At 36.8% G+C, this 106,824-nt stretch overlaps 5 protein-coding genes and 2 long non-coding RNA genes across 10 annotated transcripts; 3 read left to right on the top strand and 4 right to left on the bottom strand.

Annotated features, from left to right (window-relative positions):
* Positions 1-2,100: 2,100 nt before the first annotated feature.
* On the bottom strand, positions 2,101-36,376 carry LOC148995773 (uncharacterized). 2 transcript variants are annotated; one of them, XR_016146979.1, is made up of 5 exons: positions 36,321-36,376; positions 4,485-4,820; positions 3,223-3,534; positions 3,062-3,119; positions 2,101-2,948 (listed from the first exon to the last, which is right to left on the bottom strand). It is a non-coding gene; the product is annotated as an uncharacterized LOC148995773 (long non-coding RNA). The 2 variants fall into 2 exon arrangements; XR_016146983.1 differs by lacking the exon at positions 36,321-36,376 and adding an exon at positions 33,601-33,695.
* On the top strand, positions 6,772-11,436 carry LOC120492918 (uncharacterized). Its single transcript, XM_089121422.1, has 5 exons — positions 6,772-7,244; positions 7,367-7,681; positions 7,835-7,888; positions 10,287-10,589; positions 10,719-11,436. Exons 1-5 carry the CDS (start codon positions 7,202-7,204, stop codon positions 10,886-10,888), a joined length of 885 nt encoding a protein of 294 aa, XP_088977548.1. The 5' UTR covers positions 6,772-7,201; the 3' UTR covers positions 10,889-11,436.
* On the top strand, positions 35,751-38,060 carry LOC148995774 (uncharacterized). The gene is made up of 4 exons (XM_089121588.1): positions 35,751-35,900; positions 36,215-36,577; positions 36,720-37,019; positions 37,146-38,060. Exons 1-4 carry the CDS (start codon positions 35,867-35,869, stop codon positions 37,289-37,291), a joined length of 843 nt encoding a protein of 280 aa, XP_088977714.1. The 5' UTR covers positions 35,751-35,866; the 3' UTR covers positions 37,292-38,060.
* Positions 38,061-38,366: 306 nt separating this feature from the next.
* Positions 38,367-65,255, bottom strand: LOC120492930 (uncharacterized). Its single transcript, XM_089121642.1, has 7 exons — positions 65,162-65,255; positions 63,493-63,569; positions 62,677-62,800; positions 44,297-44,620; positions 43,737-44,039; positions 39,199-39,292; positions 38,367-38,874 (listed from the first exon to the last, which is right to left on the bottom strand). The coding sequence occupies exons 4-7, from the start codon at positions 44,580-44,582 to the stop codon at positions 38,847-38,849; spliced, it is 711 nt and encodes a 236-aa protein (XP_088977768.1). The 5' UTR covers positions 44,583-44,620; positions 62,677-62,800; positions 63,493-63,569; positions 65,162-65,255; the 3' UTR covers positions 38,367-38,846.
* Positions 65,256-70,156: 4,901 nt separating this feature from the next.
* LOC120492865 (SLAM family member 7) lies at positions 70,157-90,105 on the bottom strand. The gene is made up of 5 exons (XM_089121634.1): positions 89,794-90,105; positions 74,472-74,795; positions 73,453-73,743; positions 71,327-71,446; positions 70,157-71,092 (listed from the first exon to the last, which is right to left on the bottom strand). The coding sequence occupies exons 1-4, from the start codon at positions 89,840-89,842 to the stop codon at positions 71,346-71,348; spliced, it is 765 nt and encodes a 254-aa protein (XP_088977760.1). The 5' UTR covers positions 89,843-90,105; the 3' UTR covers positions 70,157-71,092; positions 71,327-71,345.
* LOC120492923 (SLAM family member 5) lies at positions 80,650-86,986 on the top strand. 3 transcript variants are annotated; one of them, XM_039691257.2, is made up of 6 exons: positions 80,724-80,806; positions 80,939-81,097; positions 81,273-81,602; positions 85,665-85,943; positions 86,053-86,188; positions 86,281-86,986. In XM_039691257.2, the coding sequence occupies exons 3-6, from the start codon at positions 81,317-81,319 to the stop codon at positions 86,336-86,338; spliced, it is 759 nt and encodes a 252-aa protein (XP_039547191.2). In that variant the 5' UTR covers positions 80,724-80,806; positions 80,939-81,097; positions 81,273-81,316; the 3' UTR covers positions 86,339-86,986. The 3 variants fall into 3 exon arrangements, with proteins under 3 accessions (XP_039547190.2, XP_088977704.1, XP_039547191.2); XM_039691256.2 differs by lacking the exon at positions 80,939-81,097 and having other exon boundaries at positions 80,650-80,806; XM_089121578.1 differs by lacking the exon at positions 80,939-81,097 and having other exon boundaries at positions 80,650-80,806; positions 86,053-86,986.
* Positions 90,106-94,655: 4,550 nt separating the features above from the next.
* LOC148995775 (uncharacterized) lies at positions 94,656-97,480 on the bottom strand. Its single transcript, XR_016146971.1, has 3 exons — positions 96,573-97,480; positions 95,871-96,025; positions 94,656-94,960 (listed from the first exon to the last, which is right to left on the bottom strand). It is a non-coding gene; the product is annotated as an uncharacterized LOC148995775 (long non-coding RNA).
* Between the last annotated feature and the right edge of the window lie 9,344 nt (positions 97,481-106,824).

Below are 106,824 nucleotides of genomic sequence, written 5' to 3' on the forward strand. Positions count from 1 at the left end.
AGGATCAAAGAAGGGGTTTGATCAATGCAGTTTTAAACTTGCACGCACTGTTCAAGCGCATGCTGTTTGGTCCATCATTTAACGGCATTCAATTTAACAATAGCATGTTCATTAAACTGGGTTCTGAGCTCAGACATGGAGTTTAATCTGTTGATGTATAGAGGTGTATAGTAGCCTAGTGTATGGGCTTCTTACAACCACAATGAGAACAACGGGATGTGACGAAGCATCTATCAGAAGGATATTCTCTTTTCTGACAGCAATTTGTCCAGACAGCAATTTGTCAATTTAAACTTCAAGCTTATTTTTCTGAATATGCCAGTTGAACCAGTAAATAAATATTAAGGCAACCATGAGAAGCCTGTTCTAGAAGAGATGTAGCCTAGATACAACCTGTTTTGAACTATGATGAACACATTCCTATAAGAAGCAAATTGAACATTAATTTAAGACCCTTTTGGCTGCACTCAAGAAAGTAAAATGTGCTTTTACTGCCACTCAGTGGACAAAACCAAGTGTCCATTTGAACAGAGCCTTTCATAGCTCTTCTATAGGCGGTGGTGATGGTGCTTGTAATTTTTCCACTGTGAGACACAAATGTGTCCCTGAGCAAGACACTTAACCTCTAGTTGCTCCAGAGGCGTGCAACCTCTGTCATGTGTAGCAATTGTAAGTTGCTCTGGATAAAATGTATCAGCTAAATGAATAAATGTAAATGTACATCTGTTTTCTCCACTGCGAGTTTATATTGCCCTTATTTCAGATGTCATAGCTAGTGTGTAGTCAAGACCACCTAACCCGAGACCAAGACAAGACCAAGACCAAGGGAGGATGAGCCCGGGTCAAGACCAAGAACAGCGCCCCACACGACATGACACAATTAAGCTGAAATAAACCATCTTTATTCAATAATCCTGGGTGACTTCCATCAATTAGTTCAGAATGTAAAACAAGTATTCTCTTTTCTCCGTCTTTTAACAATACATGAACATGAATACAGGTGACAGGCAGCGGTAACAAAAATACATAATTAGCAATGACAGTCACGTTTTGTTTAGATTTTAATCAGTACCTTTTACACAGAATAAAAGCAAGGTCGTTAACAAAAAATGAAGTCAATATACTGGCAAATTAGTCATATTTTAAAAGTAAAAGTATAATACAAGAAAGTCCCTTACAAAATGTAACAATTTCCTTTTATCCCACTGAATTCTCAGAGAGAATTCTCAACGTTTAAAGTTGTGTGGTTGGAAAATCTTCAGCAGCTTTGATCTTGAGAGACAAAAAAAAAAAATCCACATCCCAGTGAGTTAATAATTTAATTAATGTAAGAGTCACTGTGGTTGCTATCAGACAGAAGATGAATACTATACAATTCAATTCAAAAGGTTTATTCTCTAAATACTCAACAGAAAGGCAAACGGATAGCAGCACGCTTAAAGGGGTGATGAACTGAGAAATCAAATTTTCCTTGAGCTTTTGACATCTAAGAGGTCATAATATTATAAGAATATCCTGTAAGTTTCAGAACTGAAAACTTGTTAGTCCAATAAAAGCTTTTATTGACATCAGGCTCTGCAAACGACTCGTTTTTCAAAGTGGGGAACTATGACGTCAAAGGGGTTAAAACACCACCCCCCACAGAAGAAGATCAACACTTCAACACTGCCGTATTATCCCCGCCCATTGATTCACGCATTACACGCATAGCTAAGTAGCCTACATGCCTACGTCGTGATGATAAACCGGATCGAGCTACCGAGCAATACAGAATACTGTGCAGTGCTTGGTTGTGGAAGACAGTCGCTGCATAAGCTTCCTCTGGATTCCAATAGGACTGCATGGATGAACTTTATTTTTAATGACGTTCCAGCTGATGAGGGTAAAACATCGTCCGTCTGTTCGCTTCATTTCACTGAGGAGGATTGTTTTGTAAACAAGACTGGATTTGCAGACCGATTAAGAGTAAAGAACGGTGCTGTGCCGTCTATGGATCCGACAGGAATGGTGCAACACACGGACTCTGGGTCGAACATGTATGGGCAAATCCGGTTGCCATTTTACAACATTGAACGTTTTCAAAACAATTTCCCCCGACGGGTGAGTCGAAACTCATTATAATATGCAAAACTGTTATCCACTCACAGTAGTGTGCGTTTATTTCCAAGTCTTCAGTGCGACACGCCCCCAAAAACCCGAGCGTTTTTAGCTAGGCTCAAAACTAGGGTAGAAAATAGCCTATTACTTATTCATTTTGATGATGTTGAATGCAAAAACCAAGCGAACGTCATAAGTTGACCTCAGACAACAATATACTAAATTTTAAAAAGCCAGTTCATGACCCCTTTAACAGAAAATAGGGGACACTGAACTGACACAGAACCAAACGCACAGCTGAATGTAATTAGTGTCCATGACAACAGATGAGTGATGAAGGTATGTGGATACAAACACAACGAGTCCAAACCAACATGAATGGGACAGTATGGGCAAGCTAATGCACTTCATGAATTCAAGTAGGCTTTTTGTTTGGCGTTATTCAGTAAATTTCAGTGCAAGAGATCCACATAGCCTACTGTATATATATTATGCCGGAGCACAACCTGAGTCTTCTCCTCCCATTTAAGCTTAGACGATGCTTGATTCCACTTCTTGCATCCTGCGCAGACATCAACAGCGCAACTGGGATGTAGTGAAGGTTGCCAGGCTGAGGTCACATATATGGGTTGAAATCTGTATGATGTGTCAATTGTCTGAGTAGGATGTTTCATACAAGATCTGACAACTGGACAACTTGGAATATTCCCTGGATGAAAAAAAAAAAATACGGGAAGTTTGTGGGAGATGCGAGTGAAATATGGGAGACTCCAGGAAAAACGTTTTGAGCATGTTGACAGGAATCATCAGGTCATCAGACTTCTTGGTGTTGGTGCTGATCGGCCTGTTTGCTAATGAAAAATAGAGAGTGGCAAAAGGAAAAAAGATAAATGAATATAAGTAGCCTATAAAGCCTTTCATAAAACATTGTAAGTGCACCACGATGGAAATCATTTATACATACGTTTGATTCTTCCAACACTTTAGTTTGAAACAATTCCACTTGACCGCAGGAACTGGACCTGTTTTACGATAATAAAATACAGGAAAAATCTTTAAATAAATAAAATAAATCAATTAAAAAACAGTGCAGAGTTAGATTATGTTTTCAAAGTAATACAATACCTTCAATACAGCGCTCTTGTAACTGCTGTTCTTCATCTGGGTCGATTAGAAAATGATTAGAAAATTAGAAAATGTGTTTGCAATATAACAATACTGACAATTGTATTGTTGTCTAATTGAACATTTTTTTAACAATATTTTTGTATTTAATTTTATTTGACCCTATTTGTCGTAGGTAGTACTTGCCTGCTTGCTCTTTTTGTCTTCTCTTCCTGCAACAACAGTACAGGAATATCCCGGCTCTGAGAGCAGCCAGAACCAACACGGCTACATATATCGACCATTGTAAGGGAGGATCTGGTGCAGTAACAGCTGGATAGATGAAAACATATATTATATAATACATACTAGGCCTTTATTTTTATGATTAGCTTAATTAAATAGACATTTTTAAGACCCAATGTATAGAGTCAGAGTTTTGTGGCATTTTGTCTCACAACAACATGCTAATTCAGTCATCATTTACTCTGCCTTAAGTCCTTCCACACCTGTATGACTTCCATTCAGTGGAACATAAAAGACGACATAGATTTTTATTTAATTTTTGTCCATATAATAAAAAGTCAATAACAGTTGAAACCTTTAAAAAAATATAAAAATATATAATCTTTTGTGTTTCACATAAGAAAGAAAATCATAGAAAGGGAGGGGGGGGGGGGTTTCAGTAAATGATGACAGAATTTACATTGAGTAAACTATCCCATTATTTACTGAATGAATATTAAAATGAATATTTCTCCTCTGGGAATATCAAATATTGATAATTCATCTTGCAGTCAGGGGCTCAAATTTCTGTCTATTGCTATATCTGCAAAAAAAAAAAAAAAAAAAAAAAAACATATCCCCTCTAATATCAAGGTCAAGGTCACTTTTATTTATATATCACCTTAAAACAACATTACTGCTGACCGAGGTGCATTACTGGTGACCAACAAAACACAATAAAAACATACGTCGTACAAATTCCATATACAATTTTAACTCACAAAGGCTACATATCCACTGTTATGAATAGGCCTGAGAGAAAAGATCAGAGCTGACTTTAATACATGTAAAGAAGAAGAAGAACCGATTGAGGTAAAGGATTCCAAAAACGGGGAAGGCTCTATCACCTTTAGATTTCAAGCGAGAGTGTGAGATAGAGAGTGCCAGATAGATTGGCAAGATATGGTTCATGGCTGCAATGCTAAATTAACAGGGTTTGAAATGAGTCTGAATGCGTCTCTTCAACTAATATGAATATATTTTAATTCTCTACTCACCTGTAATGGAAACATTGAAAGTCTTAATTAAGGTGCTGCTATTGACCATGACCTTCAGTTGATAGCATCCGGAGTCTGTGGTTCTGGTGTTCATGATGATGGGAGATCCAGTCTTACGGTCAAACTGCAGTCTGTCCTTGAACGTTTCATTACATTTACTGCCATATATACTGGTGTTACGCAGCCGAACTTTAGCCGAACAATTCTGATTAGGTCCAAAATATTCCAAGACTATTACACCCTTGTCATTTAGAGTAACACCAGTGTGTAGAGTGACTGGATCTCCCTCAGTCGCTGATACTGACTCCACTCCATCCGTCTTGACAGCAAACACACCTAGAAAAAGACAAGTGTCTCAGTCACTCAATTTACTCACAACTTTTATTTATATCTTAAATATGGCATCTGAAAAGACCAGATTAACTAGAAAATAAATATGGCACAAATCTCACATAGACTGCACCTCCACAATACCCTTCCAGCGATAGTGGAAAATACATTGTTTTACAAGCCTGTTACACTATGTAGCCTATAGAGGGATGCATTTACACTTTAAATTATACATCAAATCTTTATAATTCTATTTAAATGGATGTATAATGCACAAATCGACCAATGCTGAAACTTTCATATATCAAGTCTGGTACTGGTTGGATTTTAGGTTACTCTAGGGGATTCACCTCATAATTTGCTAAAACAGACTTTAACTAAATCTAAATAAATCAACTTTAAATAAAAAGATTAGGTAGGAGACATGCATACTAGGGCTGGGCAAAAAAAAAAAAAAAAAGATTTTTCAATTAATCGTTTTTTAAAATGTGGCTAAGATAATATAATAACTCCGTTAGACAGGCTCTGGTGTTGTTCTTTGCTCGGTTTTTAACAAAAAGGAAACGTTCAAATCACTTAAAAACAGACGCGATAGCTGATTCGAGTGAGTCATGTTCGACGGCGGCATCCATCTTTGTAATGTAGGCTACAAAATCTGCTTTAAAATCCCAGTGCTGTCGTCATCTTGTAAAGAACCGCCCCAATGTTTCTGATTGGTGCTGCGATTTCTGCAGACTGGAAATGGGTTTGAATAGAGCATCACAGTCCCACCCACAGCCTGAGAGAGCGTTGGTGCCGGAAGTAAATTCCCATTCATTTCTCCCATTGACATTTTGTAAAATCCATATCTAAAGAGCATTAGAGCATGTCTGAGGATAACCAGCTATGGCTGAACTCATAAGCATACAGCACATCATTTCGAGTGAAAAAACGAGAGGAAAATCCCAAAAAAAGTCAAGGGTACAAGCCTGTGTACATATGAAGAGTTCAGATGCAAAAGCCTCTAAATGCCATTTGAAATTTTCTTCTTTAATGATGATTTTTATCAAACTTGTATATTTAAGTTCAGTAATTTCACTTAAATAACAATTAATAGGTAATTATCATTGCCATTTAAGTGAAATTACTGAACTTAAATATACAAGCTTAATAAAAATGATCATTCTAGAAGAAAATTTCAAATGGCACTTAGAGGCTTTTGCATCTGAACTCTTCATATGTTCATTTCCGAGCAAAGGAACTAAACCACCGCGCCTCAGTGAAGTCGACTGAAGCCACCGTGAAAGAGTGACTTCCAAATCTGACGACAGCCACGTGAACTTTTTCCTCCAGTGAATTTTATATAGTGAATGTGCAGGGAAACTCCTTTTCCTCGATTTACTGAAGCTAATGCACATGCTAAAACATTGAGCATCTGGCTCGCTCATAGGCTGTGCTGCGGCAACTGCACATCCAATGGCGCAGAGGTGCGACCAATGAACTTAGCCCTACGTCATTACATGATCTTCAGTCTGTCGCATACCTTCGCGGGGTTTCAGACCATAATCAGACACGTTACACGACATACACCAATCAGATGCATGACTGTGGGATTGTTCAGGATTGTGGGTAATGAAGTTCTTATCCAATACATCCCGAATAAAAGGCATTTATCTTAAAACAAGGTTAGTGCCCCATGAACTTTTGGCGTTTATATAAGCATATACAATCGCTTAGTACAGCCGTAGCTGGTTTTAAGTCTACCATGTATGGTTACGTTTTTATGGCTTATATCTCAAATGTCAATGGAGAAATTGTATTGAATTTTTACTTCAGGCACCGGCTGTGGGCGGGACTGTGATGCTCTGAGCTCTTTGCCAGACTAACTTTCAGAGCAAATCTAAATTCGCCGAAAGTTGTCCGGGTTTTCCCACGCTATCGGTCAAGTGGAAATAAAGCAGAAAAGTGTCTAAACCACACCAGTGGGCGATGCTTTGTACTCTCTCAAACACAGATAACAGACACAGATAACAGACACTCATTCAGGCATTTTTTTTCCTTTCTTTCTTTTTATGTACTTTCAGTTCTGTCGTGCATCTGCCCACGCAGAATCTGTTCCTGCAAAACTTCTCAGAAAGCCTTGGAGATTTTATTCTAATAAATATTAGGGATAATTAGTAACATGCTTTTAAATATCAATAAGAGTGTATTTGCTTGATGTGACTTCTTTGATGTGAAAAAGTCAGCTGTGTCTACACATCCGCAGTGAGTGTATGACCCACATAAAACCACAGGACTGTGAAAGTAACACCCACTCGGTTGCAGTAATGAGAGTCATTGGCTGAATCTGCTCTTCCTCCACTAAACTTTACAGAGACTCAACTGAAGAGAGACTAAGTCTTATAACAATGCCCATGTGGACTGTCATCTTGTTTTTCATCTGTGTCCATGGTGAGTTATTTAATATTACATTTATCCTGTTACTGAACACTTCCTTTGTGTTTCTTTTGAAAAACAAACAATTCATTTTAACTGCAGTTTCTAACCATCCACCTCATCTGAATGTGTTCCAGATGCTAAAACAGATGAAATGATTTTAGTGATGGAGGGAGAGTCTATCACGCTGAACTCTGGTGTTACTGAAACGCTTAGATCAGATTATATTCTGTGGTGTTTTGGAGGTTCAGAGATTCGTATTGCTGACATTGATGAGCAGGGCATCACTATATATGAGCAAAGCACGAGATTCAAAGACAAACTGCAGCTTGACAGTCAAACGGGATCTCTCACCATAAAGGACATCAGAACCACAAACTCTGGACTTTATAAACTAACTGTTCTCAGCCATCAAGGGGATTCACACAAAACATTCACAGTTAGTGTGTTTGGTAAGTGAAATACACCGCATATGATCTTTTTAGTCATCTTTCAGATGGAAACTATTCAAATGTGATGCAGTTCTCTCACTCTCACTTAAATGTGGTATTACACTTTGGCGGTTCCTTCATTTTCTTTTTGATTGTTTTCTTTTTGGTATAAAGCACATGTTTCAACACCTGTCCTTCAGACAATCCCACACATTAGCCATGATCCAGGTGAGTCTCATTATAGCATAAGGATTACTTATTTTAATATCATTGTGTTAATCTTTTAATTAAAATGAATAACTGCTGTTTTAATACAGTGATTAAAGAAAGTGAGCAGAGCCAACATTTTTACAAGAAATTAGCAGGTTACTACGAGAGCACTGAGCATAACACCAAATACCTGCTAGCAGTGTTGTAGTCGAGACCACCTCACTCGAGTCCGAGTCGATACAGAGACCAGAGAGAGTCGAGTCCGAGTCAAGACCGAGTCCATAGAGAGTCGAGTCCGAGTCGAGACCGAGACCAGTGAGGGTTGATTACCTAATTTACTTTTATTTACTTAGAGAAATCCTTTTTTTTTTTACTGAATTAACTTAAAGTTTAAAAAATATGATCAGTTTACGGTAAAAAGGCCACATAGTAGGTGGTGTTAAAAGTAATTTTATTACAATTTGTCATGCGCAGTTGCGCACTAGAAAATCACCAATCACTGGGCGTTTCAATCAATTTAAAGAAATATTTTATTAACATACATTAATAATCATGAAAAATATTTTGAATTGAACTCGAGTGGACTCGGGAATAATTCCGAGTCCTAAAAAAAAAAAATTTCCAGTACGAGTCAATTCCGAGTCCAAATGGACACGAGTCCATGACAAGACCAAGACCATTAAAATATGGTCTCGAGACCGAGTCCGAGACGAGTCCGAGTCTCGAGTACTACAACACTGCCAGCTAGTTAAAATCATGGTAATTCATTCGTATTAATAGCAAGTAGCATGCAGACACTTCTACGAACATGTGAAAGAATGGGTCGCTTTGGGGAGCTCAGCGAATTCAAGTGTGGTACTGTGATAGGTTTCCACCTGTGCAATAACTGCAATTCTCACTGCTAAATATTCCCACAGTCAACTGTTAGTGGTATAGTAACAAAGTGGAAGCAATTGGGAACAACAGCAACTCATCCATCAAGTGGTCGGCCACATTCACAGAGCGGGGCCCGCACATGTTGGCACACAGTGCGTAGAAGTGGGCAACTTTCTGCAGAGTCAATAACTACAGACCTCCAAACTTCGTGTGGCCTTCAGATTAGCTCATGAACAGTGAGCAGAAAGCTTCATGGAATGAGTTTCCATGGTCGAGCAGCTGTGTCCAAGCCCTACATCAAGTGCAATGCAATGAGTCTGATGCAGTGATGTAAAGCCACCGGACTCTAGAGTGGTCGAGACGTGTTCTCTGAGTGATGAATCACACTTCTCTGTCTGGCAATCTGATGAATGAGTCTGGGTTTGGCAGTTTCCAGGAGAACGGTACTTGCCTGACTGCATTGTGTCAAGTGTAATGTTAGCTGGAGGGGGGATTATGGTGTGGGGTTGTTTTTCAGGAGTTGGGCTTCACCTCTTAGTTCCAGTGAAAGGAACTCTTAATGCTTCAGAATACAAGACACTCTGGACTATTTTATACTATTAATTCCATATTAAAACCAATGGATTACGAATGGGTTCATGTGCTTGTAAAGGCAGACATCCCAAAACTTTTGCCAATATTGAAAATGTCACTGACAGGATACCTAATGACACGGCATTTAAAATTTTAACAATGTTGGAAACATTTGGTATAATGAAAGCACGTAAGTCAATAAATATAATTTATATCGTTTTTTTGTGTGGATATTTTAGTCTAAAACTCTTACATATTCTGCTTTTAATTATATCACAATTCATCTAAATCAACAATGTGAACTTTTATAAATATATAAAAATATGAAAAGCGTTTTTGCCACAAAAGACCCATCCTGGCTGATCAATGTCCTATATCTTTTCTCTCCAAATCCAATACAGAAAAACAGTACATACTTTTAGGGCAATACTTTTTACTTTTAATAATAGGCAAATGGGAAGCAGCGTAAGCCTTAATTTTAGTGCAAATATAAATATTTTAACAATAATGTAAGCCATTGGGAGACCACAAGTCTCTGTCATTCAATGTATTGCATTAATAAAGCCAATTGATCTGATATTTAAAATGATAATAATAATAATCATCATCATCTTTTAAAAAAAGCCAGCCAGCAAGCAGGTGATTTAACCCAGCAGGTTTTGTTTTAAACACAGACATTTCTTTGATAGTTCATTTCAAGTCAGACATGACTTGACACTCAAAGCGTTCGTACGGTTTGTGAATGCAGCAAATTCAACAATCTGAGAACATTTAATGTTACTAAAGACCATGAAGCCCATTTAGTTCTGCATTTTTCATGGAAATGTTTATGAATAAGAACAAAAAAAGGAAGATCAAATAAAATGTTGTACATGTATTACTGTACAGATTTAATGTAAAACCCAATAGTATTTTTACTTGTTTTGTTCTGAAACTGCCTATAAACAATCTTCCTTCTCTTTTCCAGCTCCTCTGCCCATTCCTGTCATCACCAGGGACCCTTCACAGTGTTCATCATCATCATCAAGATCATCAGTGTCCAGATGTTCACTGGTGTGTTCAGCTGTGAATGTGAGTGATGTGACTCTCTCCTGGTATAAAGGAATGAGTGTATTGTCCAACATCAGTGTGTCTGATCTCAGCATCAGTCTCTCTCTACCTCTGGATGTGGAATATCAGGATAACAACACTTACAGCTGTGTGATCAACAATACCATTATCAACCAGACCACACATCTGGACAACAGTCGACTCTGTCAACCATGTGAAGGTAAGTGAGGTGTTGCCATATTTATGATAAACAAGTACATCATTGCCTTTGCTTTAGTGTCTAAGTGCAATAGTCTATGCTTATTGAAAAGCACAACTGTATGCACAATGTTTTCTTATTTTTATTTAGACTCTGTCCAGTGTTGTGGTTTCACTGAAGCTGTGATCCGATTGGTCATCTCTGCTCTGGTGGGCGTGGCTACTGTTGCTGTGCTGATTTATGACATCAGATCTAATAAAATGAATGAGGAGAGGAGAGCACATGTGCATCCGCATCAGTCTCTCACTGATACAATATAGTGTTGAACTGAACAACAGTCTCATTGCCCTCAAATACAACCCGCCCTGACATGATGGGTTATGAGATGATGTTATTATGGACTTTATTTTTAATTGACTTTGCAAAAAATAGGGTACAAACTGGTGTCCAGCTAGAACAACAATAAAGGTACAAATACCACATCATTTAGGAATATTATATTATTGAAACAATATCACACAAGCAAAAGTGCAAACATCCACAGTATCAGATCATCACTTTTCACTTCAGTAACATCACAATGACAGAATCTCTCCCCATCACTGAACTATGCAAGTCGATAGTCTGATAGTCATATTTTTTAATAAGTTTTATAGACTCTGAGAATGACTCGCACCTCTGCTTGAAGACTGTATCTTCCAGAATCTGGCAGTAAGTCCTTCTCCTACCAGGACCCGTTTCAGAATCCTTTACCTAGCTTTTAAACCTTTTTTCAGTCTTAATTTTTCAGTGCGAGTTAAGTAAACCTGCTGCACATGAGTAAAAAGGCATTTTTCCACTTTAATGACTTTTATATATATCACTTAAATTACAACAATATGTATATATGAAGAGTTCAGATGCAAAAGCCTGTAAATGCCATTTGAAATTTTCTTCTTTAATGATGATTTTTATCAAACTTGTATATTTAAGTTCAGTAATTCAACTTAAATAACAATTAATAGGTAATTATCATTGCCATTTAAGTGAAATCACTGAACTTAATAATACAAGCTTGATAAAAATGATCATTCTAGAAGAAAATTTCAAATGGCACTTAGAGGCTTTTGCATCTGAACTCTTCATATATATATATATATATATATATATACACATATAAATTTGGTCATATGTGCTTGAAAAAAATATGATCAGAATATCGATATCAGTTAGACCGACTGTATTCCCATTCCTATCACAGCACACTCAGGACACGTTCATAAACTAGTTCTAGACCTGCCTGTTGCAAATAAATCCAACCGTCAAACCAAATGCTTTATGATTATTTTCAGCCCATTCTCACTCCCAAGGCGTCACCTAACTGACGCCTTGGGAAGCATTTGGACATGCTTCAATATCTGACGCTTTAGGCGCCCTTTAGCGTCAGTTAGATGACACCATAGGATCGCGTGTACCCTACCCCCACCCCACACCTAAACCTAACCGCGTCCTCTAACTGACGCTTTCCTTTAGCGTCAGTTAGATGACGCCGTAGGATCGCGTCATGTAAGTGACGCTAAAGGGCGCCTAAAACGTCAAATATTGAAGCATGGTCAAAGGTGACGCCTTGGGGTGAGAATGCGTTGTTATTTTCGTGTGTCTTTATATTCACTTTCTACTGCAGTCCCTCTTGTTCAGCACCAGAGGTCAGCGCTGACACACTCCTTTTCTTTTTCTTTTGTACAACATGCCTGTTTTCTAGATTGTTTCTTTGCTTAATGCCTACTACTTTGACTGTTCTTACACAGGCTACTTTGTTGATCCCCAATAAAAGTCTTTATATAAAGATCAGTCTACCTTATCTGTGGCCCTAGTGCACAACACAATGAAATTTAAACAACAACACAATGGAAACACGCCACAACACAACAGAAATGTTCCATGTGTGCGCACACAAATATCCTCCTGATATATAATCATAGACTTTTGACCTCTGAGGAAATTATTTTGAAAGAATTTCTCTGACCGATCTGTATTGTATAATAATTATGCAGTTTTTTTTGTTTTTGTTTTTTTGTTTTTTTTTAAGAAATCCCAAATGTTTGGATTGTTCATGACAACTCCCTCTCCTTCTAAAATTACTGACATTGATTGAATAATCAAATTTAGCACTGGAAATATGATTATATTTTGCAAATATCATTCAAATGTGACAACTTTGAATTCAACATCTCAATAGGACTATAAAAGTATGCCCGATTTACAGTAGTATGTCAAACGATTATCTTATATCTTCCATAACATTGTTGAGAATTATCTTTATAAATCATATATATATATATATATATATATATATATATATATATATATATATATATATATATATATATATATATATTTAACCTTTAAACATTTAAAACTACATTAACAAAACCAGTTTAATTTTTGTCCTGAAATCTTTTCTCATTTAATTTTGATAATTCTTTGGAGATTCTTTAGGTTTTATTTAATTTGCAATTGAATCGAATGTATCAATACATTGTGCTTTAATTGTTTAATTATGAATAGTCTTCATATTCTTTCAAATTAAATTCAAAAGAACAGATTTTATGCATTACCCTCTAAATGCTGCTCAACATAATCTCACATGGGCTGTGTTTCTGTCCAGCTCTTGTGGAAAAACTAAACAGAAAACAAATGAGATATTTCATGACTGTTGCCACTAGATGTCCTTAGATCCATTTTGGAGTAAATGAGCTGTTCTGGGTCCTAAAGACGTTTCTATTCATGTGCATTCAGATTAATTTAGATATTATAAAATACCTTTTGGCAAAGTTTTAGCATTTTCAATTGTAATATTGACCATTATTTTTTAGGTTTTTGGGACCCATGAACAGATTTTTGTCCACAGGGGGCATTATATTTTAGTGAATTTCTCTGACACCATATGTCAGGGTCTCCTATAAAGAGCACACAGGGCTTAAATGGAGGTTTCACCATGAATACAACTTATCCTTGGTCTTTTCAAATGTCTGACATTAATTTAGTGATCAAATGTAGCTCTCTTATGGAAATATAATAATACAAATATATTGTAATTGTAATTTAAGTCGGACTACTTTCAAATTGTGTTTTATAAAGCAACATCTCAAAAAAACTTTGTGGGGTTTCAAATAAAAAATGACTTTGTTAAAGAACAGGACATTTATTTCAAGCATGTCCACTGTAGAGGACATCAGGACTTAAATCATGTTTATCAGGCATTTTGTCAAGTAAAGTATATTTATAATGCTTTTCACAATATAGATTGCATCAAAGCAGCTTCACAATATCAATCAAAACAATGTTCGTTACTCAATGGAAAAACATCCACGTTTGGTAGAGCTGATCAATGGTATTACTGATTGGTTGATTCATTTGAATATCCCCAACTGAGCAAGCCTAAGGCAACAGTGGCAAGGAACCGAAAAACTTTAATCTTAAAACTCGTATCTTAAAACTCCACCATTGGGTCGCCTGGTGTCCTAAAACTCCATCAATTGATCTAATGGGTCCAATGGTCGCCTTGCTCTGTTCTGTGATGCGCTTTCGTGACTCTACTCTTCGAACTCATTCATCAAAATGAACAAATCTTTTTTCAAGTCATTTGGTTCAGTCAACGAACGAAATGGACGGATTGACTCAAAAAAAGATTTGTTGTTCATTTTGGTGAATGAGTTCAAACAGTAAAGACACGAAAGCCAACACATTCTCAAGCGCATCACAGAACAGAGCAAGGCGACCATTTGTGCTTATAAAACTTAAACTTTGTTATTTTTTTTTAAATGAGCGATCGTTTCGCTTGATAAGACATTATCAATTAATTGTCTGGAATCGTTTAAAGCCATTTGAATGGTTCGCAGTTTGCACTGAAACTGTCTTTTGGACCTTGAACCATTTGGTTCCCAGTAAAGTCCATTATATGGAGAACAATGCTGGAATGTTTTCATCAAAACCTTAATTTCTTTTCGACTGAAGAAAGAAAGACATGGATATTTTGGATGGGGGTGAGTAAATTATCAGCAAAAGTTAAAAAAAAAAAAAAAAAAAAGTGAACTACTCCTTTAAGAATTGATTCTATAGCCTAGTTATGCGTTTGAATGTGCGTAGGTTTGTAATTCCCTTACAAAACCATGCCTGAACAAACTAATTGTCTTGTCTATAAATTTGATACAGACAAGTGAATATGGAAATTTTGTTTGAAAAAAAAAATCCTGAAACCCCAAATTTATTTGTTAATGGAAAAAAAAATATTCCATTGTTTTTGACTATACATAATTTCATGTCATTTTTTAAAAAACAACAACTGAGACCTGGTGTCCATTGCAAAGGACATTTTTTATCTAAAACCTTCTAAAATATCTAGAAGGGATAGATATAGATGATGTATGTAGATTTTTTTTTAAAAAACGCTTCATCTAATTTCACCATTTATTTTGCATTGCATGTGTTGACCCCCATTGCATGTGTTGACCCCCATTTGTGTGTGTGTGTGTGTGTGTGTGTGTGTGTGTGCGCTTGGATTGGGAATGTTCTGTTGTCTCGTGTCTTTTTGTGCATTTATTATATTTAGTTTTTCTAGTTAAAGTTAAACATAGCCAAATCAAAAAGGTATTCTTGCCTTCCACCTTCATAGACAATAATAGTAGGCTATAACATTTTTGTTAAACCCCATTGAAATTGCGAGAGTGAAAATGTCAGGGCATCTATACCTGCCAGACTTCATAACTTCATGTCCACAACAGTTAAACAAACATCTCTGATTCACCTCCAAGTGTGTCAAATATGTTAATCACTCATAAGCACAACCTCTTATGCTTCTGTTGTGCCACACCTTTAAAGTAGAGCTTTTTTTGTTTTGTTTTTTCGATTCGTGTGGCACAAATTTTGTTGCATTTTTTTTTTTTTTTTTTGCATTTTGTACAGGTTGTAAGATTACAAGGTAGGTAGGTCTAACTTTAAAATTAATATCCTACGTTAAACAGGACTGTTCTAAAGTAATGCAATAAACATTAAAACCTTATGTATAACTGTTAAGAAATAACTAACACAATCTCATGAAAGTGTGTATAGCCTAAAAGCATATCGGTGGGCAATCCCACAAACAAACAAACACACATACAGCATATAAACATAAACAGGAACTGTCACAATGCCTTGTAATTTAGAAAAAAAAAATCAGAGGCCTTGTTTTATCTCTGTGGTTTCCCTTTTCGGCTGAGACGAGGCTGCTGCACTGATTTACGTGCCATTGGCTTTGTTTAAACAGGTTAAGGAATATCAGTGATCACAACAAAAAAAAAAAAAAATCTGATAGAACAGGTTTTTAATTTCCACTGCCCTGCAAGAAAGCTATAAGATATTTGAAATGTTCTTTTTTTATTACCGAGTTTCTGACTTATTCTACAATAATTCTATATTCTAAAAAACCAGCACATGCTCCACAAGCAAATGATAACCGTGTAATAAACACTTAAATGGATTTCATTAAAATATGTTCTTACCTTCCACAGTCACTAAGACAATTAAATGCAAGAACATTTTTAGTTAAATCCTGATTAAATCTTGAGAGTGAAAATCCTTAATAAAATATCTGTCAGGAAGAGACAGAACCCGACTGGCATCTGTAATGACTCTGCACAACAGGGAAACAAATTGTGTCTCCTAAAGCTAAACACCACACACCCATGAGCCACGAGTGAATTGTAAGTTTAACCCAACCACACCCTTGATGAAACCAGTCTTGATTATTTTATCTGAAGAAGATGTCCTTTGTTTCTGTATTGCATGTGTCTGGGATTCACATGAGAAATGAAGAGATCTGGATCTGTCCTTTTTTTACTGTTTGCAGATCAACTTATATCACCCACTCATGGGAATGAAAAGTATTTGTTTTTATTCTCTCTCTCTCTCTCTCTCTAAAGTTAAACATAACCAACTCATATTCTTGCCTTCCACCTTCATAGACAATAATAGTAGGCTATAACATTTTTGTTAAACCCCAATGAAATCGCGAGAGTGAAAATGTCAGATCTATACCTGCCAGACTTCATAACTGTGTCCACAACAGTTAAACAAACATCTCTGATTCACCTCCAAGTGTGTCAAATATGTTAATCACTCATAAGCACAACCTCTTATGCTTCTGTTGTAGCCTAAGGTGTGGCACCAGAGCTTTTTTTGTTTTGTTTGTCTCTCTCTCTCTCTCTCTCTCTCTCTCTCTCTCTCTCTCTCTCTCTCTCTCTCTCTCACACACACACACACACACACACACACACACACACACACCTTTTGTAGGCTACTATTATGAATAAAAAAAAAAGAGAGGAGCTCCAGCAGCCAAATCATGATGAAAACATGATGAATTTAATTATGAAAAACATTTACCATACGGAAAGTCTTTGTTACTGAAGCACATTTTAATCTAAACTAAAATGTAGCTATATTAGAATAAAAAAAGCACATATTTCGCACAGAAGCAACAAATTTCACGTGAGTTAGCCTATATTTACCTATAATTATAAAATCGATGTAAACCATAAAGAGCGATAATAAACAACTAATTCTAAGCGGAGGCAACGTCAAAACTGACGACACAAGAAATCAATTGTATCCGTTCGTGGTATGAGAGCAAGATACGCAAAATAAATTAATTAATTAATAAACCGTTAAAAATAATAACTCTTAAGACTACCAAACTGGGCAATAAATAGCAGAATATACTAATTCATCTCAACTTTATTCTTAGCCTATTATAAATCCGACATTCTTCTTTCTCACTTTCAAAAGTTGGATCTGCGGAAGTCATCAGTCACAAATGGAAGTCAATTGTGTCTGTTTCTGACTGTAATTGTGGTTAGTGTGGTTTTTAGCTTACAAGCCGGCATCCAATGAATGGGAACGGAGCGGAAACCTGTTCTCGTGTGCCCTCTCTTATTTGAATAGTTCTCACCTCGTCTTGTCAACTTTGTTAACTTATTGTCAATGATTGCATAAATCCATTACACTGCTCGGTTATTCTGCATCTGCTCCACCTTCTCAGAATTCATGACAGGTTTACCCTCGGGAGTTCTTGAATGGGCAATAAACACACAGAGACACACTCGAATCAACCAAATCAGCACTTCTAAAAACAAAGCCACAAATCCTACACACTTTCTCTCTATCTCTCTGCATGCGAGTACTTAAACTGTATCTCAAGCGGGTTATAAGAATCACTGCGTCACTCACGCTGTTTAAACGAAATAAGAATGTTGGGTGATGCGTTTTACAAATGCGAAACGGGTAGCTGCTTGTAGTCTATAACAACTTTAAACCACCTGGTCAAGAAAACAAAACTACTTACCAAACGAGAAGAACAGAAATAGCCAAGAAGACAATGTGTCCATTTTCATCTCATTGAGTAAAGGAAAAAAATTATCCGTGTGCAGCGTTCGGTTCAGTGCTCGCGACTGCTGCTACTGTCTGTGGAGGTGGAGGTGGAGGGGCGTCTCCCTGTCTCTCCAACCCGATCTCACGGGAATTCGTACGAATTTTAACATATTTTACGAATTCGTATGAATTCGTACGAATGACCTACCCCTGACCCCGCCCCTAAACATAACCGTCACGTGGGTTTAGACAAATCGTATGAATTCGCACGAGTGAGGTCGTACGAATTAGTACGAATTAGCCACTTTTTAATCACTCGTACGAATTCGTCGTGAGATAGGGTAGGTCTCTCTCTCTCTCTACATTTACAGCTGGTCTGATGACTAATGAGCCCAACACGCGCTTCTGAAAGGTGTTTACGTGTGTGAGAGAGAGAACGCAAGTGGATCGTCCTCCAGATATTTTTTTACTGGAGTAGATTGGTGTTCCCAAAGCCAAATACAATATCTAAAATCTCTATGCTTGGGTAAGAAATCAGAAATCTATCAGAAATCAGTGCTTGGCAAGAGTGATACTACTTTGTTTATTTAAATATTTATTTTATGTTTTTCAAGGGTTGGGCTTGACCCCTTAGGTGGATGCTGGACACTGGTGTCACTTTAGGGACTTTGGGTGTTCCTCTGCACCCAGAAACCCTGCATCTTCCCTTACACATTATTTGGCATGAAGTATTGTCCAGGACACCCTTGAAAAGTACTCCTTAACGCACAATGTTGCCCCGAGGCAAGAAAAAGAAAAGTTGAATTTGTGAACGTGCAAAAAAAAAACAAAAAAACTCTCTACACACCAATACACACATGCACACCCACCCACCCACACACCAGCCATGTCTCAGAAAAGGACATTCCTCCTTCAAATGGTGCATGACAGTGACTCCCAAATCTATTTGGACTGTTCTTTGAAACTTTTTAAACATTTCAATCAAGTGTAGGCTACTGAACATAGGGCTTAAAGAGATACTCCACCCAAAAATTAAATTTCTGTCATTGTTTACTCACCCTCACCTTGTTGCAAATGAGTTTATTTCTTCGGCTGAAAACAAAGGAAAATAATTTGAAGAACGATTGGAACTTTGGCACCATTGACTTCCTTTTACACGATATTTATAGGCTATTCTCTAAAACCAATATGAATGAGCGTGTGCAGTGTGTGAAATTGACACATCGCATCGGAAAAACCGTTATGCGTCTTTATAATTCGTTTAGATTTCTAGCATGTTAAAAGTTGTCAACCCGAGAGATAGTGTTGAAAGTTGTACATATTTTCAACCACTGAATAGCCTATTTTCTTTAAACTTCCATGTTCTTTAACTAGTTAGTCTAATCTAAATTGAGGTTGTGGATATTTGTATTTAATTTTTTCCATCACACTGTAAAAAATTATTAATGGGTTTTGTCATTTTAATTAAAACAAATTAAGGTGGTAATTAAAATATTCTGTAGGCTATATAATTTAATTAATAAAATTGTGGTTCAGAGTTTGTTTGTTTTGTTTTTTTGAAAATTTTGAGTACATTGTAGGCTACTCCAAGGGATAGGCCTACATTTTATTTGATTTTTTTCAATTAACCATTTTGAGGCTTGAATTTACGAAATGATAAAAATGATAAATTTAACTAAAATGGCTACGTATTTATTTTAAGAGAAATTACTAAATTATGCGTTTTATTTAGAGACCATTAGTGCCCAGCTTTGTGCGTGGCTGAAAATGGAGAGTCAATATTTAAATATGTGTTTTTGAGTAAAGGGAAATATCTTTTTATGTTTAATGTTCAGTTATGTTTGTCATTCTGCATGTATTAATATTGCATTAATATTCTAAAACATGCTGCTTTGTTTATTGATCAATAACTTTGGTAGTGCAGTAACAAGTTTATGTGCTGTGCTAGCAGCCTGCAATCTTTTAATAATACAATACTTGATTCACACAATTTTGAGTAAAAAAACAGACTAGTTACAATAAAAAAAGCATATTTCACTAAAAATATTAAATTCATTATGGCATAGACTAAATAAAACAGGGCATTTGGCATACTTGGCATTTGGCAACTTGTTAGTGTATTTTAACTTTATGCTCGTGTCATGTTTTATTTGCACACTTTCATTCGCCTGAGGCTGAACTGAGTCACATTCTATATAATTGTATTTGCATAAGTGATTTCAATAAACATTCAGCTGAGGCTAAAAACTAAAATTTGTTAGTGTTATCAGCCTGCAGAAATGAAAAAGTAGATCATAAGAGAATCGGATATAACCGGTGTTTAATGTCATTGCTGGCGAGTTTGTGTAAACGTCACGCCGTAAAATTATGCCTTGAGAAAAATGTTAAATAGTATGTATTGACAAGTGTCACTAAAGACCGCTTAGATAAATTAGCATGAGGAAAGTTTTGTGGCACACCCGCACCCTTGAACACTCTTGATTATTTTAAGAATGTTGCTGAACTGAATTCTGTTTGTAGGCTAATACACATTACAATAACGGTCCAAATATTCAGGGTGGTTCTGGGAAAGTGAAAATATGCAGTTTTCTTGACGTATAATGTTCCTCAAATACTCTTTTAACTTCATTTTTGTTTAAAAAAAAAAATTACAAGCAAAACATAAAATCACGAAACATTTAAACCTCTGTTAATTCTCAATAAGAACTTCTGTAGACGTCTGACAGAAATACAGTCAGTCATGGTTAGTAATAAGTGAAGCTGGTAATGCCAGCTTTGTGGAGTTGTTTAATCAGATGTCTTTTATCTTCAGTTCATGGTTCATCAAGGCTATGTCTGAAGAAAGTTGTAGTTTGTGCTAAGACAATTCAGATCACAATTTATTTCTGCCAAAATGCATGATGGAAGCCATGAACGACTTGATTGGTGGCTCCCAGAAAGCCGTGCAAATTGCTTTATTATTGTCACCATCACAGGCTGATTCTTGATTTATGCGTGTCCAAAATATTTTTCAACGACTTTTGCTCATAATAACTTTGAATAAATATTTTGGATTATATTGAACAAAAAAAACTGAATTTTATGCTGTTAAATCACTGTGATGCTGTAATGACCAATATAAATCTAAATCAGAGATTAGTAAAGATCAGATCACCTTTTCTCTTTGTTCATCTGTCATAACTCACGTCAGCCGCCAAACAAAATCTAAAGTTAAACGTTTAAAGGTCAGCATAAATGAAAACTGATATCCATCCTCTCTATGCCATTATCAGTTTCATCTCACCGACATGCGGGCAAAAGCAATCAAAAAGCTGAAGGTTCATGAGTCATGACAGTTCTGTCATGCAACAACCACAAGCACTCGAACACTGCATCACTCACGCTTTTCACTTTAAATAAATTAACAACAAAACATGTTATACACAACTTTAAACCTCCAATAAGCTAAAACTACTCACCGGGCAAGAGGCACAGAAATAAGTAACTCAACGTGTCCATTTTCATCTCAATAAACAAGGGAATAATGTGTCCGTGTGCAGCTTTCCGTTCAGTGTGCGCGTCTGTCAGGGTGCGGCGTGGAAGGGTGAGGTGATGCCAGAAGGAAACCAGGCACAAATGTAAAGTAGGCGTGATGATGTGCTTCGCCTCCGAAAAAACAGTTCGCAAGCACTCAGTCAAGTTTAAATGAGGAGAAGGATAATGTTAAAAAGACTTTATTGGAAATAGCTTATTCATTATAAAAGGAAACATATAGGCCAACGTGTTTCGACCAAGTGGTCTTCTTCAGGGCAAAATAGTCGTTACTTTGTCCTGAAGAAGACCAATTGTTGGTCGAATATAAACGAAAAAACAGGTTGGAGGAGAGGTTCTCCTCTCTGCCTAGAGGGCAAACTTCTGGCTGGTGATGACTAAGCCGCTGGTCTCGCGATTTGGTTGCAGCGGCTTATTGTTATTTGAGAACTGGGGCGATAGGATTTTTTCAACTGGGGGGCACAAGAGGGGCCACAATTATTACAGAGGGGCCATTATTATATTGTGTATTTAGAACTGTAGATCAGTTGTTCTTAAAGTGGTCCGCCGTCCGCGGACCATGGTGGTCCGTAAGCTATAGCCAGGGGGTCCGCGCAAGAATTTATAACAGCCTAACGTTTTTTTCCGTGCTATAAGTCATGTTTTCTTTATCATCTGAAAACATGCTATTTATTCCTAAGCAGGGCCGTGCAGAGACCTCTGTAGGGGCAGGTGCTCAAAGCATAAAATGGGGCACATGGAAACAAGGCTTTATAGGGCTGTGCTCAAAATATCAATACAGTAATATATCAATACAGATGATTCTGCATCGATACAGCAGCAAATGCATTGATGGAGTTTTGAAAAAGAACCAGAACAGAAAAGACAAATTCAAAGTTTAAAATTAAAAAAATAATAATTGACGTGCTCTATATATAACTCTGGGATTAGAAACTGAAGCATCTTAAGTTGTCCCAACCTGATGGCTTTTTCTTCTCAGTTATACAGAATAATAAAGAACAGCTGTTATAGTGAACTGTATAGGACAAAATCAACATGGCCCATGTTTCGTGCAGTAGAGTATATTTATTTAATGGCATATCAGTATCTGTGGCTATTTTCATGGCAAAAACTGATTTACAAAAATACAAGAGTTACATTTTATACAATGAAAATAAAAACAAAGCAAACAGAAACAGCAATTAATACTTTACAAGATTTTTAACATTAATGTGATGCCTGTTCTGGTAAATTCTTACTCAAGTCATTAAGTGAGTTTGCTGCCTTTGCTGTTGATGTTGTTACTGCTGCTGCTGCTGCTGCTGCTGCTGATGATGATGATGATGATACTGTTGGAGTTGATCTGAGACTGTAGACATTAAAATAAACAGAGATAGGGTATTAAACCATTTTTATGTGACCATGACAAGATGTAAAGATTGCTGACAGTGTTTGGAACTGGCTCACTAGTTCACTGACCTGCTAAAGCTACAGATTCTACCCAGGCTGCTATAGTATAATAATACAATAATAGTATATAATAGTAACGTTACTAGGGCAGATGTTCACAGAGGCTTCTGCACACAAAACATAAGATACTGGTAAGCGTGATAACTTACCAGAGTTGTGATAATCATTTTTATGTGAAAATATTTGTTTAATAAATACTGTAATAATAATAATAGTTTAAAGTACAAATAATAGTTTTTAGTCAAATAACAACCCTCCACGCCCGTGAAACTTTTCTCCCTCAAACAGCAAGCTAACGTTACTTCTACAGCCTACACACAGCAATACAAACAACATCTCTCTGCATGCTCTCTTCACGTCGTTCTAGTAAAAAAATAATAATAAGTAAACAAACATCAAAATCACTTCGCTGAGAATAGAACACCACTTACCAGCAGCCGCAAGAGTTGAAGATATCCTCTGGGAATGCGCGATTGCGCATAGCCGCGCGAAATTATAAAATGCGCGTGCAGCGTGAGGAATCAGGTGAAAGGTCATCATGTGGGTCATTTTATTTACGGCTAAATTATTATTCATTCATTTTACTACTAGTTAGATGGGGCAGGCATCCACAAAAGTGCCTTTAAATACAAAAAAAAGAGAGGAAATTTTGTCTTGACAAAAGGGCACTTTGGGCACCAAGGGGCAAAAGGGCAGGTGCTCGAGCACCCAACTGACCTTCTCGTCTGAGTTGCTTCAGCAGACTAACAACGACAGCTCGTCAATGTCAAAATGTTTGAGTCGGAGTGAACTCAATCCGCGCACGACGCTTCAGTCAACGGGCATAAAGTGCGAGATAAGATGTAGGCCTAAATAGCTAAACTAAACAGCTGTTTTAGATAGACGTTTTAAACAAACGACTGAAACAATCACTTTGCAAATTATTAATCAAGCTCAACTTTGGGAAAGGAAAAAGCATGTCAAGAGAAACATACTGTGCCCAATGCCCATGATTAACATTATGGATTCATATTTAACATATACTGTATATTTTTTAGCTAATTATGGATATAAGCTCAAATTAACAACACACACACCTATTAAACATATTGCCATTATCATATATATATATATATATATATATATATGAAGAGTTCAGATGCAAAAGCCTCTAAATGCCATGTGAAATTTTCTTCTAAAATGACCATTTTTATCAAGCTTGTATTTAAGTTCAGTAATTTCACTTAAATGACAATTAATAGGTAATCTTCATTGCCATTTAAGTGAAATTACTGAACTTAAATATACAAGCTTGATAAAAATGATCATTTTAGAAGAAAATTTCAAATGGCACTTAGAGGCTTTTGCATCTGAACTCTTCATATATATATATATATCGCTTTATTTGTGTGCAGAATAGGCCTAATCTGAAACATTTATCTTTTAAGGCCATTCCTGTTTGGAATATGTGATTGTGTTTTGTGACATCTTGATAAAAAAAAAATTATGCCACTGCCCACTGACTCTAAATCTATAGTTATCCAATTGTGGGGCCTTAAAACACCTTAAAATGCACATGTGTAGATCAAGAACATCAAAAATTCCTTGGGGAGGGGATCCAGCGAGATCACTTTTGGGACCTCTGTAGGCTATTTAGAAATTCCTGCATATAGGACCCTGGGTGGAGACCATTTGTGCAAAAATATTTCATGCCGCTCACACATTAACTTTGTGCTCAATAACTGTTCTAAATATGAGGGGGGTCCTTGGAAATTTTTTTCCCCTGAAAGGGGTCCCTGGCTCCAAAACGTTTAAGAACCCCTGCTGTATCCAAAATGATATCCAAATCATTACAAGTTCAGTAAGCTTTAAAATCAGCAAGAAACAGTGATACCTTAATAATAATAATAATTCATTACATTTATATAGCGCTTTTCTCGGCACTCAAAGCGCTTTACATAGAAAAGGGGAATCTTCTCAACCACCACCAGTGTGCAGCATCCACCTGGATGATGCGACGGCAGCCATATTGCGCCAGAACGCTCACCACACACCAGCTGACTGGTGGAGAGGAGACAGTGATGAAGCCAATTGGTATATATGGGGATGATTAGGAGGCCATGATGGACAGAGGCCAATGGGCAAATTTGGCCAGGATGCCGGGGTTACACCTACTCTTTCGAAAGACATCCAGGGATTTTTAATGACCACAGAAAGTCAGGACCTCGGTTTAATGTCTCATCCGAAGGACGGATGAGACGTTAAATCTTATTAGGCCTAACTTTTAGTAGTTAATCACTGCTCTAAATCAAAACAATAAAATACAATTTATATGAACTTTTCACTTAACAAAAGTGAAAGAAAAACTGTAATAAATAAAATAATCCAATGTGTACAACTCACAAATAATAATAAAGCCTTATTTATATAAATTATATTAATTATTCATATAATAAATACATAATTATTATATTACATTAATTATACATTAATTATTATAATAATTAATGAATTCATATAACTGTAATAAAATTTAATAATAAATCTTTTTTCCACATCCTATTCAGTTTGCATATCAGCAGTTGTAGTAAATTTGCATTGATGAATAGACCAAATCTATGTCGAGGAAGGCTAATTATTCTTGAGCATATTGATTGTAACATATCATATATCAATACTTTGTTAGCTACTTTTTCAAAAAGTATAGCTTTAGTTTAACGTAAAATATATGGATCATAGAAACAGTGTAGAATGACTTAATTAATCCAGTGTTATTTTAGTATTAATTATTTATTTTGCTATTTAATCATGCATTTTTATTTATTTATGTTTTTTTTTTGAGAATTCTTCTGACTGAATTTGTTTTCAGGCCAAGTCATATTCCTGTAACTTTATTTAAATAGTCGAGACAATAGCGTTTTAAAGGGAGATGTTTTAAACGATCTAATATTGCCAGTTTGCGTCATTTAAAAGCTATTTTAATCTATGAAAAACAATTACTTATCTTGACAAATAATCAACCATCTACATAACTTTTCAGTGCATGTTTTTATTTATCTTATAAGACCAAACAATGCTAAACTATAATAATATATAGCCCATAGTTTGTTCCATGGCAAATCGTTTTGGCTGAGGGCAAGTGAAGTTTCATAACTTTATATATTTAGGCTATTTAACTTTACTCTTGTAGCCTATTAGAGAGCTGACTTATGTTTAACTGAATTGTTTGCTTTATTTCTCATTGTATTATATAGCTAGCTATTAGGCTACTCATAGCCTACTTTTGAACGGGATATTATCATTAAAATGACATATTTTAACAAAAAGAGACAGGGTTGTGTATAATTTTATATATTCTAAAATACATAAAATATTCTTTTATATATATATAGGATATATATATATATATATATATATATATATATATATATATATCAACCCGATCTCACGGGAATTCGTACGAATTTTACGAGGTGGCTAATTCGTAACAATTCATACGACCTCAGTCGTACAAATTAGTACGATTTTTGCTAAATCGTACATATTTTACGAATTGGCCAATTCGTATGAATTCGTACGAATGACCTACCCCTGACCCCGCCCCTAAACATAACCGTCACGTGGGTTTAGACAAATCGTATGAATTCGCACGAGTGAGGTCGTACGAATTAGTACGAATTAGCCACTTTTTAATCACTCGTACGAATTCGTACGAATTGGTCGTGAGATAGGGTAGATACACACACACACTATGCATTCTCTTCACGCATAATACAATAATAGCCTAATGTTTTATATTTTTAAAATGAAAACAAAAAGAAGCAGGGTTGTGTTTTATATTTCATGTTGTTATAAATATATGCAGTGAAGATAATCAATGTGCGTTGCCTGAACCACAGTTGAGTTGTGTGGCCATTAATTTGTTTATGATATGTTTATTTATAAATGAAATGAGGCAGAGTGGTGTTTTATATATATTTCGTTTTATTATTGAGGCAGAGTTGTATTTTATACCATATTTCGAGTAGCTGCGTGTAGAATGCTAATTAACCGGACTCGCGTCCTCGGGAGTTCGTTCTCCCGAGTCGAACTTGGCAAATCCGAAGTTTGCGTAGGCTACTTGGTATTGAGAAACGACCAATATTGACCCGCGTTCTGTTTTCTATCATGGGACCGCAGCAAACGAACTGAAGCCTTACATGCACTTCTCAAAAACTAAGATTAATCGAGTGAACATGGAGCAGTTTTTTCCGTGAGGGGGAATTGAAAACCCGGAGTGGTCCATGAGCGAAGTGTTTACAGAATGCTTAGAGTGGAGAGAGGAACGTGCTTTTGCTCCACTCCAGGTTTTATCCCCCTCAGCTGGGTGAATGCACGTCGTCTTTCCTTAAAAAATAAGCTGTATAAAATAGATCAACTTACCGTGTGGTTTTGAGAAGCAACTCTAAATTGTAAGGAACTTATATCTTTGATTTCATTATAACGCTTTAAAATGAGGCTCATCTGTTCATTAACATGAACTAACCATGAGCAACACATTTGTTACTGTATACTGTTAATGTTTATTCATGTTGTGTCACAGTCAGTGCATTAACTATAATGATTAAAAAATACAACTTTTGATTTTAATATTTTAGTGAAACTTTTTAATGTTTTAAATTCAACTTTTGATTTTAATTTTTGATGCTGAAATTAATATTAACTAATATTAATAAATGCTGTAGAAGTGCAGTTCATTATTAACTAATGTTAACTCATTTAACTAGTGAAATCTTATTGTAAAGTTACGGATTCATGATAGCTAACACTGACAGTCATAATACACATTCAATTTACAACATCAACAAACTTATTTACCATAATTACCTTCTTGATTCTCGCGGTTTTGTTTGGTAAAGTAAATAATATTTAGTAATATCATCATTTTCCTATTTTCATTTGATGTGTTATGCATTCTAATAATTGTATCAACATATTTTCTTAGAATGTCAAGGAAAAAAAATAAAATAAAATCAATGAACTCTCTGATGCAGCCAAAGGAAGCATCCCTGGCCGAAAAGAGAGAATAAACATGCAGGTACTATTAAATTAAAAAATAAAAATAAAAAAAAATAAAAAAAGTGCCCTTTTTGGTCCCTCCACCCCTGCCCATGTGGACTGGAGTCAACTGTTCAAATATTCATCTTTGAACAGTGGTGTGCACATACCTCTGGAGGTATGTGCACGCCACTGTTCAAAGATGAATCTGAAAGTAATGCATTCTTGACAGAGACGCACAGTGGTGGGTGCGTGGGTGTGGGTGTGGGTGTGGGTGTGTGTGCGTGTGTTTGGGTGTGTTCCGACGGGACACAGCACTGTATGTTTTTTTTCCTGGTTACAGGTTTCCCCCTAGACTGGTCTGTCTAGCCTTAAATACCCAGACCAGAACAAAAGGGTTGTGCCAATATTTTTCAGAGTTTGTTTTGGGTCAATTCCTTTACTCCAGCTGGGGATATTGCAGTTTATTGTTAATCCACTTGAGATTTATGGAAGGTGGAGGATATAAAGGGATCGCTTGTTTGTTCAATGGGCTTTATGCCCAGCTGCACTACTTCCTGAACTTCAGCCAGCTCCTTGTTTCCTGTCTGCCATTATTGGCCAAATTGATTAATCCAGGTGTGCTTGACCTCAGTTGTCATGGCAACAATAATCAGACACACCTGAATTAATCAATTTGGCCAATAATGGCAGACAGGAAACAAGAAGCTGGCTGAAGTTCAGGAAGTAGCTAGTGCAGCTGGGCATAAAGCCCATTGCCCAATCTGTCAGTGAACTCTACAAGTCACCATCGCTCTGACTACACTGTTCTCCATGATCAGCTGGGGCCCGTTTCAATAAAGGGGTTCAACCTATGGGTTCAACCAACTCGGAGTTACAGATTGAACTCTGAGTTGACTTACCATGAGATGATAAACTCTGAGTTTTCGGTTACAGAACAGCTGAAATGAGTTAGTTCAATCAACTCCGAGTTGACTGACTCTGAGTGCGTGCACCACAACTATAAAAAGCCATTATCAATGGAGCGCAGATATTATGAGTCACCATGGCAACTGCGCCGGACAAAAAGAGGTGTTGGGTGTAATTAATTACCAAGTAGCCTAATCTAAATATTGTAATTTAAGTAAAGGGATTACTCTTAATTCTTCTGTAATTTAAAATAAAATATGATGCAATTACATTAAATAGGCTACTGCATAAACTATAGACAAATTCAGTATAAAACAACAGTGGATTTAACATACATTTTTAAAAGGTATATTTTTTATGTAACCTTCTCCCTCTACACACTTTGATCAATTCAAGAATAATTCATGCAACTGTATATTGTTAATTTGAAAGAATTAAAAGTGCAGTTTCTTGTTTCTCCTTGTTATAGGCTATTGTTCAGTGGGTGAGGTTGTCTATGGGATTTAGCAATAATATGTAGACCAATACTTTCTAGAGATAGTAATTATTACATTAATCTAACTACACCGTTGAAGATGCCATTTGTAGTTAATAATTCATAAAGAGTAACTTACTGTTATAATATCAAGAGGTGAAACTGGAAGAATGTTATTCAACCTAAATAGGCTACAATTACGATACATTTTTACTTAGGTAAAAGTAAAAATACCAGTCTAAAAATCTACTCAAGTAAAAAGTAGTTAATTTAAAACATGAGTAAAAGTTGCTGAGTAACTTTAACAGCAGGGGTGGGGTGGGGTCTGTAACGAGAGTTTCACAGTATGAGAACCGTCTCAGAAAATATCACGGTTTATGGTATTAAACAATTATTAAATATATAAACTGCATTATTAAATTACGGTTATTATTATCATCAGTTAAAATGACAGTCAAATAAATTAAACATTTGTTCAATAAAACATATGTAATCAACTAACTTTAATAATTGATTATGAATAAGATTAACATCTTTTTTTTATCATTAATAACTTATTAAATTATGTTTGAAAATAATTGATTTCCGAAAGTGTTTGTTATTGAAGTATTCCCGTTTTGCATGAGCTGTAACGCCATCAGTTGTAGCCTACCTTCGAAACTTCTTGAATAAGACATCTGAATGAATCAAATCCTCACCTCTCAAATAAGTCACAAATCATCTTATGTGAGTATACTTAACCTGCATCTCAAACGTGTGTGTTATTAAAGGATTAGTTCACTTTTGAAAAAACTTTTGCTGATAATTTACTCATCCAAGATGTCCACGTCTTTCTTTCCTCAGTCGAAAAGAAATTAAGGTTTTTGATGAAAACATTCCAGGATTTTTCTCCATATAATGGACTTACATGGAGTCCAAACGGTTCAAGGTCCAAAAGACAGTTAATAACAGTTTCAGATGCAGCTTCAAATGTCTTTAAACGACACCAGACGATGAATAAGGGTCTTATCACGCGAAACGATCAGTTATTTCAAAACTTATTCCAAAAATGTAACTTTTCTAAGGACAAATGCTAGCCTTGCTCTATTTTGCGCGTTTGTAACGTCACGTAATACGTAATTACGTTCAAAAGGTCACGGGCGACGTAGCCTGAAATACAGAATCAGTGTTTACAAGTTGAACGCATAGGTTGAACGTGCAAACTAACTCAAACGCCGTTTAAACGCCGATTTTTGCTAAATCGTACATATTTTACGAATTGGCCCATTCGTAGGAATTCGTTCGAATGACCTACCCCTGACCCCGCCCCTAAACCTACCCATCACGTGGGTTTGGACAAATCGAACGAATTCGTACGAGTGAGGTCGTATGAATTACTATGAATTAGACACTTTTTAATCACTCGTACGAATTCATACGAATTGGTCGTGAGATAGCGTAGACTAGACACAATAATCTAGAATATAAATCAAATTAAAGAAAAGAAAAAAACAAAAGACTAATACTAGAACAAGACAAGGAAAAAAGGCAAAATGATACATGACATTTTGGGGGACATGAGGGAAAGAGGCACAATATAAAGGGGCCAGAGAACATGAGGATCAGGTGAGCACAATTAATGAAACAGGACAAGACTGGACTAAAAAAGGGGGCGTGATAACAGGAAACAAGGAGGCAGGATATGAGGTGCACATGGCAAACACAGACCAAGATCTATTTCTTCTGTCATCAGTTCTGCGCCATGGATTGACCCGAGGAAATGTCATTCTGTTCGATTTATGGATCAACACTGATTTCTTAGTGTATGCTTACAACAAACCAAGCACTGGCCAAAACTATGTACTAACACACACACACACACACACACACACACACACAGGATTTTCCAAGTAGAATTCAGAATCCCACAAAAATGAAACACACCACCAGCCACACTGCTAATACTGTAGCTTGTTGGTTTTTTTTTCAGCAATGTTCTTCTATCCTTGACGCTGCAAGCGCTACACTAAACTGTGTAAGAGTTCGGGGACGTATATAGCTACATGGAAGAGTCGTCAAAGCTTACTTTTTCTTAACTAGAAACAAAACCCCACTAAGTTAAACAAGGAGAAAAAGAACACAAACCTAAACACAACATACAATGATATATGATATGACATAGCAGAAGATACAGAACTGATACCAATACCTGATTACAGTTGTATAATGCAACAACAAGAGCTTATTGTTAGCGCTATATAGCCTGGGCTATCAGATTACACAAGTGTGTGTGTGTGTGTGTGTGTGTACTTAAGCACTTCCATCAACATCTGGAAACATTTTTTTTTAAAATAGAGCTTCGCATGATAAAAAAAAAAGCTGAAGTAATTTGTAAAACACATCTCACATTATTGGTTAGTCATTATTTAGATGACAAAGTCCACACTTTTTTCTATGGATGCTGACAAACCTGTCAGTACAGTATGTTATTCTGAAACAGCTGTGTAACTCTCCAGAGACAAAACAAAGACAAATATTACCAATCATTATCAAAATGATGAGCTACTGACAATCTGAGATCTAATCTTTGAGTGTCAAGAGTTAAGGCCACATAAGTTAGCAAACTGCCATGGACCGACAGAAATTTTATTCCTGTTTAAAAACTCTAATTTAAGTGTCCAATAAACATTGATTAATTGAGTAACTAAAACAACATTATTATTGACCCAATCAGGGGAAAACAAAGACTTGTTTGTATACAGAATATCACAATTATTCATGGGAGGGGGCGTCTAAACTTTAACGAGAAAAGAAACATGACACTGTGCCTGAAAGCATGGCCGTGGGAACTAGGGGTGCTGAGGGTGCTGCAGCACCCCCTGGCGACAGCTGTTTCACTACATTGAAATTTAATATGACGTGACTTTAAATAACTTTTTGTTTTTCAGCATGTTTTTTAAGAACACTTTCTACCTTTATAAAACGACTCTAACGATTATTTCATTTCCATATGTTGTCGAATATAGTTGTATAGAAATTAATAGGCTAGCTGTCTATCATAAGGCAAAAGTCGATCTCGCATAGACTGAGTGACATGACACTGGTTGAGGTCCAGCATCTCAAAATTGATTTGACACTCATTTTATGCATATGAAAAAACAAAATATAGAGGTCTTGATTAAAGCATTCTTTGGCATTAAGTTGAGTACAAATAAAAGCCTGACAAAGCTAAATGAGTTCCGTTTATTTATAATATGATTAAATATTATAGTGTTGCAACATATTCATCGTAACAACAACAACAACGAAGACAAAACCCTCGTTTTATTCCAAAATTAAGAACTATTGGAGAGTGATATGCATCATGCATCAGGCGGTTACAATGAGGTATAACTAAGGCCGATATCTTTAATCAAAACAACACAAACTTGCAGAACTTGTAGCTTTTGTGGTCACATACTTGGAGCTGGGAAACAAACAAAAAAATACTCATATTACCCACCACTAACATTTATTCTGCCTTTCCACAAATTAAAACACCCATGCATAGGCTATCACTGTGTAAAAACAAACAAAAATTAAATAAATAAAACTTTTCCCCTTCTTTACCAAACAATACACAAGATACCAGCACTTCCACAAAAAAGTAGCATATCTGCTTATAATGTAGGCCACTTCCTATACAAAACACGTAAAAAAAATACAAAGTGAAGTAATAAGGCATCACTGAGCATTTACTTTTTGCTCAAATATAATTGTATATGTTTCAAAGACATTTGAATTTGTAATGTACTTGTAATACAAATAAAGTCTTTAAAATCACTAATCAAGCAACTAAATTGTCCCTACAAAGGCATACTTTAAGTATGGGCTAGGGTTAGTAAGATACATTATGGGCTATAGCGTTAGTAAGATACAAGTAAGTTGTTCCAATTTAGCACATAAAAGTGCTAACGTTACACTAAATAGGGGAGAGCGGGGCATAACGCTTTTTGACTCTCAATTTGTGTTTCTACAGAGAGTTCAGAGATAGGCCTATTTTATCCCACATTAATTTCACACGTCTAGTAGTAGCCTACTATTATGTGGTATATTTAATTACACTTTATTAACGCTTTTTGATTTTCTCAGTTAATGTAAAATCAGTGTAGCCTATGGTTTGTGTGTGCTTTTAATGAGAGTGCAGTATTGAGCTACAACTTTTTGGAGTCAAGCAGAAAACAGCAACAAACGCGTGACGAACACCACACTACGCTTACAAAAAAAGATTAAAAATTGACTTACCTCAGGGTATATCCAGAACACTTTTGTGGTTTGTGTGATCGCAATCTCGCTTGTTTTGTTTATACATGCACACTCACGGAACTGGCTGGTGTTGAACTCTGATTGGACGCTGAGAGTAATGTTGCCAACAACATTTCTGTCACTATGGGCTATATGCACGCATAAGTTCCGCATTTGACGTAAGGATGCTCGTCCATTTCCGGTTGTGTAGATTAAAGCGGAGGAAAACCGGAGAAAACGGGATTATGGCAGAGTCTTCAAAATTTACTGTCCTCCCGTCTTTGAAACGAAACGTACATACGTTTAGATGTAATTTTATATATAGTTATGTTTATTTAATATAATTTTAAAAAGAAGCATAAACACAACGAGGGGTGTCTGTTTTATCTGTTTTTGTGACTAACGTTTCTTTAGTATAACCATGGAGTATAAAATTCAATATAAATTCTCGCTATTGCATTGGACTCTGTGATCGGCGGAAGTTATCGAGCATCCTTACACCTTCACCGGAAATAACGCCGTGCATAGAGCCCATACACTTTATTATTTTCGTTCATAACGTCCTTAAAGGTGTAACTATATTTATTTAAATATAGTTAGCCTACACGAGTAGTGTAACTTGACCAAGAATGGGGACGCAAAATAAAAGATTGCACTTTTCCAAGCGTGTAAAGTGGATAATAATTATTATTCCTAATGTGTGGCGGAATACAAGTGCTTGGGAGCACTTCGACTCGGCGTAATATCATCACTCGTGAAAAATCATCTCCCTCTCCAGAGTGATGATATTACTGCGATTTACTAAATTACTATGAGTCCATAGATGTAAATGTGCCGAGTCGAAGTGCTCTCAAACACGGTTAGGCCTTAGTTCATAGGGGATTTCAGTAGCTTTTTTAAAATTGCATTGACAAAAGCATAAAATTTTGCATTTTAAATTTTAATTTAAGCATAAATCATTTTAGTCTGAGACTAGATATTTAAGCCTAGTCTGTGAAACCGGGGGCTAGTGTTTTCTTTATGACAAGTTTTACCTGTAACTACTGTTTACAGGCTAGGCTACTGTTTCTCTACTGGTTGATCATTTTAGATCCATGAAAGTTGAACAGAAAATGAGTTAAAACAGTCTCAGACAGAAACCAGTCAATCAGTTCCTCAATCCTATATTCTCCCATGTAGTCACTAGATGGCGAAGTTAAGCAACCGTGACAAATAATAGACTGTGAGTGGGTGTTTTTCTCCATGCTTTGCATATCAATTTGCAAATCATGTCAATTAAAGGCACACTATGTAAGAATTGTTCCTTAATATAACAGCTTCAAAGTCCTTTCGGTGGTAAACAAACTCATAGTAGGGCGAATCATCCTGGTGGTAAAGCTTGGGGGAGACGCCGCTGGAAAAAACAGGAATAAAAGTTTGAGAGGAGCGGCCCTGACAAATCTCGCGAGAATCACGACATGCTTTATGACAACAACGTCACACACATCAACAAAAACAATTGAAGCACGAAGACCAAGCACACATTTTAGACTCTAAGCAAAAAAAACGCGGTCGGAAGAGACTATGAAAAGGAAAAGAAAATCTGAGGCTTTTCCATACAGGGGGCTTTTCCCTCGTTGGCGTGAACTAAAAAGCAGCACTGGATGCAACAGTGATGCTGACCTGGCGGTTTTGTTGATGGACTAGTAACCAAACATCTTATTTGTAAACTTGTTTGTGGCTACTTACAACCGTGCAAGTATTCCACAGCGACTCTAGGGGGCGCTGTTTGACAAAAACACAATTACTACATAGTGTGCCGTTACATTTAAAATACTTCTATGTACATGAAAGCATTGGTTTGATTTTGTTGTGAGAGATGTACATTGTTGTAGGCTAAGCCCTGTATTGCAAATTTCTTATTCTCTACTAAATCATTTTTCCACCTCATTGTGTTTTTCATGATTTTTTTTTTTATAATGCAAAATACAGAAAACAGAACATTTTAATATTCTGTTTCCATATAATGTTTTTAATTTCGGTATTTTAAAAAAGGTCAGTTTACATTGGCCTACGAAACGTAAAATACCGAGTAGAATCCCCCTGTTTCTGGGACTATAATATAGCATGTATGTCATAAATGCAGATGCAGAGTCTCTAGCAGACTGGCCACGTTTCAGTTCATGATCAGCTCTGGCATATAACCAGAAATGAGGTCACTGGCTGAAACTTCCTGTGCTCATCTTTAAGGAGATCGAACACATAGAAACACTTGATCTTCAGCAGCATGAGTTCAGTTTTACTCATCCTCTCTTTACAAGGTAATCTTTCACTTATCCTGCCTTTACTTTTTACATTGTAGACACACATGACAATTCTTGCTTTTACACTTTTTTTTCTTTTTTTTTTAATTAAGCTACATTAATGTCTCAATACAACAAAAGTGTATTGTTTTTTTTTGTCACAATCTTGCAGTGACTTTGAAAATACGGTCATACTTTAAAAATAAAAGTTAACTAATGAAGATAGTGGAAACTCAAGATAGAATAAAGCCACTTCCTGCTGTTGGCCATTTCCTGTTTTTCACCTGTCGGCTGCATTGATATGAAGTTTATCTGTATTTGTGTCTATTCAGTTATTTCAGGTGTGTTTGCTGATGCAGATGAAGTGAAGTCAGTATCAGTGATGGAGGGAGATACGGTCACTCTACAGAATAATGTTACAGATATGAAAGATGTTACCGATATGATGAGTGACGTTCAGATCCTGTGGATGTTTGGACTGCAAGGCTTTCTCATTGCTGAAATGGATAGAGAGATAAATGACATTGTATTATATGATGGTGCTGATGGGAGATTCGGAGACAGACTCCTGATTGATCATCACACTGGATCTCTGACCATCAGAAACATCAGAACTGAACACACTGGACTTTATAAAGTACAGGTCATCAGAAGCAGAGGAATATCATACAAGATATTCAATGTTACTGTCTATGGTGGGTAATAATGTGATTGTGACTTTTTAAAAACAAATCTATTATGTATATTAATGAATACTATCTGTGAAAAAATGTTAGTGTTCACAGGATCCAACTCTGAAAACTTCCTTTGTCTTTTTGTTTTGTCCCTTTTGTCCAGCTTCTCTGCCCACTCCTGTCATTTTAAGTTCCAGTCTACAAACAGCATCTTCATCATCATCATCAAGCCAGAATTGTTCACTGGTGTGTTCAGTGTTGAATGTGAGTGATGTGACTCTCTCCTGGTATAAAGGAATGAGTGTATTGTCCAGCATCAGTGAGTCTAATATCAGCATCAGTCTCTCTCTACCTCTGGATGTGGAATATCAGGATAAAAACACTTACAGCTGTGTGATCAACAATACCATTATCAACCAGACCACACATCTGAACATCACACAACTCTGTCAGATGTCTTCAGGTCAGTCAGTGTCTGAGAATAGTACACAATAATGTCCTATATTTGTCTGATTAATTGACATGTGACTGTCAGTGCTCTGGTGTTTATGCAAGTTTTAGTCACTTTGAGAAGTTTTTTTTTTTTTAGACCCTGACAACTGTTGTGGTTTCACTGAAGCTGTGATTGTGATCCGATTGGTCATCTCTGTGGTGGTGGGAGTGGCTACTGTCGCTTTTCTGGTTTATGACATCAGGTCTAGAAGAACTGAACAAGACAGCAGAGAACAGACTTGACCATTAATCTCAAAACAAGTAGAGACTGTCTCTCTCTTTCTGAAACATTTTATTTTTTTCCTTGAAAGAGTAAACAAAGAAAATGCATTTTTAAAGAAATTATTATTATTATTTTGTTTTTAGCACCGCACATGTATATACTGCATCTCACTTAATTTCTCAATGTCAGAAGCCAAGTTTTAACTTAAGGATAAAACTAATTCAAAATTTCAATTGAATTTTATTACAGGGAGTTCCCATTCAGTTCTATTCATCCTTGTAATCTGATAAATCTGGGTTAATCAACAAGGTACCATGGTTTGCAGTGTGTTTGTTCAGTACTCATTCCTAATGTGTGTACACTAACTTTCACAACCTCACATCGACCACTAGATGTCTGTCACACTCCATCAACCTGTTGGGCACACAAGACTTTGCACAAAGTACAGTACATGCACATTTATAATTGCACCATATTCTTCACTGAACTCAACAAGGCAAATTAAGGTTGCTGTTCTTTCAGATGCTGAAGGATTACATGAGTTACATGAGTTCTCTTTTAGTTTTCGCAGATTTAGGCCTGGCCCACTGCATTGGATCACTAACACATTATACACAAGGTGCCTGCATACTCACTTCAACATTTCAAGCATCTTAATTGTTCATCATAAACGTCATTATCACCAGGCCAGAAACCAAAGGCACCCATGTTAAAATGACGAATAAACAATGAAATGAAAATGTCATACAAAATTCTGTAAAATTCTTTGTTTGACTGGATAAACTGCTCAGGGGATCTTTAAAATAGGTGTACGATGCCCCAGAATGTATCCCACGAATATATTTGTGAATACATTCTGGGGCATTGTGCTCCATGTACAGTCAAACCAAAATTTATTTTGACACCTTTAAAGGGATAGTTCACTTTGAAATTAATTTTTGTTATGTTTTAGCTTACATCAAGGGCATCAAAGATGTAAGTGTCTTTGTTTCCACAGTATTTTCAATTTTGATCTTTTTTGGTCAAACCGTTGACGTCTATCCGTCATATAATGCAGGTTTAGGGGGTCCACCTCAAAGAGCATGCACAGAGAAGTCCAAATTAAACATGATTTAATGACTCATACATGCAAGTACACATTGATAACCTAAGACATGAAACGAGCGGTTTGTGTGAGAGAGAAAAAAAAAAAAAAGGCATTGCAACGTATTGGGGGAAGGGATATCTTGGCATTTTGAAATGGCATTTTGACTCTAGTTATTATTTGAGAGCAGCTTAACATACGTAAAAAAATTACAAATACTATTTGCGTGGCAAATGTAAAAAGTTTTATTTACATGTGAAAAAATAACTATTTAAAAGTTATTAATTTAATTTCAAGCAGGTCTTGTTCAGTCCGCCTCTTGTTCCTCCATCCGCAACTATTCCTTGTTGCACAACCGGGTCTCTACTGATACAAAGCTTTATGCTATTCGGTGAAGTATCCCTTCAAGTCATGTGCCTGAATGACTGGTCTCAATAAGGCATTGCTGTCCTCCATTCCACTCCTGATCTCCAGTACTTCTTTTCCCCTTCTCAATTGTGGCATGTCTCCACACAGCACCTTTCAAGAAGAAAACACAACAGAGCAATGGTAACGCTTTATTCTTATGAACCACTCACACAGGATTGACAAAACCCAAGTACTTTATATGATTACCTTTTTATAGTTATAGTTATGCAGTTATGAAATTAAATAGCCCACAGTTGCATCAATAAAATACAGTAGAATACTTAAGGAAATGTAAAATGCAGCTCCACAAAGCTTTTAGGTTTGACAAAAGAATACAACAATATGAGGGTAAGAAAAATAATATTTGACATTTTATTTCTAGGTGAACTTTTATGACTGTGCAAGTTGCATTTTTTAAATGCATTTATTTTATACCTGTTAATCCACCGTTTTCTTTGTTTCCAGAGATATATCACAGCCATAGTAGGTATCGGCAGTAGTAAAAGAAAAAGGAAATGCAGGCGTTTATCTGTAATACAGAAAAAGAACAGTAATTAAAGTTGGTATGTCTGGTCTGATCTATATCAAAACGAAATGTCAAGACAGAACCCTGTTTAAAATGGTTAAACAACAGGCAAATATTGCTCTGACTTTATAGTTTACTTTAATGTAAACTATATAACACGAAACAAAATGTAGTGAGCAACACACTGGGTTACATACTTTCAAAAAGAGTAAAATGCAAGTTGTAGGAGCCATAAGTCTATTAATAATGTTACTTAAAGGTGCTGTATGCGATTTTAAGCGACCTCTAGCGGTGATGTTTTAGAATGCAACAAGAGCGCTCGTGTGCGTGATCAATCTCAAGAGCGAGCATTCACTACCGGCCACACGGAGACTTTCAATGTAACGGCAAAATCATCACACAACATGCTGGAAACTAATGTAAACTACCACTGCAGGTACAATAATAGCCCAACTTACTTTTATCAGCTTGACGTTGAACTAATGCTCTGTGCTCGTACCATGATAATGTTACAATAAACTGCATTTAGCCGACATGTGATGTTATATAGCATAAGCCATTTCTCTAACTATTCGTGTATCTTTCACAATCAGCAATGTCAACACAGGTGAATGTATAATATGATAACAAAAACAGTTTCAGTGTATCAGTAAGATCGTAGGAAGTGACAATACTGTACTGAACGCGTCTGGAAATGTGTATAAACAATATGGTAGTGGGATGACGACGTTAGTCAGTAGATCTAGTAAATAAAATAAGTTACATACTAAATGTTATACTAATGTTATCCTGGAACATTCTTTTTTTGTATTCATGTCATGTTTCATGTAGTTTACCTTGCTATTTCTCTAGAGTTTACTATGTTGATCCGCGTTTTCGTCCGGAGTCGATCAGATTCACGTTTTGCCTGACGAGCTTGAGCAGATAAATCTTTTTTTTGTTTTTTATATTTATGTGGAGTTTGTGTTGGAGTCTGTGTTGTGCTGGAGGCAGGACGTTTTGGGGGGTTATCACACTCCATGTCGTCAGCTGAAGTGCTGTTGTTCGCATGATAGACTGTAGGATAGAGAGGCTCGGGACTCGGGAGCACTTCTGATGGATTTCGCAGGAAATCCGACCCGGAGACCTCGCATATAAATAAGAATATTGGCCTTCAGAGGTAATGGCAAAACCCGAAAAGTGGATCGTTGCAATGTGTGATTACAACCCCTTCAAACACAGGCAATAAAAAAAAGGATTCATTTTTATAAAAATAGTTACATATAGAACCTTTAATGTAATGGCTGTCTGCACTCCCCCCGGTGGTAAGGGGAAAGAATTGCACCCCTTTTTGGGGACTTCCTGAAGGTAGCCATCTTAAACAGGAAGTGATGTGGCAAGGGCAGAGGGGAGTGATGGTAGCCATCTTAAACAGGATGTGATGTGGCAAGGGCAGAGGGTAGTGAGGGCAAAATGACGCTTTCTGAACCACTGAGACCTTGCAGCCCTTTGTTTTACCCAAAGGTTCATTACTCAAAGCTTCATTCAGCATTGCTCACTAGTGACACCTATCTACTGTACAAAGAAGTAACAGACAAATTAATTAATTCTGAACCAATGATCCCCACCCTCCCCCCCTCTCGCTATCTTTCTCTCTCTCTGAATTTACTTGTGCAGCGACAACTTTCACACACACAGTTCATGAATTATTCATAAATTGTTTGGATAGTGACAGTATGACAATGTGTTGAGTGCAGTGATTGCAGGGAGTTTAATAAAGTAAACTGCACAATGTAGGCTAGGGTCAGAAAAGTTAAGAATTGTTTCTGGTGTTTTGTGCAGTGAACTGCTAGTTTAAGTGTAGTGTTGTGCTCATGGGATATAGAGGAACGGGATAAGGAACGATTATAATAGATTTATATTGAGAAACAAAAAAAAAATGATTCAAGTGTGTTGGGGTTTAGACGATTCCTCTTTTTGGACAAAACCTCTCCAGCCTTGAAAAAGAACCTTTCACAAAGAACAGAGGATACATGGGAACATAAAAATGCCAGAGCCCGTTGGTATAGCCTAAATGAAGATACTGATGCTGAGCCCTGTTGAGCCCAGACGGGGGAGGATCTCCTCTTTCATGACGCCATTACCAGAGTCGAAAAAAGCAAACAAATCCAAAAGTGCAATCCAAAACAAAAAGCAGTCCAGATCCAAAAATCCAAATAATTACTGCTAAAATTAATAACAATATAAGTATTCTAACCTGATATAATGTAATAATATACAGCCCTAACACACATATGACACATTACCAACAATGCCAATGAGATTTCTATAACTCTCTGACACAACACCTGCTACTGCTACTCCTGCAACACCCAGAAGGTGGCACGAGTTTCGTACCCCCTTTATCTGGAAGCGACACTCAGACTGAACCAATGACGTTTTCACACAAACCGAGGCCTCGTTTGTTATTAGTCACGTGATTAGCATCGAATCGCAGTAGCACCTCATTGCAGTACACAAGATCCAGGGGGCGGAGTCGGATCCAGATCTGAGGGGTGGAGTTGGGTAGGTTTAAGGGTGGGTTTGGGAATCAGGGGATGGAGCTGGGTAGGTTTAGGTTTATGTAAGGTGTGAGGAGTTGGATCTGGATTCGACTCCTGCCCGTGGATTTCATGTTCTGCAGTGAGATCTGTGAGTGCGTTCACACACAACCCGGAAAGATCCCGGAAAGACACGTGACGTCAGGATGAGATGTGTAACGTACGCGTCAAAAACATGTACACGCGCATACCGTTTCACAAAGCTGGTGAACGATCTCAGCTTCAGTACGGATAGTGAGGAGCTCCTGGTCTCTGCTTCGTTCCAGTTTGCAGACATTTGTTCGTCCTTTCTTTGTTGATGACGAACACAAACTTTCTTCTAAGAGCAACAGAGTCGCGGGATGGCACGAGCGCCATCACTATGACACACACTTTTTTTGGCATTGGTCCTGGCTTTTGTTCACACAGCGCACGCTCCGGGACTGATTCCGGCAATGTTACTAGGCCCCCAACCCGGGATCAGTCCCGGTATCAATCCCGGGTCATGTTTGTGTTCACACAGAAGACACTCTGGCAATTTCCCGGGATCAACGCGCTGTTTGAAAGGGACTCTACATTACACAACACTGTTTGTTTTGGAGCACAGAGTTTTGTCTTCAAGTTTTCACCTTTTTGTTACAATAAAGCTAAAGTCTTGTTAAAGGGTTAGTTCCCCCAAAAATGAAAATTCTGTCAGTATTTACTCACCCTCATGTTGTTCCAACCCCGTAAGACCTTCGTTCATCTTCGGAACACAAATTAAGATATTTAAGATATTAAGATCGCTCCTGCATACAGTCCATAGGCTTCTTGAGGGACTGGCTCTTGCTGTCCCCGAAAAGTCATTAAAGACATCGTTAAAATAGTCCAAGTGACTACAGGGGCTCAATCTTAAGTTTATCAAACGACGAGAACACTTTTGTGCGCAAAAAAACAACAAAAATAACGACTTTATTTCAACTATTCGTTTATTTCTCCCTCTGCCTCGAGTCAGGTTACTAGTTTAATAGCGTAAGCTTCTGTTATTGTACGTCACACGCATCACACACATGACCAGCGTCGGCCAATAGTGAGCCTACGTGTGACGTAGCTCTACGCAATCACACTACGTTAACTGACTACAGGCCCATGGAGAAGGAAGTGAATAGTTGAAATAAAGTCGTTATTTTTGTTGTTGTTTTTGCGCACAAAAGTGTTCTCGTCGTTTGATAAACTTAAGATTGAGCCCCTGTAGTCACTTGGACTATTTTAACGATGTCTTTAATGACTTTTCGGGGACAGCAAGAGCCAGTCCCTCAAGAAGCCTATGGACTGTATGCAGGAGCGATCTTAATATCTTAAATATCTTAATTTGTGTTCCGAAGATGAACGAAGGTCTTACGGGGTTGGAACAACATGAGGGTGAGTAAATACTGACAGAATTTTCATTTTTGGGTGAACTAACCCTTTAAAACAGGTGTAGCGTCAAACATACTTTCCCTCACGGAAGTGGCTTAAGAAGAAAAGAAAGCCACTACTCAAGTGTTTTTGTGAAGTATGAACAAATCACTCCTTTACTGGAATATCAATGTGTAAAATTGTCAAAATATAAATGACAACATTAAATACGTCCAGGTAAAAATACTGAGAAGTCAGACAGAGATGGTATCAATGCTGCTTTAAGTGAGTCATTGTAATAAACTGTGGAATTAGTTACTGTTGAGCATTATAATATGTTAATCACATTTTTTTAACTAGTCAGTTTATTTGTATCATTGTACATGTAATATACGGTATATGGGATGATGTAGAACAAATAGTTACTTTAACGGTGTTATAAAACACGCTTCACACTGGAGACCAGCAAATTAAAAAGCGAAGCTCCGTAAAAAAAATCAGCGCAGACGTACCTTCACATGTGTGACAGAGTCGACTGATGTCCAGATGTGTGGTCTGGTTGCCGGCGGGATTGTTGATCACACAGCTGTAAGTGTTTTTATCCTGATATTCCACATCCAGAGGTAGAGAGAGACTGATGCTGATATTAGACACACTGATGCTGGACAATACACTCATTCCTGCATACCAGGAGAGAGTCACATTGTCATAGTGTGTCAGATTCTTCACTGAACACACAAACACACATCCTGAATTGCTCAATCTCTCAGATGAAGGACACTGCAACTCTCTGATGACAGGAATGGGCAGACGAGCTGGAAACATGAGAAAATCAATAAACACAAGACAGAACTTCTGCTGATCCGTCTTTCAGCCACTTGAGGCTTGTCACATTTAAACATTAGCCAAAGGCTTTTAACCAAATCCTGTACTGAGATTTTAAGAGTGTGTTTAACGCCCTAAAGAAAAATAAAATTAAGTTTCATGTGTTAAACAAGCTTAAATTTTCAGTTTGAAACGACAGTATTAAAAGTTCTCACAATGACCTTGATAGTATTTTGAGAGCACTTACCATATATAATCACTCTGTATTTAATTTCTGTAGTACCGCTGTTGCTGGTGCTGATCTGTAGTGCGTACAGTTCAGAGTCTGTGATTCTAGTGTTTGTGATGGTGAGCGATCCAGTCGTATTGTCCAGCTGCAGTCTGCCTCTGAATCGCTCATATTCTGTATATGACCTTTTTATGCCCATTTTAACAACAGGAGTGGCAGAACTTCCAAGTCCACATTTCCACACAATCACACATCGTTCTGGTAATTCCCTTTGTGATGAGAGAGAGACAGGATCTCCCTCCATCACTTCCAGTGTTTTCACTGCATCTGTCCCAAACACACCTGAAACACAGAGAAAGATGGGGGAGAAGCCATGTTAAGAACAATGTGCATTTACTGTAAAAGTGCAACATATTTAGAGGTGACTCTTGCGTAAGAGAGGGTCATTGACTATCACAGTATAACCTTCACAAGGAGAACATGATTACTGGGTAACCCCGATTATTTACTCTAAAACACTTTTCTGGTATGTGAAATGACATGTTTGGTCAGTTAGCCCTTCATTGGTTCCTTAACCTAACAGTTCTTCACTTCACAAACCTTTCTGGTGTTTAGCTTCACTCTTCTGATTTGTGAGAGCTTTCACAGGGCAGTTTAGAATTAGTTTTCACAAAACTGAATAGGTAGCCTAAGTTAAGGTATCAAAGAAGGGTTAACTGGCCAACACTGTACATGAAACATTTCACAAATCAGAAAAGTAAGGTTAACTGACCCAAACTGCACTGTGAAACTTTTCACAAATCAGAATGGTTGGAGTTGAATTTAATCAAAAAGTCGTTCTTACCATCAACAGTCAGCAGGAAAAGAAACAAAAAAAAGTAACAAAACAGTCTGCACCGCATATCCATCTTATCAACGTTGACAACGGCCGATATCCTATAGTTTAAAGTTTAAACCTTCAAAAAAAAAAAATCACCCGACTCCAAAGGCAATTCTATTGTGGAATAAGCCAGCACCAAAACTGCTGCATCCCACAAGCGCGTTCTTCTTTCAGCACATCCTCTCTTACTCTCTCCCTCCCTCCCTTCCTTGTTGTTCCACCAACTAAGGTTTTTTAAAGAGGAAACTGTTTTTCTGAAGCGGAAAGAGGTGAGAAATGATGAAAGAATCTTCAATTCTGGATTAACTTTTCATTTGATTTAAGTTGTTCATATTTTCATTGATCAATAGGAAAACAAACAAGTAGCCAATAAAAAAAAGCATTCTGAGCATTTTCGTCGTTGGTATCTTGAGAGAGACAGTTAAACGACTGTTGCATTGCAGTGACTCATCTTGCAGAGACACATTCTCACACTCCTCTTTGCCTGAATTACTCTCCTTTCCTTTCAAACACACGCGCGCGCGCGCGCGCGCACACACACACACACACACACACACACACACACACACACACACACACACACACACACACACACACACACACACACACACACACACACACACACACACACACACACACACACACACACACACACACGTGTACTCTTCTCTCTTACCTCTCTTATCACATGTTTAACACCAATATTTTAGAAAAGGTGCTCACTCTCAGATTCTGACCCACCCTGAAAACTGTTAGCTCATGGAATGAGAATGCTTTTGTTTGTTTCTGTATCACCTGCGGTTAGATCAAAATGTTGGTGCTACTGACTGAAAAATTAGGAAGTAGTAGTATTTGATTTATTTCTGGAATTTAGGTTGAATGGCCTCAGAGCACATTCCATCAACAATACAGCAAGCCTGGCTTGTATCCCAAAGGTGTCATTTACACTGGGGACGCTGGGGACATGTCCCCCACGACTTTTTGAAATGGCAGACTTTGTCCCCACCAATTTTTGCAAGCATTTGGTTAAAATGTTCTGAAATATCAAGTGAACCAAGAAAAGGTTTATTTGCACAAAATAAAACATGCAATGCAGTTTAACAATGTACTTTGTCCAAAAAAAGTAACTTAAACAAAATAAACTATCAATGATTCTAAAATTACCTAAAAAAAATGCATGCGCTGATCAACGAGAATAAATTCTTGACAGATTTTTCTTGTCAAAGTTATCCATTCTCTCTGTGAACATGACAAACAGACACTGCATTCTATGTGGTTTGCAAATCCCACATTGTTTTAATTTTATCTGGTGTTATTTGACGCAGATATGTTACGTTGTATGCTTATGTGTTTTCTTTTCCATGTATGTAATGAATTTCATTTTAATCAACGCGCTGCTTTTTTCTACAGCAGGGCTCCACATATACAAATAAGAAACGTTGGAAAGAATTATGCTACTTTTAAACATAACTCTAAATCGACTGCAGCCTGTTTTGATATGTCAGAAAGAACCCTTCATTATATATATTTTTTCAGATATTTGCAAGGTCCTTTGTTCACTGAGTAACCAATTCAATGGCCCAGAGAGGATTGCAAACCAAAAAAAAAAAAAAAAGATTGCAAATGGCTTTCATGACAAAACTGGCTTTCCTGGAGTCATTGGAGCAATCGATGGCACACACATTCCCATTCTAGCACCCACATTCCATAGAAACAGTTACATAAACAGGAAAGGACACGGAAGTATTCAACTCCAAGCAGTATGTACATCACAAATGAGGTTCCTGGATGTGTACACTGGTTGGCCAGGGTCTGTTTGTGCACGATGCTAGAGTATTTCGAAACTGCCCATTAAATAGCCATCTCCAGGATGTGATGAGAAGTGACTATCGCCTGCTTGGAGACTCTGCATACCCACTCATCACATTGCTCATTACACCATACAGAGATAATGGGCACTTGTCCCAAATACAGAAAAAAATGAACACAGTCCACAGCTCCACCAGAGTTGTGATAGAAAGGGCATTTGGCCTTCTGAAGGGGAAATGGAGACGACTAAAATAGGTGCCCATTTGATGCCATAAAAAAGTCCCAGTGGTGTTGCAACCTGATCTCACAGAACTCCTCTTAACTCAAAATCCGTCGCAGTTTCAAGGAATCGCAAAAAATTCTGTTATGTGCCCACAGAAGTTTTGCCTATGTAAGTCAATGACAGGCAGCATCCGGTCACACATGGGCTGTTACAACACCTGCGCTCTCCCAATTGACGTCTTTTTATCATTTGGAAAGATATCGCTTTAAATATTCTGAGTTAACATAAAGTACTTTACTTTAAATATTTAGCTTTAAAGTGATTTTAACTTGATATTGCATTGTTCTGTCGTCGTTTGATCGCTAGGATAACGTCTGGTCATCCTGAATTCTGTGATTAATTAACATTTCGGGGTAAACTAAATCAAACGTGCTCTAGTAAATGGACATATTTTGTGGCCCAAAAGAAGAGCAAGAACCCTAACTGACTAACATCCAACTGCATTATAAAGACAATAAACCAATCCATAATATAACCACATAAATAACCACCATTGATTTTAATTTATTTAATGAATATGTTAGTGTAGGTATTTCACTCTTGATGGCAGCAGTAGAATTACTTAAACCAAATTAGATTAAATTGTTTTTAATGATGAATGCATCATTGTGTGTTCAATTAGTAAGGTTAAATGGAAACATTGCAACATTGCAAATTTATGAAAAATTTTACATTGTGCACTTTTAGTAACTTTCTTCTGATCTAGAACATGTTTGATTTTGTTTACACCGAAATGTTAATTAATACATTCATTAACAAGCATGTAGGCTAATGTGTGGTTAAGATGATTTATTCATGCAGGAATTCATATGACTCATAAGGTTAGTTCCACATGGTAAAGTAATTATTAATTCAGGTACATGATTATTCATGTACTATTGTATTAGTACATGATTATTCATTCAATAGTACATGATTATTCACATCATTCAATAGTACATGATTATTCATTCAATAGTACATGATTATTCATGTACTATTATTGTAAAGTGTTACCCAATCTAAGCTATATCTTCTATTTAGCATAAAAATGTAATTTACGTCTTTCAGTTTGTCAAGAGGTTTAAAGCACCGTTATTGGAGACTGAGCATGTGCGAACATCTTTTGTTATGGATTCTACATTCCGGACGAGGGTGTTTTAACTCAAGGCTTGAGGAAGCTGTCATTTATTTCTGTATTCACAGATTCACGTGAAAAATGAATAGATGTTGATCTGTCCTGTTTTTGCTGTTTGCATGTCCAGTACATATTACAATTAAGGTTGTAGCCTATGCTACAAGTTGTATTGATGATTAAAGAGAGGGGTGCCTGCAGCCAAATGAAAACATGATGAATTTAATTACGAAAAACATTTACCATAATGTCTTTGTAACTAAAGCACATTTTAAGCTAAACTAAAATGTAGGCCTACTATGCAGATTTAAACAAAAATTAAATCCTATTAAACCATACGTGAAGTCTAAACCCGTTCACAGCCAAAGCGATAATAAAAACCACTAATTCTAAAAGCGGAGTCCACGACAATAACGACACTATAAGAGCAACATATGCAAAAAAATAAACAATTAAAAAGACAAATAGCTCTGTGCAGAGAAAACGTATAGACTAAAACAGGGCAATAAACAGCAGAATTTAATTAACCAAAAGGTTATTCTTGTTTCTTACCTTCGACAATAACCATCAAACGCAACATTTTCAATAAAAACCAATACTAATAAAATATTCATAAAAAATAGCATTATTAATAAAAACCGAAATCAATGTCCTGCGATTTCAAAACCTGTCTCTCGCCGACGTCAGTCAAGCCAAGTGTTAACACGTAGCCTACATAACCACTGACACTGGCCCAGGTCTACACCTTTATGACAAAATAAATAAAATAAACGCGCTAGTCGCATAGACGTTGACACACCCTACTGTCTGTTTCAGTGTCCCAAATCCGTCTGGACGAAACCAACGCATTCTCACCCCAAGGCGTCACCTTTGACCATGCTTACATGACGCGATCCTACAGCGTCATCTAACTGACGCTAAAGGAAAGCGTCAGTTAGAGGACGCGGTTAGGTTTAGGTGTGGGGTGGGGGTAGGGTACACGCGATCCTAGGGCGTCATCTTACTGACGCTAAAGGGCACCTAAGCATCAGATATTGAAGCATGGTCAAAATGCTTCTCAAGGCGTCAGTTAGGCGACACCTTGGGGGTGAGAATGGGCTGACGAAACGCCAATAGGCTACAGCAAAAAAAAATTTGCCTATAGGGTGTAAAAAGGGCCACGAAATCGATCCAAATAGCAGAGTTCGATTCGTGGTGAAGGTCTCAAGCGTGTTCCGTCTTTCCAAGCAAAGTGAATTTTAATTAAATGCAACACATTTAATCTTATGTATTAACTCGTTTCATCTGACTCCATAAAATGAAAAGGTTTATCAATGATATCTGTGCATCATTTAATACGTTAATGCCCGACTATTCCTTTTAACTCTAATGAAAATAAAGTCAAAGTCTGTTAGAATAGTCAAGTATAACAATTTATTGTCAGGTAAATGTATTATTACAGTTCCACAAGATACTCAATGCAAACCATTAAATGTTTCAAAGAACTTTACCCAACATATTAAACATGAATGCCGAGTCTCGGAAGACCCAGCATCATGGGCTGATCTGATACAGAATAGCAGCCCTGAACTCTTGTGCATTTCCTTAAATAGAGCCGGACCTTACCTGATCTAATCACCAAATTTACCTGATCTAGTCACCAAACTACAATGGACTGAATCCCCCCACCATGTTTACTGGGGGAAGGAGAGTTTGCATTCAGACAAAAGGTAGAAAGTGATTAACTCAAAGACACACCCTTCTGTGTGCAAGATATTTCTATATTCTTAAAAACCTTATTACCTTTTCTTTTACTTCTTTGGAAATGAGACATTATTACCAGTCACCCTGAGACTTTTGAAATGATTCTAAAGTCCTTAAAGATTATCACATTCACATTAAAAACACATATTCTTGTGTGAGCTTCCTCTACAAGTGTGTGTGTGTGTGTATGTGTGTATGTGTGTGTGTGTGTGTGTGTGTGTGTGTGCGTGTGTGTGTGTGTGTGTTGTTCAAGCAGGTCCTCTTGTCTTCAGAAGACACTGATTCAGACTGATTACATCAATCAGTTCCAGTTTTCCACACGGAGGGTAGTTTTACACTCAAACCTTGATATGTGATGAGAGAAAAAAAGACGTTTCCTGAACAAACACACAATAGCCTATTTGCTGGGAGATGAACAAAAAAGAGCAGTTTCGGAACTGACACGGAAAGCTGAGGTGTGTTTATTGTTTAGACGGTTGATCGCTGTCATCCGTGACCAAGAGCCCCATCCCAATCAATAAAATAAACACTTCTCAAATAACAGTCATATAAATCATGTCATGACTATTTTATGGTGTCTTAAACTGCTTAAACTGTTTTGAAACACACGCTGTTTTCCCTCTATTTGGGTGATGCGTCAGCGGTTTGCAATGCGTTGTTTCGCATAGAATAATAATAAATAACATAAAATTATTTCTCCAATTCAAGCAAACAGAACTAGCCACTTACCGATCGAGAAGCAAAGAAATAAGTAAGACAAAGTGTTCATTTTTATCTCATAAACTAAGGGAATCAAGTAATCCGTGTATGTCTAAGAAGATGAGGCTTGCTTGAGATATAAAAGGAAGTTAGGAAAACCCACTCCCGCGCTACTCGCAGCAGCAGAACAGGTTTTTCATCATTTCAGATGTGAGAGATGCACACAGTACCACACCCTGAGTCTGATAAATTGCCCTCGTTCCTCGTTCTCAAAGTTTCTCTTTGGTTTAAAAAAAGCTAATTGACCCACAACAATTGACCCACAATAGCTCAGATGGGTTAAAGACCCTCAGGTGAGTAAAGTCCTGCATGCTGCAGATATATTGCCGACGCAATACTTTCTCTCTCTCTCTCACTCTTTTTTTTTTTTTTTTTGCTTATCTTCCTCAATTGTATTTAAAATGTCAGAAAAATATAAATAAAAATGAATGGTTGAAAACATTGAACAGTTGTGTCTCTGGCTCAGCGCCAACAGATTTGAATTTAGGAGACTCATGTAAAGCACATTCTCACACTATAGGCCTATGTGTCATCGAACGTTTCAATGGGTTTTAGGAGAAGCCATTTAGGAGAAATGCTTGTTCACAATAAACATTTAAACAGCTTTTAAAAAAACTCAACAGTTTATACAAAATATGTTCTGTATAATACATACGCACCCGACACCACTACTATAAAATACTGACCGCAACTGAAATGTAACCAAGTATCAACGTCTTATGACGTTGTGTCCCTGCTGGGTAATCTATTATGTCTCATGTTTTTAATAAGGACAACATCTGCCTTGCGAACCACTGGTTTTCTACACACTTTCTACTCAAAGGGATATTCAACCCTCATATCGTTCCAAACCTGTAAGACTTTAATTTATCTTTGAAACACAACTGCAGATATTTTTGATGAACTCTAGATTGGTTTCTCTCCAATTACAGTCAACACAACTAGCACTTTCAATAAGGCCCAGAAAGGTATTTAAACATCTTTAAAGTAACCCATCACTTCATACTATTTAAACCACTGAAGTTACATGGATTATGTTCTGTCTATGAAGGGACAGAAAGCTCTCAGATCTAATAAAAAAAAATATTCATTTGCTCCAAAGATGAAAAGTCTTTTTGGTTATATCACACCTGAATGTCCCTTAATGGCCTTGGTTCAGTTTCAGTAGAACTGTCTTTTAAAGGCACCATTCAGCACTTTGCACTTTCCAGATTGGATTTCTCTGTAAACAAAAGTTAATATAATAGTTGACAATATTTTGAAAATCCACACCTCATTCCTTATCTACCTCCTCCCTCCATTACTTGTCTTTTTCTTCCTCTTTTCCATTCTTCTTCTACTACCATGAGTAGAACCTAAAATATTACCTGAACTATCATTTTAAATAACTTTGGGTGAGTCATAAAAGTAGTATAAAATACTAACGTGCCTAAGACAGTGTGTGGACATTAGACTATTTTTTGTCGTGCACTTGTGCTGACTGTTTATACAGGGATGGATGTAGTGTTTATCTGTCATCAGTTCTGTGTCTTGCAGTGACCAAAGGAAATGTCATTCTGTTCGATATGCAGTGTGTGATGAAGGCGTGGGCTGGAGTATCACACAGGAACAACATTCAAAAAGAAAGTTTTCTGCTTTGACAGAAACCCAATCTCTCAACATTTTCCGCTCTTGAACCAGATAATGAAGATATGATGATGATGATACTCAGTCAATGAATTTGCCTTAGACAACAAAACAGTCCAATCAACACTGGTTTCTTAGTTTATCCTTGCAACAAACCAAGAATTGTACAAGTACTTTTGAAGAGGGGTACACCATCAAAATTCAACTGTAGTTTAAAGGCATGCCTATCTGGCACAGTAGACCAAACATTATCTAGGATTTTACAAATAGAATTCAGAATTCCAACACAATGAAACACACCAGCTATACCTCTAATGCTGCAGCTTTTTCTTTCAGCAATGTTCTTCCATCCTTTGGTAGGACATTAGCGAAATTCCTAGCTTAATTGCCCAATCTGCCAGTAAACTCCACAAATCTCTCTGACTAGTTCTCCAGGCAGGTCCTCAACAAAAGTTTGAATTACAAAAACAAAAAACATAAGACTTTACTTTAAGATTCACATTTACCACCATATAGTACACTAAAAAGAGCCTCTAGGACACAGTATACATGGAAGAGGGCAAAACATCGTAAAGGGCAAAGCTTACATTTTCTAAACTAAAAACCAAACCCCATTAAGTTAAACAAGGGAGAAAGATTAAAAGCTCAAACATTCAACACAATCTGATAAATACACTTATGATAACATTACAAGATATAGATAACTGTATACTAATACTTGATTAGTTACAATTGTATTATGCAACAATAGCTTGTAACATGATCGCTATCAGATTACAGTTACACCAGTGTGTGTGTTTGTGGTTCTAGCATGTGTCAGAGCAGGAAGCATCTTCTTTAAATAGAGCTTCGCAGGATAAGATAAGCTGAATAATTGGTCAAATACATCTCACATTATTGGTTAGTCATTATTTAGGTGACAAAGTCAACACTTTCTTCCAGCTGACAAACTGGTCATGTCTTCTCCTGTAACAGGCAGAGATGGCTCACGAAAACAAATATTATTAATCATATCAAAATACTCGGAAAAGGGTGGCTTGCCCACTTCAGGTTAGTGGAGAGCTTCTGCCTCAAGTGGAGGAGTTTAAGTATCTTGGGGTTTTGTTCACGAGTGAGGGAAGGATGGAACGGGAGATTGACAGACAGATCAGTGAAGATCATTGGTCGATGTACCGATGCTTTGCTGAAACAACATGAGAATAGTCCCGATCATTTTAAAAATATGGTACAGTGGAAAGACTTTGCCATCTGTCTTTCTAAGCAGAAGACTATTGACGCAACAGAAATGGCCCTTTTGGAGGCAGAAAAAAATTTGGCAGAGAGGAATCTTGAACTCAGAGACCCCCACCCCTAATGTGTGGCCCGGTTTGGCATTTTGTCTAAAATTAGCATCACTAGCAAGCTTACTCAACCAACATGCAGCTTGATGTACCTGTTAACCTTGTACAAAAGAACAAAGGTGACCTCATCAGTTACCGAAAAAAACAGGTTTATGTCATGCACAGACATATGCAAAGGAAATTTGTGCGCAGATGAACACAGAAGCAGTGCTGAAAAGCATTTTTGAGATCATCAATGGCCCAGGAAAGACAAAGTTGGCCAATGTATGCCATACAATGATGTCATCAGTGACTTTGGCTCCAGAAAAGCTAGGAAGGAAAGATTTTGAGGACAGTTGCGCTGCATTGAGTAAATTAAAAGTTACTCAGTTTAAAAATAAAAGTGAAATGCTGATGCTTTTTCATTATTTAAGCATCTATTTTTGTAGCATTTTATTTTTGATCATATTAATGTTTGTCTATTCTGTATTTGAAGATTGCAAATATTCCCGAGGACATCCTGATGTGATTTGCCGCCCAGGAAACATTTCTTCTTATTATTAATGTGTTCTCTTTTTTTAAGTCAGGATTCCTTGATTTATAGAAGATTCAAAGTAGATTTATTTGAAATTAAAAAAAGCATTTGTAACATTATAAATGTCTACGGTCACTTTTGATTACTTGAATGTGTCCTTGATAAATTAATTTAATTTCTTTCAAATGTAGTGTACAATGTCACAAAAGCTTTCCATTTCAGATAAATGCTACTATTTTGAACTGTAAGACTGGAAAACTGGAACTGGTTGATATAATCAGTCTGACCAGTGTTTTCTGAAGACACTCACGCACACACACACACTCTTACACACAAGAATATATGTTTTTAATGTGAATGTGATCATCATTGGGGAGTGTTTGGTATCAATTTCAAAGTCTCAGGGTGACTGGTAATAATGTCTCATTCCCAAAGAAGTAAAAGAAAAGGTAGTAAGGTTTTTAAGAAGTTTAGGAATCACTGTCACACAAAGGAGTACGGTCTTTAGGGACTCCATAGGTGTAAATGCTAATTTCCACTGTTCTAAGTAGTAGTAGTAGTAGTAGCCTTTATTGTCACTTAGTCACAAGTACCAGTGAAATTAGCCATCAACCTGTCCATCAGACATACATACAATAAAACAAGGGGGTAGACAGGACAGGAAGACAGAGCATTGAGGAAGAAATACAGCATAACATTAGAGGTGAGGAGAAAAAAAACAACTTGACCCTTCCCCCAGTAAGCAAGGCTGGAAATACAGTAAATTTCCACTGAAGCTTGCATCTGAAATGAGGTCTGACAGTGACAAAAGGATGTAACCAGAGTTCGCGGCCCTTTCCTGCATTCAGATGTTGAGCCCGTGAGGTTGAGAGTATTGAGACTCTCAGCTCATGTAAGCACATGTTGGGTAATCTTCTTTGTTCTTTGAAACATTTGATGGTTTGCATCAATTATCTTGTGGAATTGTAATAATAAATTTCCCTGACATAATAAATTGTTATACTTGATTATTCTAACAGACTTTGACTATATTTTCATTAAGTTAAAAGGAATAGTCAAGCATTAACGTATTAAATGATGCACAGATATCATTGATAAACCCTTTCATTTTATGGAGTCAGATGAAACGAGTTAATACATAAGATTAAATGTGTTGCATTTAATTAAAATTCACTTTGCCATGGAAAAGACGGAGCACGCTTGAGACCTTCACCACGAATCAAATTCCACCATTTGGATCGATTTCGTGGCCCTTTTTACAGAACTATTGTTTGGTTTGTGTGTAATGTGACTTTTTTGTGTGATCTTAAAATTAAATTGTACATAGGTTAAGGAAAACAAAAGTGTTTGTCTGAAAAAAATGTAAATGCATATGAACCTGAAATGACATATACCGAGTGATGCAGTACAAATATTTTAAGTGTCCCTTATTTTCCTGTAAAGAACAACATTTTTTCTACTCTGAAGTTGGCAACCCTAACTATAGTCTCAGTTTCAGATGCCAACAGACTGTTGGATGAAGTACTGCCTTCAGCCTAAAGGACTGGCTGAGAATAAAATTGACACACCTGTACATTACAGTTAAACGACTGTCCAAAAGAATAACTGTAGCTAATGTTAAAAGCTGCTGGTGAACAATAATAATTCTGCTGACATTTATCCACTAGCCCTAAGATCCTGTTTAACTAAAAAAAAGGTTGAATTAAGAGTTGGATGCATTTAATAGAAAAAAAAAAATCATACCTTTAACAATCAGAGGGAAAAGAAGGAAAAGGAACCAAACAATCTGCACAGCATATTCATCAACGTTGACACAGCTTACAATATTCCTAGAGTTTAAACCTACAAAACATCTGTTCAAAAGCAATTCATTTTTAAATAAGCCAGAGCCAAAAACTGTTCATTCATAAAAGTTTCCAACCAAGTCACTCCTCTTGCTTGCTGTTTGCTTTCAAGTGAAGGAATGTTTCTTTCTCTCTCCCTCTCCCTCAGACACACACACACACACGGCACACCTCCAAACAATTACAGAAGCATAGTGCATTACATCATGCATGAATTAATTGGTGAGGGAAACCGTGAACTGCTGTCTAAGTATATGTCAAAAATGTGCATGTGCAGTCAAATGTCACGGGGTGTAATGCTGTTCAAAGTGTTAATGTGCTTAAAAGGGTTTTCACAAATAAGGCACAAATAAGAGATTTTGCATGGTCACAGACTCACAGAACCGTTTTCAGTTTTCTAAGACTTAAAGGGATGGTTTACCCAAAAAATAGAAATTCTGTCATCATTTATTCACCTTCATGCCGTTCAAAACCTACACAAGGTTCAACAAAAAATAAGATGATTTGAAGAATGTTTTGAAGAAACAGTTGATGGTTCTCTATTGGAAATACTGTGGAAGTCAATGGGTCAACTGTTTGGATACTGACATTCTTCAAAATATCTTTTGTGTTCAGTAAAAGAAAGAAACTAATACAGGTTTGGAACAACTTGAGGGTGCGAAAATAATGATATCATTTTCTCTTTTGTGTGTGTGTGTGGGGGGGGGGGGGGGCAACAACAAAAATATCCCTTTAAGTCACCAACTGTTGGAGTTAAACACGTTAATTATGAGATATTAGAAAAGGATAACCTACTGTACTTGTCAAACCAGTCCACCAGCACTGAACATTTTTATGTCTGAATCACACAAATTCAACTCATGAGCTCATTAGTAGTCTAAAGAATGCAAGGGTGTGTCATTTATATGGAGACTATACCACTACAAGATGGGCCCCAACAAGGCACAACAAGGTCCATTTTGTGGCTCCAAAAGAGACATTCAGAACATGCTCTATGTTTTTGTTTTATTTTATAAAATATTCCGTATACATGAATGATCAATATATTAATTGGTTTAATATTTCTTAAATATACAGAATAATATATTGTGTTAATATATTACATTATATTGAATAATATATAACAAATTGAAGCTTTTAGTATATTGAAAAATATGTTATCCACAATATATTTACTAGTATATCAGAAAGTATCTAATTTTAAAATTCACTAATTTGATTTGATTGATATGTGGTCGTGCAAGATGTATTGTAGATATATTGCAATATAGGCTATAAACACATTTATAGAGAAAAAATAACGTAACATATCTCTATTTTTTATTATTTAATTACAATATAAATGATTAATATTATCAAGCTAGCTAACATAAACAACTGTAAACAAACAAACACTGTAAATGTTAACCTCCTGAGACCTGAGAGTTTGCCTGGTGTGCATTTTATAATTTTTCTTGCTATTTGGGACAAGTAGGACCTAATAAGTATAATAACTAAAATTTGTTTTTGTACAGGAAGTAGTTTTTGCATAAAATGATGTCCTCATGCAAGGACAGTGGGTCTATCTTAACTACTTGAGACCTGAGTTTTGGTTTGGTGTGCTTTTAGATTTCTTAGCTTTTTGGGGTTAGGAGGGAGCAAGAAATATAACCAGATATTATATTTGAACATGAAGCACTTTTTGAAAAAACAAAAAACAAAAAATTGTCTGTATTCACAGAAAACAATCAATACACCATTGTGTGAAAAAGTGCAAATCAAATTTTTTTTTACAGCATGAGCATTGTGCCTGAACATTTTTCATTGTTACTCTTGCATGCATAACTTCTGAAAATTGATATGGAAAAACAAAATAAATATAATAATGAAAAATAATATCCATAATAATATATAATATCCACATAAAAAAACATATCCAAAACAAATTGAAAATTTGATTTCTTTTTTGCAATGCTCCAAAACTTCTGCTTCTCCAAACTAAAAATGTTCTTTTTATCTGTGGGAACAGTGGATCACACTTAAAGGACAACTCCGGCGCAAAATGAACCTTTGGTCTAATTACACATTGTTACCTAGTCAACCGTTATCTGAGATTTGTTTTCATGATTGCCGAATGTAAATAGTTTTATCTCTAAAAACAGTTCAGCCTATAACGCTAGTATAATGCTAGTATATAGGGCATAGAGTAATGACAAATAAAAATAGCTTGTTATTACCCCTAAAAAGGCTCAAAATAGCCCCACACCAACACGACAGCATAACAAGGGTCCCTACATTCAAACCGAAGCATTGAGAACTTTGTCAGTGTCCATACAGTTTAATAAGCAGATATTTTATACACACAGTAAATTTCGCGAATACAGGAAGAAGCCATCTTGGAAAAATAGTCTCTACCAGTCGATCTACGAACGCCGATCCAAGTGCGCTGGTGACCCAGACAGCAAACTGACATTGAATCAACGTGGAAACGACGTCTCTCATGACATTGAAACAACGTTGATTTGCTCATCGAATTAACGTTGAACCAACGTCAGACACGGCATTCTTCAAAGCTAAATGAAATCGAAAATTGGTTTGCTTTCATAACGTTGAAACAACGCGTTGATTTCAAGTTGATTTTCCGTTAGTTTTGAAAGAATGACGCGTCTGACGTTGGTTCAATGTTAATTCGATGAGCAAAACAATGTCAGATCAACGTTGTTTCGATGTCATGTTTCCACGTTGATTCAATGTCAGTTTGCTATCTGGGGAGATGTGAATAAGGTGATAAGGTGAGCGAGAACAGTAGGCTACGTGTACATATTGAAGACAAATAAACGGTTTGTGTTTGTGTTTCTTCTGGAAACAACGGACCATATGAGATTCTGCACAGTTCAGCGCACTTGGATCGGCGTTCGTAGATCGACTGGTAGAGACTATTTTTCAAAGATGGCTTCTTCCTGTATTCGCGAAGTTGACTGTGTGTATAAAATATCTGCTTATTAAACTGTATGGACACTGACAAAGTTCTCAATGCTTCGTTTTGAATGTAGGGACCCTTGTTATGCTGTCGTGTTGGTATGGGGCTATTTTGAGCCTTTTTAGTGGTAATAACAAGCGATTTTTATTTGTCATTACTCTATGCCCTATATACTAGCATTATACTAGCGTTATAGGCTAAACTGTTTTTAGAGATAAAACTATTTACATTCGGCAATCATGAAAAGAAATCTCAGATAACGGTTGACTAGGTAGCAATGTGTAATTAGACCAAAGGTTCATTTTGCGCCGGAGTTCTCCTTTAACCGGTGTGAAAGACTGTGTAACTGTTGCCCCTGAACCCTCCATGGGCTTTATTCGTGCCCAGGAGAGGTGCACCAGCTCAATTCTAAAAATCAGCACATCTTTTCCAGGGGATTTTTTGATTTTCAGAGCTCCACCACGGTGGAGATCGAGCAAGAGAGAGCGTATGTGTGTGTGTGTGTGTAAGCGATAGCGAGTGAGCGAGCGAGAGAGAGAGTGCGCGTGTGTGTGTGTGTGCGCGCGAGTGTGTGTATGTGTGCACTGTGCATGCGCGATCGTGAGTGAAGCCCCGCCCCGTTGAGTGTGTGTGTGTGTGTGTGTGTGTGTGTGTGTGTGTGTGTGTGTGCCACGAAGCTCAAAGCAACTACAAATTTTCGTTTTTTTTTGCAAGTTTCAACGAAGCTTAGTCCCATCAACGTTAGCAGCTTGGTAAATCTTTATTTTTACAAAAGTTTGTCAAATGTGCATGCCGTTTTAATCATACAACACTATTATGCATAACTTAACAAGAATCAACAATGAAATGTTATTAGATTGTTTACCTTGTGGAAGTTTTGGTCTGGAGTGGCTGCGTGACATGTGACCTGTTTTCTCTGCCATCTTTAAATTATTTATGTTAATTTTTTTTCTCTTCTGACGCCACCAGATGGCAGTGTAAGTGTCCTCGTTTGTGAAAAACATGTTCCAGTCACACAGAATTAAGTATTATGCTGCACAGAACCAAAAATGTGATGTCCCCGTATGTGCACACAGGGTCTCAGGAGGTTAATGAGTAATGCTTATGAGATATCTGTGCGCTTCGTTCCTGTCTTGTCCTCTGTGCTTGTCCTGTGTTCTGAGAGTTTGTTCAGCCTCACTGTGTTTGCGAGTGCGACTAAGCTGTGCTTACAGAGAACCTGCAGTACCCATCCAACATTGTCTGCTGATACTGCTCCTGTCCTGCAAGTAAGTACCTGGACTGACTGGCACCACATCGGTGTTGTCTACCACCTTGATCGCTCTGCTATCTGAACGGAGGATCCGTATTAGCCCACTTTCTGATACACCATTGGAGGACTTTCGTATCCATTCATTATTGAACTTTCTGTTCTAAATCCTTTGGACAGCATCATCTGTTTATTAAAGACTGTGGGCCAACTGCTGCATACTGCTGGGTCATACTTCTCTCCACAACACATCACACCAACCAACCCCAACCTTGAACAAACTATTCTTCAGCAAAAAACTGATGTGCTTGCTGCATCTCTGACTCCTGGTATTCATATCGTGTCCAAACCGTAAATTTTCATACACTGTAAATTGTTCAGAATTTCCTTTCACGCACTAAAGTCTGTAGGCACAATCTAGGCTATGATTTCATCAAAGCGTTGTTCTTACCTTTAACAAAAGTCAGGAAGAGAAACAAGCCAAACAATCCCTTATTCATTAACAGTATTGACATCCTGATATCCTTAGAGTTCATTCTTGAATATGCCTGCCCTGAGCTGCTGCCAAACAAGACCGCTCTCTCGCTCTCTCTCTCTCTCTCTGCATGCTCGGGGTTTTGTGGGGCGTGTTGAGTGATGACGTAGCGAGTGTGCTGGTTTGAAAGACCCCACCCATTCCCAATTCTAATTTTTAACACAATTCTACAATATAAGGTTTTCGTTTTATTTTAAGTGTCCACATTTTCAAGACTTGCATTATGTTAATGCTGATGCTTTTAAGTTTTTTTTGTTACATTTTTTTAGCTTAATTTAGAAATGAGATTTGGTAGTGCATAAAGACAATTGCTGAGTAATAAAGTTTAACCTTACCGTAAACTTAGTTAACTTTAATGTCTTAACTTGTTTGTAAAAAAAAAACAAAATCTAGTAATCTGTACTATTCACATAGCTACTATTCTTTGTTTACTCAGAAAACCCAAGTTAAGATTAATTTATTAGTTTGAGTGCGGTTTTTGAGGCATGGAAATTCTTAATGGACTTTTCACTCACTTCCTCCACTTGTTTCACTGTCTGTATTCACTCATTTCCCAAAGTTATCTTGAATGTTGAATTGTCAATAGGCTACAACTGAAAAATTTGAGAGAAAAATCAAGAAATCAAGAGAAAAGTTTCCCTCATATGAAACTTTGAAACTGTACAATCTCCATAGCAACTAAAAGGAATTACTCAGCACTGAACCACAGCAACACTAGTCCAGAGGTAAGGTCTTTAAATACAACAAATTCCACACAACTGACACAACAATTATAATACTCTGATTTAATACTCTACCAAATTTGAAAAAGATTTGGCTTTCTCCTTCAACACTGACCTCTAGAAGGAAATACAATATGGCTATACTGCAATTTTCAACTTTTTGTACTTTACACAAGATTCAATCTTTTTTAAGTCTGGTTGATTTGAGTTGAAATGACTGAAACATTTAAGTTGATTGTAAATCTCCATCATTCCATTTAGGCTATATTTGGTAACAGCGGATCCATTCAACACACCCCGCTCGTCATTTCTGTCGCTAAAAAAGACATTTGTTTTAACTGGAAATCCAAAACTTGTACACATTTCAACCACTGGATAGGGATGGGAAAAAGCTTTGAACACAAAACATCAATAGTGTTGATAACAGCGCCATCTTGTATCAGCTCAAAGTTGCAGCAGCTATAAACCTGAGTGCACGTCTCCTGTTTTATCCATTGAGTTGAGTACAAATAAAAGCCTGACAACGCTAAATATGTTCCGTTTACTTATAATATAATTTACATATTATAGGGTGGCAAATAATGTAACAACAACAATAATAAGACCAAAATCTCGTTTTATTCCCCCCCAAAAATTATTTTCCCCCCCAAAATTAAGAACTATTGGAGAGTGATGCATCAGGTGGTTACAATGAGGTATAAACGGACAAACACTTGGACAAACTTCGTGAATTACTTTTACTGCCAAACAAATAAGTATGAATAACACTTAACATTTTAGTTGAAGGCTACAGTAATATGAGGCCTATTTCACAAGATGGCGACCGAGATACTCTCCTCTACACTTAAAGTTCTGCTTTACTACATAATAATCATTAATACACTTGACTAGAAGTACTAAACTAGTCTGGCATTCTTTTCCACCAGGGTACCCCCAAAGAAAACACTATTAAACATCATTCAACCCTCAATTGAACTTCTGTAGAAAAGAAAAGCAAGAAAGAAAAATTCCTTCACCATACCTGGTTCGTTGAATTACTGTTCTGATTCTGCTCACATCAAGAGGTGAAGACAACAGATGCATGATCCTCTTTTACGCTGCAGTTTATATTTCCTTACAAAACTCGAACAGTTTACTGATATGATCTGTGGAAGCAGGAACAGGATGTTCATGGGACTGGAATGTTTGCACCCAACCCTGTTTAAGCATTCCATGCAGTTAACTCTTTACTGGAATTTTTGTGACAGGCCAAACGCATTAAATCATTCAAACTCAGACATATTGTGTTATCAGTATGTTTTAAAGATGCAAATATGAGTTTCAATTATTTTTTTTTATGAGTTTCTTTCATGATTGGAACACAACACAAGAGATTTTGAAGAATGTGGTCAACCAAACAGTTTTGGGTCCACATTGACCTCATCTGTTTTTTTAATACTATCCATGTCAATAGGGACCAGCAAATATATATTTTTTTAATTGGATCACATAGCATTTCAAGCTTTCATATGGCCCTGTAGTAATGTATCCCACCTATGGGGCATGTTGTCACATTTCACTTCCATTCTTTTTGGGCTAGATCAAGAAACAAGTGAACGCTGTATAAATAAATGAAAAACACCTAATAGTACTAGATGTGGGAAATTGATGTGGGGGATTAAAATAAATACTCTGAACCCTCTAAATCTGTGTACATATTAGTGTTTTTGTGTGTGTTTTTAATGAGAGTGCAGCATTGAGCTACAACTTGGATCAAGACTGTATCTTGGATCACAGTAACAAAGCATGACATACTTTTTAAGTTTACTCTAAAAGAAATGATGAAAAAGTGACCAACCTGATATCCAGAATGCTGCTGCAGTTTGTGTGATCCTATTCTCTCGTGTGTTGCTACAGAACTGGTTCCTGCTTCACCTGTGTGATAAATGACAGTTGAGTTGTGTGTTTAAGGAATGTTGCCTAGCTGCCATAGTGAAAACATTTATAACGTCCTTAAATGATAGAGTTGCTATGGGGATTTGGTCATTGATGATTTACATAAGAAAGAGGATCATATGTGCATGCCTCTCGACGTCAAAGTGTAAAATAAAACACTTAAACACTCTCTCATTTTTAGGGTTGGGTATCGAGAATCGAGTATCGATTGGAACCGAGACTAACTTTTCGTTTTTCCCGGAATCGTTCAAAAGTTAAAAATTCGATTCCTAGTTTCGATATTCACAGTCCGGCGAGCGGAGGAAGAAACCGCTGAACAACACCAATGAAGAAGCGTCTACCGGAAGTGTTGGCATAACCACGCGAGTCGAACATGAGTACCTTACGTTGGCGATCCAAAGTGTGGCTTCACTTTTCTAAAAATAACGAAATCTCGGCAAAATGCAAAATTTGTGACAAAAGGAGTATTTTTACAGAAGGAGTATTTCCTTCAGAAAGGATTATTTCCTTCAGAAAGGCCATTGGTTAGTAAGGTTAGCTAAACTTTTTTGACCCCGCCTCTTAAAAGAATCGGAATTGAGAATCGTTAGGAACCGGAATCGAAACAAGGAATCGGAATCAGAATCAGAATCGTTCTAATTCAAACGATACCCAACCCTACTCATTTTGTTTTTGTTTTTAACTTAAAAGCAAGATGTGTGAGGTGTGCCATTTGGGACGGGTGTCTGAGCTAACCTTCTTTTCGGAGTTAGTTTTGGTCTGTTGTGACCTGTGTGAGTGACAATGTGTATTTCCCTATTGATAATAGTTTACAGATGCAGAATTCATTTTAAGTAGAAAAACGTCCAAGTGGAAAAAAACCTTTGGGACAGATTTACATTTTTAAACAGCAGCTTATCTAACCTCTGTCCATTTTATTACTTACTCATGATATGAATTATGTAGGCTAAATAAAGCTGTTCTGTCCCCCTCGTGGCATATAGAAGCAATAACAAACAGTTTCACAGACAGGGCTTATTAAGCCACGGTTAGGCCTTAGTTCAACACCTGAAACTGATTTAGAAGATGGGGGAAATATATATAGGCTATTTGCACATCAATTATTGGATGCAGTTTGTAACTATACCCAGATTTAAATGTAGGCTATTTATTATCAAGAAAGCAGATCAGGGCTAGTCAATTTGAATAAAACTAAATGAGAGAAAAATGATTAGATGGTACAATAATTTTCTTAAAGGGATAGTTTACCCCAAAATTAAAATCTGGTCATCATTTTGAGCTTGAGTTTTTTACTTCTGTTGTCAATTGGGCCCATCAACATTTTGTCCATACAAATTCTTCAAAACATCTTTTGTGTTCAAGAGAAAAAAGAAAATCAAACAGGTTCGGAATAACTTGAGTGTAATGGCAATCTTTGCTTGGCTGTACCAGCCCTATATTCAATTACATTTCTTTGCCATCATGCACAGGTAGGAGTGAAGTTTCTACGCAGACACACACGACTTTCCAGCCGTTATTGCAGTTGAGATTTGTGGTTTATTGAAGTAAAAGTACATCAAAGATGAACATACCAGTTGTTTTCTTGTCTTGTTTCTAAGTTGTGTGTTCTAATCCGTGGTCTGGTGAGAACTGTTTGTGCTCCCCCTACCTGTGTCTTCCATTTCCTGTCACCTATGCCCACGTATATATACAACCATGTGCATCTAATCACTGCCACCTAGTGTCCAAGATACTAATGTAAATATACCCAAACAAAATAAACTATCATGCTAACAATAAATGGGTGATTCTTCAATTGGGGGCTATTTTGCCATCTTAGATTTTGATTAATGAAATTTGGTTAAATTTTGTTAGAATTATGTCAAGACAATGTTTACATGTTTTGATGTAAAGATATAATAATGGCCGCAACTGAGCTTAAATATTATTTGAGTATTTTATATCTATTTGTCAACTGGCACTTCAAAATGTCATTCCCATCACAACATCAAAAAGTCTTATAATGCACAGAATGTATCAAGGAGATCATTTAAACTCATTTATCTTGCAAATATTTTTAACCTTTAACAATGCGTATAAAAAACAAAATGTTTCCACTCAGCGAATTACGGATATTTTCTTGTTCTTACCATAAAAACGTATTTTTCTGTGTTCGTCAAAGCACACTTTTGTTTAATTTCTGGAAAATTAATTTTAGATGTTTTTTCTTTGAATAGGTGAATGAGTATTTTATTAGGCTTTTCATGTAGCACCTCAGGATTGAACATAAAACATTTTTAAAGGTACATTTGCTGTAAATTAAGCAACGTGGCGGTAATGACATACTGTTCTGGTAATGACATAGTGTTTTGGTAATGACATAAATGAAAAGTGCACTGATACGTAAAGCAAATTTAAAGGCTTAAAATAATGACTTTTGGTGAGTGTTGTTAAAAGAAATCGCCCTGGTTGCGTATGCAACCCACCGTTCCCTGAAGGAGGGAACGGAGGACGTTGTCGACTGTTGACTGAATGGGGATCGCGCCAGGGAGCCTATGTTCTTCGAGTACTATTGAACGAGCCAATGTAATTGGCGTGCGTGATTTGCATCACAGACTCCAGTCACCGTAGGGACCGCAACGTATGGACCCAGCCTAACACAGGTTCCACACTGCTTATGAGTGGTAGGCCTAACACCGTCGAGCTGGTACTGTGTAGTGGAAAAATGCCTTAAAGTGTGAGATTACTTTAAGCTTTCCTGTTTCTTTTCTTCTTTTGTATCTTTCTTTTTCTCTGTAAACATACTGCTGATATTTTACAGGATCTCCCTTCAATTTTTTTCTATAATCTCTAGACCTTTCTGTTGATTTCTTGGAAGCCATTCTGGTTAAAAAAATAAGAAAAAATTGTTTTATGAAGTAAGACCTATCACTTAAGTTTCACTGTAAAACCACACTATTATGCTTCTTTAACTTAATTAATAAACACACAATATGATATAGATAGTGACACGGAACATGTCATTACCACCATCACTTGTCATTACCATCACAACAAGTTGTGTGTTGGTAATGACGTGTTGCGGTAATGATATTTTTAATTTTTTTCAGGAAAAAAAGATGCTAGGTCATGGTTTTGCTAACATTACTCAACAGCTAGTACAAAAAACTTTAAATACACATAAATCACGTGAATGTATATATAAATGTATCAAAATATTGCTGCTACAACATTTATGGTAATGACGCTGAATAAGTCTACTCCATGATCAGAAAGAATTCAAGATTAAATAACTTACTTTTTCAGACATCAAATTTCACTTTTCTTTCATGGCTGACATGTGCTCCACTTCTAGTCTTCATTTCCATGGTTACGGCATAAACAAGTCTCACCCTCAGAAATATTCTTGTTGTAATTATAGACTGTTGCGGTAATGACAGTATTGTTGTGGACAATACTAAATTGTTAAAAATATTCACAAATTGCACAGATATTAACCCGAATTATGCATCAAGTGCCTTTTAAAGTTACTGTTTAAACATATATTGTAATTGTTTAATGAACTGATTACATTTTATCACATTTTCAGAGCAGACAAGTTTTGAAGTCTGGGTTGGGGACAAGGCCTGAATAGCCAAATATTAGTGATGAAAATAATTTTAAAAATGGAAATCATACTGATTTTAGTGTATAACATTTTTTCGTGGTACAATAAATATAATTTTAAATAACTAAACTGTTTATTTCATAATATTGTATTTTTAACATGAATGTATAACCTGGGGACATAAAAGTTCCCCTAATTGAAGAATCACCCAAATATAAATGGCTCCTGCATCGAGGATGAGAAAATGACGACAGTTTTTTCCATTTGTGGGTTTGTTTTCCCTTTAATGTTTTCCTTCCTGATCAGAACAGACAAACCATCAGTTGGTCACTGAAGTTATCCCATATTTGGGCAAAGAGGACATTTGGAAACAACATCAGAACTTCTAAAGAGAGACTTTGAGGACATTTTCAAAAATTGTCAAAAATAAAGCCTTTGTTTCCCATCCAAAAAACAAAAAAACAAACCCATCAAAACAATTATTTTTTGTGGATCACTCCCAGCCCATGGCACAAACATGTTTTCTCAGCTGACACTCTTAACACTTCCAATCTCTTCTGGAGTGACAGAAATCTACAAATATATTGCCTCCACCTTAAAGGGGTCATATGCTATTTCAAAAATGTATCTTCTTTGTGTTTATCGATTGGAATGTAATATTTTGTTCTTATTTTTATTTTAATTATTAATTATCTTTCAAAAACCAGATCATCTAACTCCATAAATTAATATCTAAACACTTTTCAGCATCTGTAAATTGACAAAAACAAATCTGCCGTATAATCTTGGAAAATGGAAAAATTAATTATCTAATAATTATTTAAATTATTAATATTATCATGCATGTTTAATGTAAAAGCTAAACTTAACCAATTATTTGACATATTTTTGTATCCTAGACTGTTCTCTGATAGCCGACTCTTTAGTCATGATTGTTGTGTGTGAGAGAATTTAACAGATGGCTATTAACTTACTCTGCAGGATACCTGTATACTGAACACCAACAAATTGTTTCCTCAAAAACAGTTAAAAAATAACTATAGACAAAATGTTTGAAGTTCCACAGACCTAAAACCAGTATCCCACCACTACAGGAACGACTCATTTTTTTAATATTAACACAGTGGTGTCCTTATTTATCCAGCACTAAATGTTTAGTGTAACTTCCCCCAAAAGTAGTTTATCTCACATCTGCTAAAACAATGAATACAACAATATCTCTCTTTTTTTGCCTCGCCACTAGGGGTCGCTAACCTCTTACAATAACACAGGCGGTTTATGGTGCAGTGATTCACGCAATTATGGGACTGTCATGCTGGTGGTTTATGGATGAGTGGAAAAAAAAATCCCAGTCAGTTGTCCATGTCTATCGCATGTGTACAAGGGAAAACCAGGGATAACACGTATATTACATCATTGACAGACAAAAAGTGAACAGGGACGGGCACTTTTAAAAAATGTGAATTTTTCAAAATTGACAAATTCTTGGAAACATTTAGGATAGTGGAAGTACAAAATTAAACGAAATATATAACACTGTGGAAAGTGTTTTTTGAACATTTTGATACAAAATGCTTACATATTGTACCTTTAATTATACGCTAAAGTGCAGTTTAGCTATTTTGAGCTAGGCAGAGGAAAACAGCTTTGAGCATCATTCTTATTAACATGAAGAACCGGCACATTCAGTAGAAGCAGCTCAATTGGTCTATAATATTTACTTTCAGCACAATGGGAAGTTGCCTTTCACCAAAAGCTAGGTCAAGTGGGCACTTTTGCTCTGCCCAACAGAATGATAAAAGAAGATGCGGACTCAGAGTATCTCTCTCGTCCCTCCTTCAAAATTCCTTGGACAGCCTTTTTATTTAGTATACATTTCTCTCCTGTTTTTTTTAGGTTAGAGAGGAAGCTCAGGGAAGTTTGGGTTGTTGATTTGCATCTTTGTTTTTATGCAGGGTAGGTATAGCTCTATTTAACATTAGCCTCTGTTTTGTTTATAGTCCTGAAGTCTTATATCAAAAAACATTAACAAAAGACAGGTATAAGAATTAAATACTTTTACTTTTCCTAAAAGTTGTGAATATTTTCACTCTGAGCCTGAAGTGTGTTCTCCACGTTTTTTGGGGTTTTTTTTACGTCTCTACATTACATTTTTTATTATCATATTTTCGTTTCTTTTTGTTACCTCCCCTCCTGACCCCTAGACTGGGAGGAGAACGTAACAATCATAAATAAATAACGATCATTATTTTATCTCAAAAGAAAAAGTAGACTCTGAACTGGTAAAACGAGTCATTCACCTACTCGTCTCATAGAAGGTACACATGCCTTCTCACCAGAAAATGTTTTAAAAAGTGGGGGGAAAAACCTCAACAAATGTTTGTTTGCTTGTTTTTTTCCACTAACCTGTTATGTACTTACATCGAAAAATAAGTACAGTGTACTTTGTATAGATGTACTTTGTGGATTTTATATATATATATATATATATATATATATATATATATATATATATATATATATATATATATATATATATATATATATATACTGTATTAAAAACTGAGAATGGTCTGGTTTTAACCAAGCTACTAACTGAGACAACCCAGGATTGAGAGTGCTGGGACACATTCGCACGAAAATTTGGCATATCCAATCTACCTAACCCTCATGTCTTTGGACTGTGGGGGAAACCGGAACACAAGGAGGAAACCCACGCTGACACAAGGAGAACATGCAAACTCCACACAGAAAGAACACCGGGGCTCAAACTTTCTTCCTTTGAGGAGAACGTTCTACCCATTGAGCATTGCTTTAACCACAATGTCAACATGTTAACGACAAAGTTAATATATATATAATCTTTAATCAAATGCATAAGTTTATTCATGCTTATGCATTTGATTAAAGATGACTGTGTTCACATTGTCACCTACTATATCTGATGTTTATTTTGGCATTAACAGACAAACATAATCAGTGCAGAGAGAATGTTTAATAATGTTCGTACAGTAAATGCACAAGCCACTTTTGCAGGATACCAATCAAGTACATAAAACAACAAATCTGCCACTACACTCAAACAATTGGAATAAAGCCAAAACTCAAATCATCAGTGACATTAATAGACCTGAGCTGGGTTTTTCAGGTTAGACTGACTCCACATTCAGCAGCAACAATATCACATTTTGGCTGTAGTACCTGACTGAAGAGTTCCCTACTTACTGGATGCACATAGTAGCTAGAAACTTCTCTCTCTTGAACTGATATTTAACAATTTCTGGTATGGCAGCAATAGCTAAAGTAAAAATTAGTTATTTTAGTGATCTTGGCCTTAGTTCAGAACAGAAGTTTTGAAATTATTCAGTCAAAGGCCATCATTTAAAACTCATGAAAGATGCTTTTTGTCCCACAGGCAGTGTCGTTGTGGTTATAGCAGAGTTATAACTGAACAATGCCAACCAGCCAAACCCGTTATAACATTGATTCCTGAAATTCCTGTAACAGTCGGCAGAGGCAATTACCCACATTTACAATTTCACAATTACACTTGCAGAACTTTTTTCATGACGTGAAATAGCCCATACTGGGTTTAATGCAGAGGACATTTTTCTGAGAATTGGTTAGGAGTATGTCACTTAAAAATGCTTTAGTAGGGCCACAACTGCACTTAGTAAACACATTGTATATGTGTGATTTCCCCCAAAAATCCCTGACAAATTGGCATATCCTTTTATTGGTTGTGTCTTCTACAGGTCTGTCTTAATAAAATAAAATAAAAATTCAGTCATTCAGCAAACAGAGCCACAATCAGGTCATTTGTGGTTTTGAGCTTTGTTACTGACAACCTGAGCATGATTTGTCCAGTTATAAACTGATCCGCATCATACACCTTCAGATCCAGTCCATCAGCCTCCTGAAATGAAATATACTTTTAATGATTAAATTATCTGAATTCAAAAAAGAAAACAAGCAAGCACATTATTAACAATTATAAAGATTTTCTTTTTTTTAATTGTGTATGATGTGTGAGTGTTTCAAATAAAAAATAAAAACATTTATAATACTGAAATGGTGGTAACAGTATTTGGTGGCATTTCAGAGAACTACTTTTGCACAAATTCTTTTTTCTGTTGTACATAATACTTACCGTCTTGTTCTGCTTGTGTCTATTTCCTGCGGCGACAGACGAACCACATGACTAAACCTGCGATGAACAGCAGCAGCAACAACGATGATACAACACTGACTATTAGAGATTGGTTTGATTCTGCAATAAAACAAAGTCATTAACTTACTGTTAGAGAGTCTCAACAAAGATGAAAACAAAAGATCTGATGGGAAAATATCTTAACAAACAATTAACAGTTATTTTGATAATCAGTGAATCTGTACATTATTTATATGATTAATAACTAGATACAAATATTTTCTGTATTGAAAAAACATATTTCAAATCTTCCTCAATGATGTCCTCCAAATTAAAGATATATCCCAGCTAATAAATGTATGTTTTAAAAACATTGTGGTAACAGTGATTAATAATGTTTCTGAAACGTTTTATACATGTGATAAGAATGTTATTTAAAAGGTTATTGTAAGGCCTTCTAAATCGATCCAGTGGCGGTATTCGATTAGAGGTGAAGGTCTCACACGTGTTCTGTCTCTTTCCCATGGCAAAGGGATTTTTAATTAAATGCAATACATTTAATCTTAACTCGTTTCATCCGGACTCCATAAATGAAAAGGTTTTTCAAAGAGATCTGTGCATCATTAAATTTACGTTAATGTTTGACTATTCCTTTTAACTTGAATGAAAATTCACAGGCTGATCTGAAACACGAAAAATCCCTGAGCTCTCCGTTGCATTTCTTTATATGACCTCATTTGATATGTAAAACATGAGTTTACAGTGGAAAGTTACTGTGGTCGGCCCCCCTTAGACTTACTAGGGGTAGAAACTGACCATTTGCAAGGAACTGTGGAAATTAGCATTCATGATTTTACACCTTTTGGAAGGAGAGACCACATTCCTTTTAGTGCCAGTTATTCCGAAACTCTTAAAAACCTTATTATTACTGTTTGTTTTACTTCTTTGGGAATGAGACATTTGTACCAGTCACCCTGAGTGACTGACGGCTAAAGGTCTGGAATTCATTGCAGCTTTCTTTGGCCAAGACCCGCCCATAAGGCCGATTGACCGACATGTCAAACAACCAATTATAGTTCGTTTCGTTTAGCGTCGCGTTTCGGAGCATGGAAATGTCCCCACAACAACAGACCGGCGTGCAACAAGTCAGTCAGCATAGAAAATCAAAGATGGAGAAGAAAACAAGCAGTAAGTCATTTGATCTTCCATAATAGATAGGAGGGGACACACAACTAGTAAAATAAAATTTGATGTGCTGAGAATCCTTCTAAATGCTGACAAAGGCCGGCCAGGCTTGGAAAATAATACTCTTCCCAAATCCCGTAAATAAAAACGCGACACTGGAAATCCAATAAAATTCAACCAATCAGATGACAACTTCGACATTCCTGAAGTGTTTCCAGATAAGTGTACCATATGCATCAGACGTTTAGCCAACGTTCCGTAGGCGTGCGTGACGTCTGAGGCTGGGACTACCCTGAGACCTTTAAAATGATTAATCATTAATCATTCACATTAAAACCATATATATTCTTGTGTGAGTTTGGGTGATCTTTGCAAGAGTGGGGGATGCGTGTGTGTGTGTGTGTGAGAGAGTTAATTTGCCAAGGTCCTTTGTCTCATAGACCACAGGTCTATCTCTTCAACCAGTTTCCAGTTATGTAATATTAGTACAACATTCTCCTGCCTTATTTTTACTCACAAAAAATAGAACATTAAGATTTATCAAGTACAAAATGGGTGTTCCCGAAAATGTTGTTCACTCAACATCATGAGAACACATATCAACAAACATTAATAATGTTATAAGGAATTTTCTTAATATTCATCTTAACATTTGTAAAATATTAGGGATGCTATACAGTATGTGCTTTGGAAATATTTCAAGTTACTTTCTAAAACAAAAGAGCAACTTTTCATCTGTCTGATATATACACAAGTATCTGACGTTTAATAAAGACTCTCTTGCTGTCAGTATGCTTTAGTACACAATGAGAATGAGGCATAAACCAGCAGGACATTATTAACAGGATCATTTATGGACTCTAAGGGAACTTTCACACTGGCAGTTTAGTTCAAAACAGTGTGAAAAAAGTGCTAATGCTAATATCCTAATTATGACGTACCTTCACATGGCTGACAGAGTTGTGTGATGTCCAGATGTTTGGTCTGGTTTCTGACAGGATTGTTGATCACACAGCTGTAAGTGTTTTTATCCTGATATTCCACATCCAGAGGTAGAGAGAGACTGATGCTGAGATCAGACGCACTGATGCTGGACAATACACTCATTCCTTTATACCAGGAGAGAGTCACATGACTCGCATTCACAGCTGAACACACCAGTGAACAATACTGGCTTGATGATCCTGATGATGAAGAACAGTTGCTTGTGATGACAGGAGAAGGAAGATGATCTGGAAAGAAGTATACAAACAATAAAAGATGCTATTAAATTAATTTAAAAGCAGTGTTGGTTATTAAAACTTCAAGTCAAGTCAAGTTTATTTATTTGTCATAATACAAATATCAAAGACAATTTGTACATTAAAATGCATTTGGTTGAAGCTCAGGCATTAAACAGTAGTGCAATATATACTTATAATTCAATAGAATTTAGAGAGAAAAGAAGTAGATATTTACCGTGAATATATAAATATGCAAAACATGAATATGTATATGTTTGCTTTGTATATTAAATAATAAAATGTATAGTATGTGCAGTATTTTAAGACATTATATTTTTCACCCAGATTGTAGCCATAAAATAATTAGCGTATTATTTATTTACATTTTGTTTAAAAAGCATCAGCTGTATCACTTTTTACACTAAATGTAATCAAGGTGCTAATTGTTTCTATGTATACAAAAATTATCTACAGCAAAAAAATATATATATAAACACTTGTAAATAGCGTCTTCCTTCATTTGCACTCAAATTCAGAATGTGAACAGTAATAAAGACAGGCATGGTAAAATTTTAAATGTACGTTTCACTATAAACTGAATTATACAGTCAATTATTTAATTACAATGTCGATCAAAAGAAACGAAATGTCATTATGAATAATCAGGATATCGACAAGATGCCATGACATAAATATGATGAGGGTGTTCATAATCTATTAAAATATCTTCAACTCACCATAAATATGAACATTGAACTTCTTCTCAGTTGTCCCTGAGCTACTGATGATCTCTACTTTAAAAAGTCCAGCATGTGTCTTTGAGATGTTTTTGATGGTCAGAGATCCAGTTTGAATGTCTAAACAGTGTCTGTCTCCGAACCTCCCAATATTATAACAAGAGATGGTCTTTCCGTGGTTTTCAGCTATACGAGTGCCATTAAACATCCACAGTATCTGATCTCCTATCTGTACTTGAACATCAGTGTTTAGAGTGAGAGAATCTCCCTCAGTCACTGACACCGACGTCACTTCATCTGTACCAGCGCCAAACACACCTGAAACTGATTTAGAAAATAGTTGTAAGTCTTATGTTTAGGAAAAATAAATACATTTGCAAGATATTCAGTATACATTTGCTCATCAATTATTGGCTGAAGTTGGTAATTTTACATCAAGTTGAGTAAATGTATGAAATAAACAGGACAGTCAGGATTAAAAAAAATATGGATGAGAGAAAACGTTTTCCTTGACATCCACTCTTTCAAGAACCACCTCTTGCATTAAAAATGTACTGCCAATCTACTGTATATGACAGCTAACTCTGACACATCACTTTCTACAGTGCAGTTTGTTCAGTTTATTCTGTGATGCATTTAGTAAAACTCAACAATCACTTAGTCTCCGTTACGGTAAAACAGCAAGTACTATCAGCAATGTTAGGTATGTCTCGCCATGAAAAGAAGATGAAAAGACACAAAGTGACCTATATGTCAAACAAACAAATTCATTTGTCATTCTGTGATATGAGAGATCAACAGTGGATAAATATTAAATTACGTATGGGTTCACATCCTACAAATCATATTAATGTGAAGAATTCATATCTCTCTCTCTTTAGCAATGCCCTTGCTAAAATCAACACTTCTCAAAAAAAGAAAACATAAAAGATAAAGTAGGCTATGTCATGTCATGTGTACTTAAAATGTATCTCAAAAGTGTTATTAAATATGAAACACTGCATCACTCAAGCTGTTCACTAGGCTAAATAAGAATGCAATTGGGAAAAAAAACAACAGGGTTCAGAACAATAATAAATGACATAGAATCACTATAAACCTCCAATTCAAGCAAACAAACTACTTACCGAACAAGAGCGACAGAAATAAGTTACACAAATGATTCATTTCCATCTCATAAATTAGCCTAACGGAATAAACTGTCCGTGTGCAGTTCGCCGTTCAACAGTTAAGATTGTGTGAGACTGTTACTCTTTCATTCTGACATGATGAAGCTTGCAAAGCAGGTTTTCAAGTTAGCCGAAGAACGGAGACACGTGGGGAATGTGTGTAGGTAAGGGTGGGGCGGATATGTACAGAGTACTGGTGATCACTATTACAGCGTCGTTAGACATAGGCATTCCGAATCATGTATTAGCCTAAGGCGAGACAGGTGAATAGGGTAAAAAAAAATTAATAATAGATACAATCATAACACTTCCTCAGGTGATTACTTACACAAATAAAAAATGGATTATAAGTTTTTGAAATTTGTATGTTTAATTATGCAAATTAGGCATTTTCTTATTAATATGCACAATTTTGCATATTTTCGGTAGATCTGAGCATATGATAAAACCAGGTGCAAAATTATTTTTTCATTTTGTTTACACACAAGAAGAAAAAAAAAGGCTCAGGGGGATTTCAGGATATATGCTTTCATTACCTAGAAATCAATATATACTGTCCATACCCATGCCATATATATATATATATATATATATATATATATATATGTATTTTTAATTTTTTTTATTATGTCACATAAATCAGGCCAGGAATGATTTATTAACAAATCCCTCTGAATAAATCTTCAGAATACGTGTATAACCGGAAAGTTTGGTTTACAAGATGCAAATTGGGCTGAGATATTTCTGAATGGCAAAAAACTCATTTTGAGAAGGCAGTTTGGCAAGGCAGTTTTATTTATATAGCACGTTTCAGCAGTGGTGCAATTCAAGGTGCTTTACAAGGTACAAACATAAAAATACAAGAATAAAAGAATGGGATATACTAAGAAATATATTAAGAACATTAATATATATTAAGAATACACAACATTAAATAAATTGGTCTAAAAGAACTAAGCGTTGTTGCGAACTTACAATAATTTTATTCCAGATATGCGGCGCATAAAAACGGAACACTGCTTCCCCTTTTTAGTTCTAACTCTGGGGACAGCAAGCAGACCTGCCCCAGATGATCTAAGAGGTCTAGATGGTTCATAGCTTACAAGCAAGTCCGAAATATAACTAGGTCCTGAGCCATTTATTGATTTGTAAACCAGCAGGAGTACTATCAATTCTTTGTGGCACAGGAAGCCAGTGTAAGGATTTCAAAACCGGAGTAATGAGATCCATTCTCCTGGTCCCTGTGAGGACCCGAGCAGCAGCATTTTGAACTAGCTGCAACTGCCTGATAGATTTTTTTCGAGAGGCCTGTAAAAACACTATTACAATAGTCCAGTCTACTAAAAATAAAAGCATGGACAAGTTTTTCCAGGTCCTGTTGGCGCATCAAATCTTTTACCCTTGCTATATATTTTTAAGATGGTAATAGGCAGACCTTGTTACAGCCTTAAAGGGGTAGTTCACCCAAAAATGAAAATTAAGTCATTAATTACTCACCCCCATGCTGTACCAACCCCGTAAGACCTTCGTTCGTCTTCGGAACACAAATGAAGATATTTTTGATTAAATTTGAGAGCTGTATAACTACCACATTGGCTCCTAAAGGACTGCCTCTTGACGGCCCAGAAAGTCAATGAAGAAAATGTTTAAATATCCCAAGTGACTACCGTGGCTCAACTATATGTTTATCAAGCGACGCAAATACTTTTTGTGCGAAAAAACAAACAAAAATAACGAGTTTATTCGACTATTTCTTTTCTTCCTTGTAGGCCAGAACGAGACTTCCTTAGATTTCCACGACGCATGCGCGAGATTTGCGATCTGCTCACACCAGCTTACACTACTTCAGAGCCGCTCTGCACTACTTCAGATCGCAATTCTCGCGCATGCGTCGTGGAAATCTAAGGAAGTCTCGTTCTGGCCTACAAGGAAGAAAAGAAATAGTCGAATAAACTCGTTATTTTTGTTTGTTTTTTCGCACAAAAAGTATTCGCGTCGCTTGATAAACTTATAGTTGAGCCACGGTAGTCACTTGGGATATTTAAACATTTTCTTCATTGACTTTCTGGGCCGTCAAGAGGCAGTCCCTTAGGAGCCAATGTGGTAGTTATACAGCTCTCAGATTTAATCAAAAATATCTTCATTTGTGTTCCAAAGACGAACGAAGGTCTTACGGGGTTGGTACAGCATGGGGGTGAGTAATTAATGACTTAATTTTCATTTTTGGGTGAACTAACCCTTTAACGTGATTGTTAAAATTCAAGTCTGGATCCGTAATTACGCCAAGATTTCTGGCTTTGTCAGTAGTTTAGTACAGTGAACTCACTGTCATGTTCAAAAAAAAAAAAAAAACAATTTGAAATGATTTGAGCTTTGTGACATTATCCTGCTGGAAGTAGCCATCAGAGGATGGGTACATGCCATGGTGGCCATAAAGGGATGGACATGATCAGAAACAATGCTCAGGTAGGCTGTTGCATTTAAACGATGCCCAATTGGCACTAAGGGGCCTAAAGTGTGCCAAGAAAACATCCCCCACACCATTACACCACCACCACCAGCCTGCACAGTGGGAACAAGGCATGATGGATCCATGTTCTCATTCTGTTTACGCCAAATTCTGACTCTACCATCTGAATGTCTCAACAGAAATCAAGACTCATCAGACCAGGCAACATTTATGCTCATTTGGAAAATCCCAGTAATTGAGCAGATCGTGAAATACTCAGACTGGCCCGTCTGGCACCAACAACCGTGGCACACTCAAAATTGCTTAAATCACCTTTCTTTCCCATTCTGACATTCAGTTTGGAGTCTTGACCAGGACTACACCCTTAGGCTATGTTTACACAGAAACGATTCTGATGAGAAAACGCAAAAAGTGGCATTGCATCATCACTTTTTATTCTGCGTTTAGACAAGCGTTATGGGTGGGAAATCCGCGTGCAAATGGTGACGCAAAAGTCTGTGAAATTCAATGTAGTATGCACTTCAGGCGGCTAGGAGTGCATACTGCAACAACACCAAGTCCACGCGCCTGCGTACAACTTTCATAGTCAAGCAGACTTTTGCGTTTTTACCGTTTACACGGGAACACGACGGTGGAGCGTTTTGAAGATTTCCACTCTGGAGGGTGGTTTCACTTTTTTGCGTTTTTAAGCCTAAAAAAAACGCCGTCGCCGTGTAAACGAAAGGCACATCCGATAAAATATTTTTATGTTTTCACCCGCGAGCGTTCTCGTGTAAACAGGGCCTTAAATGCATTGAAGCAACTGCCATCTGATTGGTTGATTAGATAATTGCATTAATGAGAAATTGAACAGGTTTTCCTAAAAATCCTTTAGGTGAGTGTATATAAAGTACATGGGACCTTACTATTACGCCTGCTAACCCATTTTGCCATAATCAGAGCAGTTTGAAGGAATTTGGGGGCCCCAAGCAAAATGGACATCACGATCAACCGACCAGAGAAGAGGACTTTATTCATATATTATATCTACATATATACGTGTATATATGAAGAGTTCAGATGCAAAAGCCTCTAAATGCCATTTGAAATTTTCTTCTTTAATGATGATTTTTATCAAATTTGTATATTTAAGTTCAGTAATTTCACTTAAATAACAATTAATAGGTAATCTTCATTGCCATTTAAGTGAAATCACTGAACTTAAATATACAAGCTTGATAAAAATGATCATTGTAGAAGAAAATTTCAAATGGCACTTAGAGGCTTTTGCATCTGAACTCTTCATATATATATATATATATATATATATATATATATATATATATATTGCAGTGTTTCTTAAGCAAAACAATCCAAAACAAATGAAATAACAGTTCAACGTGTAGCCTTCGTCTATCCCTCACAGCTTCACTTTCATTCGATGGAACCAAACCTTGATTGATCTGAGAATCTGAGGGATGCTGATAAACCGTCAACGAACAGAGGTAAAGCTGAGATTGGCTGAGAGTTGATTGGCTGATGTTTTGCTTCTCTTATGTTAGTCGGGTTAATTATCTGAAAGTGATGCTCTCGAACTTTGTTCATAAAACATCATGGCCATATTATCTGAAGCTAGAAATAAGAACACAACAGAACACAACGCTCAAAAACAGCCATTTATACACCTGCTATTAATCTGCTATCAAACTACTCTCAGGTGCTCGATATGATTCATTGAAGGGACATCTCTGATTTAACCTCCATTTATCATTCTTTTACTACATGTTTTTAAAATGTAAATAAGTAAACAAAACACCAAATCATATACAATGAAGGTCATATTCAGTGACACTGAGCTCAACACACCCACGCACCACTGAACAAAAAATTAGGAGGAAGTGGTGACAGCCTGAACAAAAGCAACAGACAAATAGGGCAAATGCCTTTTTGTTTGGGCGTGATGGAATATCTAAACATGGTCATTAATATTTAAACGCAGTACCATGCTAAATATTAGAGAATGTTAAAATACTGTTATTTCTTCGTACTACTGAGCACTTCAGCATTATCACAATGTGCATTCATGTTTAGAATTCATGTGTATTCAAACCAGATGTGGATATTTTAAATCTAAATGAATTATGAGACATTTTCATATTTGATTGTCGTTACGATGACAATGAGAGAGCTATTAAAAAAACTGATGGAAAATGTGCCTGTTGTCTGTGGCAGAACTCTTTAACCACAGTGGTGGGTGATGCTGTTTCTTCTCTCACGCACACATAAGCCCTCAATGACCACTTTTATTTAGAGCCTGATAAACAAGTGCAACATATTACTTTCATTTAAAATATAGTCATGCTAAAATTAAAATTGAAAGCATATTAAACTATCAACAGCAGCATATATTGTTGATATAAAATATTTGTAATCAACACAGAAGGATTTCTACCTTTGTCAATAACTTGTATCCTTTTTTAATCCTTGTTGTTTTTGAAATGTGCTCAAAGTAATAAACTGCCTTTGCGTTTTAGTGTGTCAGAGGTTGCAGAAGTAAAACACCTACTGTGGTCTGAGTCTGATCTCACGTGATTTCAGAAACATTGCAGCAGTGAAGTGACGGTTGCATTCATTGAGCGAGAGCCACCAAACTACGGAAATGTAACAGTCAAAAATGTGCATGTGGATATTCATCTTGTTTTTGATCCCTGCTCAGGGTGAGATTTTACCATCATATTTAATCTAATTATACTATTACCATACTTACTATTAAATGGATTTTGTTTTAATTGATGAGATTGATTAACAGAAAATCTAAAACCTCTTTGTGTCCGATCTATTTGGTGCAGATTATTGCAAAATGTCTAAGCCATAGTAGTGTACACTACACTGATGATGATGTAAATTGAAAAATGTCGGCTTTGCATTTGGCTTCTCAATTACATTTCTTCTAATCTTCTATTATGGGTGCGATCTCCTTTCCTTGTTGAGCTTTGATTAACCTAAAGGTATGATCATTATAATAATTTTTATATAAGAGTGAAAGCATTTCCTGTTGAATTGTTTGTGGGTCATTTTTAAACAGAAAGCTACTGCTTTTTTTTAAGCTTGCAGTTCCTCAAAGCTATGTTTGTTTAAGTTATTCTATTTATGAATGTTATGTACAGTATCTGTATGTTTCAGATGCGTTTGGGGCAAGTTCAGACGCAGACAATACAATATCAGTGATGGAGGGAGATTCTGTCTCTCTACACATCAGTGTTTCTGCAATTGAGAGAGATGAGCAGATACTCTGGAGGTTTGGACCTGAAAACTCTCGTATTGCTGAAATCTACAAGCAGAAGATCCCAACATATGACAGTAATGAGCTATTCAAAGACAGACTGGAGATGAATAATCAAACTGGGTCTCTTACCATCAAAAACATCAGAATAAAACACTCTGGACTTTACAGAGTAACCCTCATCAGTAATAGAGGGATTTCAGACAAGAGGTTCAGAGTAACTGTTTATGGTGAGTACATTCATCTGACCATCATCTGTGAGGTCTCATAGGAGTTTCAGTGTTTTATCAACATTGCAAAGGCAATGTTGAGGTGTGTTCTGCACCGTTGTTGACTCTAGTCAGATTCTGTCTGTCAGGGTTGTTTAGGCAAATTTGCTATGTGCAATCAGCGTCGAGCCATTGGTGAGAGATAGAACGCTGATTGACTGTTCTGTTTAGCGAACAAATCATTAAATAATAGTAAAACAGACAGCAATGAAGTGGAAACGGTACAGACAGAAGGCTGTTCTAATTCACATAATCTTACACGACTGTTCCTGGGCGAAAATTGAAAAATTAGGCTAAAGCCCCATTCACACTGCCGCAGTATTTCGTACAGTAATGGACAAATTCGCTTCTAATTTGCATAAAGTAAACAAATTCCTGAACTTTTGTCACATGTCTCACGTCGCTTGACATGCCCACGTTCTGTCGACAAAGGTCTCCAGCCAGAAATGAATTGGATCATGGTGGTGTGATGTTGGTGGTGTGAACAGGGCTTAACATAAGGGGAGTGGAATAAAGAAAGTCATCGGCAGGATTGATATTTAATGCAGTAAGTAGGCTATGGGCTAGAATTAAAGTACCAACTTCGGTGCCAAGGCGGTACTGATATGTTAAAATTGTGGTGCTTTGAGCGCATATCGTGAATCGTAAAAGCGAAATCGTAAAAACCTCTGATTGGCCATTGTGTTAAAAAAAGCATGTTAAAAAAGGGAGTGGGTGTAATGGATCGGTGAAGAGCTTCATTGATGTATATTTACAACATATTTTTGATGCGAGGATCAGTGTAGCCAATTTCTGATAAGCACATGAGTACAATGGGCAATCAGAGGTGTTTACGATCAATAGCTGACAAAGTGTCACATTTTTTAAAATTCCTTACCGACTGGTATCGAAGTCGGTACTTTTTGACTCTAGTATGCGCTGCTTTATAGTGTGTTGCCCTGTCCCAATATCCGCACTAGCGCCCTTGTGCCCCTCAAAGCACGTTCTTGCTAAGGGGTGTCCCGATCCTCTAATAGTGTTCTACAGGGGTGATAATAAGGGCACTTACAGGAGTAGTTCACTTTTAAAAATTCGCATTGTAGTATGTAGTACATGACATGTAGTATTGTGACGTTTCGAACAGCTAACCAATGGGGGAGAACGGGTGCTATGGTGCTGTTCGGGAGCGGAAACTCCGAAGATAAAGAAAGCCGGTGTGGTGAAGAGTTTTTCAAGGCCGCGAAATAAAAAAATATTAGTGTTATTGAGTCACGAAATGTAGTTTAAAGAGTTTTTCAGTCGAGAATATAATTGTTTAAAGCTCAAATATGTGGTTTATTTACTACTTAAAAATTTGATCTGACGTTTTTGGAGTTCCAGGTGATCACCGGGCCGCTCATTTACCCGCCTGGAACAGCCTTGCCTCGGCTAGTCATTCTGACGTTTCCCGCGGACTCTGTGTCTAGTGGTTAAACATGAGCTATAAATCGGCTTGTATATACAGTATCTAATGGGCGATCTTTGGTCTCATTAATCTATGATTTGTTCACTGGCAAATCGTTTTGGCTGAGGGAAAAGTGAAGTTTCATAACTATTTAGGCTATTTAACTGTAATGTTGTAACGTTAGCCTGTTGACTTATATTCGAAAATAGAATTTCATGAAAAAATTCAGTTGTAACTGAGAGTAGGAAAGGGAAGCTTCATTCGCAGCCCATTTCTAAAGGGCCGTCACCAACGGGCGTTGTTCAAACGTAAAACCAATCAGGGCAATCATCATTGTATAAATCCCGCCTCAACGTTTTTTAATATCTCAAATTTGCCAGAAGTTCATCTGGGTTTTCCCAGGCTAGACTGACTAGATAAAACGACCAAGACTTGCTTAGATTAAAATTTTTACGATTCCTATAATTTCTTTTTTTTTTGCTTTTTGTTTAACAAACACAAAAACAACATAAGTAGCCTGACACACAACAAAGATAAACGGATTAAGTGTACATAAAATAACAAGGCACTCTATGAACAAAATGAAGAAAAAATAGAGCTTCTGGAGGCATACTATATAATCAGAATATCACAAATGCATTAATGCTGTCCAAATATACAGTAGTGTCAAAGATCAGCACATTTATTCAAACACTATCCGAGACATCAATGTAAGCAGCTAAACAAGATATTTTAACACTAAAATTCTCAAATCATTATTAAAACTGAAAAACAACAACAAAAAACAATGTGAATCCCATCCATGTGACTTCTATTTTATTTAAGGATTTTTAGGCTAGAAAAAATTGCCATCTCTCCCTCAGGCATTGTAATATAAAAGCCCTTACAGCAGTTTTAATCTTTTTTTTTCTTCTTTTTTTTTCTCTCTGCCACAGTAGCCTAATAACTATTTTTGGTACAAGTGTAAAAATATTAAAAGAGAGAGATAAAAACAAACTTCACTAGGTGTTGAAAACTGTGGAAATGGGTCATCTCAGTTTGTGAAGTGTCCATTAGAGTCAGTTGAGACTTCATCATTCAAGAAAATGGTGGATATTTTGGAGTGAATGACTCACTCATAAAGTCACTCGTCACACCCACCCCCACCGTCAGAACATTGTTGCCTGGAGAACAAAAACTGATGGAAATTGCCTGCCAATAAGTAACTACAGTGCACTTATGACCTACTTGAACAAGAAACAAGAAGTGAAAAGTCCCACTGCCACTCAAATATTAGTATTTGGAACCAACTAACTGACTAAGTCTAAATTGAGGTTCAACGCAACCCAAAAATCTGTGCTGACCACAATATGCACAGCTCTATAAAAAAATTACACCACGACAATTCAGACACCTATCAATTCCTTTAAATCCCAGAAGTATTTACACTGCACTTGATTAGTTATTAAACTCTATTCCTTCATTTAATAAACTACTGCTTCAATGATCAAGAAAATAAACAAACATCTCTTATTAATGAAATTACATTTATTGAGAGCTTTCCAAAGGTGTAATTACACAGAGTGCAAACATTGCCGACTTCTTTGAGTAAACTGCATTCTATAAGTCATTTAATCTTTATATAGGGAGCATTAGAGGCTGAGGTGAGAGTGCTAATGTAATGTAGTATAATGATGTCGTATCTAATATTCTCTAGGGGTGCTTATCGTTGGCTAAATAGCCATCCTTCAGCCTGTGACCCAGAAAGAGATAATGTCACCATCATGAAGAGGGTATCAACTCTCTAATAGCTTGTTTTCACGTGATGTCACGCCACTGCGTTGCCATGGCGCGAAATGCAGATGGAGGGCAGGAAGTTATTTCTATATTTAGGAAGCACTATAACACACTCAAAATGCCTGTGTTTTGCGTCATTTATGGTTGCTCAAATCGATCAAACCATGAGGAGTTTTTATCGTGTGCCAAAAGTTGTTCATAAGGGGAGAAAATACAAGAAATTGACAGAAAAACACCGGGAAAAATGCCTTGCAAACCTACGTCTGCGGTCGGGAGGAGCCGAATGGGAAATGCCTGTGTGTGTGCGCAGTGATCACTTCGTTTAAATGTGAGTTAATACATTATTTGTTGATTATTCAGGTGTTTAAATACACTTATGTGGCTGTTCGTGTAACGTACCAGTTTCCGAAACTTTGTAAAGTCAAAGTATGTCTGTAAGACGAGTTAGTTGCTGATATCTACAGCCTCGATGGCAGGCAAATCTCTCAATTCAGTCCTCTTCATAACGTAAGGATCACGTCCAACATATGTTTCCATTTTCTGTTGATATATTTCTCTTGTAATAGCGTCTAAAGTAGTACATTACGTATTTTCCTCCATCTCGTCCATTGCGCTCTTCGCTCCTTGCCCTCCATCTGCATTCCGCGCGTCAACACAATCATGTGACTGCAAACCACCTATTGTGCTGCAAAATGCTGAGGACACGTAGCTTTATACCATATGAATAAGTCTTATCTGAAGGACAGCAACTCTGAGAACACGGATTTAATCTGTATTATACAAAACACTTCTGCGAACTATGTTTCTTCTGTGTTGTTTTCCAGCTCATCTGCCTATTCCCAACATCACCAGAGACAATTCATCATCAGAGTTCAGTTGTTCACTGGTGTGTTCAGTGTTGAATGTGAGTGATGTGACTCTTTCCTGGTATAAAGGAATGAGTGTATTATCCAACATCAGTGTGTCTGATCTCAGCGTCCGTCTCTCTCTACCTCTGGATGTGGAATATCAGGATAAAAACACTTACAGCTGTGTGATCAACAATCCTGTCAGAAACCAGACCACACATCTGGACATTAGTCAACTCTGTCAGCAATATGCAGGTAAGACAGCAGTGATGCTACTATTAAATTACTGAGCTAATCTGTGGTTAGCCAGAGAGTAAAAGCTTGTTGAAATGGAAAGCTCAGTCTTGTTTTTTTCTTCCCTCAGACTCTGAACAGTGTTGTGGTTTTACTGAAGCTGTGATCCGATTGGTCATCTCTGCTGTGGTGGGCGCGGCTACTGTTGCTCTATTAGTTGACCACTTCAGAGCCAATAGTGTTGGACATAAACAGGAAGTAGAAAGGTCTCCATCAGTCCCTTAATGACTTTTTAATGTATGAAGTTGTTTGAATATGATGTATGCATTTTGGCTGTTAAATAATTTGTGCTACATAGGGTGGCCATACGTCCGGATTTTAAACCACGTCTGGCGAAGCCGCAAGCCGGACTCTAAGTTGTCCTCCTTTTGGAGTTGCGCTAAATCCGCCTAAAAAAAACCTGCTCTATAATCTTTATTGGGACGCAGCAGCATAGCATCTAATGCCGTAAGATCTCTGGTCAAACAAATGATAAGCTGAAAGGAGCGTCAAATAAATATCTGATATATCATTGGTTAAAAATGTAAACAAGCCTCCATGTGCTGGCTACGTCATATCATAACATTAACATGCCGAAACGTCTGATCTCATTTAATCCGGGATGGACAAAAGAGCACAAGTGCTGTTGTAGCCTGAGCTGCTGCAGAGGCTGAACTTCTTGTTTAAGAACTGAAATGTGCATTATTTTATTTTTTTCGCATTCATTATTAGTTTATTTATGCATTTCTTTTATTTCCAGAAGTCCAGAAATGTTATGTTTTCAAGCCCTGTGTGCACTTTGCAAGATGTCGTTTATCTCAGTGGTCAGTTTTTGAAACAGCCACCACAATGTCTTGAATAAAAACAAATAGTGTGAACAAACACTTTTTTGCCTCTTCTGTAGATAGGTCTATAAAAACAAATAGTGCGAACAAACACTTTTTTGCTTCTTCTTAACATAGGTCTATAAAAACAAATAGTGAGAACAAACACTTTTTTGCCTCTTCTGTACATAGGTAGGTCTACATCAAGTTATATCGTAGATCAAATTGTCTGGCAATGAATGGAGTAGGCTATTTCAGAATCACTTTATCATGAAACATTTTGTATGATGGACAAAGTTGTAGCTATTGTAGTTGTGTAGTTGTTATGGAAAAGGCCACTCTATGACACATACACATCTGGTGGCCATGTAGTATTTAGTCAAATCTCGAATCATGAGTTCAATTCAGATTGGATTTCTGCAACTTATGGGTAAAGCCTTTTGTTTTTAAATCAGAAAACAAAGTTGGTTACAGAGTGCCATCAAATGAAGTAAACTATGTTATAGTTGACTATGACTAATAACGTTAGTTATGTCTGTAAAAAATAAATACATTAATTAATTAATTAAAAAACGGAACAAAAAATATAACATTTTGATTAATTATTAGTTTTGGCTAGTCCAAGGCTAGTCCAATAGCTTGTACTTTAACTGGAGACTGGCTCTATTAACTGTCATGTTTACACATTTATTGGCATGTTGTCTAATTTTTAATTTAAGTAATCATTATAAACTAGGTAACATTTAAAAGTCTGACATCTTAAAATTAATTATCTGAAATTTTTCAATAAGACAATGTTACCATGACAACTGCACTTTAAGTCCTCCCAGTTCCTTGTTGCAATTTGCACCTTCAAACCAAATCCTAAATTTGACAGCATTATATAAAAATAATAATAATAATATTTGGAAATATACAACGTTCCGGGTTCCATATTTGTCCACTGATAGAAGTGATACTGTGACTAGAAATGTATTCATTTATGAATTCATTCGTCAAAGAAAATGCCATGGACTGTGGGTGTCACCTGGTGGCCTTTTGTGGTATTTGTGGTCTTTTTCAAATCTGCTGTGTGTGTTTGCTAATAAATGCGTTTGTTAATAAATGCCCCCATTTGTGTAATTTCTACAGAATAGGTTACTTTAGGTAAAATAATATATTTTACAGTAGTACCTTTACCATTTTATACAAAATACGTAGACATTTTTTAGCAAATGATTCTACTGGCCAGTAGTAATGTAAGATGCAAAAAGATCCTAGCTGAAACCCCACAACCACTAATACAAAACAAACTGACAGTCAACGCAAACACTCGTCGTCTCCGACCATAACAGGTGTTGTGTCGATAACTCTCTGCCAAATTATTCGCAGCCGCTACGTGCTTACCCAGCCTCACACATCTCCTAACTGCTCACCCGGCTCAAGGGTAGTAATAACCTGGGTCAGATTCGAAATGGGCACAAGCACAACACTGGCCATTGCGTTCAATAGATTAACAGACATTGACTTGATGGCTCAAGTCAGCGGTGATGCTCCAACACAACAATCAGGGCTCTCAAGTTTTGAAGACAGGCAAGAGTGACATTCACTGCCTGGGGGTGTCCAGGGTAATAATAAATACTGCAGGGTAATAATAATGTACCAGGGTAATAATAAATACTGGATTTGGATCCACCTTTGTGTCTCAGAACAGCTTTGTTCCACAACTGTGTGCACATTGATCAATGTTTATTATGCGTGTAATGATGCCCTCATGTCACGATTCGATACACATCACGATACTGAACTCACAATACGATATTAATGCGATACTTCAAGACATGATGAAAGGTTAACAAAAAATAACTGTTCATTAAAATGCTAAATTTGATGTTACATTGTGTGTGTGTGGGGGGGGGGGGTGTTGGAATGGGGGTGTTTCATCAATAATAATATTATTATTAGTGTTTTTGTTGTTATTAATTGCAGTAAGTGTTTGACACATGGCACTGACAATTCAACCAAATACAAAATATTTATTCAATTTCAGAGAGAGAGAGAGAGAGAGAGAGAGAGAGAGAGAGAGAGAGAGAGAGAGAGAGAGAGAGAGAGAGAGAGAGAGAGAGAGAGAGAGAGAGAGAGAGAGAGAGAGAGAACTCCTTTATCATTTGTGGTGTTGGCTCCAATTTAAAACAATTCGCATGAAGCCCAGCCATTTTAGAGGGCTTTCCTCTCAGGGTGAATAAGAGGATGCTTGTTTGCTTTTTACCTGACATCTTTGAGAGACAGATGCAATGATTAATGCATCCATGGCCAGGATAATTATAAAATATGATTCTCTAACAGCAGTCAAGTTGTCATTGTTTGTGTCAAACAATTTGTAAATTTGTTGTAACATTAAAACAGGAGATCATGACTTACTCTGCTCAAAGTGATCCTCTCTGAGCACCAGTCGTTTCCTGCGGGTGAACGAAACTTTTGGAAGAGAATCTCTTCAAGAGAGAGCTTTTTTATTGGTTGTTGCGTTAAATCTTACCCAGATACAATAGTGCTATTTTCTGATTGGCTAGCCTTTGTGTACCGCTTCCTTTTTTTGATTGGCTGAGAAGTGACAGGCTCGAGACGAGAGCAGGGGAGACGCGCGCGGCCCGTTCAACAGTGAGAGTGGCGCGGCGGCATATTAAATATATTATAAATAGTTTTTCTGCGTGAGAAATACAATGTGTGGCGGGAGTGACAAAAGACCGAAATGAGTGACTGTCACGCTCAATGCGTGACGCTTGAGAGCCCTGCAATAATTCTCTCGTCAGCACTCGCACACTCACCGTTTCACGACAATAAAACAAACAAATTCCATCAGATGTAGGCTATCACTAATCTATCACGCACTCTAAGTATAGACCGATCAGTGTATCATTCATCTTAGTTCAATCAAAACTGTCACGTTTTAATGCGTACGAAGACCCAAACTTTTCGTAAAGCAAATCGGTCACATATCTATGTTCATATGGGAAAAACAATATTCTTACCTTTTACAATCAACAACAATCCACTCAAAACAAATACCCCGCCAAGCATAGTGAAATCCAGATATTTCTCAGCCTGAACTTGGTTAATAGCGATGTGTCGTTCATGAACGAAACTTTAAAATGACATGACTCAAGAGATGTGTCCGCGGCGCATGCGCATTGCGCAACACATGTGTTGAAAATATTCACAGTGAATCTTTTCTGGAAACAGAAATGATTAGTTAATCCCTTAGTCTTTTGGATCCGACTCGAGTCTTTCGTTCTTCCTGTCAGTCCTAGAATAGAGGCTATGCTGTCAGTAGCCTACTAGTCTCGCGTAGCCAGACCTTCAGACTTTAGCCAACGTTCCGTGGACGGTGGGCGTGACGTCTGAGGCTGAGACAGGTTTGAGTCCTTCGTTCTTTTGTCACCGTAGCCTATTGAATAGACTAGCCAACTAATTCACAAACTTTTTACAAACAAGCGCGTATAGTTAATGTAAATTATAGTATAATAGTAGTTAATTAATGTATAATATTTAATAAAACACTCCACAGATGCACAAGAAACATTTAGAAAAGAGACGGACAGGGACAATTATAAGATGGAACTTTTATTTTTCAGATAGGCTAATGTTTTGCACATATTTTGTATTTTAACTCCTAAATATACAACTATATACATTCAGACGCAGTCAATAATACAAATCTAATGTTGTATTTGATGCGAGATACCAGCCCTTACAAAAATAACCTACAAGAATCCTGCAGGAATATTATGCAAATATCCTACAGGATTTTCCTGAAGGAATACCTGCAGGAAATTTATGAAGGAAAACATGCAGGAATTATATCCCTGCAGGGTTTTAAAATATAATTTTCAAACTACCTGTAGGACTGTTGTGCAGGATATAGGCTATAGCCTATTTATGCAATTATGCAGGACTTTGCAAGTTGTCTTCTGTTGGATTCATGCAGGGGAAATAACTTCATTTTATTATTTATTTTATTTATTGAAACTATCAGAGCAGAGAGAAGCAGAGTCCAATTCACGTGCATGCAGTCAAATGTTGCTCTGTCAGTTAAATGAAGCATCTGCACTGTTTTCCTGAAAAAAGGGGGGGGGGGGTGGCATGAGCGTGTGTGTGTGTATGATAAATAATTACATTACTTGTAACTTGCGCTCATCATTCAACTTCTCTCTTAGTGCTGCCCTGATGAACTTTTTTGGAACATTATTAATTTTTTTCTGTACTATGTCTATAAATTCAATTCTACTTAATATATGTGATAACATGATTACAATTTTGCACTGTAACTGCAACATCATGTTTGTATAAAGAAAAAAAAAAGGACATTTTACTTATGATCCTGGTCAAAAGCTGGATTTGCTATATAGTGTCTTTGTTAGCATTGCCAGCTCTTCCAGACAGCCCATGTGAACGTGTCTCTCCCAAACACTGCCACCGCCAGACCTTTCACCATGACAGAACATGATTTGCCACCCCGTCCACAACTTGTCAGGACATTTGTACTAATTCCTAGCCCATATGTCTGTCAAGAAAAAAAAGTGAGGGACACTATATCTAAATGGATGTAACGTTACTGTGCAAAAGTGTGAGGCTTGTTAGATTCTTCAAAAAGGTGATATATTTTGCTTTAGTGTGCCAGCTTTTATAGACAACTTGGTAATCATACCACTTCTACGACTTCTGCACAACACTATACGTGAATATAGGCTATATAAACAAACAAATTGTATTCACCTTTTCAGGCAGATTCTTCTGGCTTGAACTATTTTGTGGTTGTTTATTAACAGCTTACTGTAAGAGTGTCCGAGAACTCCCCTGATGCTCATGTGAGAATAGTTCTTTTTCAAAGTTAATCTTCTTTAGAATTGTGCTTCTTTATTGTCATAAGCTTGGCAATTATTTGTTCCTTTTTCAGCCAGTAAATATAAAAATTTGAAAAGTATAGTAAATGCATACAACTAGTGGTCCAAGTAGCTGTATGTCTCACAGGGAAACGTTTCTACTAATGATGAGAATGAGGTCGTCAGCGATGCTGATGGGAACTTTTCAGATTCTGATGTAAGAAGATTTTTTGATTTTTCTTCTTATCCACTGTTTTTTGCATACATCTGTAAATATCTGTGTTCATATCTTTTGTTTTAATGTGTAATAAATGCACAATTTCTGACAGGAAAGCTTTTCTGCTGATGACGAGGATAGTTAATTTTTGGAACTTGTTGATAGTTTAAAATTGTGAAGTATGAACTATGATATTAAAGGGATAGTTCACTTTGAAATAAATTTTTGGTATGTTTTAGCTTACCTCAAGGGCATCCAAGATGTAGGTGTCTTTGTTTCCGCAGTTTCAATTTTGATATTTTTCGGTCAAACCGTTCTTGTCTGTCAGTTATAATGGAGGTCTATGGTCACCACCTCAAAGAGCATGCACAGAGAAGTCCAAATTAAACATGATTTAATGACTCGTAAATGTAAGTACACACTGATGGCCTTAGACACGAAACGAGCGGTTTGTTTGTGTGAGAAAATGAACAGTATTTATATTGTTTTTTACCCCATCAGCCACGTCCAACTGATCTGAAGGCACGGGCGCTTCGGTCTGCACATGCGCCGGAAGTGATCTCTCTTGCGCGTGTACGTCACTCATTGTTTACGCGGAGATTTCGGAAGTTTTACCTTTCACTAAACATATTTAGATATATCGAAATCGTCTTCCATTGCAATTTCCTGTATATCTAAATATGTTTAGATCTTCACAGTGAAAGGTAAAGCTTCCGAAATCTCCGTGTCTCTCGTTTTCTCACACAAACCGCTCGTTTCGTGTCTTAGGCCATCAATGTGTACTTACATTTACGAGTCATTAAATCATGTTTACTTTTGACTTCTCTATGCATGCTCTTTGAGGTGAACCGAGGGTGGACCCCCTAAACCTGCATTATATGACTGATAGACAAGAACAGATTGATCGAAAAATATCAAGATTTAAAATACTGCAGAAACAAAGACACCTACATCTTGGATGCCCTTGAGGTAAGCTAAAACATATCAAAAATTAATTTCAAAGTGAATTATGCCTTTAACTAGTTCATTTTAAAATTTGTGAACTGAACTTGAACTAGTTCATGTAGAAAGTAAACTTTCCTAACACTGCATGGTGTCTACGCTAATATTAGTCTCTAATTCTGTTCAGGTTTACCACAATCCGCCGAATCCAGGCCGTATCCAGATCTGATCGTGGGTCAGCGCCTTGACACGACAACAACGCAGTCCTGTGGTGTCAACTAGTCGCTTCCTTGTGAAGGCCACCTTCCCTTTTCGCCTGTAGCCTACAGATAAAGACGTTGTCGGGATAATTCCGATTCGTGTGGCTACGCAGATGTGACAAATTTCTGTATTATAAAATTTTAAGACCAGATCAAGTAGTTTGTTGAGTGTTGATTTGTGAAGGACTACATGCCTGCGCACATGCGTTTGCGTTTTGAGGTTTGCGCAGAAATAACAGATAATCATTTGCACCTTCGAACCTATTTCAGGGAGTGTGTTCTCGAGGTGAAGGTGACTTGACAAAAATGAATCAAAGAAAAGTGCATTGAAAGTGCTGTACCTGACCGTATCCATAACAATACATGCAAGCCTGCTTAATTATGCCACTGCAGTATAAAACAATGTCAGAGTCACAGTCCTCGTCTGCACCTGTCTGTCTTCGTCTGCACTACACTACCCAGAAGCCTCCTTGTCTCCACACTTGAACTCACTCCCTCACTTATTAGCCTGTTTATCGTTATCTTCATCAGTGTCACCTGTCTTCACCTTGTTATGTTTGATTTGTGCTTGTATTCAGGCCTTGTCCACACGGACACTACATCAGGATGTTAGGTCTGGGAACTCATCATTGACAGGGCTCAATCCGAGGGGCGGGATAAAGGGTTGTCTTTCAAATCCTCTCTGCACCCAATTGGATAGCGCTAAAACCAATCACAAATGGATTCTGGCTGAGTCCCATGCGTTTTCCCAGCTGCGGAGCAAGTTGGTATATTAAACTTTTACCATATCCAGTCGGCAAAACTCCAATCTTTTTTTTTTTAAATAACTCAAGTGCCGTAGTTCTGGTTTCAAAGAAAAGCTTAAGTTCAAAACATCCAGAGTAGCGGTCAAAGCCGAATCGGAAGCAGCAGCCATTCTTTGTATTCAAGTAGCAGTGAACCATCGCAACTCTGGTCATTATGTTAAACCCGCCTGCCGACTCTATACACGGTGTGATTGGCCCGACCAGAGTTTGGTTTTTCCAGCTAATACGTCTATTGAGAGTTGCTAGACCACACTGGCTGTAAAATAATTTTTGCTGCCACTAGGGTGCATCTTGATTTCTAGGCTTCACGGACAAGGGTATTTTTAAAACCATTGCTGCGTCCCAATTCGCATACTATCCGTCCTAAATAGTATTCGAAAATAGAATTAGTGCGTCCCAAACCGTAGTATGTTGAAATGAGTGTTTCAAAGATACCCGGATGGCCGACTTTTTCCGGTCAGAATCCGAAGTGTAGATCGATGCACACTCTAACCGCCGATATTGCCCACAACCCTTTGCGCGTTAAACGAGGATTCGGTTAGAACTACAAAAACGAGTAAAAAGTGTTAAAAAACTACACCCACTAAACACTGGACGTCGGATAGACGTGCAGATCATGTCTATATTGGGTCCGTTGGTTCATGACCAATTCTGGACATCTATTCGACGTCCAAACTAGGTCCACTATTTGGACGTCCAACCATGACCCAATTTGGACGTCATGTTGACGTTCAACATTTGACCGTTGAACTGGGTCATTTTTTTTGGACCTCATTTGGACGTCTGTTACAGGTGCAGGAAATTTGCATGACTAATATGCAATATCTTTTTTATTTACAAATATCAACATTGTTGTTATCAACATGATTAATACATATGAATACAGATTATTTATAATTATTTAAGATAGTTTTCCAAAAACTGCATTTGATTGTCTCAAGCAGAAGGTGGTAATTGACACATACAAAGGTCTAATGCTGTAGCTCAAACAGTAGAGCGTTGGCACTTGTGGAACAGCCACTGAGTGGAATGCTTAGATCAAGGGTTTGATTCCCAGGGAAAGAAGGAATGTAAAAGTGCAATGTAAATCACTGTGGATAAAAGCATATGTGTCAAATGCATAAATATAAATACATGGTACAGATAACATCCTTTAAAAATGTTCTCTACCTTTTTGAAACATGGGACTACAGTTATAGAAGTTATAGAAGATACTAAATTTGATGTTGAAAAGACGTCCACAAACGACCACATTTGGTCTCACCGACGTCAAAACTAGACGTGCAAAAGACGTCGCCTGACGTTAGGCGACGCAAAAGACGTCGCCTAACGTCACATTGCGCAGTGACACGGAGGACGCGTGAGTCCCGCGGTTATGTTGAGAGGTTTAGATAAAGTGATTAATTAACACTATCTGACCTGACGAAAATTAATTTATTCAATGTTCTCCACATTATTTTGCATCTGCAGCAGCATGAACTTTTGTAAGGACATACGTTTAGCCATTACTTTTTAAATGCATCATCATTATATTCAAATTGCAAAACACGAGGAAAGTATACAAATAAAAGACCTTCCTTTCAGCAAGCAAATTTTAAAAATGCCACATATGCCCCCCAAACTGCACTACTGTAGAGTAAAACAATAAAAAAAAAAACAAAGTGATAGTAGGTATGCGTCTAAAAAACATACATGATTGTTACAAAATCATATTGTGTGGGGCATCTGGAAAACTCAGAACAGCTGTTTGCATAAAGTTAAATGTAAAAATGAACTGCCATTAAATTATATCTATAGCCCACTATGGGATAAGATTAACTGTTCATTTCATTAGATTGCCTTTGTCTTTATCCCCTTCTTATTCAGTTTGCAGACTATAATGCTAATTTATGATGTTTCATGTTAATTGTCTTTTCTGAATTCCGATCCCGCTAAACCACGCGCCTTCAAATTACACCCAAATGATGAAATGAAAGAAAAGCCAAACAGGGTGGAGCTTACCTGGACTAGAAAAAAGGTTCCACCCATGACGAGCAGAGAGGGGGACCTGGACCTCGTGATCTCCAGGGTGCAGCCCTTCAGAACTTCAGCCCAATAGAAAAGACATTTCCACACCACAGCAGAGAGAACTTTTCCTTGACTTACCAAATCCAGAACTGTGAGACCAAAAAAAAAGGATTTTTCCACATTCTTTTTTACTTCTACTTTGTTATTCTTATTATTTAAACATGCTCTGTCTAGAAGTTGTGTAGCTAAATCACACTTTGGTTTTGTTTTTACTTTACGTGACTTATTTTCCAGTCATTGTTACATTTAGATGTGTTTACAGCATAATTATTTGTAAAAAGCACATAAATAGCTCTTTTTACAATTTCACTTGTTTTACTGACTGCAGTGACAGACACTTAAATGAATTTGTTACTGTCACACAAATCACTCTTGCATTATTTTTATATGCAATGTCCTATATATTCTACCTCTCATATGATACCATATCTCTACAGAGTTTTGAAGATATGTGACATTATTTCCAATGTGTCACATTTGTATTCAGTAAATAAAAGATTGCCAGATCTTATTGGTATAAATAATAATGGCAAGGTACCACAATTTTAATAAAACAGGTCACAGTCTGAGGCCCAAATGGCTTACATATTATGTTCGTATCTGTCCTGTCCTGAGAATCAGAAGCTTGTTACATACCTGGTTTGTTGAAGCTCATTGCCCAGCACAGGTGATCAGTATCCTCTCCTCAACTTCGACTGTTTTGACTATAGTGAGGTGAATATAGTGTTTAAAAGTGGGGGAACCAGAACCTGCTTTGAATTTCCGTTAGTAGCCACACCGGTCTGTCTAGACATGTTTGCTCTAGCTTAAGTTCACAAATAAGTTAGTTGTGATTTTGAAATCATATCATAAGGTAGTCCAACCTGGAAAGATTCACTGCTTGATTATTGGTTCATTTCATCCCAATTGTGACCCACACATATCATAGATTATGAGAGCACCAACTATAATCTCTCTGAAAATATTTATCTAGCCTACTTCATAATCCATCATAACTCTTAATATTATTTCACTTTAATTTTCATTACTTCTCTTACATCTGTTGTTAGAACCTTTCTTAAAATTACTGTCACATGGCATATTTACTATTACATTTACTATTATTTCTCTTGAGCATTGTCCCTTTTAACTCCCATATCAAACGTTGCCCAAAACAAGATGTGGTTATTGTAGTTTCAGTTGCAGAGTGATTCAACCTTTATCCTGATTTGTAAATAAGACATATTATCGAAGACTGAAGATTATCAGCTTCTGTTCTTTGCTCTGTAAACTACAGTATAAAACTGTCTCTGTGGGGCTTGTTGTCCCCACAGGTAGAAATACCGCCATGATGGTGGACAACCCCATGATTGCTGATGGCAGCAGCACATAATGTGACATTGTCACCACACTGCCCAGGAACACCAACAATGGCCCAGTGGCCAATCACATTACGGCCTCTCCTCTTTTTGGTGAGATTAAATCCAGCTTCATCCATGTTCATGTATTCATGGGGTCTTTCCGTTGCATCCGTTTGAAAACCCCACCGTAGAAATAGATATAATTTTGTAAGTGATACGGAAAAAGTGATTCAAGCCACTACAGTAAATCACTACCTAGAGTAATCAGCATTGAATGTGTCTGGATCCTGGAATCTTTGAGATCTTGAGTTGCGATCAAAGGGGACTCTGTATAGTTGTTTCATGCGCAGTATGTTGCACTTGAGGACACGATCAATAGTATAGACGAATCCGGCGAAACTACCGGAAGTAAGCGGGGCGCCATTACTGAGCTGTTGCTGGGTAGCGTTGCGCCATTGCCTCCTATTGTTTTAGTTGCAACTTGCGTCCACTGGAATAAACAGCCCGCGATTTACGACTGTCACTAACGTTACAACGTTACCCCTTGTATAATGTCGAGTGGGTAAACAGTTTCCGGTATAAATTGTTTCAATGGTGGCAGTAAAATTTCAATTTTGAAGAGAAAACACTGTGAAGAGAACAACTGGCCCCCGACTGAGCCTGGGTTCTCCCAAGGTTTTTTCTCCATCCAATCTGATGGAGTTTGGTTCCTTGCCACTGTCGCCTTGCTTTTGGCTTGCTTTGAGCTTGCTCAGTTGGGATTATTTAGTGTTTAGCAATGTTGTTGATCTGTGTTGTGCTACTTTCATGTTATCACTGTGAAGCTGCTTTGATACAATCTGTATTGTGAAAAGCGCTATATAAATAAATGTGACTTGACTTGACTTGAATACCCCGAGTCGACTGCCCCTGTCTGGTGCCGTACGGTTTACAGATTTCCTGGGCGAGTACAAGACATGGACATTCGCGTATAATAACAATTATTTAATGACATAAGTAAAAAAAAATATAATAAATATGTGATATAGTGATCAGCAAAATCTCCTCTCTTGCTATTTGTTCTATTCAATTAACATGCTATGGTCATTAAATGGCTTTCCTGAGCTAAATGTAACGTTATGTGACATAATTGTTTTCCTGCTGTTATATTGACCTCTTTCCATGGTTTAAAAACACTAATTGGTCGATATTATGTATACTTTCTAGCTGTAACGTTACCTTACCCTTGCCTGTTGCAATGTGAAAATGAGATAAATAATGCACACAAATGAAAAACATGAATTTGTTTATTTGATTTCATTCATTTATTTATTTATTGTTGCCAAATGGACAGATCTTTTTATAGTTTCCTCGTTAGCAAACGTTAGCCTAGCTAGCTTGCCAAGCTATTTTCATAAATAACGTTAATCTGTAAGATCGTTTGTACCTTCATCTGTGACTGGAGGCCGCTGCAGTCACAGATCAAACCAACAAGTCATTCTGCCTGGCTGTAGCTGTCATCGAGGGTGAGTTCACGTTATCACCGAGGTTTGTTTACATACCGGTGCATGTCTATGCCTGTGTAACAGCTCAGTAATGGCGTCGCCACAAGATGGCAGCCTACACAGAACGCTCGTCGGATTCGTCTATAGAGGCTGACACTGTTGATACCCTCAATTTACATGGTCCTCAATGATCTTCTGCTGAATTTCACTCAGTTTGGCATTGTTCTCACAGACAATATCAACAATAAAGGTCTCTTGGTGTGGGGAGAGCATAGGCCTACCTGTCCGGCTGCTTGTCTTCTACTCCCACGTTCATCCTAGATCTTGTTGTTCCTGTTGCTACTTGGCCCTGCTCCTGAAATGAGCTCTGGTCCCTGAACACAGACACAGATCAAAGCTTTTACATACAACAGAAAAAAATCATTTTTTTTTTTTTTTACATTGAGAGTGGTAAACTGTAACAGGATAAAATGTTTCTGTTCTGGGTTCATTCTGACGCAGGTGAACCCAAAGTGCTTTGTGTACTTTGCCACTGCTGCTGTACTGATCTTCAACGTCCACATAATTATTTCTTACAAAGTGCTCATGATGAGTGTATTTCTAATATTTATTAGTTTTTCTGCTTCTAATAGTGTGTTTGAGTAGCCTACATTGGTGAATCTCTTGGCTATGTATCGCAAAACAGCATTCAGCAGAGTGTGAGAATCCAAACGCAGTTTATTAAACAAACATAGTCCTTGATGATGGTCCATATAACAGGGAGAGGGTCACACACACATAATCAGTCTGATAATAACAAATACATTCCACAGAGGCAGGAAACAAGAAATCCCAAACTCAGGAACAGATAAATATAAAGAAAACAGGAACTGCTCAAAATGCTGAAGAGAGCGTCAAACAAAACAAACAAACAAGACTTCATACTGAGTGAAGGCAAAGGCATTTCAATATAGACAGAATGACGATCAAATGAAACCAGACACAGCTGAAACAGATTGAAATGAAGTCTGAGAATAACAGAGTCTAATAGAAACGGCGAGGGACTAGGCTGACATCTGTTGGTACATGTTGGCACCCGCAGCTGGATCTCTGACCATCACAAACACCAGATTCAGTGACTCTGGATATTATAGAATTTCTATCAGCAGATCCAGAAGAACCTTGCGGGAGATATTCATGATTATTGTAGATGGTGAGTTAAATATCACTGTCACATTGCCTTTTACCCTTTATTTTGTTGTGTCTTTTAATTGTTGACTTTTGTTTGAATGCAGCTGTTTCATCATCACTACAATCACACAAAGTGAATGTTACAACTAAGCCGCAAGTGTACAATGGTAATCAAATGAAAACAGGGAGACACACAACTTTTCAGGTTTGAGTATTATTTATACATTTAACTTTGTTGGACTTTCACAAACAATGTTGGAATTTAAAATGTTTCAAATTTAGTTTACTATGCTTTGATCACTTGTTTATGTCCTGTTTTTAACGCAATAGACCTTTTAAATTTAGATTTTAAACTCATTTGTATTATTATTACTGTTTATTAATAATAATAATAATTTTACATGCAGCTGCCACACACAAATCTAATTCAATTGCAATTACAATATTTTGTGATTTTATTTATTATTATTTATTGCAAAACTGTGCAGCCCTTTTCTATGTCTCTATCCATGATATTGATCCAAAATTTGTAGAAGGATGATTGGATGAGGGATGGATGTATGGATATCTATCTATACAGATGCACAAACAATATCAAACTATACAAATAAAATAGTCCTGAATTATGTGTGTTACACACAAGTGTTACAACTAACCCCTCTGTCTGTTACAATTAAGCCCGCATATGGGGTAAGTTGTAACATTTGCACTTCTGTCACTTTCAGCGCAACAGTACGAACATGGAAGGTCCTAGAAAAAAACTTTAAGTGTTCATTTGTAGCAGAGATGTGCAAGTTGCTTGTGTAAAAAAACGTTGAATCTAACTTAATAATTTTTTTAATAATTGAGCAAAAACCAAAATGTGTTAGGTTGTGCCTTGCTCTCCATACAACTAAATGCATGAGAACAATTGAAAATACATATAAGTTACATTTCAGCTGTAAAAGGTCAAATTGAAACAGCAACAACCTCCATCTACTTACGGTGTAATTGCTTACTGGATACTGTAATAAATAAATAAATAGAAATCAGAAATTAGTGTAAAAAGTTACAACTAGTTGGTTTTCCAAGACAAAAGTAGTGCAGAGCTAAGCAAACACTATAGACCATTTCGCGAGATGTAAACAACACTGGTCCAGAAGCACTTCCTGTTTCAGTTTTTTAACACTACATTAAAGCTGGGATAAAATACAACCAACAGAACATTTAAAACTGAATCAAAAAGTTAAACAAACATCTTAAGATGTTTTCTTTACATGTGAAATAAAGAAAACAGTTACAAACTGAAACAGTGTTTCTGGACCAGTGTTGTTTACATCTTGTGAAATGGTCTATAGACTTGCAACATAAACATCCAATGACTAATTTCTACCAGCAGAGGACAGTATCACAGCAGTAATGAACGGCCGTCAGTCTTCAACTTGGACAACCAAACATGCTCTCTGAGGTCTAGTTTTGATTTAAAGCAGTGGAGTGTGTCTGTGTGAGAATAAAATGTTTTCTCAACCATCTAAACCTCAGAGTGTGAAAGATTGGCTCACAGTTTTAATAGCAGTTTTCTGTTGAAGTTGTAAAAGTCAAAATGATTTCCTCTCATCTGTGTGTTCTGTTCCTGTTCGGCCTGTGCCATGAGTAAATAAAAATTACTTTTATTTTTTATGCACTTTTTATCAGTTTGTTTAATAGACAAAATAGATGTAAATAACATAATTTTGTGTCTCTAGAAAACTTTTCTGATCTTCAGGTGTGTTTGGGGATTCAAAAGAAATGTCAGTATCAGTGACTGAAAAAAGATTCTGTCAAACTGATATTAACGTACAGAGAAATGATCAGATATGTTGAATGTTTGGACCCATTGACACTCGTATGGCTGAAATACACAGACAAATCATTTATAGAGGACACTGAAATATTTGAGAAAAGACTCCAGATGGACAATCACACTGGATCTCTGACCATCAGAAACATCAGGTCTGAACACACTGGACTTTATAAAGTACAGATCATTGGCAGAGGAACTTCATACAAGAGATTCAGTGTTACTGTCTATAGTGAGTAAAGTAAAAAAAAAGTTACTTTGACTCTGTTGTGTGTGTTTAGTGATCAGTAGCCTATAGAGACATGTGGCAGATTATCATTTTTTAATTTGGTCAAAGGGAAATGTAAGATGAATTAATTATTTTGTAATCCAATTTTAACTGTCTTGTAATTAAAAAAATAATTAATAATTTTAATGCCCCCCTATTTTATAAAGTGAAAATCTATAATGAACCACGTTAGGAAATGTTTCTAATTCTGTTTTCACACAATTAAATGACCATTCTCATTTGACTACTCAGCCAACAAAAAGAAGGCAGAGGCTCACAAAACGGGGGGAGGACCTGCACCACCTCCACAAATACAGAGGAGATAGAGATGAAGATGGAGATGCAGAGGAAAAATAGGGGGAAAAAACAGCAGTAAAAAAAGAAATGAATAAATGTAGGCTACTGAAAGAATGAATGAGGTGTTTAAACTCCGCTTCCTCTTTACAAAAGGGGAGGAGACCGAAATAAACTCTAGGTTTACTGAAGAAAACCTGCTCCCGACCAGCTTAGGTTCACAGAGTTAGTTACCATCCTACCTGACACTGAGTATAAGTTACCTCTCTTTCAAAAACGGGCTTGTCTTACTCTGCTTTCTCGGGTTTGACATACCTCCCATTCTGAAAAGGAAAACCCAGAGTTTCCCTCATTTCAGGGTTAACATAGTCAGAGTTTTCAAATAACCTCCTTTCTGAAACAGGCCCCAGAAAAACTAAACAAAATCATCTCAGTCTCTGAACAAAAAAACAAAAAAAACTAATCGTGACAATGTTCAGGTACGACTACAAGTTTACAAAATAAAGAAGTGTTTTTCTTTACAATACGAAGTGAAGTTCACACTAATGTTTCCACGTTTTACTGTTTCTTTCCTCAGACTCACTGAAGCTGTGATCTGATTGGTCATCTCTGCTCTGGTGGGGAGTGGTGAGTTCAGTGAACACCAGGGGGCGATGTTTTCAAATCAAATCACATTAAATATGTGCTTATAATTTTTCTCTTTAGTTGACACCGGGGTGTAGGCTACAACACCTTTCAGAACTATTTAGTTTGTTGGTTTTGGTTTTCTCCATCCGTCTCTGTTGTGACTTGCTTAAGCAACACTATCTGTATTTTTCTTTATTACATACATTTTAAATATTAAATGTCACAGAAACCAATATTATTGGGGGGAGGGGGATTTTTTGTTGTTGTTCTGGTCAGACAGAAAAACAATGAGAGTCAGTTGATCACTGTGATGTGCTATTTCTGCATGCACCTCGCTGTAACTACAAATAAACAACAGGTTTAAGTAACTTTGAGACAGATTTACATATTTTAATAAATGCAAAATGTGTAATTACAACAAACCAATGTTATCAGACAGATGGCTTTCAATGGAAATTGAAACTAATGTTTGCAATGAGCGTGATCATATAATCCTGCAAATAAACATCTGCCATGCTCCACCCACCTCCACCTTCATCTCCATTTTATGCATTCAATTCATTCAAAGTGGGAATTTAAAGCTAGAGTCAGGACTCTTGTTAAACAGCCTGAACAGCAAGTTAAATATGTTTCCCTATTATCTCACTAAAGGATTAGGCTAAACGCATACTTTCTATATTTTGTAAATTTAAAAAGAGTTTGTTATGACTCAATAAATTCTATGAGTGAATACACAACATCCCCTTTGTCATTGTGAATAAAATAATCAAACGAGTCTCAGATATTTTCCTATAGAATAACTTACCATTTTTATTTTAACTTCACTTTGTTCCAACGAGTCAGCTTTATAAAAAGAGATCATTATAGAGCCTTGTCTGTCCCTTATAGATTTGTTTAAATTTGTTTAAATTCAAATATGGTTTTCCCCTGGCTAAGGTCTGTAAAACTTCCCATCTATCTGTCATTCATATGAAAAGGACTTTGTTCTCTTTGATACACCCTTCCCCCCACAGAGCATCTACTGTACACAGACGGCAGGTGGGCCATTGTTTTGTGATGCGTTCTATTTTATAAAAAAAAAAAAAAAAGAAGAAGCTTATAATCATTCTCAAAATTCGTGTCCCTTAAAATCTCTTGAAAAATCTTTCAAATATTCAAATAAAACCCCAACAGCATCATTCTATAATCTGATTTTAAAAATGGTTTGACTATTTATTTTTCATTGATGATTCTCCAGTGGCAGTATATTTTTTTCAAACATTGTCTAAAAGACTATGACTACAGGGAGGAAAATCCCCAGAGATTTTTCTTTTGTTTTTAATATTGACAAAACATCAACCGGAGTCAGTGCTTATGGAAATAAAAGAGTCTAAGAATGTTTTTCAGTGGCGTTCCATTTTTTAATAAAATAGAACGCATCACAATGCAACGGCCAAGGTTAGTGCCCCATGAACTTTTGGCATTTATATGAGCACATACAATCTCTTAGTACAGCCGTAGCTGGTTTTAAAGAGCCCCTATCATGGATTTTTGAAAATGACTGTTAATATGGTGTGGAATATAGCTCTAAGGGAATGAAAACATCCTGCAAAGATTAATATCTGAAAGTGCACCGTATATAAAGTTATTGTCTTTCAAAAGTGAGAGTTGACTCTGAGTCTATGAAATGAATTGTTTTTGAAACGAGTCATTAGCTGGTTCGTAGTGACGTAGAGACATACTGGTCGCGCCCAGTTACTGCGCGCGCAGACGGAAGTGTAAACTTGAAGTCTACACATTCAAATACTTAATTATAGCATCATGTCGAGAAGACGCTGTGCTCTACAATGCAAAGATAGTTCAGCCACTTTGTTTTCATTTACCAGGGACGAGCATGTGAAGAATCGGTGGTTAGAGTTCATATTTGCAACGATACCACAACAGTATAGCCCGATTGTCTTCTCATCATTTTATTGACGAATAACGTTAGTTCAAAAACATAAATGAATTCAAATGTGGATTCGCAAGCGGTTGTTCCTGAAGGAGGGCTCAGTAACTTACTTACCCAGCGTATATGGATCAGCTTCCTCCTTCGAATCACAACCTGTAAGTATTATTAATAATTGTTGCTTTTATGGGTTTTGAACGGTTTTGTTGCGTCGGGGCGCGAGGCAGTATGTGTGTGCGCGTGTATCTGTGTGTGTTAGTTACGCTCAGCGCAGCTTCTAGGTCTCCAATGTAATTTTTTTTTTAAATATGTGAAATGTTTGTCGCTGTTATTGGAGTTGTCATAAAGAATAGATCGTCTTGTAGTACTGCAGTGCTTTATCAATATGTTTATGTGTTATGCTAACAAACAACTGACTGGGTCTGTCATCAGACCAATCACCGCCGATTAGCGCCATGCAAAGGAGTGGTTTGGAAAAATGAGTCGTTGTACGAATCATTTGGGAGTCGGTGAGCAAATCAGTTAAAAATAAATGCATATTATAAGACAAATAAAGTGTTTTTTATCCTTGCATGCATGTTAAACTGTTTTTGGGAACTCTTAAACAAAAATAGGAACATTTCAAATGCTATGATGGGGGCTCTTTAAGTCTACCATGTATGGTTACGTTTTTATGGCTTTTATCCCAAATGTCAATGGAGCAATTGTATTGAATTTTTACTTCCGGCACCGGCTGTGGGCGGGACTGTGATGCTCTACATGGTACTGTGTGCACTGCAGTCTGTCACACCCACTGGAGTTTCATCAATAGCTGAGCAGAGCTGAACACCTCTGATGTGAACTAACCCTGAACACCTTGAAGTAAACTAATCCTGGAACATTACATACCGTGAAAGATACCTCAGTATTTGGAACCGAAAGTGAGGTTATCCGCTTAAATGTCACATAACCTGCTTTCTGGAATATCCCCTTTTAAGTACTTATTCCCTACCTCATCTTCCTCATTATCTTGTTAGTCATCATGTCACATTATGTGTATTAAGCTTAGTGTTTGGTTCAGGTTGTTGTTGTCTGTTATTGCTGCGTTTAACCGGTTGTTCTGTTCACGTTTTGGAATTCATGAGTATTTTGGCTAGTTTGATTTTGTTTTCAATAAACACTGCTGTACTTGGATACAGTTTTATCCATCCTATTGGTTTTTTGATGTTACTGTCTTGCTACATTACTATGTACAATACCTGGCAAAAATGATTGGTGGACAATGGAGGAAAGTTGAAAATTACAGGCATAAAATAAAAAAAAAGATTTAAGAATGACCCAGTTATGTGATGGGATAATGTTATTTTTTGATTTGTTTGTTTGTTTGGTTGGTTGACCTGACATGATTTATTTGACCCGAGTTGTTAAAATGTTTTCACAGGATGTGGTGTATAAACAAGTGAAAGGGGCGATGCAAACATTCACAGCCCACAGACCTGAGTTTCCATCCTCAAAGTAAAGCAATACTAATTCACACACTTAATCAACTATCATATCATTTAGATGTCTTTGTTTTTATATATAACACTAATTACTATGAAGTTTTATTACTTAGGTCTACATTATTGCCAAATTCATAAAAATATTAAATAAAAAATATATCTAGCATCACTGTTTATGTGTTATACTATATTAAAGTTGGCACAAAAATCTAAATTGACATTTGTTTTTTGTTTTGTTTTTCTGAAATTGACCATTTGGGAGCCGATGTCACAGTGTCTTCACTGCAGTTGTGTGTGCATTGTGGAGACAGAAAAGCAGTGGTAACATGTGGAAGAAAAAAGGCGAGATCCACGGAATAAGAGAAGAGAAGAAGGTCTTGTTGTGCCTTTGGGTCTTCATTTGTGAGCTGAGTCAGTTTTGCTATGCCCAATGTGCCAGTGCAAAGACAAAGAGGGCAGTGTGAAAGGCACTTCTTCA

The sequence above is a fragment of the Pimephales promelas genome, chromosome 2 (assembly GCF_988280905.1).
Source record: "Pimephales promelas chromosome 2, fPimPro1.hap1.1, whole genome shotgun sequence".
NCBI lineage: Eukaryota > Metazoa > Chordata > Actinopteri > Cypriniformes > Leuciscidae > Pimephales > Pimephales promelas.

Coding starts and splice junctions, on each gene's coding strand:
- LOC148995774 (XM_089121588.1), top strand. CDS start 35,867: ATGAGTTCAGTTTTACTCATCCTCTCTTTACAAG. Junction 36,578..36,719: donor ATTCAATGTTACTGTCTATG/GTGGGTAATAAT, acceptor CCTTTTGTCCAG/CTTCTCTGCCCACTCCTGTC. Junction 37,020..37,145: donor ACTCTGTCAGATGTCTTCAG/GTCAGTCAGTGT, acceptor TTTTTTTTTTAG/ACCCTGACAACTGTTGTGGT.
- LOC120492930 (XM_089121642.1), bottom strand. CDS start 44,582: ATGGAGGGAGATCCTGTCTCTCTCTCATCACAAAGGGAATTACCAGAA. Junction 44,040..44,296: donor ATACAGAGTGATTATATATG/GTAAGTGCTCTC, acceptor TCATGTTTCCAG/CTCGTCTGCCCATTCCTGTC. Junction 38,875..39,198: donor AGAAAACGGTGGATTAACAG/GTATAAAATAAA, acceptor TCTTCTTGAAAG/GTGCTGTGTGGAGACATGCC.
- LOC120492918 (XM_089121422.1), top strand. CDS start 7,202: ATGCCCATGTGGACTGTCATCTTGTTTTTCATCTGTGTCCATG. Junction 7,245..7,366: donor GTTTTTCATCTGTGTCCATG/GTGAGTTATTTA, acceptor AATGTGTTCCAG/ATGCTAAAACAGATGAAATG. Junction 10,590..10,718: donor ACTCTGTCAACCATGTGAAG/GTAAGTGAGGTG, acceptor ATTTTTATTTAG/ACTCTGTCCAGTGTTGTGGT.
- LOC120492865 (XM_089121634.1), bottom strand. CDS start 89,842: ATGCTTGGCGGGGTATTTGTTTTGAGTGGATTGTTGTTGATTGTAAAA. Junction 74,796..89,793: donor ATTGTTGTTGATTGTAAAAG/GTAAGAATATTG, acceptor TTTCTAAATCAG/TTTCAGGTGTGTTTGGCGCT. Junction 71,447..73,452: donor ACTCTGTCAGCCATGTGAAG/GTACGTCATAAT, acceptor GTTTTATTGCAG/AATCAAACCAATCTCTAATA.
- LOC120492923 (XM_039691256.2), top strand. CDS start 80,764: ATGTGCATGTGGATATTCATCTTGTTTTTGATCCCTGCTCAGG. Junction 80,807..81,272: donor GTTTTTGATCCCTGCTCAGG/GTGAGATTTTAC, acceptor TGTATGTTTCAG/ATGCGTTTGGGGCAAGTTCA. Junction 81,603..85,664: donor GTTCAGAGTAACTGTTTATG/GTGAGTACATTC, acceptor GTTGTTTTCCAG/CTCATCTGCCTATTCCCAAC.